The sequence below is a fragment of the Gopherus evgoodei genome, chromosome 8, assembly GCF_007399415.2.
Source record: "Gopherus evgoodei ecotype Sinaloan lineage chromosome 8, rGopEvg1_v1.p, whole genome shotgun sequence".
Classification (NCBI taxonomy): Eukaryota; Metazoa; Chordata; order Testudines; family Testudinidae; genus Gopherus; species Gopherus evgoodei.
Window position 1 is genome coordinate 93179731 of NC_044329.1, and position 137415 is coordinate 93317145.

Sequence of the window (137415 nt, forward strand, 5' to 3'; positions counted from 1 at the left end):
AAGATATTACCTCACCCACCTTATCTCTCAAATATTAATTTGAAAGACTGATAGAAGTCTTACCTTACTGAGGACACATAGAGTTTTGGAAGGGGCAAAACGGAGTGTGATGCTTTGATAAAGCTCACATGAAAAAATCAGCTAGAAGACACTGGAGGCAAGTTTTCTAAGGGCTTCTTACCAGACACCCAAGCTTATACTTGTGCACCTGCAAAATTGTCCCTGCACGTATTCGTGCCCAAACCATGCAGGGATTTGTACCTCCAACATACTCTAAATAGTCTAGCAGCTGCACAATTGTGTTAGAATTTGCGCTTGCAGAATCCATTAGTGGCAGTAGATTGCATAGGTGCAACATTTTAAAACACAGAAGGGTTAGTTTATTGAAAGTGAGTGCACAGGTGTTGGCATCTGTGAAGTGCAGGTGCAAAGTCAGAGGCTGGCGATTCACATTTAGCAGCTAAGATGGTGAGAAAAGCTTTGTTGCCAGCCTCAAGTGTTCAAAAATCATGAGTGAAGGCTCCAAAAATCTTTGTTTTTTGTTTTGTTTTGTTTCATAAAAATCAAAAGGGTTTTTTTTTAAAAAAAAACCATGTTACAGATTGTTTATCTGCCTTCTGGCGTTTAAACCCATAGAGTTCACATTTTCTTGCTTCTTTTCACAATAACGAGGATTAGAAATGTACAGCTGAGAGTCTCACATAATCACTTAAATCCAGGAGCTGGGACTTGAAGACAAACACAAAATGTCACAAGACTAGTAATCAAATCCTAATAGCTGGCAACATTGAAAATGGCTTTACTGGTGCCTCCTTTGTAGTATGTATATGGTTCAGCTTTGCAATCCTACAACGCAATCTCAACAGTTCAAAAGATAGCGACATCCTATAATAGGCTGATGATATGCCAGGGCAGTATATAGATGTTTATTGTATAGCTTTTGTTAGAAGTAATGCTTGAAATTCTGTACTCTATGGCCTACTCAGTTGCCTTCATCTTCTTTCAAGTGGGAGCATTCTTTATTTAAAGCTTGTTTAATTGTCTCATGTTTAATATGCTGTTTTGGCCAGCAGGTGGCTGCTAGCATGTGTTGGTTTGTGTGTTTAGTTATTAACTGTTGCTGGAACATGCCACCTTGCGTTGTGATGCTGTCAGCTCCCACAGGCTAAATAGTAGGGCCGTCTCAGACCTTGCACACATCCTGCTCTTACATGGCCGTCAGTCCCTATCGCAGTATGATATTTTAAAAAAATATGAACTATGTAAACACATGGCACCAAATTCTGCCTCAATAACAATGGGGTTCCATGGATGTTTCTGAGATAATGTATGGCCCAGGAAGTGAAAACTGTTGTTTGTAACTTGAGAGATCTCCATGACTGGCCACAAATCCAGCAGCCTTTCCTTCCATTTAGTGGGGAGATCTAGGCAAAGGGGCCCTAACTGTTTGCTGACCCAAATCAGACTCATTTGTGGATGAATGAAAAGGTAGCTTGGGCTCAAACCTGATTCAGAATCTGGTTTTAGGATATGTCAATTCTGCAATGTTATCCTCGGGGTTGAACTCAGGGTCAACCGTAACCTCCCTTCTGTCTACACGCAAATCACACTAACCCATGGCTCAGACCCAGAGTCCCAGAACCCCATGAGGGTGAAGGGCCCTAACCGGTCAAGCTGAGACCCCAGGGTTCTAGCCCTGTTGCTTTGTAGTGTAGACAGAGGTCCACTGGCCTCATTGCGCTGCGAGTCTGCCAAAAGTATCCCATGGGCCAACTTTCTTTGTCCTCTGGACAGTTAAGTTTGTCAGATATTCAAGTTTTCCCACTTTCCACCATGAACAAAGGCCTAGAGTGGCCACTTTTAGGAGGACTCTAGGAAGTCTGGGATATAGGTGGCTGAGAAGTGGTGCTGATCACGTTATGCTTCCATCTCAGCCTCTGCTCACCAGCTGAGTGTGCTCTCCACTCTGCCTTTGCTGTGTTCTGAGGTTCCAGCACCTAACCCCACTCTTAGTGATTTCACTGGGTCATGGGGAACCTCACTACTGCTGCTGCTTCCTCTGCCTTGTCTTTCACCGCCACATATGTCCTCACACCAGGTCAAATGCTCAGCACCCTATACCAGCCTGTCAGTGATTTCAGCTATAGTGGTCGCAGAGAAGAAACAAAGACTCTCAGCTGAGTCTGATCAGTTCTGTCTTTAAACACTGGAGGGGAAGGATCAGGTGTCATCTAGGATCCTGGGTTAGAGTCTACACCACCAGCTGGGAACACCTGTCCCCATCGCTCTGCCTCCCCTCACCTCACCTCAGCACTATCTTTCAGCTGGTGTTGGCATACTACCCCGTGCTTGGTGACTGGGAGCACAGTTGGGGTGAACCCCTCATCAGGGCATGTTAAGCACAGTTCTGTCCCTTTAGTCGTACAATTAGGATAACAACATTTCATTACTTCTGCATCCAAGACTTAAGATAATTTTAAACCACAACAGCCAAAAGTGATCATGTTGGCAAAGCAGGTCTGTCTGCTGGTCATCTAGGTCAGGGGTCTGAAACTCCCGGCCCGCAGGGCTCCAGCAGTTTTGGGGCTGGGTCTCTCCCTTGGCTCCACCTGCCGCTCCCAGGTGCTCCTCCCCCCAGAAGCCCTGGCAGCACTTCTTCCTGCTTGCTCCAATGGCTGCTGGCCGCTCCTTGCGACCCAGGGGCGGGTCTGTGCCTCCGTGCACTGCCCCCGCCCCAAGCACCCCTGCAACCAATGGGATGCTGTGTGGACAGTGCCTGGGGGTAGCAGTGCATGGAGGCCTCTTGGCCCACCCCACCTTGGGGCCCCAGGTAAGTGCTGCAACCCCGATCCCCTCCCAGATCCTGCACCCCTCTCCCTTCCCACACACCCCAGCCCCCAAACTCCATCCCAGAGCCCAACCTCTCACCCCTTCTGCACCCAAACTCCCTTCCAGAGCCTGCACCCCAATCCCTTACCCCAGACCTCCTCCCCCACCCAAACGCCCTCCCAGAGCCTTAGGCAGGTGCGGGGGGAGTTTTGAGAGGCAGGTTCTGGGCAGCATGAGTGACGTTGGCCCACTGGGAGCATTTGAGGACTGTCACTGGCCCTAAGGTAAATTGAGTTTGAGACCCCTGGTCTAGGAGAAGTAGGTATGTCTATCCAAATACTGTCTGCTTCTTTTGAGGTCTTCTCCTACAGTTTATCAATAGATGGTAGGAGAGAGCTCATGCAGACCACTGGCTTTCATTTTTTAAACCATTCAGTGGAAATGTATAGCAGGGATATAATTTTCTATTAAGTTTTATAGAATAGTTAGAAAATAGAACATGTTATAGTGTTTTTTAAATTAAATTCTATATAAGACTTTTCTATGAGTATATTTTCTGACACAGATAGATAAAATAGCTAATAAACAATCAATTTGCAAACACTTAGAATATAGTAAGGTGATAAGTAAGAGCATGGTTTTGTCAAGAACAAATCATGTGAAACCAATCTAACGTTCTTTGACAGGATAACTGTCTCACATGATCTTCTCCTAAACAAACTAGAGAAATACAACCTATATGGAACTACTATAGGATAGGTGAATAACTGGTTGGAAAACCGTTCCCAGAGAGTAATCATAGTTGTTATCAGTGGTGCACAGTCAAGATGGAAGGGCATATTGAACGTGGTACCGCAGGGATCAGTTCTAGTTTTGATTCTAGTCAATATCTTCAGAAATGATTTTGATAACGGTAGAGAGTGCATTTATAAAGTTTGCGGACAATACCAAGCTGGGAGGGGTTGCACGTGATTTGAGGACTTCAATAACTCAGACATAGGTTAGGGGTTTGTTACAGGAGTAGTTGGGTGAGATTCTGTGGCCTGCGTTGTGCAAGTGGTCAGACTAGATTATCATAATGGTCCCTTCTGACCTTAAAGTCTATGAGTCTATGAGTAAGTGCTATGGAGGATAGGATTAAAATTCAAAATAATCTGGAGAAATGGTCTGAAGAAATAGGGTGAAAATCAATAAAGGCAAATGCAAAGTACTCCATTTAGGAAGGAACAATCAATTGCACACATACAAAATGGGAAATGACTGCCTAGAAGGAGTTGTGCAGAAAGGGATCTGGAGGTTATAGTGGATCACAAACTAAATATGAGTCTACAGTGTAACACTGTTGCAAAAAAATGCAAACATCATTCTGGGATGTAGGATGCAGGAGTATTGTAAGCAAGACACAAGAAGTAATTCTTCTACTCTACTCTGCTCTGATTAGGCCTCAGCTGGAGTATTGTGTCCTGTTCTGGGTGCCACACTTCAGGACAGGTGTGGACAAATTGGAGAAAGTCCAGAAAAGAGTAACAAAAATGATTAAAGGTCTAGAAAACATGACCTATGAGGAGAGATTGAAAAAAACTGGGTTTGTTTAGTCTGGAGAAAAGAAGACACAGGGGACATAACAGTTTTCAAGTACATAAGAGGATGTTAAAAGGAGGAGGGAGAAAAATTGTTCTCCTTGGCCTCTGAGAATAGGACAAGAAGCAATGGGCTTAAATTGCAGCAAGGGGTTGGACATCAGGAAAAACTTCCTAACTGTCAGGGTGGTGAAGCACTGGAATAAATTGCTCAGGGAGGTTGTGCCCGTTGGAGATTTTTTAAGAACAAGTCAGACAAACACCTGGTAGGGATGGTCTAGATAATACTTTGCCCTGCCATGAGTGCAGGGGACTGAAACAGATGACCTCTCAAGGTCCCTCCCAGTCCTATGATTCTATGAAAATATACCTGATCTAACAATATAGAAATATGCCTATCTTTCTACTGTAACCACGATCACATCCCTTTCAGACCAAACCTATTTTTCCCTCATTAAGAAAAATATAGTGTTTTTAAAAGTGAGAGACTAATGGAGTAGCAGGGGCACATGCTAGTTTTATTTTCACTTAAAATTAGAGTTGCCAACAATTTATAACAACTAATTAATTTGAAGTTCATGTCTTCTGTTCATGGGCTGTCTGCCAGCAGGTTGCAGTTTTGTCTTTTTTTATTTTAACTTACTTCTGTAATAATTATCAATATTACGAGAGTAAGTTCCAATTAATCAGAAAAAAACTATATAGTTTGTTTGTCAATAGCATGCAGAGTCTCCACCTGGACACATTGTGCTAGACATTCTACAAATATATAGTTTCAAGTCTCTGATTTTTGGTCTGTAACTTATTCATGAGCATTTAGTTGTGAGTGTTTGTCTGTCTGATATTCAAACTCTTTTGAATGGACACACAGGTCACAAGGAATGTTTCTCTTACCTGACTGGATGAACACAACTCTTACAATAAGGTTTCCAGATCAAATACTAGCATTTGCAAATTCAGCATTCTCTTCCTGCAAATATTCTCCAATATTAAAAAACTCGTGTTTTTCACAATCATTCTTGCCGCTAAACATGTTTGCTAGAATACTTGCCAAAAGCAAACTTAAAATGGGGCAAATACAGTTGCAGCATATGTTATTTAAAAACTTAAGCAAATATTCAAATAAAATGTTTTCATTATTGGCCCAGCTCATCTTATTACAGTAATTACACAGGTGTCTGCACACACATACACACACAAAATTGACAGAGGAAAGAAGGTAGAAGATTAGAAACTATGACCCCAATTCAGCACAAGACTCAAGCATATACTTAACTTTAAATAAATGTATAAGGGCTAACTGACTTCAATAGGACTAAGTATTTTGATGAATTAGGATCTACAGCAGAAATTATTGCCCTGAGGGTGAAAAAATAGCGGATAATGAGAACAACTGCTTGAAGCCATAGACTGAGGGCTTTATCGGCAGCCGCAGATTCCTTTCTAAACTCGAGAAATAAAAAGTTTGGGTGATAACCTAGAACAATTATTCTAATATCTTTTCCTACCACTGTGCAGTTAATATAGGCCAGATATATAAAGGTATTAGGCACCTATGTATCTACACCAAGACCCATCACCAGAGAATTCCCTCCAGTATTTTTTGCCTCCTTTATGTCAGCCCTTGTACAGAAAGGTCACTTCTCATCATTTAGTAGTATGATTTAAGGATAATAATATAACGGTATTATATAACAGAATTATACTTAGTTCCTTTCATCTGAGGAACTCAAAACATTTACAAGCAGTAATTAGTTCTTACAACACTTCTCTGATGAAGGCAAGTATAATTCTTCCTAATTTACAGATATGTAAACTCAGGCAGAGTGAAGTTGTGATTTGCCCAAGGCCACTCTGCAGGTTAGAAGCAGAACTAGGCATAAAACCCAGAAGTCTGAGCTCCTGTTGTGTTCTAAGCTGTGGATCACAGGTCTGACAAGGAGATGTATTAGCTAGTACCTCCCAACCCAAGTGGCAGCAGGAGGGTGTTTAGGGTTTTGAGAATTATTTTTAAATGAGATTTGTTGGATCTCTGCCTATTTCTCATATATTTCTGGTACTGTAATATGCACTGGAATCCTGGCTCAGATGAAGTCAGTGGCAAAGCTTCCATTGATTTAAATGAGGCCAGGATTTCACCCATTTTCTTTATGGAATTTCAACCAGAAAACCACGTCTAAGCCTAATTTTTCCCACAGTCCTCAGAAGTCTCTTGTTTAATGACTCCATGCACTAACGTGGTTAATTGGGACATGTCTTAGCTAGTTTGTTTAAAACTATATTACCCTATGTGAAGCAATGGACAGTCCCACTGTTACATTTGTCCCCTTATCAAAGCAAGCAGGTCTGGATGCCTTACGTTATTATTTGTTCTCATCAGAAATAAGACGCTTTAGGGATCTGCTGCACTAATATTTCTTGTATCATCTTATCTAAGCCAGCAGCCTCTGCAATTTTCCATTTATTTGTCTCTTTATCTAAACTAATGGCAACCATGACCTTAAAACACACACAAACTGCTGTGTTACAGTAATAGTAAGGTTATGATGGAAAATAAAATAAGAGAGTTGTTTGCAAAGCTACAAATTCATAGCTAAGTGCAAAATGTATTGGATATCTCCCTGGTATTTATGTACAGCAGGGCAGTGATGGGGAAATTAGGCCTAAATTCCCCAATTTAAGCTAAAACTTTCTGTATTCGTTTTATTTGGTCAACACTTTTTAAACCTAACTCAGGCCAGATTTGGGATAAACTTGCAAAGCAAATGGGGTGCCTATGCAGGTTGTAAAGAGGGCCAGATTGTCCTCCTTCCATGGTAAAACCTGCAGGAAAAGGTGAAAAACTCCTTGGTCTTGCTTTGGGGATAAGTCCATACACTTAGTAGTGTGGGGTTCTTCAGTCCCCCATGCTGTGGGAGACAGTTTGATCTTTTGGATAACTTCTCCCACTGAAAGGCCTCTCTCTGCCTCCAAAGTGAAGCAGACTAAGAGTCAGGTCCTCCGTAGACTGTCCATAACCAAATTATTTTTTTCTTCTTTTTCCCTCCTCCTCCCCGCCCCCCATGACCTGTTCCCTCAGTTCACCGTTCTTTCAGTTCGGAACTACTGACATTTTTAATAAGCTGGCCGTTTGTCTGGTTTTAAACAGGACAGTCCTCTTTTTTGGGTGGTTTGTCTCCCATCTGGTATGGGGGATGGTATTCTGAGAGCTCGCTGCTCCATCCCCACTGACATGACCTTGCAAACGCAGTGCGTTTGAAGTTATGCTGGCAGGGGTAGAGTCTGCAGAATGGCTGATCAGTGAAGCGTGACCTTGTATGCACCATCTATATGAGGTTATGCCGGTGATGGTGGGGTCATGCCAGTGGGGGAAGCCCACTCCATTCCTGGAAGTACTGGAATGTCCAGTATTCTGGGAATACATGAGGGTCCATCCTATTTGTTAAGGGCCATTTACATGTGCTCTGCTGAACTCTGGGCAATTGTAGGGACTTCACCAAGTTCTCTCTTCACATTAGTCACTGGTAATGGCTGAAAAAGCAAAAAAGGGGAAGGGCAAGGCCTGTACACTGGGCCAAGTGTCCTTTTGTTCCCCAACCTTGGTGCCACTGCGGTGAGAAAGCAGGCCCCTGACCCATCCCAATGGGGCAGAATGGTAATGGCTATGGAGAAACAAGGGTCCCAGAAAGACAAAGCTCTGAAAAAAGCACCCAGGATAGTGGGGCTCAGTTGGTGGTCACTGATACAAACCAGGACCCATCACCTAGTGTCCCACCCCAAGAAGTTGGACTATGGGGGCCCCAGGAGCTCCAGCCAACAGAATCGGTGCAGGGTAATTCCCTGGGGCTTCAATCACCTTCTCTACTCCTCTCCACCAGTCAAAGCACTGCAATAGGAGGCTGCACATGTTGCCAGGGACTGCCCTCCCCTTCCTGCCAGCAGATGTGCACCCCCTCTGCTCCTCAGAGGTCCTGAGAATCATTGAACCAGTGATTCTGCCATAGCACCGCCTCTACAGGTTCATTATGGCCCTTTTGGCTTTGGAGCTGCAGGTGGTGGCTACTTTAGAACAAGCTGCTGGCACAGTCTCCTTGGTAGCCATCTTCGAGTCCTCATCCCTTGGAAAAAATGGGGCATAGGAGGAGATGGACAGAGGCCTTTCCTCATCCTCTTCCACCTTCTCTCTGGAGCTCTTATGAAGGGGAAAAGAGACCTAAAAACAGAAACAAAGCAAATAAATCTTCTAAGTCTAGACACCCCTCCTCTCTTTGCATCCAGTTCCAATGCCAAGATGAAACTTCTGTGCCAGGAGGAGAGATTCTGGGGCCTGGGGAACTGACACCTTCTACCAAGTGTGGCCAAGGACTCTGCTATATGCATTCCCTCCTATTTTCTTGATAATGCTCATCATCCAACAGCTATTCAGACAACAAGTGACAGTTATACTGATTTCACTGTGCTGGCCCAGACATCCCTGGTGGCCCCTCCACCACCACTGTGATCCACACCAGATCTGCTATTCACTCTTAGCCCATCCAACAATTGACAATGATGGGGGGGGGAGGGATTTGCTACAAAAAAATCCCCTCTCAACTGAATTTATGGAACCGTCCCCAGTAATGAGAATAAGAATTTGTCTCACTAGGAAATTTTCATTCTGAGCAGGGGGTTGGGTCCATAAATCCATCCACCCTGTACACTTCATTGTCTTCTATCAGGAGGTAAACTTTCAACTGGTGCTGCCCTGTTTTTCTCGTTTTAGGGAGCGCTGGGGGAAAACATGGTTTTTACATTGAGTTGGGATTATCTCTGTCAGGTTGGAAGGTGCTGTTTATTGCTGGGCAGATTTATCTGCTATTGCGAATGTGTTTTGAAAGAGTGTTTTATTCAGATGCAACAGTTACCTGCTTTGGAAATGATGCTCTGGAGGGACTCTTCACAGGGAGAAGTCATCTGGAGAGTCAGTTCAGCCAATCAAAAAGTTCTGACTCTGCCTCCTATCGTACGGGGGACTGAAGAACCCACCATGACTGAATGAATGGGATACTCAACCTGAACCATCTTGTGCTTGATTTTTCATGGGTGCTCAGCACCAATGTGTTCCATTGACTTCCGGTGGAATTGTTGGTGCTCAGCATCTCTGAAAAGCAGGTTCTGAGTGGCTGAAGCTAGGAACCCAAAATCATTGTCTCCTTCGACAATGTTGGTCAATATTTTTACAAGCTGCTCGTTGACCAGAAAAATACTTAGAACAGTGGTCCCCAACCTTTTTTGTCCGGTGGGAGCCAGATGATGAGCCACAGAGGACCATGGGGGCGGACGAGTATCTGCCGAAATGCCGCTGACAAACGGCAACGTCAATAGGCGTTGCAGCTGAAATACCGCCGACAAGCAGCATCATCCAGAGGCGTCACTGCCGAAATGCCACTGAAAATCAGCAGCATTTCGGCTGCAATGCCTCTGGATGATGCAGCTTGTCGGCGGCATTTCAGCAGATGCTCATCTGCCAGCCAGTACGCGGGTGCACTTAGATGCCTCGGTGGGTGCCAGGGCGCCCGTAGGCACCACGTTGGGGACCCCAACTTAGAAAATCAGTAAGAAGTTGGCTTTGTTTAGTTTGTTTTGAGGGTATGGCACATTTATGGTAAATCAGTACATTGCTGATGACTGAAGTGCCATTCTTCTGTGCTGAACTAATACCCCATGATGGTGTTGTGGGCACTCTGCTATTAGAAGTGCCCCTTTTGAGATGAGACTTTAGAAGGTAAAATGTTGACCACCACAGGCATTAAAAATATCACCGTGCAGTATTCATAAGAGAGAAGTACTCCTGAAGTTCTGGCCAAACTTCCAGCTGGGTAATTTGTTTCTCCCTCTTTAAATTCCCTGCAGTTTCAACTGAAAATTGTATTCTACACTTCCTGTTCCAGACTGTGGTACAGTGTTGCTGTATATTGTTATTTGTCAACTGTGTTCCATCCAGGAAGTGGCTGCATTTCAGTGTGTGTGTGTGTGTGTGTGTGTGTGTGTGTGTGTGTGTGTGTGTGTGTGTGTGTGTGTGTGTGTGTGTGTGTGTGTGTGTGTGTGTGTGTGTGAAGGACTCCTATGTGTGTGTTTGTAAAGTGCTCTGGGATTTTTTGAGACAAAAGGTGCTTTATAATGCATGTTTTTTTAATATTATTATATTAGATACTGAAAGTTACTGTAGTAATTCTTGCATCCTGTGCCATTTTTATCCTAAATTTTATTCATCAATGTACTCCCTTAAATCTGATCCACATAACAGTGAATGAACAACCCACATAAAGCAAAATGTTTTGTATTCCAAATTCAGTCCCCTGTGTCATCCATTGCCCCACGTCGTCATATTTTGTTTGATAGCTGTGGACTTTAAAGAATCATTTAGGTTGAATGCATCAGGGAAGAATTAATTTAATTATCCTTACAGTAATAATCTTTGATGAATAATTGTATATGTCCAGCAGATGCAATTACAATCTCCCTTTGAGATGTTCAAATCTGTCTTGGTTTTCCAGTACTGTATTTCCTTACCCATGTTATGGCTAGAATGGCTAATATTTTGCATTTCAGACCTATCACGTACACCACAGAGATTTGTGGAATTTACATACCTATTAAGAGACCTCCTTTCAGCAAGCAGCTCCAAAATGTCAGAACTTTTTTGTGTGAGTCGTAAGAACGGCCATACTGGGTCAGACCAAATGTCCTTTTAGCCCAGTATCCTGTCTTCTGACAGTGACCAATGTCAGGTGCCCCAGAGGGAATGAACAGAACAGGTAATCATCAATTGATCCATCCCCTGTTGCCTATTCCCTGCTTCTGGCAAAGAGAGGCTAGGGACATTGTCCCTGCCCATCCTGGCTAATAGCCATTGATGGTCCTATCCTCCATGAACTTACCTAATTCCTTTTTGAACCTTGTTATAGTCTTGGTCCTCCTCATCTTCAGGGAATTAGGCACTAATCGATACCACTAATCGAGGCATGTATCCGCCTAATTGCCGTAGCAAGACATCTTGCTGAAGTAGGAGGTAATACATTCAAGGCACTTAATAATGCATTAGAATCATCTGCATCTTTCTGATACTTCTGTGCATCTTTCTCACAGATTATTTTGTATTGCACATTAGGAATGTCTTTCTCTACATCTTTCCCCTAAACTATACTGAATGCTTTGTAGATTTCTTCTTCTTTCTATTTCTTGGTGTCTCTTTTATCTGATCTGTTCAACATTACATTGCATTGATTTGCAAAATGAACACAAGTGCTTTGTAGCAAGTAGTCAATAATATTTAGAAGTCTGCCATATGTGTGACTCACGCTTGTTTTAATCCTTATACAGTGATATGCTTCAAACACCAGTACCCCAAGCCCTGCTCTGTGGAGCTGATATCCTTCAGAATAACATTAGGGCCTTCCATGAAATCTTTGCTTATGTTGGTGATTCCAGAGTATTCCCATCTCGCAAAAAGGAATCTCTGGCAAAAAACCTTTGGTGTTTTGCACCTTCTTCCCCAGGTATTTCTGCAGGAGGGAATGCTCTGGGCCCTATAACTTAGAGTGACTCCAGAAGAGTAATTAGTTGTTTTGGTTATAATATCAAAAGTTAGGATTTTCAGTTGCAAGACATTTTGATAATTCAGAATTGGAGTGGGGTGTGTGTGTGTGGATTTCTGGTTTGTGAGAAATTTTCAGGCTGATTTAGTCTTGATTTTGAGAGCCCCCACTAGAGCTAGGTTTGCCAGACTCTTGGCTCCTGGAAGTCCTGGCATGGTGGAGCTGCCCCATAGCCGTGGACCCTGGAACTCTGGGATCCCTAGAAGCCTGCCAGATGAGTTGGCAGGGAACCAGGCAGGTTTCTGATGGAAACCTACCTGGCAGGCGGGGTTCCTATCATTCAACAGAAGCGTGTCAAACTGGATTTGCTTTCATGAGACATTTGGGGTTCAACTAATCAGCATTCTCAGCAAAAACTTTGTTTCATCAGAAAATTTCCAAGCAGCTTTCCTCTTCCCCAGTAACTGGGCAAATAATTGGGTGAAGTTGAACGTCATTTGTTTGAACCCTGAAACGTATTTAATGTATGCGAGTCTGGTCCCCACAGACATAGCAAAGTCCCCCACTTACCCAAAAGCGACTCTAGTACTTGTCATGTAACTATTATATCAATGCAGTGACTGATGCAGAATATTAATGGTGCTGCTGACCTTACTAAGAGGGCCAGGAGAAAGGCAAGAGAGAAGAAAAACTCTGAGGCAGAAGGAAATCTGAGAAAAGAATCCTTGGTTTCAATATAATCCTCAACCAGAGAAAAAGCCATGTGAGCAGGGAATAGGACTTCAGTGGAACTCCTCACATGAACAATAACATGTAACAATAACAGCTTGTTTAATCCATCTCAAAAGCATTAATTTGGCTCTTGATTTTTGTTAAATAAATCATTCCAATTATCTTTTTATCACCATAATAACCGGATGGCATTTTGATATGGTTCAACCTACTTACACGCAAATCACAATACCTACAGATGTAATCGGACCTTTCTGGATTTCAAAAAGAGCTGGTTTGACGCAGCATTATTGTGCTATCTCTTTCCTCTTCGCGCTGGAGCAAATCCTGCTCCCTCTCTGGGGCTGCAGAAGGTCCTGAACTCACCAGGAGGCCGGATGCTGGGAGGCCATGTAGGGGGTCTGAACTGCTTCCCCTCGTGTGCTGTGGAGCTGTGCATCCTGCAGGGTGTTTTTATTGGTGGGATTCATGACCCACGTCCTGCAGGGTGAGGCTGGGGATGGGGACACACAGCTGAAGCTACTGCCCTGAGGAACAGCTGAGCAGCAGGAGGATGTGAGGAAGTCTGTCACCTCTGATCCCTGTGGACTTTCTCTGTACCCTTTGTTGACCCGGGCTGTGTGCTGACGAGAAGAGGCTGGACATTTGTGATTAGTGTACACTCAGGAAGAGTGCCACAAACTTAGAGCCATAGAGGATTTATGTGCATGGGCCTACAAGTAACACACTGGAAGCTGCTGCTCTTGAGACAAACAAGCAGATTTCATTTGGCTAACATAACCATTCCCTTCAAGTGGGTCTATTTATTTATTTATTTTTTGCCTATTAGCAACACACACAAGGTTTGTTCTAATCAAACATATCAAAGCAAACAAGAATCTCAGCTGACTGCAGTGCTCCAGGGAGACTGCAGTACATTTACCCTGTGTGTCATACACATCACGAGCCTTTCACAAACCCTACAGGGGAGTCTGCTCATCCCTCCTTGGGGTTCTCCCAATTGGCAGCAAGCCCTGAACTGAAAATAATCTGCAGGAAATGCTGCCTTTTATCCAGGCATTACTTGACCCCCTTAAAGCTACAGAGCTGTGAGATGTCTGCAGTTGTACTACAGAAAGCACTCTTATTCATCAGCTTGTCTGTGCAGTCATACTATGCAAAGAGGCCATTTTCACCTCAAACACCCAAGCCTGGTACAACTACTGATCCAAATAATTTTGTTTTTAAATTACCTCTTGGTAGAACTCCATCAAGGTCAAATGAAGAGATGGAGGTAAGGAGATTCAGAGGTTACTTGAGGCATCAGTGTTTAAACCACAAGGATTAAGGTAGCAAAGAATCCTGTGGCACCTTATAGACTAACAGACGTTTTGGAGCATGAGCTTTCGTGGGTGAATACCCACTTCCTCAGATGCATGCATGACATGGCATCAGTGTTTAAACCACAAGGATTAAGGTAGCAAAGAATCCTGTGGCACCTTATAGACTAACAGACGTTTTGGAGCATGAGCTTTCGTGGGTGAATACCCACTTCCTCAGATGCATGCAGAGACATGCATCTGAGGAAGTGGGTATTCACCCACGAAAGCTCATGCTCCAAAACGTCTGTTAGTCTATAAGGTGCCACAGGATTCTTTGCTGCTTTTACAGATCCAGACTAACACAGCTACCCTCTGATACTAAGGATTAAGGTAGCAGACTGATGACAGGAATAGCAAGAGCCATTGGGGCCAAATCAGCAGAGCTTGTTTTGTGACCAAAGCTGGAAGGAATCTTTCTTCACCCCATTTTAACTCAAGGCAGATGCCAGGAAAAGGAAAGGAATCATAGACTATCAGAGTTGGAAGGGATCTTAGGAGGTCATCTAGTCCAACTCTCTGCTTAAAGTAGGACCAATCCCCAGACAGATTTTTGCCACAGATCCCTAAGTGGCCCCCCTCAAGGACTGAGCTCATAATCCTGGGTTTAGCAGGCTAATACTCAAACCACTGAGCTATCCCTCTCTACGGAGTTGGTGCTGTTCAAAGGGAGAGATAACATGAGAGGGGAAAGCGAGAGGCGCTGGAAATGGCAGGAGAGGAGAAGCCCAGTATCACAGGTTCGGTCACAGAGACCCCCTTGAGACTGTCACCTGTCAGCTTGTTACTCCAGAACCTTGTCTTGTTGAGTCAGACATTCTGGCCTGCTGCAACACAGACCCAGGTCTGGTCCATGCCCCCAAAGCTGCAGATTTTAACCAAAAACTGCTCAGCAACTCACTTATCTCCAGCACACAGACGCCCAATTCCCAATGGGATCCAAACACCAAATAAATTCATTTTACTCCTGTATAAAGCTTATACAGGGAAAACTCATAAATTGTTCACCCTATATAACACTGATAGAGATGCACAACTGTTTGCTCCCCCAGGTATTAATCACTTACTCTGGGTTAATTAATAAACAAAAGTGATTTTATTAAGTATAAAAGGTTGGATTTAAGTGGTTTCAAGTAATAACAGACAGAACAAAGTACATTACCAAGCAAAATAAAACAAAACACACGTCTCAGCCTAATACATCAAGAAACTGATTATAGATAAAATCTCACCCTCAGAGATGTTCTAATAAGCTTCTTTCACAGACTAGACTCCTTCCTAGTCTGGGCCCAATCCTTTCCCTGGTACAATTCTTGTTAGTTCCAGTTTAGGTGGTAACTGGGGATTTTCTCATGACTGCAGTCCTTTTTGTTCTATTCCACCCCCTTTTATAGCTTTGGCACAAGGCAGGAATCTTTTGGCTCTCTGGGTCCCCACCCCTCCTTCTAAATGGAAAAGCACTAGGTTTAAGATGGATTCCAGTACCAGGTGACATGGTCACATGTCCTGTGAGACCTCAAGCCTCCATTCTTTCTGGCCTGACTTACAGGAATACAGGAAGGCTTACAAGTAAACACAGTCATTTACAACCAATTGTTCTAGTTAATGGGAGCTATCAAGATCCTAAGCCACCACTAATGGCCTGCACTTTGCATAATTAGAATAGGACCTCAGAGTAATACTTCATATTTCTAGTTTTAGATACAAGAGTGATACATTTATACAAATAGGATGAACACACCAGTAGATTATAAGCTTTGTAATGATACCTTACAAGAAACCTTTTGCATAAAGCATATTCCAGTTACATTATATTCACACTCATTAGCATATTTCCATAAAACATATGGAGTGCTGTATCACACCCCATATCCCCCCCCCCCTTCCCTTTGAGATAATTTGAGGTAAGGAGCGTGAGAGGAGGAGAAGTTGCTGTGAGAGTGGCTGCTGAGGTGGATCCAGGTTTCAGTGTGTGTTGGGAGATGAGGGAGTGAGAGATGACAGCAGGTGAACAGCTGGGATAATTTCTGAGACAGGTTGGGCATTCCCAGGGAGCTGCTGGAGGGAAGAGAAGAGGATGGGATGGGGGTGGGTGAGAAGGGGCAGGAGATAGGCCATGAAAGCTAGGCCAGATTTGGATTCAGTGGCATCATAGTGGGGTTGAGTGGGGAGAGGCAGGAAGATGAGTAGGTGTGATGTGGGTTTCTGGGCCAAGAAGAGGCAAGAGAGGACAAGGTTGAGCTGGTGGGACCAGTAGAGGGGGAGAGGTAAGAGGGAGGGGGAGATGGACTAGGTGGGAGAGTAGGGAAGGGGTGAAAAGGAGAAGTGTGATGAGATAGAAGGGGAGAAGTGGAAGGCCAAAATGTAAAAAACTGGTCAATGAATATTTGAGGAAGGAATCAGTGGGCTGTAAATCAGGCAGTCAGCCAGTAAGGAGCAGCTCAATTAGGCCAGATGATTAAATAATAAACAACTGCTAATCAATTGAGTAAGGAAACAGAACAATTAGGCAGGTGGAGAATTAATTAAGCTGTGAATAAATTGGTTGGGAAGGGTAAAAGCCAATTAGCAGTTAATAAATATGTTAGGCTCTGTCTCTGCTACCAGCAACACAGCTGTGGTGCTGCAGCCACACCGCTGTAGTGTAGACACTTGTTTTTCCATTGCTGTAAAGCCACCCACTCAAGATTTGGTAGCTAGGTTGACAGAAGAATTCTTCCGTTGACCTCGTGATATCTATAGCGAGACTTCTTAGGTTGGCTTAATTACTTCTCCAGTACGGGTGTGAATTTTTCATGCCCCCTGCGTGACATAGCTATGTCGACCTACGTTTTAGGTAGATGTACACCAGCCCAGGTAGTCAACTGGGGTTTGTCTTCACTAAAGATTTTTTTACCTCTGATCTCTATGATAAAGCACAAACACTTGTAGCCTGGAACAAATATTTGGGGAGTGGCCACAGTAGCCTTTGCCAATGAGCGCAAGACCATTCCATGTGTGGAGGGTCAAGTCGCATGAGTTCACCTGCAGAATTGCAAAAGTTCTGCTGGGTTTCTCTGGCCCCGGGATCGGCAACCTTTGGCATGCGACCTGTCAGGGAAAGCCGCTGGTGGGCTGGGAGATGGCTTGTTTACCTGCAGCGTCTGAAGGTTCGGCCAATTGCAGCTCCCATTGGCTGTGGTTTGCCATTCCCAGCCAATGGGGGGCTGCAGGAAGCGACGGCCAGAACATTCCTTGGCCCGCACCTCTTCCCACAGCCCCCAAACCATCCCGGCCTGCCAGTGGCTTTCCCTGACAGGCTGCATGCTAAAGGTTGCCGATCCCTGCTCTGGCCAATGATAGCAAGAAGAGATGACTCTTAAGAAAGGGTCTGTAACTGCCATACAGGACGTGTCCTGTCCTAGGGGCTGTCTTTGCTGGAATAATTTAAATTTAACATTTTCACTCCAGTTGTAACTTTTTGCAGTTCAGTATCCACCTTAGATATTGACCCATTGTCTGTCTTTCCCTTTTCTCCCATTTCACACTCTCTATCTGATCAAACTCCCCATTTTCTATCATTGATCGTTCCCTTCCAGTGAGATCACAGGAAAAGAGCACTCCATCCCACTACTCCATTCTTACACGCGTGTTTACAGCTTCCCTTCAAATTTCCATTAGCAATACTTGTCTCAGGCCATGTCTGCGCTACAAACTTTGGGCTACACAAGCTACATCAGAGTATAGTCGCTGGTTTATATATCGCTTGGTACACGCATACCTGGCTGCTTGTTTTATGCTATGTGGTATATTGCGGAGGGGAGGGGAGAGGGAGTAGTGACCATGGAATTCTCCAAGGAATGGAGTCCAGGATTTTTGAACCTATAGGTCAACCAGCGTCTGCAGCCTTTTGGTTTGCTGCCTGAGAAGACCCATTATGTTCTAGTGCATATCGCATTCCTTGTCCTGTGGGGATTCTTGGGCCTTTTTCCTGCCATCTCTGTCTTTCTCCATGCTGTTGGTCATACTGGCCCTCCAAGCCTTTTGTTCATGGTCTAATGCAGCACTGGCTTGCAGGATATTGCTGAACCCATCCTCCCTAGTCCTCTCAAAACCAATAGTAAAAGGTTCTACAGCCACATAAATAAGAAGAAAACAAAGAAAGAAGAAGTGGGGCCGCTATACACTGAGGATGGAATGGAGATCAAGGATAACCTAGGCATGGCCCAACATCTAAACAAGTACTTTGCTTCAGTTTTTAATAAGACTAGTGAACCTTGGGATGATGGACGGATGATAAACGGGAATGTGGATATGGAAGTGGATATTACCGCAACTGAGGTAGAGGCCGTACTTGAACAGCTCGATGGGACGAAGTCGGAGGGCCCGGACAATCTCCATCCGAGGATATTAAAGGAACTGGCGCGTGAAATTGCGAGCCCGTTAGCGAAAATTTTTAAGCAATTGGTAAACTCGGGGGTTGTGCCGTATGATTGGAGGATTGCTAATGTAGTTCCTATTTTTAAGAAAGGGAATAAAAGTGATCCGGGTAATTATAGGCCTGTTAGCTTGATGTCTGTAGTATGCAAGGTCTTGGAAAAAATTTTAAGGGAGAAAGTAGTCAAGGACATAGAGGTCAATGGTAATTGGGACAAATTGCAACACGGATTTAGTAAAGGTAGATCGTGCCAAACCAATCTGATCTCCTTCTTTGAGAAGGTGACGGATTACTTAGATAAAGGAAATGCGGTAGATATAATTTACCTAGATTTCAGTAAGGCGTTCGACACGGTTCCGCACGGGGAACTGTTAGTCAAATTGGAAAAGATGGGCATGAATATGAAAGTTGTAAGTTGGATAAGGAACTGGTTAAAGGGGAGACTCCAGAGGGTCGTATTGAAAGGTGAATTGTCAGGCTGGAAGGAGGTCACCTTGGAGTCCCTCAAGGATCGGTTTTGGGACCGATCTTATTTAACCTTTTTATTACTGACCTTGGCACAAAGAGCGGGAATGTGCTAATAAAGTTTGCGGATGACACGAAGCTGGGGGGTATTGCTAACACGGAGAAGGACAGGGATACTATTCAGGAAGATCTGAACCACCTTGTAAACTGGAGTAATAGAAATAGGATGAAATACAATAGTGAAAAGTGCAAGGTTATGCATTTAGGAACTAATAATAAGAATTTTGGATATACGTTGGGGGCGCATCAGTTTGAAGCGACGGAGGAGGAGAAGGACCTTGGGGTGCTGGTTGATAGCAGGATGACTATGAGTCGCCAATGTGATACGGCTGTTAAAAAAGCAAATGCGATTTTGGGATGCATCAGGCGGGGTATTTCCTGCAAGGATAAGGAGGTGTTAGTACCGTTATACAAGGCGTTGGTGAGACCCCATCTGGAATACTGTGTGCAGTTCTGGTGTCCCATGTTCAAGAAGGATGAATTCAAACTGGAACAGGTTCAGAGACGGGCTACAAGGATGATCCGAGGACTGGAAAAACTGACTTATGAAAGGAGACTCAAAGAGCTTGGCTTGTTTAGCCTGGCCAAAAGAAGGCTGCGGGGGGATATGCTTGCTCTATATAAATATATCAGGGGGGTTAACGTTAGGGAGGGAGAGGAATTATTTAAGTTTAGTACTAATGTAGGCACGAGGACGAATGGGTATAAACTGGATATTAGGAAGTTTAGACTTGAAATTAGACGAAGGTTTCTAACCATTAGGGGAGTGAAGTTCTGGAACAGCCTTCCGAGGGAAGTAGTGGGGGCAAAAGACTTTCCTGGCTTTAAGACAAAGCTTGATAAGTATATGGAGGGGATGTTATGATAGGATTGTTAATTTGGGCAATTGATCTTGGATTACCACCAGATAGGTCTGCTCAGTGATCTGCGGGGAGATGTTGGATGGCATGGGAACTGAGTTACTGCAGAGAATTCCTTCTTGGGTGCTGGCTGGTGACTCTTGCCCACATGCTCAGGGTTTAGCTGATCGCCATATTTGGGGTCGGGAAGGAATTTTCCTCCAGGGCGGATTGGCAGGGGCCCTGGAGGTTTTTCGCCTTCCCCTGCAGCGTGGGGCACGGGTCGCTTGCTGGTGGTTTCTCTGCAGCTTGAGGTCTTCAAACCAGTTTTGAAGATTTCAATAACTCGATCCTGGGATAGGGGTTGTTATAAAACTGGATGGGTGGGGTTCTGTGGCCTGCCTTGTGCAGGAGGTCAGACTAGATGATCAGATTGGTCCCTTCTGACCTATGAGTCTATGAGTCTTCCATCGCCTCCTCCCCAGGGTCAGAAGCTGCTGGTAAAAACAGACAGATGTATCATTGGATTTAGTCACCAGGGAAATGGAAATATGTTTCAAAACTCCCTTCCCTTATTCCCCCAAACACTTTTCATAAGAAATGCTGATTGACAACTCAGTTTTGGAGTGGCTTGGCACAGCATCACTCTCTGGTCCCAGCCATGGTGAGTATAGCCCACCAGCGACAAGGTGGGGTGGGGGGGAATTTTCTGTTGCGTGAATCTATACACTTTCGGTCCTTATTTCATGAATACAAAGAAAGTGCAATGGCACTGAATATTGGCACTATTTTCCACAGGTGGTAGTGATTTTAGCGTATCTCACTCCTGAGTGTCACAAAGGCACAGAGAACACAGCTGTTTCTGGCACCCCAAGGCCACCACCACTAGCCCATTTACTGCAGTGGTGCCAGCTGAACTCATCACAGAGTGGCACGGGAAAGTGTCGTACCCTAGAGGAAGAAACAAGGCAGCCAACCTTAGAAACCTTTGACAGAGGCTTGCAGAGGAAGAGCTCTCCAGAGAATAAAAGAGACACCCCTATTTACATAAAAAAGTGCTCTGCAGGGCCCCCCACCCACTTAATCCAACAGAAGAATGAAAAACAGGGGCCAAGTCTGCTGCTTGAATGAGGAAAACAATTAATTGTTAGCTTTGGGCAGGGCCAGGCACCAGTTAAATGTAAATATTGTAAGGAAAAATGTATACACACACTTCCCCTTCATCAGGCTCATCTGTGCTTGCCTAGTGGGCTTGGCTAGACTATGGTAAAATCTCAACCAGGTGGTTGCTTGCGCCATGGCTGGCATCCTCCACCAAGTCTCCCCACCTTCTCTTCCTCCTCACTGTTCATAGCAGGCATCTCTGTCTCAGGCTCCTCTGAGGTATCCACAGTGCTCTGTGGGTGCTGGCAGGGTCTCCACCAGGTATGGCATGTGGATCATTGTAAAAGCAGCAGGTTTGCAGCATAGTATCAGATCTATTGTTGCATTCCCTGGCCTTGTGGTATGCCTGCCACAGTTCTAGGGTTGCCAGCCCTCCCGGTTTTGCCAAGAGTCTCCCAGAATCGGGCTCTATCTCCCGGAGGCTACTGAAGCCAAACTGGGAGATTTTAGGCCACTAAAAGTCTAGCAGCGGAGCAGGGCTAAGGCAGTCTCCTGGTCTGCCCTGGTTCCATGCCACTGCCGGAAGCGGTCGGCACATCCCTGCAGCCCTTGAGGGTGGGGGAGCAAGGGGTTTCTGTCCACTGCCCCTTCCCTGAGCACCAACTCCGTAGCTCCTATTGCCCCTCCACATTGCTCCCCCCCCCCCAGGGAACATGCTGGCCACTTCCAGGAGTGGAGCAGGGCCAGGGCAGGTAGGGAGCCTGCCTTAGCCCTGCTGCGCCACCGACTGGGAGCCACCCGAGGTAAGTGCCGCCCAGCTGGAGCCTGCACCTCTCACCCCCTCATGCATCCTAACCCCAGCCCTGATCCTGCATCCCGCACCCAAACTCCCTCCCAGAGTCTGCACTCTGAACCCGCTCCTGCACTCCAACCTCCTGCCCCAGCCAGGAGTCCCCTCCTGCATCCAACCCCCCTCCCACACCCCAACCGCTTGCCCCAGCCCAAAACTCCCTCCAAGAGCTTGCACCCCGGACCCCTTCCTGCACCCCAAACCCCTGCCCCAGGCTTAGCCAAGAGCCCCCTTCCCCCCTCTGAACCCCTCAGGCCCAGCGCAGAGCCCACACCTCTTCCTACATCCCAACCCCTTGCCCCAGCCCTGAGCCTCCTCCAACAGCCAAACTCCCTCCAAGAACACGCACCCTGGACCCCTTCCTGCACCCCAAACCCCTGTCCATGCTTAGCCCAGAGCCCCCTCCCCCCTCTGAACCCCTCAGCCCCAGCCCAGAGCCTGCACCCCCTCCCACACTCCAAACCCCTGCCCCAGCCCAGTGAAAGTGAGTGAGGGTGAGGGAGACTGAGTGACGGAGGGAAGGGGGTGGAATGAGCAGGGCAGGGACTCAGAGAAGGGTGGGGTGGGACAGGGCCTCGGCGAGGGGTGGGGTGGGGGGTGGGGCAAGGGTGTTTGAATTTGTGTGATTAGGCAGTTGTCAGCGCTACGCAGTTCCTTTGCTTTCATGTGGCCCTGCTGCTGCTCTGTGTTGTGCCCCCATGCCTCCATCCCCTGGGTAGTCTGCTCGTAGATGTCGACATTTCTGTGGCTGGACTGTAGCTGTGCTTGCGCAGCCTCGTCTCTCCCCAGGCCCAGGAGCTCCAATACTTCCTGTCTACTCTAGGCAGGAATGTGTCCACTACTTGTCTCCATGCATGGAACCAGCACACATAACAAGGGTGAGCTCTGAGGTTTGCTCCCCAATGAGGACAATCAGGAAAAGGAATTTCAAAATCACATGGGAGATTTTAAAGGGAGTGGAGAGTGGCTTCCAGTCTCTGTGACACTTGGCTTATAATTGTGACCAGAGCAATCATTGTCAGAGGGAGTGAGGCATTGTGGGACAACTGCTGGATGACTGTCAACACAGGTCATGCAGCATCTACACATGTGCTGCACCAGCCTCAGTAGGACTCTGCCCCATTCAGGGAAGTGTTTTTTCCTGCATCATTGTAACGGAGCACTGACATTGGTCTGAGATAAATAATTTGAGAGCAGACACATGTATAAATAGGTCAATGCAAGGTAACTTACATCAATCTAATTTTGCAATATAGACCAGCCCTTAACTAATTTCTTCTCAGATCTCTGATTATTCTGACATTAGAGACCATGGGTTTTGAACCCAGGTCTACAGAGCGCGTCATCCCTAGCAGGCTCTAGCATGCTACCCAGTACCCTGTTAAGGGGTCGCAGAATAGAAGCTGAACTCTGACAGAGGACCCCATTCTGGAATCTGACAGGCAGAATGCTGGGTGCCTTATTGGTTCACAGCTTCTATATCAACCCAGCACAGGCCCAGGAAGTTGTCCATGTAAGTGGGTTCTGCCTTGGACTGCTTCTCTTGAGATACTTGCACCCACTGCTGGCTGGCTGTTAACCTGACCCTGCCTGCCTCCTGACCTCAGTTTGCCCTCTGGCCTGTCTCGGACTCTGACCTCCTGGTATAAGACCCAGTCTGATGCCTGCTCTGACCACTAGGTCAGACTGCCCATGTCCGAGCGGTGATGTCCTCAGAACACTTTCTGATCCCCACTTCTAATCCTGTCTTCAATCTGTTTTCCACTAAATCATCTAACCATCTATTTCTCAATAAGTTCTTTAGTAGCAACCAATAACTCCTTGGCAGAAAGACTGACATCCTGCTGTGAGAACTATGTGACTCAGCAGAGGTGTTACTGTAGGTATGTGTCAGAACATGTTCTACTTAGATATCTTCTCAGGAGAGAGTTCGGAAAAACAGAAAATTCTTCATCTGTCAGCTCCCTTGTGCACATAACAATAAGCTGTATGTAGCGATCGGTTTCAGTTGCAAAGTTCTTTGGCTTTTGGATTAGGACTATCTTTATTATAAACTACCGAGAGTGATACAAAGAGCTGCAGTAATGATGTCTACTAATTAACTGGCTTTAGGCCTGATCAGCACTTAAGTTTTGCTATCACACCTATTTTGGTTAGGGGTGTATTTGCTTTTATTTTTTGTCTTTGCTGCTGCCTGATTGTGTACTTCTAGTTCCAAATGAGGTGTGTGGTTGACCGGAAGAATAATGAAGAGTGGAGAGGCCTCTGCTAAAACCCTGCATCCAGACACACCTGAATTTTGGAAAAAGCCAAAGCTTGCTGGGCCCTCGCCTAATTATGACAGAGTGAAAGACGCAGGATGAAAATGAAAGTGGTTTAATGCACTAGGCGTGGCTGCTTCTTGGTTATGCTTCTCTCCCCTTACACCTTGTCTGGGTTTCCTCACCCTGGGTGTGGAACTCAACATTGATTAGGACCTTGTTGCCTGCAGCTCCCGCTTCTCTGATTTCCCCAGGTCACTCTGCTGTCTGGTGCTGGCCTCCTCCTGCATGTTGGCATTTAGTTTATTGGTTAGAAAAGCCTCTGGAAGCACTAGATAAAGTCCTGGAGTAGGCTTCAAGGAGCAGGGTGTGTCTGTGAGGAGTGACTGAGCAGTGCCACAGCCATTGGGAAGTGGGGGCTGAAAATTGAGAACGTGTGCTCTGGAACATTTTTTAATTACTTGTAGTTACCCCATGACACAAGCCCCCTCTCTCAGTGAAAAGCTGGCAACCTGACTGACGAGGGTGGTGAATTTTGGGACATAACCTTGCTCCTCACTGAGCAGCCTAGTGTGTATTTGAGCCTGCACTTTCACAGTATCCACGTTTTCAACCCCTCCCCCGCTTCTTAGGGCTTGGCCACACTTGTAGATGTAGAGCGCTATGAGTTAAACCAGCCGTCAGAGAGTGCACTAAGGAAAGCACTGCAGTCTGTCCACACTGACAGCTTCAAGCACACTGGCATGGCCTCAGTTGCAGCACTTGCAGCGGCACCGGGAGCGGTGCATTATGGGCAGCTATCCCAGCATGCAAGTGACTGCACTGTGCTTTTCAAATGGGAGGGGGTGTATGGTGTGTGGCAGGAAGTGTGTTGTGTGTATGTAGGGGGGAGAGAGAGTGGGTTTTGTGGGGACTGAGAGCATGTCAGCATGCTGTCTTGTAAGTTTAGACAGCAGCAGACCCCCTTTTCCCCTGCCTCTCTCTCTTTCACTCACAGCATTCCACACTAATGGTTGCTTTGTCTTGGGGCAGATAAGAAGCCAGCTGTCAGAAACGGAGCTTTCAAAGGGCATATCCGCATTCCTGCTGTGATTCAAAACAAAGGCAAGAGTGGCCACTTGATTTAAGGGGATTATGGGACGTTTCCGGAGGCTGATCAGAGCGCAGCAATGCAACAGCTCCTTAACACTGGTGCCAGGGTGCTCTAACAGGGTCACAGCAAACATTATTCCTCTTGCTGAGGTGAAGTACCAGCAGCGCTGTAGCCACAGAGTCAGGGCGCTCTATGGGCCTTGCCAGTGTAGATGGGTAGAGAGCTAGGGCGCCTAGTACTCTTTTACTGCGCTGTAACTTGCAAGTGTAGCCAAGCGCTCATGTGATGTAACCTCTTCTCTGTGAACACACCCTTCTCATTCTTCTGAGGCTACATGAACTCCATGGGAGCTCACTTAGTGCTGGCTACTGCTTCTAGGTCAGTAGATAGTCCTGTAGTGGGATTATCCCCCTAGGGCTTTCTGCTGGGTCTCTTGAATGTAATTTTGCACCATCAGACCCCAAAACTTTAAATCTAATAACCAAAGTCCCATATACAGCATCTGTTCTTGTTACATGGGAGATGGGGTAGGAATGAATTGGTTTATGAAAGGTGCTGGTTTGCCTGGAAAACGAGGTCTTTTATTTAGCTACGCAACAGATAGAGCCTGGTAAATGCAGCGCAAGCTTCTTCCATGCTACCTTACCTATGTGCCCCAAGCCCGATGTGGAGTGGGACCTCCTCTTTGTTTTCTCCATGAGAGGATGATTTATTGATCTAAGTGTTTTAATCTGAAATGAAAATACGCCACTGAAGAGGCATCTCAGCACTCAGCCACATGTAGAAGGAGCAAATCGCAAGATCAATCTGTGTTCAACTACAGATAAAACCATCCACATTTAGGATGTGGACTCATACCCTGTTTTATATGAAGCTGTGTTTCTGTAACCCATGCTTCGCAGGAGATCAGTGCATGCAGCCAAAAAGATTTTTTTTAATTATTATTATTACATTGGGCATCTGGTCTGAACGTGGTACAGTACCTGTGATAGGGGCAGAAGCAGCAGCTGCAGTGAAAGCTTCCCCATGCTTTCATGACAATGTGCTTTGACGCGGTTCTGGAGAGAACCACTCTGGGAGTGAGAGGGGAGTCTCTGGGCTTGCTCAGTTCTTGGCCCTTCTGCTGAGGCTGCCACCAAAGGTACAAACTGTGGTGGTGCTTTTGTTCCTGGAGGCATCTGTCCATTAGGAACTGGACTGAGATCGCGAACTCATTACTCCCACAACTCGCTAAGCAGCTGTCAGATGGTGGAAATTTGTGGTAGATTTGGGCTGCTGAATTGGAAAGGAAGAGCTGTGTATCCATTGCCATTCCCCTGAGCCATCCAGTCCCATCATATCCCAACCACTGCCTCCAATGAGAGCATTCTGCACTGTAGGCTTTCTGCCATCTCCGATAAATGCACAATACTTTCCTTAATAAGGAGCTACAGCAGATTAACTCAGTCTTAGTATGTGGGGGGCACTTAGAAAGTGGTGCCAAACAGGGCCGGCTCCAGGGGTTTTGCTGCCCCAGGCAGCCAAAAAAAGAAAAAAGCTGCGGTCGTGATCTGCGGCAATTCAGCGGGAGGTCCTTTGCTCTGAGCGGGAGTGAGGGACCTTCCACTGAATTGCTGCCAAATACCTGGATGTACCACCCCTCTCCGGAGTGGCTGCCCCAAGCACCTGCTTGCTAAGCTGGTGCCTGGAGCCAGCCCTGGTGCCAAAGCCACCATGAGTTTTACAGGTGCACACAAAGAATAAAGGAAACTTGGCTAACTATGCAGGGCTCTGGACCGAGAAAGTGCTTGCTCAGCACTCCTGCTATAGGGTGGAGAAACATGCTCAGCAAACTGAAAAAACCTCAACACCTGCACTGAACTGAGCATGGGTAGGTAGGGGAGCGAATGGGAGGAGCTAGAACAGGTGGAGCTGGCCAAAGCGTCTGACATGGGTGCCTATACACAATGCAAAGAATACAAATGATGTGAATCTCAGATATTTTAAGGATTTTCTGTTACTCCTACTGCCCAGAAGAAGCAGTGGCTACCTGAGTGTGTTTAAGAGCTGCACTTAGAAGAAACTGGGAACAAGGGAAGCAATGAAGGCCAGTGACTGACACAAATATGTCCAAGGGTTTTAATAAAACCATCGATTCCACAGCCAGTTTCTCAGCGTCTCATGACACATGCGAGCCAAAGCATTCTTGCCAACCCCTCAACCTGCACTGCCTGCTCTTTCCTTAGTTCGCCTTCTTGGAGCTTAACAAAGCAGCATGCTCAGCAGCCTTCCCTGATGTCTCACTCTGCCTCCTCTCAACCCTTTTCCACACCCTGCAACATCAAGCTCTCAAAGTTTGCTGTGTGTGTACAAACAGGAAGGGCTGGTTTTCACTGCAGCGATCGGCTTGGCATTGCTTCTGAGTACAGCAGAAGAAGGGAAAACAAATTTCTACATGTCTTTTAAGTGAATAAGAGAGTACAGTACTATGAAGCAACCTTCCCTTGTATGAACAATACTACAAACAATAGCTTTGAACTCTAGAAGTAGTAGCAGTGTAAGATCCAGTATTTTTAAGGGTTGTTTTCAAAGGTGCGTTTAAGCCACAAATTGATTTTGCACAGGAAGTTCCCATGTGTTTGACTGGGGGAGGGGTTGGACCAGCCCGTTGTAAAGATATAGGACACTTGCAAAATTTAGAGCTGGGCAATGATTTTTAATAAACCCAGTGCGCAGTGTGTTAGGAGAGAGAGGTTTTGATTTGGGCCCAGGCCTAGGTATTTTTACAAGGAAAGTAACAATTGAGGGATTTTTTTTATTCCTTATATTTGGAAGACTTCACCATGCTGAGAATCGTATTTGTATATTATTTAACACATCTGAACTTTTGGTACAAATTTGAAGGCTGAGCAGTTGCATGGATTGAGGTTGGGCCTAGTAGTGGCAGCTGCAGTTATGTTCACTGACACAGGAAGTGGCACCAGTGGCTTTTATCTAAAACAAAGTTAACTCTTTCACTGTTTTTTAAAAGAGGGAGGAATATAGGCAGGAAAAGCATAACACTAAGCTGTCTGCACCGAGCTACAGGGAATCACCATTTAAGGCATGGATGGGCAAATTTAAGATAGTAGTGGGCAACTTAAAACCCTTTGGCAGGCCAAGGGGTTTGACATAGGGAGTGGTGCATGTCAGGTCCTGACCTGGGGGCTGGGCTGGGCTCCACACTCTAGTCCTTTGGCTCTCACCACAGTGTCGTGTGACGGGTGCACTGTGTGCAGACAGCCCTCTCCCCTCCCATCCCCCTGCAATGCCCTGCCCTGCCCCCTTCCTAGTCCTGATGCCACCAGATCACCTGTCTCAAGCGGGGCTATGGCAGGCCAAATAAAATGATCTGGTGGGCTAGATGGAGCACTGTGTTGCCAGTTGCCCATCCCTGATGTAAGGTCTGTTCCTGCTCAGTTTGAGATGGTTGAGTAAGGCCAGGTGTACCCTACAGACCTATATCAGTATAACTACATTGCACCTGGGTGTGAAAAATCCACCCCCCTGAACAATGTAGTTATATCAGCCTTACCTCCCATGTAGACAGCGCTATGTCGGTGGGAAGGCTACCACCGCTTGGGGCGGTGGATTAACTATGCCAACAGGAGACACTGTCCCATCAGTGTAGGAGTGTCTTCACTTAAGTGCTATAGCGGCACCTCTGCATCAGTGCAGCTGCACCAATGCAGTGTTTTAAGTGTAGACCTGCCCTAACGCATGTATCTGCATTCTTTAGTCTGCTTTGTTTCTCAAGATACCTCAAATACATTAATGAATTTATCCCACTAACACCTTCATGGGATAGGCAATTATTATTCACATTCCACAGGAAATCTCGTAGAGCCAAAAACTGAATCTGGATCTTCTGAATCCCACACCAACGCCTTGACCACAAGGCTATTTGTTCTCGCTGGTCAGAGGCGTGGGAAGTAGGGGTGCAGAGGGTGCTGCAGCACTCCCAGAATTTATGCGGGGCTGCTGGCTCCACGTCTGGGGCTCCACTCCCCAGCTCCTGGGGACCAGCTCTGCGCCCAGCTCCCCCGCTGCTGGCTCCACACCGGGGCCCTGCTCCTGGCCTTCCATCTGGGACTCCGCTCCCTGGCCCTGTGCCCAGGACTTGGGTCCTACCTGCTGGCCCCACTCCCCGGCCACTGGCCCCACACCCCTCCTGCACCTGGGGCTCAGGTCCTGCAGCCAGTCCCACTCTGGAATTCACTCTCTCTTTAGGTCATCAGAGCCTAAATTTGTTGTTCTAGGGTAAGACTCTTCTGTTTACTCAGGCTTCTGCTTTTGTTTGTTTTTGGAGTGGAGGGAGGGGAGTAAAAGGTGCTTGTGGGGAAGACCAGACTTTGAGGTCTTCTGCTAACAGTTCATCTTGTTTTATTTTTCACTCTCCAGACACAGACAAACCCAGCTCCTGTTTAGGAATCTGGCTCATGTAGTCCCATAAATTCCTTCTAACACCAAGGGGTGTATAATTAGAACTACCACTACTGTTCATATATTACAGTATGAACTTCTTAGTTGAAAATTGTTAATATTGTACATTGTTAATCTTTGTAAGTACACCTAGAGTTTGGATGGGCCCATTTTATAAAGCAATCAATAAATGAATATAAAATCTGTTATTTTAGTATGACTAAATTTGTGCTTGGTGTGCTGCCATCCGTGGCTCTGATCCTGCATGTTGTTCCACACAGGCACCTGTTCAGAACCCCACTGAAATAACTTACTCACATAAAATTAAGCATATGTGTATTTGGTTGTAAAATCAGGGCCTTAATCTTTAATTAATTTATCTTCTTATGAACGAAGGATGATGGTATACTGGATTGAGTGATGTTACATAGGCTCCAAAATACATGATACACACCTCTCTGCCCAGACATGGACTTCAGTCTGGGCCCTAAAGTCCTTTCTTGGGAGGGAAAGAGAATCATAGATTATTAGGGTTGGAAGGGATCTCAAGAGATCATCTAGTCTAACCTCTTGCTCAAAGTGGGACCAATTCCCAAATCAGCCCCTCAAGGATTGAATTTATAACCCTGTGTTTAGCAGGCTAATGCTCAAACCACTGAGCTATCCCTCTCCCCTAAATAGTTTTCTTCACCTCTCCTATAGTCAGCTTCTGAACACAAGCAAACTGGAGTGCTAGTGACAGTAAATAAAAATTCATTTGGAATGATTTTCATTTGGATTCCTGCTTTGGGGATGCTGCATGTATAACTGAGCAGGCTATGAGCCCCTTTAAAAATCCTCAATGGGACGCTAGCCTGCCTTTAGGACGCTTGTACAGAGGGCCCCATGAAAGAGAGAGGTTTAGAGGGGTCAAACAAAAGTGATTATAAAAGGATTTTTATGTGTTTGCCTCAATATTTAAAATACAAGGTGTGCTGTATCTGTCACCTATGTCAATCATTTTGTTTTCCTCTCTATGAAGGGATTTGAAAGTTTGATTTGCAGATTACTGAGCATTCAAGAAAAAGAAAGTTTAGAAAGGAATAAATTATTCTTAATTTCCAATCAAATGTGTATTGCTGCTTTGTAATTAACTGTACAACAAAATTGAAATGTGTCATAATGTTGAAAGCCCTACCACTAAATCTGTCTTTGTTATGTTATAACGATGTGTATGCTTAACACAGATATATTGTAGTAATTCAAATATTTAACCCCTGCCATATGAAAATCACTATTTTCTCTGCTCAATGCTATATTGAAATGGGCAAGTTACTGCAGGATAGCTGTGATGGCAAAGCTGCATGGGGAAATTTGTGTGACTCCTGTCTGTGCTATGCCTGCCTCTATGGATTTCTTTGTTAGAATATGATGATAGGTGTAAGTGCTGTATAGTTCTAACCAGTGTTCACTCTCTTCCTGTCCTGTGTGCTACAAACTCAGCATTGAACACTGGAAAAAAGCAAGCAGACAAATCAACAGCAAGTTTCCTTAGTTTCTTAGAACCCATTTAATTCATCACCTGAGCAATATCTAATAGTCTAGAACAAAACAAACATTAAGCATCTTTTTGGCCCTTCTTATGCATGTGGTATTTATGTAAACTTTAACAGCCATAATTTTGAATTTAATGTCTGTTCTTCTTCTTGTAATAATTGTCTTATTTCACAATCGACCAGCACTGACAGCTAATCGGTGTTCTGTATTCAGAAAGAATAAAGTGCAAGGAACAGGTGATAGTATCACATTTTACTCTGTCACGATCTTCATTCAAGCTGTATAGAGGCTACAGTTGTAGAACAGCAATTTTTGAATGCTTGTTGTTTTCATAAAGCAAATTCCAAGTGCTCTGAAAATGCTCACCAGAACAACAAATTGAGCTAAATAAACAAAATCAATTGAGTCAATTAGTTAATTGTTTAATACCATAAAGTAATATATTGAATACTTATTGAGATTTGGTAAGTAGGATCAGGTTTCTCCTTTTCTATTCAAAACCTCGCAGTATTCCACAAAGAGTGGGAAAAGATCTGTCCCAAAAGAAAGCTCTTAAAATTGTCTTTATCTTCACAATGCTGTACACTTTGATAGTGAAATACTCTGTAAAACATACATCTGACAACTATCTGCAAGATTTCAAAACCTTCAGCTGAATGTGGAAACATCAGAAATACTGTTAATGGAGCCAGACTGCAGACAGGTGCCTTTTCTCCCCCTTAAACTTGTTGCATTTCTTATTACCCACTTAACAGTGCTTAATAAGCTGCCAGCCAACAGCTGTTAGCCAAGCTTGACAACAGTGTAGCGTGTCATAAAGCTCTCAACTCCTCATTTGGTAAGGAGTGCAGCAGTAGTTCCTTTGGGAGGTTATCTATAGGTCAGTTGCAGCCATGTAACATTGTTGCATGTTGCAGCTATAAATAGCACCAGTGATCTGTTTCTGTGGGTGGTGAAAGTGTTGGCTTTGATGCAATGAACCTGTCCTATACAAAGCCTAAAGCTGTATTAATCTATTCAGTATTTAAGAATTTTCAACTCAAATTATTTTTCATTTGTCTAGCAGTATATAAGGTTCCTATCAATGCACAATACTAATAAGGTGACTAGCCTGATGGCAATGTGGGGTAGTTCAGTGCTTTGCAAGTATTAATACAATACAGAGACTTGATTACAAGCAAAAGTTTAGGTTAAAAATTCTTGCCAAATGCTATCTAATGCTCAAGCAAAGATTAGTCACAGATCAGACTTTTAGGATTGCCTACAATTCTATATCATGGAATGTGCATGAAAACATGTTTCCAGTAGAAAATCAGTGTCATTTCCCTGACCTAGCTGCTTATTTTGCTATGTGTCTGGCAGTTAGAAAGTAAAGAAGCCTAAAACCCCATCACATGTGTGTCTCTTTTCTGGCTGTAGCGCAAATTCTGTCTTTACTTAGTAGCTGGGTTTGTTTCAATAGAGTTTAACTGAGGTTGGCTAACACAGGTGTACATGCTCATCTGGACACTCCACAAACTGTGCTTTCCAGGACACACAAGTCTGTAAAGTGCCTAGTGCAATGGGCCCCATACTCGTTTGACCCTTAGGCCCTACCAGAGTAAGCTTGGTTGAAAACAAAGCAGTCATGTACAAATGTTGGCTAATTCAGGTTAATTGGCAATCAGTGTTAGTTCAATTTAAAAAACCCTGCTGTGCACAAACCCTGAGATGAAAAGGCAGTGCAGTCTGGTAGACCAAGCACAAGGCTAGGAACCAGATGCAGTTGGCTGTAGGGGACCCTCCATTCAATCATTTACAATAACATTTTTTAGAAAAATCAACTTCTTTGGCTTACCTGACTGAAACCTGCTGTGCTATGTTTCAGTTCAAATCAAAGATATTAAAATATTGCCTTTCTTGAATAGTTTCCCCTTGGCCCATGTACAAGTGTATTCTGCTAGTTGACTTTTGGTTGAATATTCCCTCTCATTCCCATTAAGAGAGTGTCAACTTTTACGATGGCTCTTCCAATCATAATCTTGTCTTCTGCCTGTTTTTCCAATGGACTGTTTGCTTGGCAAACAGCCAAAGCTCTTTAACCGGTATGTATTCTGGCTCAGTGCAGAGAGCAGCAAGAAATGGATAGGGTCAAGATGAAGACTTTTGAGGACCTTCCAGCTGTACTTTGCTCCAGAGAGATGTTCTATAACAGTAAGTTACAATACTGAATTGGAAAGGGGGAAGGGATATTTTAGTCATGGTTTCTGCTACACTGTATTTGACATGGTCTGAAAGTAGGCAGAAGTTTATCAGGTTAAACATGTCACTTGGTGAGTTGAGTTTCAAGTTTAACTTAAAGCCAATTAACCCTTCCATTTTACCAAAGTTGTTCTGTTCTGTTGTTGAAAGGTAAGATGACTGTCCCTTCTATATAAGTCAAGGTTTCTTCCTATGCTTTCATAGCAGATATCAAAAATTAGATGTAGACTCTAAACACACTATTTCAGAATGGTTAGAAATGGATACTGTGTTTATGGCCAGCGCTAGTAGAAGATTGCAGATGCCTGAAAACTGAATTCTGCAATTTATGAATTAATGTTTTTGGTCTTCTGTAGAATTTGATTTAAATACTGGAGTTTGACTTAACGTGGCTGAATGGAATATATACTTAGTGTTTTAGACTTGTTGGTGTGCAACTAAAATAGTTATGTAGTCCAGGAAAAGTTAAAGAATGAATCATGTATTTCCATAATATTTTGTTGCTTTTATACAACGGAATAGCAATTTATTAATCAGTGATCACATAAAAATGGTCTCCTCTAGGTTACTTTTAAGCTGATATTCTAATATAACAAGTCTAGTCTAAGGCCTGTGCTACACACATCACATGGTTTAAAACCAAATGTGTGCCTTAAAACAGATTTAGGCCATATTTACACTAGGAAAAGGTGCGGTTTGAACATGTTGGTTAAAATGTGTTAATTTGCTTTGTTCATCCTAGGAGTTTATCCTTTTAACTTGTTCATTGACTGAAGGAAACCTTAGTGTGGAGCTCAAGCAAAATGAGGTTGAAAAGAATCAGAAAACTCTTGCAAACCAAAGCAACAGGATTTTATACCTAGGTGCTATGAATATTTTAACAAGGAGTGCCTACAAACTTCCCCTTAGCCTATAACAACCCCATGTACTATGGGTACTTGATTGTGGAATCTCTTTGTATAAACATATGCCTTATCATAACAAACTATCAATACCACTCAGCAAACAAGTACATTAAGTATCTCATGTGGGAAATGTTTATACTTTTGTTCCTGGAAAAATATGTTATTTATTGATATTTTAGCACAGTGTTCAACTTGTGTAATTTGAAGGGAAGGTGGGACAGGCTGAACACTTATCCAGGAATATTTTCCTTTAATTTTTTTATTTACCTGCTATTTGGTGAAATCTGATCCATTCCAATAGCAAAATACTTGCTCTAGCAAAATGTTTTGAGTACTAGGGATATCTTTGTGGTAACAATGAGTAAGCAGTATCCTGAGAATGGGGTGAGCTTCCTTACAAAGGACAATTATCCCAAACTTCCTTTCAGTTTGGTAGCAGCATTTTAATAAGGGACTCTTGAGAGCCCCCATTGTAGGAAAGATTGTTCAGCTAATACAGTGAAACTTGGGCTGCTATGATGAGCTGAAAATGCAATGATTTCAGCCTTGTCTTAATGCAAAAATTGACTAAAAAAAAACCTGATTACACATGGGGTTGCACCAATTTAATGTAGACACTCTTAAACTAATTTAATGAAATCAGTTTCTAAGGCAACTACATGAAATTGATGCAACTTTTGTGAGTAGACAAGAAAAAAGATGTTAATATGAAATTGTCACTTGATGGGTTTTAAAATCTATTGTAACAAAAGCATTGTAATTGATTTGAAAGGCATATGCATAGCCTAAGGTAATTATGGTTAGAAGGTATCTATTTAAGTGTGGGCCTATGAAATATATTCTGATCTTTAAATATGCTATAGCCTATACTTTCATTGAGTTGTTGCAAATATGTGCAACACTAATTGTTCTTGTTTCAGACTCTACACTTGATGCTGCTTCATTCTAATTGATTATTTCCTGATTAGATAAAACAGTAAATCTTAAAATTCATTTATTTACTAATATATCAAGAGCATTTGCATTGTGGCCATTACCCACTTGTAAGGTTTTCTCTCTCTGAAACAATCAACACGTTTTATTGATAACTGTAACAATGACTCTCTGATCTAGTTTCTTTGAGTAGGATACACTGAAGATGCCTTTAGTGGCAGAACACTTGAAAAAGCAACACTTAGGTCATAAAGATCAACTAGTATTTTCTTTTAAATGTGAATTTTAATGCTAATGAAAAATGCCACACTGATAGTGCTAGAGTGTAAGGTATTCTGCATATCTACAAAAAGTGCAACCTGGGCAGCAATAAAGCAAACTGTACCACCAACACGTGTCTCTTCTGACAGAGGTGTCGTTTATATAATTGAGTATATGTGGTGAAAAGGGGTCTGGACTATATTAGGAAATTAGGTTGGTATAATTACATTGCACAAGGGTGTGAAAAATCCTCTTGGCAGGGGTGGAGTACCTATGCTGACAGGAGAACCCATCCCATTTGTGTAGGTAGTGTCTTCACTGACCTACTGCAGTGGTGCACCTGTGCCATGATAGCAGTTTATGTGTAGACATACTCTGAGTTTAACCATGATTCTTAAAGCAAGTTCAGTCATATGACCATTATGGCTCACAAGCTGTGTTTGGAAACATGTACCTAGCTGGAAATGTTATAGTGACACATACAAAGCTGAAGTACCAGAATCACCCAATGAGAGATAGGTTATGTCTACACTACAGCTGATGTCGGCAGAATTTATGTCACTTGGGGTGTGAATAAAGCACCCTACCTCCTGAGTGACATAAGCTACCCGACTTAAGCGCTGGTGTGGACAGCGCAGATACACCTCTGCAAGTGGCAGAAGCTAGTTTTGTTATGCTGGCGGGAGAACTCTCTCCCGTTGGCCTAGAGCATCTTCACCAGATGTGCTGCATCAATGCACCGGCCTGCTGCAGTTCTGTATGTGTAGACGTGGCCATAGATAGAGCAGGCCAGAGCAGATAGGATAAGCTCTGATACAGTGGAGTCAGTAGTCAATTTAGAACTGTAAATGTTTAGAAAGCAGCTTGATTAAGCAAGATATTAAAATTAAAGTTAAACAGGTTGAGGGAGTGTTCGTAGAGAGCTGATAAGTATTGAAGAGAGATCCTGGTGTCTGAGTTAATTGGCGGAAGAAATTATTAAAGGTAATAAATACTATGCACTAGTGTTTAAACACTGCAATACTTTTCTGTATTTAAATGTTACAAAATACCTTGCTTCTGGTATTTAAAATAGACAAAGGTAAAATAGTTACTAGTTAAGTTACCTCATCAAGATTGGAAAGAGGCTAGTGTGGAATGTAAGGTATAAAATATATTCGATAACTTAGTAGTTAAAAACACACAACACAATTAAAGTTAGTGGGAAAATATTCTGAAGTTTATAACACCCAAATAAAGATGAAGTAATATTTTGAAGTAAGTGTCTCTCTCTCTCTCACGCCCACACACTGTACTATTATATGGGAGGGAGATCCAAAGATGCTTCTCTCATTGACAGGTAACACACATTATTGTAGCCATGTTGGTCTCAGGATTTTAGAAAGAGAGGAGGGTGAGGTAATATCTTTTACTGAGCCAACTTCTGTTGGTGAGAGAGAGAGAGAGACTGAGCTTATGCAGAGCTCTTCTTAGGTCTGGGGAAATATACTCAAGAGTGTCACAGCTAAATACATGGTGGAACAGACTGTTTAGCATAAGTAGTTAACAGTTATAGGGAAAAAATAGGGGGAAGACTATATAGGTTATAGATTGTTGTAATAAGCCATAAATTCAGTGTTTGTATTCAGTCCATAATTTTTAGTATCGTCTTTTAAAGGTGTTGTACAGGTTCCTTTGAGGATAAGGACTGATAGGTCAGATATAGAGTGATCACTGTGTGCAAAATATTCACTCTCAGATGATAGGGTGTTTTTGTCTTTTATCATATTACTGTGTGAGTTCATTTGAAAGCATAGTTATTGTCTGATTTCACCCACATAGTTGTTTTGGAGGCATTTAGTACCCTGGATGAGGTACCCTGTGGATGAGATGCATTGTGGGCAGTATTGATCATTGTAGCTGTGCAGATGTGTCTACAGGTTTTGCATCAGTTGTTGTGGCAGGGTCTGTTGCTGCTTTGTGTTAGTGTGTCCTGGTCTTTGGTGAGGTTGTTTGATGGCCAGAAGTTGGGGTTCAGAAAAGATTTCTTTCAGGATGTGGTCCCCATCGAGTATGGGCTGTAACTGTTTGTTTGATGATACTCAGTATGAGTTTCAGTGTGGGGAGGTACATGACAACTGGAAGTGTGTGATCAGAGGGGAGTTTATTTCTCTATTGTATCAGGTTTTCTAGGGGTATTTGGATGGCCCATTTCATGATACAATCTACTTATCTGGTGGGGTGCCCTTGTTTGGTGAAGGCAGTTTTAAGTGTGTTAAGGTGTATATCCTGGACTTTCTTGTCCGAGCATATTCTGTGATATGAGTACCTGGCTCTGGATAACCGACTTCTTGGTGTATTTGGTGTGGCTACTGGACCTGTGAAGGTAGGTGTGGCGATACATAGGTTTCTTGTATATTGTTGTCTGTAGGGTTCTATTGGTGTCCAGGAAGTTGATACTAGTGAGGGAGTGTTCTAAAGTGACTTTACTGGTGGTGGTTGAAGTTCTGGTGGAAATTTGAGGCAATTTAGGTCATCTATTCAGAGGATGAAAATCTCATTAATGTATCTCAGGTATATCATTGGTTTCATGGTGATTTGTCCCAAAATTCTTCTTTAAGTTTGCTTTGCTATATACTAAAAATTATGGACTGAATAGAGAGACTCGATTTACAGCTTATTGCAGCAATCTACAGCCCACTTAAACCTCCCCACTCCCAGATTTTCCCCCCCTTTTCCTCTCCCCTCCCCCTTCAATGGTCCCTTGTTGTAGTATGTTTAGCATTATGCTAACTACTTATGCTAAATGATATCTTACACCTTGTATTTAGTTGTGACACTAAACATTTCACAGACCTGAAGAAGAGCTCTTTGTAAGCTTTGGTCTCTCTCACCAACAGAAGTTGATCCAATAAAAGATAGTACCTCAGCTAACTTGTCTCTCAGGTAACTTTCATTCACACATGCAAGGCAGCAAAGCTTCAGGTGCTTGAGGGCAAAGCAGAACAGTGATTTCACAAAGATACTGCAGTATTTCTTAATAGCACTTAAAGTTAGGAATGAATTTTGAAGTGAGACGACAAAGCTAAATTAACCATTAAACAATGAATTTCTACAAAGATATAACTCTTAACTGTACATATGTTATGTACTTATCAAACCATAGGTTAGTTCTCTTAAGCAGTAAGCCAGATAATTTTGTAAGCCAACTGAAGTGTACTCAGCACTACACACCAGGTGTGAACAATAACTGGCAGTTACAGGTGAAAACATTGGCACCAAATCAGTTTTAAGTACAATGGTGTTTGAATTAAATCCTATAACTTAGTCCAGTTATGTTTGTAAGAGAATTTTCCCAATTTTAAGCGACTTTAAGGCTCTGTTTCATTTTCCTCTGTCTACTGTAATTCTATTCTTTGGCTTATTTGGAATTAGGTTATCTTATAGTATCTATGGAAACTGATATGCTTATGACTTTGGTATTTTCCAGTGAAGAGTTTCTACCAGCCCAAAAGTCTTGTTTTATGGAATAGGGCTAAAATCTAATAGGTTCAGTATTCTAGGAAAACAATAATTATGCTCTTCGAGGCCAAATTTTCATAGACTCATAGGTCAGAAGGGACCAATATGATCATCTAGTCTGACCTCCTGCACAAGGCAGGCCACAGAACCCTACCCATCCACTTTTATAACAACCCGTAACCCAGGACTGAGTTATTGAAATCCTCAAAATTGGTTTGAAGACCTCAAGCTGCAGAGAATCCACCAGCAAGCGACCCATGCCCCATGCTGCAGGGGAAGGTGAAAAACCTCCAGGGCCCCTGCCAATCCGCCCTGGAGGAAAATTCCTTCCCGACCCCAAATATGGTGATCAGCTAAACCCTGAGCATGTGGGCAAGACTCACCAGCCAGCACCCAAGAAGGAATTCTCTGCAGTAACTCAGTTCCCATCCCATCCAACATCTCCCCGCAGACCATTGAGCAGACTTATCTAATGATAATCCAAGATCAATTGCCCAAATTAAACTATCCTATCATAACATCCCCTCCATATACTTATCAAGCTTAGTCTTAAAGCCAGATAAGTCTTTTGCCCCCACTACTTCCCTCGGAAGGCTGTTCCAGAACTTCACTCCCCTAATGGTTAGAAACCTTCGTCTAATTTCAAGTCTAAACTTCCTAATATCCAGTTTGTACCCATTCGTCCTCATGCCTACATTAGTACTAAACTTAAATAATTCCTCTCCTTCCCTAACATTAACCCCCCTGATATATTTATATAGAGCAAGCATATCCCCCCGCAGCCTTCTTTTGGCCAGGCTAAACAAGCCAAGCTCTTGGAGTCTCCTTTCATAAGGCAGGTTTTCCATTCCTCGGATCATCCTAGTAGCCCGTCTCTGGACCTGTTCCAGTTTGAATTCATCCTTCTTGAACATGGGACACCAGAACTGCACACAATATTCCAGATGGGGTCTCACCAGCGCCTTATATAACGGTACTAACACCTCCTTATCCTTGCTGGAAATACCTCGCCTGATGCATCCTAAAATCGCATTTGCTTTTTTAACAGCCGTATCACATTGGCGGCTCATAGTCATCCTGCTATCAACCAATACCCCAAGGTCCTTCTCCTCCTCTGTCGCTTCCTACTGATGCGTCCCCAACGTATATCTAAAATTCTTATTATTAATCCCTAAGTGCATGACCTTGCACTTTTCACTATTGTATTTCATCCTATTACTATTACTCCAGTTTACAAGGTGGTCCAGATCTTCCTGAATAGTATCCCTGTCCTTCTCCGTGTTAGCAATACCCCCCAGCTTTGTGTCATCCGCAAACTTTATTAGCAATTCCCGCTCTTTGCGCCAAGGTCAGTAATAAAAAGGTTAAATAAGATCGGTCCCAAAACCGATCCTTGAGGGACTCCACTAGTAACCTCCTTCCAGCCTGACAGTTCACCCTTCAATACGACCCGCTGGAGTCTCCCCTTTAACCAGTTCCTTATCCACCTTACAACTTTCATATTCATCCCCATCTTTTCCAATTTAACTAACAGTTCCCCATGTGGAACCGTGTCAAACGCCTTACTGAAATCGAGGTAAATTAGATCTACCGCATTTCCTTTATCTAAGTAATCCGTCACCTTCTCAAAGAAGGAGATCAGATTGGTTTGGCACGATCTACCTTTAGTAAATCCATGTTGCAATTCGTCCCAATTACCATTGACCTCTATGTCCTTAACTACTTTCTCCCTTAAAATTTTTTCCAAGACCTTACATACTACAGACATCAAGCTAACAGGCCTATAATTACCCAGATCACTTTTATTCCCTTTCTTAAAAATAGGAACTACGTTAGCAATTCTCCAGTCATACGGCACAACCCCCGAGTTTATCGATTGCTTAAAAATTCTCGCTAACGGGCTCGCAATTTCATGCGCCAGTTCCTTTAATATCCGCGGATGGAGATTGTCCGGGCCCTCCGATTTTGTCCCATTAAGCTGTTCAAGTTTGGCCTCTACCTCAGTTGCGGTAATATCCACCTCCATATCCACATTCCCGTTTATCATCCCTCCATCATCGCTAAACTCCTCACTAGTCTTATTAAAAACTGAGGCAAAGTACTTGTTTAGATGTTGGGCCATGCCTAGGTTATCCTTAACCTCCATTCCATCCTCAGTGTATAGCGGCCCCACTTCTTCTTTCTTTGTTTTCTTCTTATTTATGTGGCTGTAGAACCTTTTACTATTGGTTTTGATTCCCTTTGCAAGGTCCAGTTCAATGCGGCTTTTAGCCTTCCTCACTTTATCCCTACATGTTCTGACCTCACCAAGGTAGCTTCCCTTGCTAATCCCGCCTTTCTTCCACTCGCTGTAAGCATTCTTCTTTTTCCTAATCCCCTCTCTGAGTTGCTTGCTCATCCAGCTTGGCCTACAACTCCTGCCCATGGTTTTTTTCCCCTTCCTTGGGATGCAGGCTTCCGACAATTTCCGCAGCTGCGACTTAAAGTAATTCCAGGCCTCCTCCGCATTTAAATCCACAAGTTCCTCCATCCAATCCACTTCCCTAACTAATTTCCTTAACTCTTTAAAGTTAGCCCTCGAGAAGTCGAAAACCCTAATCCCAGATCTACATTCGTTTATCCTTCCATCTAGTTTGAACTGAATCAGCTCATGATCACTCGAACCAAGGTTGTCCCCTACCACCATTTCTTCTACGAGGTCCTCACTGCTCACCAAAACCAAATCTAAAATGGCATCCCCTCTCGTAGGTACTTCAACTACTTGATGAAGAAATCCATCCGCTATCACATCCATTCACTTCCTTTGAAGCCCAGAAATGCCCCAAGGAATTTTAGCAATAAGCATTGACTTCCTAAATCTTTCTGCACATTTAAGACGGTGGAATTTCTCACTCTTCCTTCTGTTGTTCAGTGTGCAGTCTTTTTTCATGGTGGGATTTAGGATTCTGTCTTCAGGGAAATCTCTTTTCCCCAAGATGCTAATAATTGTGATTCTGGATGTTAGTGTCCCAGGATCTAAGATTGTTCTTACTGAAGGACTCTTAGTCAAAATAAAAAACATCTCTCTTAGAGTTAAACAAACACTTATTATGTGGACTGGACCAGTTCACTGATCTGTTGAAGGTAAGTTTTGCTGGACAAAGATTTTGAGCTTGACAATCCTTTCTATGTTATAATCTCCCCTTTGATTGCACTGGGAGACTTGGTCTACCCTCAAAGGCACGTATTTGGCAATTTACCATTGGCCTGTTTTTCTTTTGGGAAGGTGGTCATTGATTAACTGGACAGGTCAAAGTGTCACGGCAAGTTTCCTGCCCATCCAATAGATGGCATTCAAGCCTCACACAAAGTTCCTTTCCAAGGGTTTCCAGCCTTTCCTTGGAATCCTTAATGTCTTCTTTAGCATAGTTAATTAAAACATACACTAACAGAATTGTTCAAAGAGTCTTTTGGCTCACTTTCTGTTTCTAGTTCTCGAACCACTATTTAACAACAGAATAAAGCTTTCTCATATTGTAACTAGGTAATTATCTTCCGGAAGTTGTATTCTTCATACTCTATTCAAATTCAGGTTAAAAGTTTTGTTCCAGCCCACTTACAAATGCAGGAAGAAATTATCCCCCATTTGATTCTAATTTACAACAACTTCCAGGTTCATTATAAAATCAGTATCCTAATTCCAAATGGTTAGAATAGTTTATCTGGTTTTAAGCATTACACTTGATACTTCAAAACACTAGCAATAGAACAAGAGTGCTCCTTCTTACTAATAAAGGCTTCACAGTTACTCCACTTAATCTTTTTTATACCATGTTTCTGGATTTGTTAATATGTGAGCATACACTACAGTTCTATATACCAAAATCTTCTGTTTGTTAGTAAAAATATATTTTCATATATATGTTTGTGGTAGTGTTGTAGCTGTGTTGGTCCCAGGAAATTAGAGAGACAAGGTTGGTGAGATAATAGCTTTTATTGGACCAACTTCCACTGGTGAGAGAAAAGAGCTTTCAGGGGTGCTGGAACTAGAGCTGAGATGGGGGTGCACTCACAGCCCCTGGTTTGAAGTGGTTTCCGTCATGTATAGGTTTTACAGTTTTGTTCCGTGGCTTTCAGCACCCCCACTATAAAAATTATTCCAACACCACTGCGAGTTTTCACAGAGAAGCTCTTGCTAAGGAGAAATGAGCTTCTCTGTGAAAGCTCATCTCTCTCACCAACAGAAGTTGGTCCCCTAAAAGATATTTCCTCACCCACTTTTCCAGATATATGTGAACTTATTCAGTGACACAAAAACGTACTTTATTAGAAAAACCTTTTTTTGATTACTTTAAGCCAGGAGTCCGCAACCTTCGGCATGTGGCCCGTCAGGGTAATCTGCTGACGGGCTGCGAGACATTTTGTTTACATTGACTGTCCACAGGCATGATCCTCTGCAGTTCGCTGTTCCTGGCCAATGGGAGCTGTGGGAAGCGGTGGCCAGCACGTTTCTGTGGCCCGCAGCTCCCATTGGCTGGAACAGCAAACCACGGCCACTGGGAGCTGCGGGGGGCCGTGTCTGCGGACAGCCAAGATAAACAAAATGTCTCGCAGCCCACCAGCGGATTACCCTGATGGGCTGCATGCCTAAGGTTGCTGACCCCTGCTTTAAGCCTTAACCAAGAAGTCATAATGTGAGTTGGTCTTAGAGTTTTATGGCTCTCTAGATGGCTAAAACAGTTGTTTACTTTTGTTCACCTTATGAACTAGGGAAAGTTGTGAGATACTTATTAAGTTAATTTATTTGTTTGCATGTTGCTGAGAGGTGCATTAATGGTTGTGATGGAACTATTTAGTTTGCTCCAAGTGAAGAAATAAGCATTTCCAAAACAATTTCAGAGATGTTGATTTTAGAAACACTTAGGTTTATAGTCCCACTTTGCTGGGATCTTGACTCTTTAACAAGGAGAGATTGCCGGAATGGGAACAGAGAAAACAGACTGTAACATCCTTTGTGTGTAGGTTTGTGTGTCACTGTGACAGATCCAGGCCAGTGGGGTACAGGAGTCTGGTTGAGGGTAAATATACAGGTCACTGGATGAGTAGTTTTCTGTTCCCTCAGTGACCAGAGCAGGGGCTGCACTAGAGTAATCAGGAACCTGCTAGAACCAATTAAGGCAGACAGGCTGATTAGAACACCTGCAGCCAATCAAGGCAGGCTAATCAGAACACCTGGATTTAAAAAGGAACTAACTCCAATCAGGAAGGGGGGAGCCAGAGGAGAGGAAGTGCGTGTGAGGAGCTGGGAGCAAGAGGCGCAAGGAGCTGAGAGTGAGAGGGTGTGCTGCTGGAGGACTAAGGAGTACAAGTGTTATCAGACACCAGGAGGGAGGTCCTGTGGTGAGGATAAAGAAGGTGTTTGGAGGAGGTCATGGAGAAGTAGCCCAGGTAGATGTAGCTGTCATGCAGCTGTTACAGGAGGCACTATAGACAGCTGCAATCCACAGGGCCCTGGGCTGGAACCCAGAGTAGAAGGCGGGCCTGGGTTCCCCCCAAACCTCCCAACTCCTGATCAGACACAGGAGGAGTTGACCTAGACTGTGGGGAAGATCACTGAGGTGAGCAAATCTGCCAATAAGCGCAGGACCAACCAAGGTAGAGAGGAACTTTGTCACGGTCACTTATGAGGAGATGAATTGAAACATACTAAGTATATTTTGAGAACTCTTTGGCATGTTACCTTTTATTTCAGACTTTGTGATTTAGTTTAATACAGGCTTACTCAAGATGTTAATAGAAATCTAGATGACAGTGGGGAAGGACAGGTCACTCTTTAAGGATCTTGAATGTGTGGAGATATGAAGGCCTGGTCTCCACTACGAACTTAGGTCAATGTAAGGTGACTTGGTGGGGGTCTAGTTGTGCATGTGTCTAAGCTTACATTTGTGTCCTCCCATGGGCTGTGGGTGGAACCTCCCTTTGGGGAGGCTAGCCCTTGGCTCCACCCCTTCTGCCCACAGCCAGAGCCATGAAACCCCCTGTGCCACCTGCAGTCACAAGTCCCCTCCGCCCAGAACCCACTCCTGACTGCAGGTGCCATGGGCCAGCCGCAGACTGGAAATCCTCCCACCCCTTCAGCTGCAGGAGCCCCAGGCTGGCCAAAGCCGTGCTGCACCTCCCCTCCCCTGACCCAGCCTGCCCAGGGGAAAAGTGTCTGTTAGAAGATGCTTTTGATATGTCCCATGCAGATTCAGGGCAGCTGAGGAGGCATATGTGCCTCCTCAGCTACCCTGGAACCTACATGGGACATAATAAAACAAAAACTTTGCTGCCAAACCCTGCAACCGGGGGTCCGGCAGCTGCAGCAGGTCCAGTGGCCATGGCAGCGCTGGGGGAGGCAGAGCCTCCCTGGCAGGGGCGGCTCCTGGCACCAGTGCAGCAAGCACGTGCCTGGGGCAGCAAACTGCGGGGGGCTGCGTGCTGGTCGCAGTGAGGGCGGCAACGAGGCAGGCTTCGGCAGCATGCCTGTGGGAGGTCCGCTGTCCCGCAGCTTCAGCGGCAATTTGGCGGTGGCTACGGCGAAGGCACAGGACCAACAGATCACCCGCAGAAATGCTGCTGAATCCATGTGACCAGCGGACCACCCACAGGCATGCTGCCGAAGGCTGCCTGACTGCCATGCTTGGGACAGCAAAAAACATAGAGCCGCCCCTGCTCCCCGGCCTGTTATACCTGCCATTCATGTGTCCCACCATGTAAGTGCGCCATTACAGTGAGGCAATAAAACCACCTCCCTGAGCAGTGGTGAGCCATGGTCAATGTACTGAGGACAACACAGCATGAGTAGACTCTGCGGTACTTATGTCAATCCTAACAGTCCTCTAGCAGCTGTCCCAAAATGCCCAACACTCATCACTCTAGTCACAATTATGAACTGCACTGCTCAGGGCTCACAGACACTAGAAGGTCTCCCATCACTTTTAAAGCCCATTGAATTTTTGAAATGTCTTTTCCTGATTGTCCAGCTTGGTGAGCACACCTTTCAGCTCTCCGTTCTTGTGAGGATCTGACCCAGCCGGCGACACGCTCTGGCTTGGAGTAGATGAGAGATATTGGATCTCTACGGCCTGTGGGCAGAAGAGGCTGTGCAAGCACAGCTACAGACCAGCCATAGAAATGTGGACATCTACCCAGGGCTGCCCAGAGGATTCAGGAGGCCTGGGGACTTTGGCAGTGGGACTCCTTCCACTCCGGGTCTTTGGGGCACTTCGGCAGCGGGTCCTGGAGCGAGTGAAGGACTTGCTGCCGAAGACCCAGAGCGGAAGAAGCCCTCACCGCTGAATTGCTGCTGAAGACTCTCATGGGGGGCCCCTGAAAATTCTCGTGGGGGCCTCTTTGGGGCCCAGGGCCTGGGGCAAATTGCCCCACTTGCCCCCCCCCCGGGCGGCCCTGCATCTACCAGCAGATTGCGTGGGGGATGCAGAAGAGGTATGAAACGGACTAGCAGGAGTGACGCGTGAGTTGAAGGAACTGTGTCAGGCATATCAGAAGGCCAGGGAGGCCAACACTGCAGTGCCGAGCCACAGACTTGAAGCTTTTACAAAAGGCTGCATGCCATGTTTGGTGGAGACTCCACCCCCACCTTGCAGACCACAATGAATACCACAGCCCCCTTGCATGAACCATGAGGAGATGGAGGGAGGAGGAGGATGTGTGACATGCAGTCAAGGGGTCCAGCTGTGCCATTAGTCAGAACCTGTTTGAGACTTTACCACAGCCCGATCAATCCAAGAAGCAAAGCATGGTTAGCCCAAGGAAGCTCAGGTAAGTGTGTAATTGTATTTCCCATTGATGGTGCCCCCAACTTAACAGGATTCAGCTATTGACTTTTTTCATTAACTTACTCATACTGGGACAGGTAGCAGTACAACAAGAAGAGGAAGAGTTATCTCCTTTTCATTCCCCTGTAGAGTTGGGCAAGAGGGGTCATGCAGTTTGTTTATGTCACTGGGATGTCCGTTGAATCCTCCTGAGAGATCTCAATGAAATTTATGCGGAGGTACTCTGCAGTCCTCTCCCGACAGTTTCTAGGGATGGCAGCCTTATTTCTTCCTCTCTGGTAGGATGCTTCCCGACACCAGTCAGCAATCACTTCAGCAGGCACCATTGCAGCACACAGCAGGCTAGCAGAATACGGGCTCCAAGAAGCCCGCAGCAGCTGTGCTCTCTGTGTCTTAGTTACTCTCAACTAAAATCACCACTACCTATGGAAAATGGTGCCAGTATTCAGTGACATTGTCCTATACTCATAGTTTCATGTAACCAAGCAATTCCCTTCTCATTTCCATCACCCCTGGCGGGCCATACTCACCATGGCTGATACTGTGAGTAGTGCCATACACAAGCACTCTGATGCAGATGTGTCAATAAGCACGTCTTGGTTAAAACTGTAAAGGGAGCAAGGGAAGGGGGAGTTCAGAATCTCAAGTTTCACTTTCCATTGTGACTATACTGATGATAGTATATCTGTGTGTTTTTTTATCTGACGCTGCTACTGTTGCAGCCTTGCGGGGTTCCCCTCCATACATGAGTGCCAGAAGCTCCCTAGAAATGGCGGGGGCATCGGCACCAGAACCATGTCCCGCCGTCCATTCCTCTCTGTCCTCTTCCCCCCATTGCTTGCCCATAAGGCAGGAAAAAGATGCCCTCCCACTTCTATAAGTGATGGGGCCATGGCCCCCCTGTTCAGATGCCCCTTAGCTGAGTTACTCCAGCATCAGCACGTACAGCCTCTCACTGGCTGGCCCAGCTGTGGGACTCTTTCTGGTGTGTGTGCTGATCCCAGAACAACTCAGCTAAGCGGTGCCTGGGGGGAGGGGGTAATAGAAAAGTAGACCTTTCTGTGGCAAGGTACTCTGGTGCCAAAATAGGGATATTAAAATTGTATATACTGGGGCCAAAATCAGACCCTTTAGGGACTCCAAGTAATTCAGCCTCTATGTCTATTAATCCTAGGAACTTCTGTCAAATTTGTAAATCAGGGTACCAGTTGTAATGGGTGCTTTTTTCTGATGATGTGAATATTCATCCACCAGGACCTAGAATGAGATCACCCAAACACTTTATAGAGGACCCACGCAGGTGAAAACTAATGTTGATCATTAAATCAAAGCTGGATTTGACTTGGTGACCTAGAGGTGAGTAACAGCTGTGAAATATGATGGACTAGGTAGTAGCACTGTTTTCATCTCAAATTTCTGATTCTCTGAAGGAGTAGGACTACACATCTCAAGTACTAATATATTCTCCCTGGCTCATAATACAAGAGTAGAAGGACATTTAATTATATGAAAAGGTGGTACATTCAAAACTAATAAAGGGACTTTTTTTTTCACTGCTGTGGTTTGTGTGAAACTTTTTGCTTTAGGAAGTCACTGAGACCACAAATTGTAACCAGATTCAAAAAGGGATTGTACATTATTTATAGTAACTCTGGGTATTTTTAATAGCCGTATAAATCACTATGAAAAAACTGGAATGGATATTAAACCTCATGCTTCAAGGTTTAAACCAGTCTCTATTGGAGACCCAAATGAGACCTGTTAGGGGAAGATTATCCCACATCTTCCTACTATAAGGTTCTTACACTTTCCTCGAAAGCATCTGGTATTGGCTGCTGTCAGACAGGATAGTGGACTAGGTGGACTTCGGATCTGATCCGATCCAGTCTGGCAATTCAAATGTTAATGCATCTTGCACATCCTGGGTACACATTTCTTTAGTGCCTTTGCTGGAACACGTTTACCCTTTAATTATGCAGGGGATGATGAGGGTGGGGTTTCAAATGTTCACCTAGTATTTAACATGTAGGTGATCTTCATGTCTTATCTGCATTACTCTTAAGGCTGTGATTTAACAGTATTCATCATCAGCATGTAAGAATCCTCTTAATCTCCAAATCAAATAGTAGATAACAGTAATTGACATCTTTCTGCTGTTCAGTGCATAGCATACTAACATTGTTTCCTCCTCCTTAATATCTGAAAGTCCTGAAAGTGGCTATTGGATGCATCTGAACTCAGAAATAATACAACAGTAGAGGCTATGGGAGCAACAATGACATTTTGTCACATAGTATGCAGCCAGAAGGCATCCTGTGTTTCAGAGGGTTTGTGCTAGGAACGTTAATTGCAACAAAACACCAATTACTGAATATAGTAATTTCAATATTAAAATGGGAAGTAGGGGGAATCTAAACAATGTTTCCTGCTGGTTAATAGAGCAATAAAAATAAAAGTAAATGAAGTGATCTCCGATTTCATGGATGGATTGATACCTCTATTTTAGATTTTAAAATACCATGTAAAATGATCTGAACATATAAAAAATATAGTCAGTCACAGTTCTGTGATTCTTGCCTTCACTCTGGGTTATGAACATACTCTTAAAATGTTTTTGTACACTGATAATTATATAAAAGTACCTGAAAATTGTAAATATACAGTGGCCAAATTGAGTAATCCCTTAAACTATCCCTATAAATGGCTTCTGTCTCATTTTAAAAGTAGCATTAAATGTCCTTGGAAGGATAGCTGAAGAATATTTTATAAATGGTTCCACACCCACAGTGGAATCCTGAAATGCAATGTTTCTCTACTGACTCCTTATCTTTGGGTACGAACTGGGCCTGTAATGAGGTGTTTTGAGTAGGTAGCTGACATGGATATATTTTTTTAAATATCACATTTAGATATGAATTGAGAGTGCATCAACTACTTGGATTTTGCTTATTGCTTGATATTTATATTACTGTAGCCCCTGTGATTATTGAGCCATGTTAATACTAAGTCATTTTTTCTTTTGGTTTAAAGTACTTAAGATGCTGAATAACTTTCAGGCATGTGCTTTTTATTCATTAAAATGTGGTGTAACTTGCAAAAATGTTTTAAAAAATAGGTTTAATTGTAGATTTACCAACCTTGGCAACATCTATTTAAGGCAGTTCCTGTATTCATGAAGTTTTTCCATTTCAACAATTAAATTTTGATACATTTCTGATTATTGCTAGTGTAACCCACTGATCAGTAAAATGAATGAGGAGTATTTGTGGCACCTTAGAGACTAACAAATTTATTTGGGCATAAGCTTTTGTGGGCTAAATCTCACTTCATCAGATGCATGAAGTGGAAAATACAGCGCGCGCGCGCACACACACACACACACACACACACACACTGGAAAAAATTGGTGTTGCCATGCCAACTCTAACAAGACTAATAAATTAAGGTGGACTATTATCAGCAGGAGAAAAAAACTTTTTTGTAGTGATAACTAGGATGGCCAAAACAGTTGACAAGAAGGTGTGAGTAACAGTAGGGGAAAATTAGCATGGGGAAATAGTTTTTACTTTGTGTAATAACCCATCCACTCCCAGTCTTTATTCAAGCCTAATTTAATGGTGTCCAGTTTGCAAATTAATTCCAGTTCTGCAGTTTCTCATTGGAGTCTGTTTTTGAAGTTTTTTTTTGCTGAAGAATTGTGACTTTTAGGTCTGTAATTGAGTGACCGGCGTGGCTGAAGTGTTCTCCGACTGGTTTTTGAATGTTATAATTCTTGACGTCTGATTTGTCCATTTATTCTTTTGCATAGACTGTCCAGTTTGGCCAATGTACATGGCAGAGGGGCATTGCTGGCACTAGTCAGTGTGTGTTATGAGCACAGATGGCATCTCATGTGTAACAGAAGATGTTAACATGTTACAGCACTTATCTACAGCACATAGCTCAAGTTGCCAAGACTCCTGCTTTCAGCTCTGGAGATCCCTGGACCAATCTCTAGGTTGGTGAAGATGGCAGCCATCACACCAGCAGTATGGTAGGTAGAGTTAATGACATAGCTCAGATCATATTGTTAATGGATGTGTTACATATATGTCAGCTGTGGAGCCCATTTCAGGTTTAGAGAGAGCCATATGAGCAAACCTCTGTTTGCACAGAGTTTCAAGAGGGGACAGTATGGTGCAGAGTTCATTGTTTAAGCGGAGCCTTAGTTATTAACACCTAAAAAATAGACTTTCATTGTCCATGCTGAGAAGGCTGACAAGTTTATGCTTTTAAAAAAAAGGTACAAAGTAAAATGGAGACTTAAAAATTGTCAATTTAAAAAACAATTAAATCTTGTCAGGCTTGAAAGTAGAAAAATCTGAACAGCATAGTTTCACTTAGGTTCAAAGCCAATTTATTTCTCCTATTGTAAACCATTAAATGTCTGGGTTACAAACAGACAAGATGAGTGAGGTAATACTGCAGCCAAAGTTTTGTTTTAAAGTAACTTTATACTGGCATTAAAACAAACCTATAAAACACTTCTACCTTTTCTAAAAGCATGATTTTACCAAGGCCAAATTTGAGTTGCCCCATAACTTGGAAGGGTTTACAGTCAGATTAAAAGTGTCTCTCTTTCACAACAGGTGAGGGAGAAACAAGTGCACAGTGAAACTGGCCCCAAGGTGCCCTCAGGTGCACATTGTTAATCACAGTATATTTCCCCCTTTCACTCACTCATAGTAACCTTGTAACAATCGAAACCAAACATCACTTTTGCCTTTTTTTTTTTTTTTTTTTTTAAAAGCTGTAGGTGTCCCTGTAGCAGGACCCATCTGTGTTCAAACACAACAGGGGCTAGGACAGTTTCAGCTCCAGTGTGGACTCCTGTTGGTTGTAACCAAGATCAGAGTGATGAAACCTATCAGTGTTCAATCCTGTTTATGGTAATACACTGGGAAGGGGGGCAGGGGAGGGCGGCTGATCCGTGGCTCTTTCCTGCACAGGCGGTGAACACCCTTTAAAGTGAGGGGGAGCCAAGTATGAATAACGGTCCTGGCTGCAGCAGCAGGGAGGCTGGGCTGTGCGGGGCCTTGTTTCCCTCACAACAGCAACTAGCTGCCCCGCCACCATGAGCACAGCGCTAGGCGCTGGGGGCAGGGGAGGCCTGGCCCACGTGGGCGGCCCTGTTGGGGAGCCGTTGCAGCGGGGGCGGGGGGAGGCTGGGCCTGGGCGACACAGGTGTCCGGCCGGGCCCCCGCTCCAGCTCTGCGTTGGCCTCCTTTCGCCACACACCAGCGCGTGTGCGCCACCCCTCACAACACACGTACTTAGCCCCCAACGTACGCGGGGCCTGCGCTGCATACTGGGAATTGTAGTCCCGCCCCTCCACGTGCGCGGGCTCCTGTCGCGGTCGGCCGCCTCCAGCTCCCGCCATGCTTTGCGCACGGCAAACCCCGGCTGTTCCTGGCGCCGGAAGAGAAGCGGGTCTCTTTGGGGCCGGCCATCTTGTGTGGTATCGCGAGCAGGGGGCTGGGGCCTGGGCAGCATCGGAGGAGGATCCCGCCGAGAGGGGCCCATCATGCCCGGACACCTGCAAGAAGGGTTCGGCTGCGTCGTCACCAACCGCTTTGACCAGCTCTTTGACGACGAGTCGGACCCCTTCGAGGTGCTGCGGGCGGCCGAGAGCCGGAGGAAGGAGAGCGGCGGTGGCGGGAGCCAAGGGGGCGGCGGCGGCGGGGCCCGCAGCGGGCAGGCAGCCCAGGCCAACTCCTCTGGCGGGGTCGGCGGCGGGGGCTCGGGCCAGGCTGGGGGAGGCAGCGGCGGCGGCAGCAGCAGCGCGGCCAAGCAGCTGCGCAGGGAGTCCCAGAAAGAGCGCAAGAACCCGCTGCCCCCCTTCGCTGCCTCGCCCGGGGGCGCCGGCGACCGCAGGGAGGAGGGCAGCGGACAGCCCGCCGCGCCGCTGAGGAAGGAAGGTGAGCGGGGAGGCGGCCCATGCGGCCCGCGCCCAAATACGCCAGGGTGGCGGGACCGCCGCGGGGGGAGTTTCAGGCGCGAGACCTGCGGTAGCGCTCCCTGCGCTGGAGTGGGGAGGGAGGCTGTACCCCCTGATGCGGGGTTCGGAGTCTCTAACCCCCCTTGGGCCTGCAGATGTGTCGCGACAAGCGGTGTCCACCCCCCCGCAGTGGGGAGAGCTGCCGCCGCTGGGTGACAGCCCGTCACCCCCACTCGCGGCCTGGCTGCTCAGGCTGAACTTTGGAGTCACTAAAGCCCCAGGTGGGCCAGCCCCTGCTAGGTCCCCACCGAGACACCACCTGCTCCTTGGGGTGGCGGGGTGGGGTAGTTGCAGGTCGTGGCCGCTGCTTCTCTACCCACGTGGGGGGAAGTGAGGCCTGTCGCACATGTTTGTTGGGAAGGAGGGTGCTGCATCCAAGTGGGGGTGAGGGGGTGGGCTGAAGGCGTTTTAACAATGTTAATTGCTGGGGATGGGTGGAGGAGGCCTGGGGTGACCCACCTATGCAGGGCTAGGAAAGAGAATTGAGTAAGACCGGCTGGTGCTTGTATGTTACCCAGTACTTGTGGCCCCGGAGCGTTGCACCGACAGACGTTTGAAGGCTGGATGTCCCTGTTAACGATAAGGGTCTGGGTGGGATGGCAGCCGCGTGTCGGGGAGGCTTGGCACGCTTCAAGTGTTGGGACGGAACATCAGCCGAGTCTGTTTTTCCAAAGGGAGTTGCATCACTTATCAAAGCATCGTAGCCGCGCGCTAGTGTTAGTGAAGCTGAGCTAATTATTATACCTGAGCCACGTGCGTTTTCAGGATGTTGTCGATCCCCTTCCCTTAACGCAGTAGCCGAAGCTATCTGCCGCCGCCTTCCGCTGGCTGGGAAGCTCAAAATGGAGCCGTTTAATTTGTGGTGCATCTGTCGTCTTTATTTTTGTATGTTTGGACCCAGTTGTGGTAAAATTTTCATTGTTGAAGTGGAGTACTCACCGAACTGGTAAGAGAGGTGTGAGTAAGGAATCATTTGGGAATACGAATTAGAGACTTAATAATAATCGTCTATTAAGCCTAAATTGCATCTCTAAAGACATGTCCCATTTAATAGTAAATTTAACACTCTTCTGGGTTCTTTTCAGTATTAGTTTATAGCCTTTCAGATTCATTCTGAAATACTGTTTTGGTTTTTTAAAGAATCATTTGAATTTGGCTTGAGATTAGTAATAAAAGTACATTGTCTTTCAGATGCGTTACTGCTGAAGTTAAATTTATTTGAGTGTATGGTAAAAATTTCTGTGGACTATAATAAAGTTTAATTTTTCTTATGAACAAGTGAAGGAATACAAAAATATAGTGACATTAAAATTAATATCTTTGATTTATTTTTTTATGGGTTGATCCTGCAAAAAAACAACAACAACTTAATTTTGTGTGAATAGTTTATTGGCATGTAAATCATTTTCCCCTGTTTTACAGATGTCAAAACTGAGGCATAGGGAGGGAAGATATTTGCCAAAGGTACCCTAGCAGGACAGTGATAGAGGGCTATTTATGTGCATAAACTTCAGCACATGCATGATTGATAGATTGTGGCCTAAATATGTAATGCTCATATAATTTTTGAGTGTATTGAAAGTGCTTGGTAATACTTGGATAAAGAGCTGTTTGGCAAACTTGTAGGATAATTACGACTTAACCAAAACTAAAGGAGCTCTTAAAAATCTTACTCCCCAGAAGATGAGAAATAATTACAGTGCTAAAGATTAACACATTGCATTTCTTTTTAAGAAAAAGTATATTGCAATATTGTCTCTGGGTGCTTTTTTTAACTTTTGGTAAGAGCAAGAATAGCTTTAACAAAATGTCACTTTAACCAAGGAAATACTAAGTAAAGCATCTTTTGTGAAGGAAAAATAGGAAATAAAAATAAAAAATGTGTTTTCTGGGCCTATGGACATCTTGCACATCAAAGTCTGGTAGCTGGATTTTTTTCTGAGCCGTGGAATAACAGGTTCAGAAAATACCAACTGACAGTTACTAATCCGGTAGCTTTTTTGAAAGACCAGCTATCATAAATTTGCTCTGTCTTCTCTCATGAAATAGATTTTTAAATGTGGGTAATACATTAAAGCTGCAGAACAGTAAGATTTTGACCCTTAAGACAACTGTCATATTATAAGGGCCTGACTTTTTTGTTTCTTCCTGATCAACAGGGGCAAGTCCATTCTGTGAAATAATAAAGGTAGAGGGAGTTAAAAATGTGGCATATTGTATTAAGGAAAAATTCACTCATAAGTTTGTAAGCATTACTGATTTTCTTTAGAATACAAATGTTTTATTTCACTTTTAATAGCATTCTTAATTTTATATGCTAGGATAAATTTGTATATTAGTACATGTGTAAATACAAACGTGAGTCATAAATAGTCAACATTGTCTAAACTGCCTCCCCAATATATTAGTCTCAAATTGTAAGTGCTGATGAACTGCACCTTCAGAAACTCATAAAAAAGGCTGCTAGAAATTAGGATTTTGGAGCTGAAAGCACTTAATTTGGACTTTTGAGATCTAAGTTCAGTTCCAGGTTCTGCAACATATGTCCTTTGTGGCCTGAGACCAGTCACTTAATTTCTCTTTGCCTCACCTGTGCATCTGTAAAATTGGGATAATACTTCCTTTCCTCCGAAGAGTTTTATTAAAGTAAGTATCAGTGAGTTTAACTTCCATCTTTTCATATGGAAAAGGATTATTTAGCAAGAGTTTAGGGACTTGAAAATATGTTTGTAGGGTAGGAAAGTCATTTGTGTGTGTTTGTTTGGCTTGGATATCATTACAAATGTGGTAGTTTTTATCACTCCACCCAAATATAGCATTGCTTTTTCTGCAGGTGGTTGTTCAGTTGGCTTATAATAGAATGTGAAATTTGGCAGTTTTAAATTTGGGATCAAAGACAACATGGTTTGACTCTTATGAATAAGAGCCTACAAAACAGTAGGTTCATAGGGAATATGGCTATTGTGTTCAAAGCTGAATCATAATTTTTAATCATATGTATATATATATTTTTTTACTGGTTTCAGTAATTGTGTTGCTTTTTTCTAGTGTTGATATACATTATTTTCCTGCTTGTTTTGATTTTATGTTAAAGCAGCTGATGTTTCATGGAAATGTTTTATTTTAAACCAGCCTCTGTATATTCTTAGCATTCTGAACTTTGCAATACAAAAGAGATTTGCTTAAAAGCAGAGTTTCCTTTTCCTTGCGTTGTTGCCCCTTCTGATCATAACTTATGAAGTCATAATGATCTTTATGACATAATATAGTTTTAAAGATATCAATTAACTTAGTTCCACATAAGGAGCGAAAAGCAAGAGGATATTAATATCAATAAACAAAGGTTCTTTTTTCATGAAAATAACCTTAGTAGCGTAAAATGGGGAAATGAAATATCTAAAATTCTCTAACTAGAATGTGTTTGGAGAGAAACATAGAAATCAAGCTGTTTCTGTTGCTTTGAAATGATTTGGCTTGTTATGGAAGATAATGACAGAGTGGGAAACAAGCTAATAACAAATTTGTTATGGTGAACTGACTTGTTTTCATTCTAAAGAGCAGTAAGCGAACTTTTTCTGGAAGACCAGTACCATACAATTGTCCATTTAGAGTCCTCCAGACATCCCACAGTGAAAAACTGGTAATAGCCCTTTAAAATTGACCTGCAAATGGGAGTGGGAAAAGTGAACTCCTGCAGGGAGAAAATAACTTATGCTGGTGGCACAAAGTGTTCCTAAAGCTTGTAATGGTTTGGGTGAATCCTTCGCTGTCACAGAGCCAGAATAGCTGGTTCTACACCATTTGGTAGGCAGAGGGAAAAGTGTGTCCATTGTATATCATTGTGGGGTCTCTGTCTGTGAGTAGGATGTCTACACAGCACAGTAATACAAATAGCAAACAATAATATCTGGGGTAGGAGGATGCTTGGTTAGAGCACATGGGACCTTGGCAATCCCCAGCCACTTAACCAGTCCTAGGATGAGTAAGGATGGAGCAGAAAGATGATGTAAAGGCACTTTCATCCATCCACACCTCAGAGCAGAGCTCTAGTGCATCTGATGCAGATGCTAACTTACTTTCTCTAATGTGCTCCAAAGCAGTGACACATCTAAAGCACAGTTGCCAACTTTCACGTGGTAAATAAGCACCCTGACCTCACAGTAAGGGAAAAATCAAGCTAATCTCATTTGAAAACAAGGCCAAAATGAACCAATCCCTAAGAACCCCAATTTCTATGTGACTAGATCTCCTCGGCGTGCAGTCTGGGACTGGTGGCCCTGCTGTGCACCCCTGACTCTCTTGACCCCTCCCCCTGCTTTCCAGGAGCCAATTAAAAAAAGCCACAAGCTGATACATTGTGGTAGTAAAAGGACGAAACATTACTTATAAAAGGAAATCCTCCCAAACCCCTGGCCATCAGGAGATTGAAAGTAAAACCTGAATGTCAATTCTGTATTGTGTTTTTGCCTTTGTGCTGGTGGAGTCATGATTTCTTGGTTGCTCAATAATTTGCTGATGCAGGTTGTCTGCTATTTTAGGTATAAGACGAATCGGCAGACGGCCTGATCAACAGCAGCCTCAGGGTGAAGGCAAGCCTATTGAGAGGAGACAGGAGAGACGACCGCCTCGTGAACGCCGATTCGATAAACCTACTGAAGAGAAGGGTGAAGGAGGGGAATTTTCTGTGGATAAGTAAGACTTTTTCATCTTGCAAACAATCTTTGTGATGATTTGGGTCAGTACTCTTATTTCCCTCTACTGGTGTACAAAATTAATAAAATCTTTGAGCTGGTTGGGTCAGAATATTGGTATCTTAATTTTGTTAACTTCATCAGAAAAGATTGTAATCATGCAAAGTAGAATAACGATCTTTATCGTTATTGCATGACTTTCTTTATATACTTGATCCAGATTACTGTGGACCCAAGGTCTAGTCTAAAGACACAGTTGAACTGATTTTAACCAAAGGTGTTGTTTTTTTGAACTTGTGCAGAACTCTGTCAGGACACTATTATAGGTCTAAATCAGTTTAGCTTATGTCAATTTACAGTCAAAAGCTAAACCTGTAGATCAAGTTTTAAGCCAGTATAAGTATGTCCATACAGGGAATTCTGTCAGTTTATTTAGAGGTTTTCAAACTGATTTTAGTTAGACCAGTGCAGCTTGTGTGTAGACAAGGCCCAAGTTATATGAATTCCAGAATTGTGTGTTTTAAATATAGTGCCACCAGGTATTATAATTTTTAAGCAATTGTACTCTAATGAAAATATCATTACTTTTTAAAGAAATAAGCTGGGGGAGAACGACCATTATTAAAGAGAATATGTGGTTCTTGTGATATTTATTGTATTGCTTACAAAAATATGGTTGATTATGAGATGTGATAAGGTATGCAGTTGACTTTTTAAAGCATTATTTCAAGATTCTAGAACTTGGGCTGCATTTAAAGTGCTATTTTTTCATATTGTAATTAGATGGTAGTATTCGTAAATGGATGTTTATATTCGACTAATGGTAAACAGCATAGAGTTTAAAAACAAATATATTGAAAGGCTCTGTGAGCTGTACTTTACATTTTGGAAATGTATATTTAATGGCCTCTGTTCTATAATAGACCCATTATTGACCGACTTGTGCGTGGTCGTGGTGGTCCAGGCGGAAGAGGTGGACGTGGTGGTCGTGGACGTGGAATGGGCAGAGGAGATGGCTTTGACTCCCGTGGCAAGCGTGAATTTGACAGGCATAGTGGAAGTGATAGATCGTAAGTCTTAAATGTAAACTCTTCTTATTGTGTTTTTCACTAGCCTTTAATAGAATACAATTCTTAATTTGCCTTTGAATTTCTGTATGAAGACACTATTATGTTAACTCAGTTTTGTTAGTTCTCTCTCACATTCCCATTTCAGTGGCCTAAAGCATGAGGATAAACGTGGTGGCAGCGGATCACACAACTGGGGAACCGTCAAAGATGAGCTAACGTTAGTAATCCGTAACTATTTGAAACTTTTAAAATGTTAAATTAGAAAAATGTAAACAGGTCCCCTTGTTTCCACTGTTTATAAAATATAAAAAAAAAAAGTAGTTTCCTCTCTGGAATTTGTATTTTTTTTGGTGGGAGTTTTTAAGTCTCCGGTGTTAGTGGAAACAGCATTAGTTTATTTTCTTAAAATGGGTTTTGAAACCTTATTAATACGTGACAAGCAAAAAGTTACCTAATAACTTGCTAGTAATATTTGGGGTTACTTGGACTTTGGACTCTAAGTTTAAACTGATGTTTTTCTTTTCCACTCTTTGAAAAGCAGTGATTGTCACTTTGCATCATTTTACATCTACACTTTTTCAAGGGCTTCATTGTCTTTCTAGTCCTCAGTTTTCTGCCTGGGTCAGTTTTACATCTGAGGAAGGGGCAGGATACTTGAAGTAAAGGGGATTGATACTAAGAGCAATAAAAGACTTGGGAAAACTGCCCAGAAAATTGCAGCAATTGGCCTTCTTAAATCTATAAAGAGACTCACGTTTTTCATGAAATAGTGAGAAAAACTTAACTTCATGACTAAGGCTCTGTGTTTGACATGGATTCCATGATCTCCGTGACTTCTTGGGCAGCCTCTGGGCCAGGTGTGCCAGCTGCTGCTAGGGCAGTCTTGGGGGGCCCCCACCCTTCCCGAGCAGCAGGAGTTTGGTTGTGTGGGGGTTTCAGGGCTGGGGATAGGGGTTGGGGGTTGCTTACCTGTTGGGGGTTGAGGAAGCACTCCCTGGAAGGGCAACAGCAACTCCTTTCCCTCAGCTCCTGCAGGCATTGCCCCCGCAGCTTCCATTGACCACAGTTCCCAGCCAGTGGGAGCTGTAGAATCAGGGCTTGAGGCAGAGTGGAGGCAGCAGGTGGCGCTAAAAGCTAGGGTCCCTGCTTTCCAGAAGCAAGGTAGGGAACCAGCCCCCCAAGGCCACCCTCCCGAGTTGCACCTCTCCAACTCTCCCCAAGTTTTAGTCAGGGGTATATAGTAAAAGTCATGGACAGGTCACAGGCCTTGAATTTTTGTTTACTGTGCGTGACCTCTCCATGGCTTACTAAAAATACCCGTGACTAAAATGTAGCTGTACTCATGACTGTTAAGTGAGTCTGAGTTAGAGATTCGGTAACATCTTAATAGTTTTAAACAGTTAAGTGCTGGTTTGAAGAAAAATCTCTTAATTGCAGTGATTTGGATCAGTCAAACGTGACCGAGGAAACACCAGAAGGAGAGGAACACCCACCTGCTGATTCTGAGAATAAGTGAGTACTATTCTTTTTACAACTTTCTTCAATTCAATTCTTCATGTACCATTTTTTAGCTATTTTACTTTTTAGTTTCTTGGGTTCTTTGGCCATGGTGCCATTGGCATTTCTTCCACAGATATGTAAATGGTCACAGTACTGTTTAAAGACTGGGGAGAAGAGGGGCATGTTCTAAACTACCTTTATTTCTAGATGTTTACATGTTAATGGTTCATCAACTACTAAGCTGCCTTCAGATTTATTTTGCTAGTAATCTGTTAAATTATAGTTTTAATATGCTTCCAAAATAAGATCTTCAAATCAAAACAAACAAACTTGAAAGCTACCCAGCCACATCTGAGCAGAGTAACTACGCAGGAGGAGGTAGTTGGTAGACAGCAATTCTTTTTACTTTTGGGTTTCCAAAATAGTTGTATTGATGATGGCCAGACTTCTGAAAATACTGCATGTCTCCCCAGTTCTGTTGCTGTGTGTATGTGTGACTACTTTTTAATTTAATTTAACTTGACCCTCAAAGAAAGAGGGACCCAGAGAATTGGAAATCAGTGATTTTTAACACCTGTTGGATTGGTTGAATAAAAGCAAGTGGCTATAGGAAACAAGATAATCAGTAGTGGGACATGGGGTTCATGAAAACGTAATGTTAAACTCTGATAAGGTAATGAGATGTAGTTTGTCAATTTTTTAGTATGGCACGTGATACGGTTCCATGTGACAATATCATAAGAAATGACAACTGGATTAGAAGGTAACTTGAAGTATACATTTGTCTAAGAAAATTCTAAGAAGGGATGTAGTACCAGTCAGTTTTCTCATTAATGACTTTGTGAATAATCATAAAGAGGAGGACAAAGTTTTATTATTCAGTGAGGAAATTTAGATAAGAACAGTCAGACCAAAGGTCCATCTAGCCCAGTATCCTGTCTTCCAATAGTGGTCAATGCCAGATGCCCCAGAGGAAATGAACAGAACAAGTAATCATCAAGTGCTCCATTCCTTGTCCTCGTCCTCGTCCGTTCCTAGATTGAATATTAAAGGCCAGATTTTGCCCCGTAAGGCTGTGGAAGACTCTGGTACAGCAGAAGTGTGGTTTGTCTCATGTCCCATGCATCTTTGTTTTGGTGAAGATCCTCACCTTCTAGTATGTAGGTGAGCAGAAGTGGGGTCAGTGGATCCACCAGCAGATTTCCCGTGCACTAGGGATGGCGGGGAAGTGCTCAGGATGCGGAACATCTTGACTTGTCGTCCAGAGCCTGAGACGAGTGTATGTGATGCATTTCCAAGGATTTCTGGCTCAGTCTAACCACTTACTGCATGTTGGTGTTTTGAGATTTGCCCCCTAAAACAACACAACAGTAACACACAAATCTGCTGTGGAAGGGAGACTTACTCAGGGTTAGAAGTAGGGATCCACCCAACAGGGAGGGTTTACAGATAACTACATTTTCTGCAGAACTGTGTGTATGATGCACTAGATTCCCACTACCCAAAATGATAAATCAGTTGTTAATATAGAAAAGTTCTTTAAAACAGATTGTCTGGAACACTTGATGTGAAGTTGAGTGGATGAATGAAACTGCATGCTTCTGTTTGTGGCTTTAATAATACCTTTTAAATGTTAACATTTTGTTCTTTACCCAAATGTAGCTCTTGACATCATCCAAAATGCCCAACTAGTAAGTCAGAACAGAGTTTTTGAAAAATCAGTGTTGAGAGCAATAGTATGATAAACATTACTGATAAATTATTTATTTAAAATAATTACATTGATGTAATTGGAGTTTTGGTACTGAGTCCATTACTACTTGTTAAAGCTATTTAAACAGTTTGTCTGGTTCATGTTGAAAATCATTTTTACAGTGTGAGTCACATGGAAGTCTTGCATTTGCCTCCCAGAATCGCATTCAATATATACTTTATAGGAAAACAATTATGTTAAACTAAAACCACTAATTTCAATAGCTGTAATGTTAAGCATATTTTACTGGACATGTTAGAAGCTTAGTTTGTCATCATTAAACCTTGTGTTTAAAAATAAGTGTTTCAAACCAAAACGGACTAATTACTAATATTAAATATGTTTAAGAGTTGATCAAACAATTTTTTGCTTCTCCTGGAAGTTATTGGAGTAATATCCTATTCCAGCATGCTGAGTAGCAAACTAGTGTGAATCTCAGGTGAGCTGCATTTAATGAAAACCAGGTTTCCCCTGCAACATCGAGTAGCTTAGGTACCTTTGAAGCAGATCTGGAGTATAGAATGCTAAAGTAGGAGAAAGAAGTCTAGTAATTTTAATATGTTCAAGTTTAGGTAAAAGATGGGTGGGATAGAAAATAAGAAAGTAAGTTTGCAAGCTCACGCACTGCTATACATCTTCAGAGAGCAGTAAATACGTTTATTAGTGTTCTTGTTGAATTAGGATGTGTTTCTATTGGGGTGGTTTACGTAGAATTTCACCCTGAATTGGAATAGCAATTTGTAATCTGTTTAAATAGCATGTAGTAGTAGTAGTGTAGTAGTAGTAGTAGTGTAGTAGCACTTTCCATTAGTAAAATATGCAGGATACCAACAGAAGAGACACCTTCTACCTATTTGTCCCAGGATAACTCAGGCACTGATCAGTAAAGTTAACTGTGGATGTTAGTTTACATAAGCTTCATGGAACAGATTGGAAGGGAAATTTTCCATTGGGAGGCTGCCCCCACCATCTGAGACAGCATGGAAACTGGGAATAATGCAAAGAAGATAAGAGATGGTTGGTTAAACAGGCTTGAGTGGGAGCATAAGAACTGTCTGGATGAGAATGGAGATGATGTGGGTAAGTGGGGACTGATGTTGTGATCTCACATAAATAGGGCTTCTGTTTGTACAGAGCTATATATATCTTGGAGTTTACGCTGAACTCATTTATTTACGTTAGGTTTATTTTAAATGTTTGTTCAGCACTCTGGAAGCATGATCATACACTTCAACATTATTTTACTTTACTTATTTTACTTAAAAATGTTCTTTAAACTACCAAATTAAAGTTATTTACCTCTTGTTAATGAGAGAGGTTTTATAGAAAGCTCTCTGAGGTTTTTAAAAGTTTAGAATGAGGTATTTGGTAAACTTCTTGTTGGAAATGGAGACGAGGGAGGCAAAACTAAACAAATCCAAACTACTTTGGCACAAATTTATTATTTTCTTTTATTCCTTTGGTTGTAAGTAAAGACCTTTTGAATTAAATTTTCTCCTTCTGATTGATCTCATATTGAAACCACTATGGCCGTATGATATTAAGGAATTGATTGCCACAACTGATGACTTCAGCGTAGCATGAACAAACAGGGGAGAAATATACTTGAATTGAGAAAATCCTGGCTTGAGTGCTAATAACTTCTAAAAGTCCCTCTTTACGCACATCATGACCTACTGGTATTTGTTAGAAAAGGCCAGTGCAGTGACTTACTGTAGCTTTTTGTATTTCTAGAGAATTTTCCAGTGCTGGAGGAAGAGACTAGTCGCTTGTGTATTTGATTTATGAGGTGCAAAGCTGTCTGATTCAATGGCAGTATGTATTGCAGCCAAAAAACCTACACTAAAAGAACATTAAGGTTGCAAAATCAAGCCCTCAAAATTAGAAAACGCCAGAATTAAGGCTGCCTGTGAAACCTTAATTTGGCGCTCTTGTGAAATGACAAGAACACACGACCCTTGCTTCATGCACAGGCTGTGCTCTGGGGGATGAATCAGGGTTTTGTAGTTGTCTGTAAGGACCCCTACCTTGTTTGTAGTGGAAGTTGGAAGATGTGCAGTGAATGAGGCACGGAACTGCAAGTAGAGAAAGGATGTGATTAATACTGTTGAAAGCCGCCCTGAAAAGATGGGTTCTATCCCTGGCTCTGCAAGTCATGAAAACAAAAATTTTCATAGGCAGTCCTAGGTTTCTCATTTTCTGGTTACCCCATGAGACAACCAGGGTACATCTACACTACCCGCTGGATCGGCGGGTAGCGATCGATCTATTGGGGATTTGATTTATCACACATAGTTTAGACGCGATAATTAGATTTTCCTGATCACTCTCCCGTTGACTGCTGAACTCCAGCAGTGCGGGAACCAGAAGCAAAGTCGATGGGGGAGCCGCGTCCGTAGATCCTGTGCCGCGAGGTCTCGAAGTAAATAATTTTAATTCGATCTAAGATGCGTTGACTTCAACTATGCTATTCTCGTAGCTGAAGTTGCGTATCTTAGATCGATATCCATTCCCTCCCGACCATGTAGACCAGGCCCCAGGGTCTGAGTTGCAGCAGTTGTGAGCACGACTGTTGTAAATGAGTGCTCTCTTTTGAATGTATAAAGTGCTATAAAAAACAAAGTAATATGAAAAAACAGGCCCTAAATGTAAATGAGGTAATACATTAAAATAAAAAAATTTGATGCCCCAAATTAGTTTACATTTCTGACAGTTTTGGCTTTAATATCTGTCTCGATGGATATAATGCTACCTCACTTCACAGGAGTGTTGTGAAGATAAAATTTTTCATGTTTTGTAAAGCAATATATTATCATAAACACTATAGAAAGGGCCCAGAAGAAATTAATGATACTGTTTTCAGCACAGAATTTGATTTAAAAATAAAGAATAAAGATATATTGAATATCTTCCTTATCAGTGAGTGCTGTCCATCTTGTGTTAAATGAGGCTGGGTCAGAAGGGGGAAAATATGTGATCATGTAATTAAATACATTATCATAATGCATATGCACAAGAGGGGCTAGTGCTGTACAAGCAAACTTAATTTTGGAATTTCCTAACTTCTGAGTGCTTGACTTTGTCACGTTAATGTTCTTTTAACATGATTTCTGGATGCAGTTTCCTAAGCGGATTTTTTTTAAGCTTAAAACTTGACAGAAAAAAATAATATGGAACTATATTGACAACCCTACCCATGTGTCATCAGCAGGTTGGGATCTTTAAATTCACAGTAGTCCTCTCCTGCTTGAGCTAATAAAGTAACTGATAATGGAAGACGGTTGTGTACCTGCCATTAGAAGGAGATGGGGAGACACTTTGCTAGTGGGTTTCACAGCTGTTTGCTAGAGAGTAACAGAAAGTTCACTCAGGAATAATTAAATCAATTCTAGGTTTTCTAAAGGCACGTCTACACTACAAAGTTAAGTCAGCCCTGCTTTAGGTCAACTTACAACACTGCAGTAATTGCTTCAGTTTTTCATGTCCACGCTGATGTCCTTCTGTGTGTAGTGCGTGTCCTCATTAGGAGTGCTTGCACTGACTGAAGAGGGGCAGTGTGGGGGACCGAGAGCCTGAACTCTCGGCTTGGTGCCAAGCTCCAAGCCGGAAGCTTGGCTGCTACCCAGGTTCTCAACTCCCCATGGAGCTCCCAGTTGGAGGCCAGCTACTGCCAGGGCTCTCAGCTCCCCACTCCCTGCGGCAGACAGTGTACAGATACTGCATCACCCAAACTACATCAGCCTAAGCTGTACTCCTCTTGTCGAGGTGGCTTTACTAGGTTGGTGTAGCAGGCAAGTTACGATGGCAGGAGGAACATTGTCATGTGTACACTTACATAGTTAAGTTGATGTAAGCATGCCCTAAGAGAGTGTGCGTTAGTGGTTACAGACCCTTTTGCCCTTGATTTCCCCCCACCTCCCCCATGTCTACCTGCCACTTCTGCTCCTGTCCCCTTCCCCGCTGCTCCTTGTTGCCTCTAGTCATCTTCCCCGTGCTTTTTTCTTATCTGCCCAGCATCACTTCCCTTCTCCTCCTCCTGCATTTGAACTTCTTCCTTTTCCATCCATGCTGCGTGGGCACCAAGTGGTATTGAGGGTGCAAGGCAGACATTCCTGTTTTTTAGTTCCAGTGCCCCTAGAGGCAGCATGCTTAGTTACTCTTTGGGGATGGCACATGCAGTCTGATCTCAGGAGCTGTGCTGAGGAAATGGAGCATGCTGAGTGCATACCGAATGTTTGGAGAATGTAGCTGCCAAACTGTAAAGAAGTCTTTGCTGAACATGTGCAAAAATGGAGATTTTTTTGGAGGCTCATATCTTTCCACATTGGGCTAATTTTCACAGAGATGGCAAAAGGCACATTCCTGAAACCTGGGTGATCCTCTTTGCCAAATTTCAGATCCTTCCTCCAAAGCATGGAATAGTAGGGCTTCTCAGCAGAGTAGCTGAAAACAGTTTTTTAACATGGCCAAACTTCTTTTTCCATAACCTTGTTCTCTGAAACAGCTGAACCGCTTCAGCTGAGTGCTTAAGTCTGAGTCTTTGTTTAACAGAAAAAAACCCCTTTCCGTTATCACACCAAAAATTAAGGTTGCTAAATAACAAGAAACTTTCTCATTTACTTGATGCTTTTATAGTATCTTACATATGCCTATGTACACCATTCTCCCAAGAAGTCCAATGAAATGTAAATACTGAATGTTAGTGGTATCATTTGACCCATATAAACATAATAGGTGAAATAGGTACAGCATTTGTGTTCTCAGTATGGGTGATTAGCACAATCAGTGACTCAACACAGTGACCGAGTATTTATTTAAGTTACAAAATAGGGGTGGTGGGGTTTTTTTGTTTGTTTTTTGGAAGAGATCAGAGACACTTAGTGAGTGAAACTGCAAAACTTAAGAATCAGGTCATAAATTGTTTACAGTTATTGTTTCAAGGCAGGTGAGACTATAACTGTGATCTGGTGGAAGTGTAAACCATTGTGCATTTTAAGATTAGAAATTGAATGAAGAAACAAAATTATTAAAATACGTATTTGAAAAATTGCTAAGACTAAGAACAGCATATGATGGTGCCCCTCACTTAATTTGCTTGCCATCCCAGTCTTATTTTCATCATCTGCTAGGGGACATCTGAAAAACCGATTCCATGTCAAAAGGTAAAAATCTCATTTGCTGTGAAAAATAGAATTAATGGGTATAGGAATACGTTGGGCCTTACAACTTGAAACTGTTTACTGTGCTGTATTCCCATTTTGTTGTTCAGAGGCACTTTGTTCTGCTGTTGCTGAGTTTTTATTGTTACTTTTGAAAAGCAACATACCCTTTCTGTAAGGCAGAGAGTTCTGAAGGTTTTCTACTGTATCCTAATAACTACTACGAAATCTTTGACATAATGAATTCCCCTGTATTCTGATACTGATGCACTGTTTTTGGATTTGCTATGCATAGTTATTTAAAATATTTAATGAATAGAAATTAAGTGATCATAATAAAAATGAATTTCATTCAGAGAGAATGAGGTGGAAGAGGTTAAGGAAGAAGGCCCAAAAGAAATGACCCTGGATGAATGGAAAGCTATTCAGAATAAGGATCGTGCAAAAGTTGAATTCAACATCCGTAAACCAAATGAGGGTGCTGATGGGCAATGGAAAAAAGGATTTGTTCTCCATAAGTCAAAGAGTGAGGAGGTAAAGTAAAACTTAATGGTATTCCAAAGTGCCTAGGTCTCATGCTGTTAAAATATATTTACTGTTTGACTTGCAGATTTTACTTCTTGACACAGATTATGGCAATAAAATTGCTATTTAAAAGCAGCTACTAACATTTTTAAGCAGCATAAGTAAAAGAATGTTTAGTGCAGTCAGTTTCAGCTACTGGGCTGTCTCTTTTTTAGCTACAAAAGTAAGGTGTTAAAATTCTGGAGAGGTACTGCAGTTTTGATAGGTTCATGAGGAAGGTCTTTTTGAGCATTTAAAATAAAACCTGACCGTATCAACATGTAAGTCCATTTCAACAAATTATAGATTAAACTTTGAAAGGAATTTGATCAAGTATCAAATAATACGTTCAGTGATTTTTTTATTCTTACTGTCATTCCCAAAGGTCTCAGTCAGGATTCGAGCTCATTGTAGTAGGCCCTGTACAAATGTGTCTGAACATATAGACCCTGTCTGAAACATCTTAAAATCTAATGTAACATCTAATTTTATAACGTCGATGTTTTGCAGTGCTACCTAGAGTGCCTGTAAAGAATATTAAATTAAAGAAACCACGGAGTACTTGCTATTTTTCTGTAATGTTCATTCTAGTAACTATTTTATGAATCAGAAGCAGGACAATCCTGTGTTGTGACAAATCACAGTATCCAATCCTCACAATATCTAGCAGATTATCAGATCTCGCACACTGGTGTTAGAAGCTTCACAGATGCAAATTCCTTTGAATTTGCTTCCTCTCCTGAAGCTTTAAACTGCGTCATTTTCTAGACAATGGTTTAAAACAGCTTTGCAAACAGTCATTCAGGGGCTTTTTAGCTGGTCTTTGTTTTAATTATTAGCTTCAAAAAAGGATGAGTGACGTGGTCTGTGACAAGCCAAGTTTGCACCGACTCCCACTAAACCAGTAAATTGTAATTATTCTCCTTAGTTTTTCTAATTGGATAAATTGATGCCCTCCAACTTTTTACATCTGTCACTCTTAAGAACACAAACCGAGTTTATTTTTCATAGAATTTAAACTGCATATATGAATAGATGAGCACTGTAGGCCCAGTTCGTCACCTTTAAAATGAGGGTACTAATACTAGCCTCTTGTCTCAGAATACATTCTGAGACTAGGCAGTACTTGGATAATACTGTGATTGTGGCTAGATAAGTGCTTAGATCTATGTGCTATTATGGACTCAGTACTTGCCATTTTACTTAAACTAAAAAATATTTAAAATTTGTCAATAAAAACTCTTGGATGCGTATGGCAGCAGTAGAAAATACAGGTTTTTGCTTTTTAGTTTTAATTTTGCCTCGCAGTATAGAAATAAACAAATTCACTCTTCTGAAAAGCCTTTTGGAATGCCAGCATTGGGAGTCCGTATTTTATGGGGCAGTGACTGTCTTTTTGTTCTATGTTTATATACTGTCCAGCACATTGAGAGTCTGATCCATCACTGGGACTCCTAAATGCTACAGTAACAGAAATAAAAAATAATTTCATGGGTTAATTTGTTTCTGTAAGGCCCAGCTCTTGCTAGAAAGGCTAAGTGGAGAATGATGAGATGATACTAGGAAAAACTGACTTCCAGGGCATATAGACTATATAATTCCTTCAGAGCTAGTGGCAGAGAGAGAGAGAATTTTCTAATTGCCGTTAGATGATTGATTTTTATTTGCCTTAACACACAAACATATAGGTAATCTAATATGGTTTTGGAAGTTTAGCAGCTCTTGAATTTGTGCAGACAATCTGGAACCTTTTTCTCTAAACCAGATCAGTGTGGTATCTGGCCAGGGAGACTTGAATGTTGTTGTCTCCTCTAAGAATAAAATAAGGATAAAATACTGCATCAGTACTGTTGAACGCATGCAAAGGTACATACATACCATATCTTTTATCTTCATTAGTTGCTGTCTTGTTTTCTGGAGTTGCAATTTTTAATTTTTAAAAATTTACATAAAGACTCAGTATTTCAGCTCAACAGATCTCTCCCCATCCGTATTGATTTGTCATTGATTCAAAGAAGGGAGATAGATTTTTGTTAGCTAAATATGGAAGGGGAGCTTTTCATAACATAGAAGTCCAGAATAGCAGTTGCATGAGCTCTTTACCAACAGATTAAGGAGTGCAATAATCCAAAAGTGGTCAAACAGAATCCAGAAATCGATATTTCGTGCTATTTCTGTTCCTCCTTCGTTCATACCACCTGATCAACCATGGAATCTGATGAAGTGATATGGAATAATTCATGTTTAGGTCACTGGTGCAAACCTTGCTCTGGTCAATAGCAATCAAAAGTTGCCATCCAATAGTGGTTTGGCTTGTATACAAATTTGAGGTTTCAGTCCAGGTCCTTCTGGACTGTTATGGACAATACAGATCTGGACTGTTATGGACAATACAGATTGCAATGTGCCTCAATTGATAGTCTCAGTAGAGTAATCAGGGATTGAATGGGCTTGATGATGGAACAGTTTTCAACTCTTCAAATATGTTTTGAGATAACTGGTCGGAAAGTGCCACCCTGAGTCTCTAAGGATAGAGGACTCAAGTGTCCAGTGCTCGCCATCTGCCTTAAAGTTGTTTAAGAATTGCCCCCCATACCAACCTCTATTTCCTTTTTTGCTTTTTCAAGGAGTTACAGCCAAGCATTTATTTAGCTGTTCTATCCTTTTCAGATTTTCCATGAAACAGTAAAAAAACCGGTTGTTGTCTAGTAAAATTCACTCAAAAGTGGCTCTCATTGTTAGATTTAAGATGAGATCTGTTAAATTTTGGGAATCTTGATCCAAATCCAATACTCATGAAATTGGATTATGTGACATAAAATAAATCTCAAATGTTTCTCTTCAGATTTGTTTTACTTTGTCAAATATGCAAATTCTATTGACGTAGCTGAAAAATCAAAATGTAAATTGCATTGTAAAAAGGATTTAAAGTTTCAGGTTTAAATAGTTTTACTGGTGAAAGACTTGCTTGCTGGCAAATCAGTCCATATCGTACATGTTTGCTATACAGATTGTTTGTTTGTTTGCTATGCTTCCAAGCTTTCTTGCCTGTCCTGATTTTCATAGTGAGAGAGATGGTGTGATGGGAGGTACCTGAAAAAGCTTTAAATTGTTTGTTGGAAAAAATCTGATACCGTTGAAAATTCAGAAAACTATAAGTCCTCTTTGTAAACTTTTTCTGGGTTTTTTTGTATGACCCTTTGTGAAAAACACAAGATTTCTTATATCAGCCTTACAGTTGGAACAGTGACACACGAATCCAAACAGTGTAGATTTTTTTTTATCGAATGAGCAATATTTTAATACAGCATCTTAGGTTCTTGTACTGTACCATTCACTGTGGCGGCTGAGATGTGAATTTGCATCTTTGTTTCCTCGCTGGGTTTGCAGTTGTGGTATTTTAAATTTGACCACTGTTGAGTCAAGATACATCACTCCATAAATCTGCAATTGTACGCAGCCTTTCTCTCTTTGTGGGTACTTGTGTAGCCTTTTGTTGTCTCATGTACTCAGTGGCATATGTATTCAGTGGGTTCACTTAACCTTAGTGCCTGGTATTTCTGTATGTAATGGAGTCTCATTTCTTCTTTTTGTTTTTATACCTTTGGTGTGGACACACAACTTGCATCAGACAAAGGGGATGACAGAAATGCCGGGAAGTCCGCTGGAGTCAAATGAGGTACTTGATCCTGTATAGCTGTAATTAGTGATATTTACTGTATATACTTGTTCATTATCCCATTCGTTTATAAGCCAACCCCCCCCCCCCCCCAAAAAAAAAGATGGTTACGTAAAAATAGCAATAACTGTCTGACTCTTTTATAAGGTGACACTATATTTCAGGGGTTGGCAAACTTTGGCTCGTGACCCTTTCGCCTAAGCTACTAGCGGGCCTGGACGTTTTGTTTACCTTGAGCGTTCACAGGCATGGAGCCCCTCAGCTCCCTGTGTCCGCAGTTTGCTGTTCCCAGCCAATGAGAGCTGAGGGGCTGCATGCCTGCAGATGCTCCAGGTTTTTTAAAAAAAAAAAAAGTATTGGAATCATTGAATTGAACATTTATAGAGTTTAAAATCATCAAATTTTGGTGTCGACCCATTTATAAGCCGATCCCCGCTCTTTGATGCATCACTTTCTACCAAAAATATTCAGCTTGTGAACAAGTATGTTTTGATGTGACCTCCTTAATCAGCTAATCAATAGATGAAAACATTTATATGCAAGAAATTTAATAACAATAGAGCATATAAATATATGATGTATAATTCTTCTCTCCGTGCCTGGTGCCTTGCTGTGTATCATGTATGACGGTTTCATAACTAGAATGTTTACTCCCCACAGAATTGCAACCCTTTGCTTCCTACGGCCTGGTCTACACTACGCATTTAAACCGATTTTAGCAGCGTTAAACCGATTTAACGCTGTACCCGTCCACACTACGAGGCCCTTTATATCGATATAAAGGGCTCTTTATATCGGTTTCTGTACTCCTCCCCAACGAGAGGAGTAGTGCTAAAATCAGTATTACCATATCGGATTAGGGTTAGTGTGGCCGCAAATCGACGGTATTGGGCTCCGGGCGGTATCCCACAGTGCACCACTGTGACCGCGCTGGACAGCAATCTCAGCTCAGATGCAGTGGCCAGGTAAACAGGAAAAGCCCCGCAAAATTTTGATTTTCATTTCCTGTTTGCCCAGCGTGGAGTTCTGATCAGCACGAGTGGCAATGCAGTCTCAAATCCAAAAAGAGCTCCAGCATGGACCGTACGGGAGATACTGAATCTGATCGCTGTATGGGGAAACAAATCTGTTCTATCAGAGCTCCATTACAGAAGACGAAATGCCAAAGCGTTTGAAAAAAAAATCTACAGGCTACACAGTGCTGCGTGACAGGTGTAATGGGAAGCCAGAGACTCAAACAGAGGCTCATGGAGGGAGGGAGGGAGGGGGTACTGAGGACTCCAGCTATCCCACAGTTCACAGCAGTCTCTGAAAAGTATTTGCATTCTTGGCTGAGCTCCCAATGCCTGTAGGGTCAAACACATTGTCCAGCTTGGTTCAGGGAATAGCTCGTCAATTTACTCTCTCCCCCCTCCTCCCACATGAAAGAAAAGGGAAATAAATCGTTTCTTGACTTTTTTCAATGTCACCCTATGTCTACTGAATGCTGCTGGCAGACGCGATGCTGCAGCAGTGAAGAGCAGTATCCGCTCCTCTCCTATCCCTGGTGGCAGACATGCAGTAGGACTGGTAACCGTCCTTTTTATCAACCCGTGAGTGCTCCTGGCTGGCTTCAGGTGAGGCTCGCCGGGGGCGCCTGGGTGAAAATAGGAATGACTCTCGATCATTCCCAGTAGATGGTGCAGAACGGCCGGTAACCGTCTTCATCATAGCAACTGGGGGCTGAGCTTCAATCAGCCCCCTCCCCTTTCACGTGAAAAGAAAAGATTCTGTACTGCCTGGACTATCATAGCAGTGGGATGCTGGGCTTCTCTCCCCCACACTGCTTAATGTCCTGCCTGGGCTATCATAGCAGTGGGATGCTGGGCTCCTCTCCCCCACACTGCTTAATGTCCTGCCTGGACTATCATAGCACCGGGAGGCTGCCTCCCCCTCATTTTATGTCACTAAATACTCAGTGTTTCTTATTCCTGCATTCTTTATTACTTCATGACACAAATGGGGGGGACACTGCCACAGTACCCCAGGAAGGTTGGGGGAGGAGGGAACCAACAGGTGGGGTTGTTGCAGGGGCATCCCCCGTGAATGGCATGTAGCTCATCATTTCTGCGGGATCTGACATAGAGCAGCTGTACTCTCTGATACACTGCTTCTCTAGTACATTTGCCCCATATTCTAGGCAGGACTGACTATATTTCTAGAAACCATAAAGGAGGGATTGACTCGGGGAGTCATTCCCAGTTTTGCTTTTGCTCCCCCGGCCGATCTCAGCCAGGGGCACCCATGATAGCAGCAGACAGCACAGGACAGATAACCGTTATCTCATTGCCAAATTACACTGGCAGCAAACGGTACAGAACGACTGGTAACCATCTCTGCTATCATGCAAAAGCAAATGAATGCTGCTGTGTAGCGCTGGAGTATCGCCTCTGTCTGCGGCATCCAGTACACATACGGTGACTGTGTGTAAAAAAAAAAAAAAAAAAAAAAAAAAAAAAGCTGAACGGGCTCCATGGTTGCCGTGCTATGGTGTCTGCCAGGGCAATCCAGGGAAAAAGGGCACAAAATGATTGTCTGCCGTTGCTTTCCCGGAGGAAGGAATGACTGACGACATTTACCCAGAACCACCCGCAACAATAATTTTTGCCCCATCAGCCACTGGGCTCTCAACCCAAAATTCTAAGGGGTGAGGGAGACTGCGGGAACTATGGGATAGCTACGGAATAGCTACCTACAGTGCAACGCTCCAGAAATCGACGCTAGCCTCGGACCATGGATGCACACCACCGAATTAATGTGCTTAGTGTGGCCGCGTGCGCTTGACTTTATACAATCTGATTTATGTAAAATTGGAATAATCCCGTAGTTTAGACGTGTCCTAAGTGTCTCCTTGTCTGCATCTTTCATAAGTCCCTCTTACTTTTTCATACTATGGCTTATACACAGAAGCCACCTCCCTGAGATAGTCCATAAAGTTATTTTTCACAACCCACCTCAAGACCCACTTCTGCTGTGATGCCTACAGGAAATCATCAGCTGATAATGGTGAGATAGTGCCAGAGAGAATTGCTGATGTTTGTTCATACTTAGAACAGCTTTCAAAATGAGGTGGAAACATTCAGGCTTGGTCTACACTGAGGGTGGGGGGATCGATCTAAGATATGCAACTTCAGCGATGAGAATAGTGTAGCTAAAGTCGGCGTAACTTAGATGGACTTACTTCGCATCCTCATCGCACAGGATCGATGGCAGCCTCTTGCCCTGGTGGAGTTCCAGAATCGACGGGAAGGGTTTGGGGACGCGATAGATCGATCATTACCCGTAGACGTATCCCAAGCCATGCATAAAGTGTGCCAGTGTAGTCATATGTTCTTATTACTATTGCCCTCATTTCCCTCCTGTTTTTTTTCTCTTTTCTTAGTGTGTCTTAAATTAGATTGTAAGTTCTTTTGAGCAGGGACAGTATCTTCATATATGTTTGTATAGAGCCTAGCACAATGAGGCCTTCCTTGATCCTCATGGTGGGGCTTTTATGTGCTACCGCAGTTATCTAAAAATAGATTCACTTTCTAATGTGCTATGCAGCCTCTGGTTGTTCAAGCCATAATGTGTATTTATTGCAATAATTGAATCATCTCCCCCACCCCACCCCCCAAAAAAAAACATAGTAGGAAATGATTGATCTGAAGTCGACAAACATTTATTTTAACTTCAGCCAAAAAAGGGGGATTATGTTTTCTTTGAAATTAAATTATTTAATGTTAAGTGATGCTAACTGACAATTGCTATTTATGGTTCTTTATTCTGATAAAATTTGTTTTTGAATAAGCTAACTTTTGATAAAACTCACTCTTCAGGTAGGTGGTTAAGTTTTCAGTTATAGTAAGCACATTTCAGGAAACCAGCTCAAAAAAGATGCACAGAAATGGCTTTGTAATGTTGATATAGTTTTCTAGACTTCCCACTGGCTTTTTGTTTTTTAATGGTTAACTGTATTGGGAGGGGGTGTTATTAACACCCCAAGCCTTACAGACTTGCCAATATACATTTTGGTGCTGGAAATTAGGATTCCTCAACACAATAAATGCTGAATACCTTGAGGGCCAACTAGCTCCAGAGATGACTTTTTTTTTTGTATGCACTAATATGACACAAGGTTAGGGCTCTTGTGTAATTTTCACTATAGCTTGTGATACCAATTTGTTCTTTCTTTAAGCATGGTATGTTAGCTGCCATTATGGTTGCAGTATATCGTGTAATCTAATCCATTGGCCATTTGGGACAACGGTATGGTGGGTGAAGCTATAAAAAAAAATTTTTTTTCTTGGCTTTAGTACAGAGGGATATGCAAATAGAGAAAGTTAAAAAGGAGTCATGTTAAATATGCAAAAGTTATTGACACTGAATGAATAACTATTGAAATATAGAACTAGTAGGAGTCCTGGAAGAGGAAGGAGAGAACAATAGAAAATGAGATTCAGTGTTGCCTTTTTATTGTTTTTAGTGAGAAAGATATGGATGTTAAGTAAAATCTTTCACTTCTGTTTTCAGAAAAGCTAAATCAGCTCTTGTTCCTTTAATGGAATACAAGAAAGATCTAGGAATAGCCCAGTGTGTTCCGTTTAAAGTTCTTTTGGTAAATGTTTCCTTTGCTGTATGCTAGCTTGTATGTTAGTGGAATGTCTGTATTATTCAGACAAAGTTGATCTATTTCTCACAAGGAGAAGAACCTGCCGTTTTTTTTTATCTTAGACTGTGAACCTAGCATATGTGTGTACTTGCTTAAAGCTAAGCTCATAGATAACAGATTGTAGGAGCAGGGCCTTAAATCAGAATATATTTTAAGTGGTGGTGGATGCTTTCATTTTAATTTTAGGCTCATGCTGACGACTCTGTAATGGATCATCACTTCCGTAAACCAGCAAATGATATTACGTCCCAGCTGGAGATCAATTTTGGAGACCTTGGTCGCCCCGGACGTGGTGGCAGAGGTGGTAGAGGTGGCCGGGGGCGTGGTGGAAGGCCTGGGCGTGGCAGAACTGACAAGGTAAGTAATCTGTTTAGATCCACAAATTATTTTTCTTTTTAACAGTCTCTTTCCCAGCAAATTGGGTTAGTAAACCATAAAGTTTCAGAAATCTCAGCCATTTTTAGAGATGCCATTATTTTTAACATGAGTAGTTAACCACTGCAACAGTTTACCAAGGGTTGTGGTGAATTTTCCATCACTGACAATTTTTAAATCAAGATTGGGTGTTTTTCTAAAAGATACTTTCTAGGAATTATTTTTAGGAAGTTCTATGGCCTATGTTGTATGGGAGGCCAGACTATATGATCAGTGGTCCATTCTGGCCTTGGAATCTGATATACATGTATTCTTTTTATAGAGATCATTGTTTTAGTAGTCCATCCGTTTTTCTCCTGTTGGAGTGTAGAAAGAGCCTGTCACAGCTAGGAAACACATAATCAGCACTTTTTAGGTACTTAGATGCTAATTGTGCAGTTTATCCCTGTAAGTTTCAGGGAACCTAGTTTTCTTCTAGAACTTAAGGATGCAACTTGGCAGTGTTTTCATTATTGGCAAAATTGACTCTAAAATGTTAGTGTATCTCTACAGGGATTCTTTCAGGTTTCATTACAGGTTACACGGTGTCTCAGAATGCTTTGTCATCTCTAATTGTCTATATTATCCCTGGCACAAAACTCAGTTTATGGTTGCATTTTTTCCATTGACTCAGAAATATTCCAGAAGATGTAAATATTCCTCTAGAAAAGTATGCAAAGTTAGCAGACTGTAGAAACCAGGTCTTCATGTTTTCACCTAAAATATGAATTATTCCCTCTACCTTTTCTTGTCCTTGGCTGATTTCTGTCATTACTGCTTTAGTAGTTTCTATTTTCCTGGTTTCTGCAACAATTCTCTCACTAGAAGAACTGTACCAGTGTAACCCTAAAGGAGATCACCCCTACTATAGATACAGTATGAGCAAGTAAAGCTGATCATTTAACCAATTTAAGTGCATCTGTGCTAGAGGTTTGCACCTTTAAATTTATTTAGTTGCAGCACTGGTATGATTTTTCAAATGTAGGCCAGCTTGTAGTCGCTCCGTATTCAAAATACCTTGCTCACTTGCACCACTCACAGAAATTTGGTTTTCTTTTCTCTTCTGCATTAGCTCATCTTGGATATTTAGATGTAGTAGTTGGGAAATGAGTCTATAAATGCAATTGAATTGGATTTTCTTTCCTTAAAGCATTCCCAAAATCCAGATATTTTATGTTCTAACTTGGTACTCCAGCATAACATCTAATTTCTTTGACTGTTTTTTGTGATGACATTCTTGAAGACTTTCATATCTTGCAGCTATTTTGTGTTGACTTTGTGCATTTCCTTCCAGTTGGTGAAAGAGTTTGACGTGATCCACACACCCAATCAGGTTGGTGATTTACAATGATAGTGTTTTTGTTTGTTTTACCTTTGAATTAGGCTAGTTTATTGTGGAGACCATTCGTTTCTTCATGGATTGACTTTTATGAGTTACCTTTTAGTTTTGATGGAATGGAAAAACAGGAGGGCTAGAGACTGGTATAGCAGATCCTTGCCCCACTGATGATCATACTCCCAGCAAATGAGGTTGGGTAGGTGGGTAAAATAGAGGACTGCTTTCTTGCCTCTGTCTTATATTTGGCATTTCTGCCCTTTCTGTTTGTTCTAAAATTCCTTCTTGCTTGCAATTGCAGTTTTGATTTTTGGAACATTGAGTTGAGATTGAAGCCTCTTCATTCCTAATTGAGTCATTACATCCTTATTCAGATGTAGCGTAGCAACCTTCATAAAAGATGGTTGAAGATGTGCTTAAGGGAGTCTTTTTGCTTGGTGTATTTCAACTCTAGTATGTGTTAGCACAGGTTTCCACTTGAACTCAGACTTGAGTTTAACAGAATTCTGTTCCTGAAAAACTAGTCTTTTTTAAATTCTGTGAATTCCCAAGAAACTTATTTTTTCCCAGTTCTATTGTATATCTCTGTGTTGGCATAAATAGTTACAGATTTTAAAGTGACAAAATATTTACATTTTCATCTATGAATAAAAACTATACAGTCACCAACATTGTTGTGACCCATCCTTTCATGCCATGACAAGCCTTAGAATTTGTGTCAATATATGGCCACATCACAGGTTGTCACTTTGTTCATGTCTAAAGCTGTACTTCTAATAGAATAGGATCAACCATATATGTAAGGTACTTCACGCACAGAGTTGTTTTATACCTTTTGAAAAACACATGGCACTATGAGAGAGATGTACTATAGCTATAGTGAGGTGTGAACATGGTTAATAGATGTCCCAAATGGATAACTGAGTAGTGGAGTAGCAGTAGTAACATGTTAGCGTGAGAGATCTGACAGTACTTAGAATAATTCTCAGTGTGATTTACTGTGGAAAAAATCATAGGAAACTCCAGTAATTTTATTTTGAATATTTTATATACTATGAAAACCCATTGTTTGGCATTTTAGCCACTTTTCTTAACTTTAAGCTTCCAGCTTGCTAGACACAAGTGTATCATTATGCATAACATTAAAAAAGATGAAAAGTGTAAAGATTAAAAACTTTGTGGTTCTCTAGTTAATTTCTATAATATGTTTTTCTTTCAGTCAAGTGCTTCTGCTCCTGATGTAGATGACCCAGAGGCTTTCCCAGCTCTGTCCTAAACTGGATGTCATAAGCCAACTCTGCCCCCTCGCTGGGCCCTCCCCTACGAGGCTTGCATGCTTAAGGATCGTAAACAACTAAGAAACTTAAAAAATGACTGTCATTCATGCCATTCACACCTAAAGACTGAATTTTATCTGTTTTGAAAATGAACTTCTCTCGCTACACAGAAGCAACAATATGGTAGTCAGTTTTGTATTTAGAAATGTAATGGTAGCAGGGATGTTTTCATAATTTTTTCAGAGATTATGCATTCTTCATGGATACTTTTTTGTATTGCTGCTTGAAAATATGCATTTCCAAACTTGAAATATAGGTGTGAACAGTGTGTACCAGTTAAAGCTTTCACTTCATTTGTGTTTTTTAATTCGGGATTTTAGACGTTTTCTCCAAACTACAAACTGGTTTTTAAATATTGCACACTATTTGTTTCCTTTAATACCTACTTACCTACTTTTATCAACCCATGGTCAGTTGGGATACGTAGAATTTAATTTGGCAAATTGTTAGTACCATGTGGAATACTGTTCTGGAATACTTTTTAATTTAGTTTTTAATACTTAATTTCAGACTGGTAAAAACAGTCATTTTTCATCTATCTTTGGCAGTTTGTTGTGTATGCAGAATCTTTATACAAAGTTGATATCAAATACTTGAAAAATAGTCAAAGCACATTGGTTTATAGTCAAATACCTGCATATTGATCCAGCAGTGGTGTGCAGATGATTGGTCTAAAAAGTTTTTTAAAACTATATTACACCTTTCACTCACCCTTTTTACCTTTTATTCCTTTCTCCTTTCAACAAAACTAGATACTTTATTGGTAAAAGTTGTTTATCCTACTTAATATTATTCTTTGGGAAAGTATCCTCTAGACTGGGGTAGTTCTTTCCGTTCTCTACGGGCTGGGAGATGGGAAAGGGAGCATCATCTATTTCTAATGCAGTCTATCCAAATGTCATTTGGACTATGGAATTTTGGCAGTGCAATATGTTTATATAAATACATCACCATCTGATGTATTTACATACTGTTCCATTAGCTGCAATTCTTGTTCTGAAGAGGAAAACAAAGGACGCCATCTAGGTCTGGGAGGAGAATATTTGACTCTCAAGTCAGAGAACAAATCCCTTCAAAAGGAGACATCTGTGGTCTGCATGGGATACAAACCAAAAAACCTTTTGCTCTAAATTTTGTTCTGAATTTTTGCTCCATTTCTTCATCCTTTGGTCTCTGATTACTCGCTGACAAATGTTTTTCAGGGGGTGATTGTAAGAAGACCGCTACGGCCTGTAGAAATTCCTTCTAGGTTAATTTAATCCCTGTGAACAGGAACATTACCACTTTCCAAATATGAAAGGACTTGAGAGAATGACTAATAAAACAAAAGATTTCTTAGGTTTTTTTCTTTTGTCTGCAGCATTAGTTAGGAGACTAGAAACCGGTTGCTCATTTTATTTAATGTTTTATTCTTAGAGCAGCTTGTAAAATATTTGTAGTTTCTTAACCAGGTAGATAGAAAACAAATGGTAATGCCCTATTTTTTTAAAAGCTGTATAGGACAGGCCAAAAATATTGGAAACCTTTGGATATGAAACTTCTGCTATTTAGCTGGCCTGCTTTATCTAAACTATTTTCTATCAAAAAAACCCCAATACACACTTGTGCTGATTTAAACAAATGTTAATACCATTGGATTAGACTCTTGTAGTGCACTCACTTATCAGTTTAAAATAGTTGGCTCTGTGAAGGAGTAAATTTTTCCAAACAGCGGATAGTAACATTTTTTTTTGTTTCTGGATCAGACACTAAACATGTTTTACACAGGTGCTTAGCATTGGGGTATTCCAGTTCTTGGCACCAAGAGGTAAATCTTCATTAATTACTTTTGCTTTCTTCATGATTGCACATTCCACACCATGGAATGTGTTGAAGGTTATAATGGCATCTGTCAATTAGGAATACAACTGATAATACAACTGTGCAAATAGCTTGATTTCCAGAATCACCTTAATTGAAAAGCTTTTGCTGTAATAGAACCTCTTCCACCCAAACTATATATTTGTGCTCTCCACCATGAATCTTAACTCTTTATCCAGACTACTCCTGTGCCAGTTGAGCATTTTGAGCCTTGCTACCCTGACATTGTCACAGAAGTTGTCTGCCTCTTTGCATATCAGAGTATAGAGCAATACCTTGAATAACATGTCAGATAGAATACATCTTTTAAAGACAGCCTGTTCATAAAGTTGGTCCATCTGCTGTTCTGATAGATGTAAATTTGCCTCTTTTAGTCCATTTATGTCAAGAACTAAAACTGTGAAGTTATCTCTCTAATATTAGTGGGTGTTAGGTAAAGATTTGTTTTCATGCTCTTTTTAAAATGTCCTGAAAACAGACATAAGAATCCATTTAGGTTCAGGCGTCTCTTCTAGTTTCTGTCCCAAGTATTCTAAATCTTATGGTGGTAGTGCCCTGGCATATCCATTGCCAGCAATGGACCTTGCTTTGGGTAAATGTCTCCCTCCATTGAGTAGTTCCAATATTTGCTATTGATGAGCTTCTCTTCAGTAACTTGTCCTCTCCTCTTGCTTGCTCATCATGCTGCCATGCTATGACCAGAGCTTGTTCATATTTAAAAAATCTGGGTCAGAACAGAAAAGTTCACTCAACGTTTGTGGAGGGAAATGGACAGAATCACAATATAAATTGGCTTATGATTGTACTAATTCAAAGACTTGAGCATGAAAGTTCATCTTATAACCTGAATACCATTGATCCTGGTAGAAAATATTAAGATTGATAGATAAATACAAGTGTTGGCCTCATGGAAAAGGGCATAAACTATTTTAAGGAAAATTAAACAAGGATAAAAAGCCTTTTTTTTGTGGATATGGTGTCTGCACCTGTTACTTTCAAAGAGAAGAGATTTACTGTCATTTGACCCAATGCCTTTTGCCCAATGACATTGATTTGTATATCCACGTCCCTTAATAAATGCAGTACATATGCATAGGACTGACACTTCCAAGCATTTTCTGATTATAGGGATAATGTCAACCTCATTTAGCCTCATATCCCTCCCACATCTACATTTATTTACACTTGAAAACTTGCTAGTTGTAAAGTTAAAGGCTACCACTTTTGCGTGATGTGATAATACACAATGCAAGTCTGCATAATGCTCTACAAGAGCACTAATGGATGCACAGATTCCCGCTGATGTCTTATGATCCTGTTACACTGATCAGTACGCCAAGGTAGCTGTGTTGGCTTCTGCAATAAAAACAGCAAAGTAACAGTCTTGCTAGTGAAATAAAGAAAAGTTGGGGAAAGAAATGTTTTATTCTCTCAAGCATTTATACAGACTATCCAGTTTAAGTACCTTACCTCTGGGTCTGAATGTGGATTTTATGATTGATGCCAATCAATTTTTCAAGCTTGAAACCAGGCTTTTAAGCAAGTTTCACATTGAAACTGACTACTGGGTCAACAGACTTCATAGAGCTTAAATTCTGTAATAGCAAAGAATGTATTAACTGCTTAATTACAGTTATTGATGCTGGACTTCTAGAATCAGCTAGCTGTACATGAAGTGATGGCAGCATTATGTAAAGCTTATGTGGTTGAGTGCTGGGAGAATGTCAAATAAAATAGCTGTTTTTAGACTCCCATTCTCAAAATGATTTATAATACAGGCATCTAATCTGGTTGGGGGAAGATGCCATAAGGTATTTACCCTTAGGTACTATTTTTTCTTTGACATGCCTTACCAGAATCATCTCCCAAAGTTATTAACAGATGAAATATGCAGCTCTTGAAAAGGGAGAGATCTTGGATGTCATAGCTAAATACTTTGTTTTCCCTGACTGTTAAGTCTAATGATAAACTATTGGACCCACAGAACTGAAGACCTTTGCATGTACTCCAGGCTGTGTTTTGCTGATAGTAGTTGTCAAGCAATAAGCTTCTGGGACCTGAAAATGAAGCAGATAGGGTAAAAAGCTGGTAGTATTTCCTTAGGGAGAAAAAGTGGTGTTTCTGTTTTGCAGACCACTTTCATTAGAAAGGGGCACTGTGTAAAGTTAGGACAAAATTCAAGTGTCTGCAAGGCTGCCTGACGCCCATGTGGCATGATGCTTTAAATCATCTTTGTTCAGAGATGAACTTTCAGTTCCATTGTAAAGATTGCTGTTCCTTCAGACCAAATCTGTGTCATGGCTTAAAGCTATTTTCATTTTGCCTTCAGCAATCTATACATTTTGTGTAGAATACAAGAGCAGTGATTTCTGTTCCTGTCACTAGTGACGTAGTTGCAGTGCGCACTGCTCGTAACTGGCCATCTGCTCAGAGGCCTGGAACTATTAGAGCTTTTCCAGGGTGAGATGTATTGGCAGTCAGAAGAGGCTTGCAGAACACCACATGCCTGCACTACTCTGTTTAGCCTAAGGACAAAAAAGTAGCTGTCGCACTTTGACTTGCTGTAACCTCATAGGCCCCACTGACTCATGAGAAGTCAGTGCTCTCTATCAACATTCCCACTCACTGCTGGCTGGAAATTCAGTGGAAACTGCAGGTGTTCAGCATCTATGACATGCATTTTAGACACAAGAATGAGAATTCTGGCTTCAAATTTGAGGCTTTTAGTCTACCAGGGTTTCAGGCAGCCAGGTCATTGTATGACTACTTTGATCTTTGAATAGAAGCTTTGTTTGCTGGCCGCTGTGCTTTTGAGCTGAAAAACTATTGTGCTATGTGGCCTCATATATACTTGTCTTTTAATGTATTTAGCAGTGACTATAAGTTTTGTTTGTTTTTTTTTCTTTTTTTTTCAGTTCTGCTGCAAACAGTACTGGCCATATACCTGTTATGCATGTGCGAACAGATTAAAATGAAATAAGCCCATTCTTTATTGGATATAATGACATAAAACTACTGCTGTTTCTGAGAATTTGCACGAAATTGCATAAACATTTGAAATAAGTTTGGCCATTAGTCTTAGACAGGGCCACCCTGCTGCTTAATAGTGCCAAGTGTGGGTGGCCTTACTCGTGCCAATGTTAGCACTCTCACTTTCATAAACGCTGAATTTTCCCAGTGTTTAATGGTTGGGAGAGTATACAAGTGACATGGGATTGGTCATAGTCTGTTGCAGTTGAGTTAAATTAACATGTGATCAGTATATTAAGCAGCCTTTAAGATGCGCACTTCGGAGAGTTCACATTGCCTGTTGTAATTTGCTCTTTATACAGAACACTGAATAAAAATAAAGACCTGCCTGTTCTCTCTCTGATCACAAGGCAACAGTTGCCCAGTTTTTAAAGTCAAATTGATTAAATCGAAAATGAAATACTGGAATTACAAGATAAAATGGCAATAAGAAACTTGCATTGCTGCATAGAAGATTAAGAAAGTTAAGGAGAAAAGAGGCTGAATTGTCCATTGCTGGTGGTAGTACAAGATAAACATGCAGTTTCTGTCTCTGTCCCCTTCAAGGCCCTTCGTCCTAATATCACCACAAATCACCATCTTTTTGTTCTGTGTTTGTATATTAGAATGGGGTCCTGGTCCATGACCTGGTTTCCTAGGTGATAATACAAATCTGTTCCAGAGTTCAAATAGTTTTATGTTGTACTCAGAGAAAATATGCTTCATCAGTAGCAGCACGATGGTGATATTCTCCCTCATTGCAAATTTTTGTGAAACTTCACTGAGCCAGCAAGTTCTTTGGGAATGAAACAACCAATGTATTGCTGCCTTTGTTTTCAGATGCTCTGACTGTCTCCACCCTTCGCTATAGTTTGTCCATCCTAACTGCAAAAATAAAATGAATATTGAAAGTGATCCTAGTGATCTTAAAACACTTGCTTATCAAGACTCCCAGGATCAAATGGATTGGGGTCGGGGGAGGATCCAGGTTCCTCCCACTGATATCTGGGGATTAGAGGGAATATTCTGATCACTGCTCATGGATTTGAGGCATAAATACCTTGCATGTCTGTGGGAGTATACACCCCCAAACACAAGCGGTGGGCTATTAGTAATTGTGGCTACATATTGTCATAGGTGGGGAAGCTTGCTTTCTGCCTTTCTTTCGTCTCTATATTGTGAATAATTTCTACAACATGTTTTATGGCAATTAGAGTGAAGTGTTTTGACAATAAGGGTAAGTAGCATCTGCCATCAAGGGAGCACAATACACTTTACAGTATAATAAATAGCCATAGAGTAGAAATAACATTCCAATTGTACCATGCAGAAATGCTAAGGGGTTTGGTTAAGGTGACATAGTGAGTTGGGTATAGAACTTGTCTCCTAACTCCTGGTACTGGGCTTTATATTAAGTTAGAAACTTTGTGAAACCTTTGACACAGAATTCATGTCCAGTTGTGTAGGTCCTCTGCTAAGGCTTGTGATTGCCTGATCTTTTGTATTGGAGTGGTGGTGGAGCCATTGTGAAGATTTCCCCAGCAATAAAGCACATCACTTTAATTTCCAAATTAAAAAGCAGACTGGAAGAGTTGTTTAAAACTGCCCTGTCCCTATTTTTCATTGCAGAGCAGCCTAAAATATGCATAGGAAAGACTTCTAACCCTTGTATGATTTGAGTGGCTTTGAACTTTTTGCTGATGGCCATTATCTGTTAAGATATAAAATAAGGCTCTTTTTTTTTTTTTTTTGGGTGTGTATTCCACACTATTCCAATGTGCCTTTTTGTGGTAGTTATTTTGCTGAAAAGTTTCTGGAGCTTCTAATTGTGCGTAATCCATTTTCCTGTTTCCCAGATTTCCTTCCAGCTCTGAAAAATTGCCTCTCCAAATGACATAGAACCCTACCTCTTAAAGGCCAGCAGACTCTGGATCTCCTGAATGTTAGTTCAAGCCCGAATTAGGTGTAGAAAGGAGACAAGAGGACAAGGTTACTTATTTTTGCTTCAGTTGCAATTGGCAGATGTTCAAAAATAGACTTTAGAGCTGCTAGACAAGCTTTGTGGTATATTGGATTGAGTTGTCATTCATTGATCAGATATTAAAACCTTAGGTCAAATGTCTTTAAAAGTGATTTGTAATCTTCTATCTATAAAGGACCTTTCAACAGTGGGGGAAGAATAAATTACCAATTCTAATTTTGAAGTTCAGTGACATTGCAGAGTAGCAGAAATGTGTAGCACTGAAATAGTAATGTTTGAGAAGAGACTGGTTACTTGTGATCAGACTGTTGTACAATTTAGTGATGGAAAACATCAGCTGGAATTTTTCAGGCCACCCACTGCAAAAAATGGATACTATGCCTGATGTTAACCAAAAGGCCGAGGAGCAATTGTTGAGGTAGTCGGGTTGGTCACATTAAGTCTTGTCTACGCAAGAGAATTACTGATTTAATTACATTTAGGCAACTCCCTTGTGCAGACACTTCTACTTCAGTTAGAGTACAGACCTTAGGCCTAACACTGCAGCTTCTATTAGTATTATGCCATTCATCTGGAACAATATGTACTATAGCAGTTTGTATACATTTTTGTCAATTTTATTCCTCCCTCAAGCTTACTTGTTATAGACTTGTGGATTTATACCAAAGCACTTTTTTTTTAATATATCAGTTTTGCTACCCAAATTTAGAACTGTTCTAAAAAAAGACTAATAAATATGATAGAAATAGACTTTATTCAAGAATGTAGAGTTATATCTATGACAACTGGCTAGATTTACTTTATTTGTATGTAACCTATTTTCATGAGCCTAAGTGGTGGTGGTGGTCATTAAGATGCCATGATTGATTGTAACATATGCACATTTCTAATCATATGACAGAGACAGAATTTGATGTAAGACTCGGTTAAGAGTCTTATTTTCAGCCAGGGAATAAAGAGGAACAAGATGACAATTTTTCAGAGGGGATTGTAATTAAAAGTACAAAATTTATTTGAAACCCTGCGGAAACCATTTCAGAGGTGATCATAATTTGGCTATTTTAATTCAAAGACTAAAATTTGCTTTAAAATGTTTTAGAAAAAATATTTGTGCAAAACTTAGCTCAGCCTTTTTTATAATTTGGACATGGAAAACAAAATAGTGTCTTAAACTAGGCCCTATATATATTCATGAACGCATGCACACACCTCATGATGTAATAAGTATATGTGTATAGACAGACAATGTCCTGGTTGAGTACAATAAAGGACTTAAAAGAAATCTTGCAGGCATTGGAGCCTAATTCTACTGCTAATCTGTACAGCAACCGAAAGGGTGCTCCACCTAAGAGGCTGCAGGCTCAGTACCATAGTTTGAACTTCACTTCTCTCTTCCAATTTAAAAAAAAAAGCTAAATAACGTACCTATTAAAAATTAGCTATTTCACATGCACAGCCACTAATTTCATAAAATGAATTCCTATGTACAAGCAATATCAAAATATTAGACTGATATATAAGACCATAAGAGAGTATTTTGTTGTTTTGATGCTTGACTACAGACCAAGTGCAATGACTATAGGGAAATGTGTGTGATTGTGTTTCATGCAAAATCCACAGGAATGTCATGACAGATCTTTTGATGTTGAAAACAGATGTGATAGGGTCCATAATGTTAAGTTTCTATGTTGACAAAGAGGCAATAGTTGGAATAAAAAGTCTTTTGAAAATCTGCAGACAAATAAAGGGCTTCCTCCCTGACCTGCAAGAGTTACTTGAGTTTAGGTCCTTCACTTCTGAGTACAGAAGCTATGTTGGTCTCAGTGGAAAAAGCTATGGTCCAAATGCAACAGTCTTTTACAATAATGGTGCATTTCTTCTACATGGGGTGTGGGGGGTGGTGGAATTCTCCATTATCATTGCTTTGGGAGTATAGATCTCTTCAGATTCACTGAGGATTGTTTCATCAGGAAATGAGAAAATTGCATGTCAACAGAGACAGTTTGGGATAGTATTGAAATAGTTGCCATGCAACATGCTAAAATCTTAATCCATTTGTTGAAGTACTGGCTTTACCTGCTTTGAAAGGGCGACTGCTGTTATGGTGAGTAAAGAAGGTCAAAGGAATGCTTTAAAGGTAAGTCAAAAATCTGAACTACTTCAGATCTGCTTGAAATGTCTACATTTTAAAAAACAAATTCCTCATATTAAAAACTCAATCTGTGGATGTATCCCAGAATGTGTGATCAGTCATGGTAGCTAACAAGTCAGTATGAAATGGAAAAGATTATGTGAACAAAGCAACTTAGTTTTCAAATTTCCAAGATTTTAAGTGAATAAAATCATAGAATGTATAGAAAATATTTTAAAATCTGTATCTAGACTATTTTAATAAACAGTCAAAGATTTTGCTATTGGCAGATTCTTGTTGCCTGTTTCTTCGTTCCTGGAAACTATTCCTACTACCCTGCCATTGGTTCACTCAAAAAGGCAATCTGACTTTTGCTTAGTGATTCATAACCTGCTGCAAAAATATAGTAGGAAGCCCTTTCTCCAGTTACTCATGTCCACATCTGTAACACAGTAGACAATAGTACCACTATAATTAAAAGTTGACTAGCGTACAGCTTAACTGGGGCAAAAGAAAAAATCAGCAAAGGGTTCTAAAATTGTGCCTAATTTGATTGCCTTGTAGTGAACTGTGCTTCAGCAAGTCTCAGGGTGTGGTCTAAAGCTGGAGGTTGAGCGTGGCGTTTTTAGTGTTCCTTAAAAATAAAAGACGTGACCTTAATTTTACATTGTTTTTTTGCTCATACTTGGGACGCAAAATGGTGATTCTGATTCACCCGTGGCCCTGAGGGTGTCACATAGGCCGCAGCTGTGTGCTGATTGGGCTTTAGGTGAGAGACAGGGCAGTTGAGAAATGGATTTGTTTGTATCTCTGTCCATGTACAGGTGCAAGTAGACAAGTGCTGAGAGCCATTTAGAAGCCAGGGCTGGTAGTTTCTGAGCAGATCAGTGTTTTCCCATGGGCTGCAGGGTAAGTTTCCATGGTAGATGGAGTCATAATTGGAGAACTGAGCCAATCAGCACTCAGGGAGAGAAGCTATAAAATAGGAGTTTGAGACCACCCGGTGGGCTCACTGTATGATCCTGATGATACATAATGGTGTCTCCTGGAGTCAGAGGCCAGGTCCCAACGTCTGTGGTGACTTTTCCAGGGTCTTACACCCAGTAGCACAGCACCTGGGGCCCTCCATAGGATCAAACCCTTAATACTGTACATGACCTATTTGTGCCATATTTATGAAGCTTGATCTCAAAAGTTAGAATCGGGGGGAAATATCCTTCATATAGCAAAACAGCCTTTAACTCAAAGTTTTAGGTAGAGGGTCCACCATGGATTCAGCATATTTATTTAAAATGTTTTAACATAATTAGTATTCAATTCAGATTTCATTTTAAATAGGTTTTTAATCTAAAATGTAAATAAAAATCCAATTGAAATTTAAAAATTTTTTTCAAAAGAAATAGTTTTGTTTTTGTTTTGTTTTTAACATCACCCTGGTCAAGGTGGTTCCTCCTCTCCTTATGGTTCTGCTCCATCAGAGAAGCAGCCCCTGTGGTGGTGATGCCTTATGCACATAACGGACAGTCCTCAAAATGGAGAAGAGGAGTGCTGAGGGGCAGGGAGGGAGCTGTCCCACCAGGGAGACTTCTGGGGCTGTAGGAGCAAGGATGAGTCAGAACCTAGAGCCCTTTCCCCGACACTCCCTCTGTCACATTCTGGGGTGCAGTCCAGGCCAGTGAGGGGTTGTCACCACCTATCTTGTAGGCCTGGCTGCCTCACAATGTCTTGCTGCTGCCACTCCCAGCCTGGGCCACTACCAGCATATAGGTCACACCTTGAGTATCTGGGCATGGCTGTAGCTGGTCCAACAGCTCTGACCCCAGCAACCTGTCAGCAACACTCTAGTCACACTCTGGCTTCCAGCAGACTTAGTTACAACCTGCAGGTGACCCCAATGCACTCCTAGTCCTGGATTTTGTGTTCTGTAACATCCAGCCCTCTCTTGGGCAGTTCAGTATCAGAGGGGTAGCCGTGTTAGTCTGGATCTGTAAAAGCAGCAGAGAGTCCTGTGGCACCTTATAGACTAACAGACGTTTTGGAGCATGAGCTTTCGTGGGTATTCATGCTCCAAAACGTCTTTTAGTCTATAAGGTGCCACAGGACTCTTTGCTGCTTGGACAGTTCAGACATTATGGTTTATTGCTCCTGTAAGGAGTCAATATTCAACAATTTGTTAATTTAACTGAAGTTACCAAACAGCACTGGATTGGTTTAGATTAAAAATAAAACAATTTTACTAGCAAAAGATAAGATTGTAAGTGAATTCAAGTATGAAATAAAATGAGAAATTGTTACAAGCAAATAAAAATGAAACCACATGTCCAGGACCGGCGCTAGGGTTTTAGCGCCCTAGGTGCATGGCAATTTCGCCGCCACGCGCACTGGTCCCGTGGCTCCAGTGGAGCTGCTGCAGTTGTGGCTGCTGACGGTCGGCTGCTCCTGTAGCTCTGGTGGAGCTGCCGCAGTTGTGCCTGTGGGAGGTCCACTGGAGCCGCGCAAGCAGCCAGCCGCCCACCCACCCACCCGCAGGCATGCCTGCGGCAGCTCCACCAGAGCCACCTGCCGCCCCTCCAGCAAAACGCCGCTCACCAATAATTCTGTCACCCTAGGTGATTGCCTAGGCCGCCTAAATGGAAGCGCCGGCCCTGCACATGTCTAAAACTTAAGCTAGCAAATTTTGGTAGAAGGCTTTGTTTTAAGGTGGCCTTTCTCACCCTTAGTCTTCCAGCAATAGGGGACTGACTCTTTTCTTGGTTAGGATCTCCCAAAGGTGCTTGTGCTTTTGTCTTAGCTGAAAGATATAGCTTGGGTGTGTCTACCCCATTCTTTTACCTTTGAAGTGGATTCTTCTGAGGTCACTCTTCAAAGTAAAGGTCATTCCATCAGTAAAGAAGGAGACATCTAGTCTGGTGGTGAAAGAGGCTCCATGCTTTCTTCCCCTACTTGTGTTTGCTGAAATCCAAATCGTTCTGTTTCCTGCCATCTTCTCCCCATACGGTCTTGAAGACTGTGTTTACATCTTATATATAAACTGAGGTAAACTCACGCTTCTTTACTTAGGACAGGCTTGTTTAACAACTTTTGCCTAGGCAGAGCTGGTTAGTTTTGGAACATGTGCTAATATCAGATGAGGAATTCACAACTTTACATATTATGTTGCTACATACATTTGACCATAAATTGACCAGTGAGTTACTAATTTTCAAATGATACCTTACAAGGCATAGTTTGTACAAAGATTATTACAGTGATGTGTAGGGTGTGAATGCAGGGATGCTTTTGATCAGTCTCCCCTAAAATAATCTGAGCCCTCCAAGATGGAGGGGCACCATTTAAAGTTGATGAGAGGGAGTTGTGTGGATCTGCCCTCTATTTCTTCGTTTTCAAAGGTTTCCGTTTAGCCACGTTCTGCACAGGTATGAGGCAGGCATGGGCAGCCCTTACTCCCACATCAGTGGTGATCGCACCCCTCCTCCCCGACCCTGCTTTGTGTCTGTAGTAATCCCCCACCCAAGTACATATACCAATTTAAAAAAAAACCATGCAACTCCCACTAAATATTAAACAGTAAAGCACTGATTCAAACAGAACCATTCAAGGATAAGGGACTTCCACCTTACTTCAGCTCTGAAGGCAGTGTCGCCACCAGCAGCAGTGCAAAAGAATGGCGAATCGAACAGCTGCCAAGGTGTAAGATGGATGCCCTGTCTCCCTCAACCCTCAAGAGTTATTCATAGCTGTGGGCACAATGTGCGCGGTAAGGGTGTCCCCCGTTCTCCCCCCCAAAACAAACAAAACTTCTCATACACACTCAGAATACATTCAGTGCCATTTCCTCCCTCACCCAGTTAGAGAACCTCTGCTCTACCTTAAAACAGAACTTTTGGCAGTTAACATATAAGTATGCTCTGCTGTAAGAACACATCACCTACCTCAAGAGCAGGTTCTCATAAGATCCACACAAGAAAGAGGTGCAAAACGTGTACTATCTCACAAAGTAAGACACAAAACACAACTCTAACGATGTGTATGTTTAGATTTTATACCTTTCCTTTAAATTACATGAAGTGGGTGAGTTGGTACTACCAAACTAAAAACAATGATTTTGTGATTTGTGTATTTGACTAAAGTGCACAGAACCTGGCCAGAATACCAAAAAAAAAACAAAAAACCATGGACATATAAACTGGCCTGCTTAGTCTGTGAAAGAATTGCAGTCAATTTTTACTGCATCCAAAGTAAGTTTCCCTCCACAAGAAAACATTGGCATCAGAAGAGAAGTTGTTGGGAAAATGGAGAAGGATTTGCATTCAAATTCATTGCTTTCTTCATTCGTGTCCGTAATGGGAGACAATATGTTTGAAGGCAAATAGTTCACAGTCATGTCTGTAAGAGGATTGGTAAGGTACTTGGAAACCGTTTGGATTTGCTCTGTTTCCTCCAGTACTACTTTTTTGTACAAGTAAGGCAGGTGACACTTGTAATTGTCTCCATCATCTGGTGTGCTGGGGGCCAAAAGTTTGTACTCAGAGTTCTTTTCAGTGGATTCCTGTTTCTCAAAGCTGTTTTCTATTGTTTGCCAACCGTGACCTTCACTGTTTTTAATGTTGTTGAAGATGGGTATGTCCTTGAAAGCCACTGGTTCCCTTTTTATGAAGACTTCCTCTACTTCTATAGTTTCAGGCTCTTCAAAACTGCTGAAGTAGCTTAGAAACTGATTGGAATCCAAGTTCAGCTCATTCTGATGGGTGAGGAAAAATATTCATTATTCAGACAGTATCTTCTACCCTGTCAAAATGCAAATAGCTTCTACACAACATCCTTTCTAATACTGCTAATCCTAAAAGTAAGTTTCTGCATTGTCCTTGTATCAGGCTATGTGATAATCTTAACAGACCATAAGATTCACAAAGTAGTTTCCTGCAATCATTCCACTGACCATAAATTCACACTTTTTTTGTACCAAGAGATTATGGACATGTATGGCCAAAATCATTTTTAAAGTGAGCATGACAAGCTTAGTATAAAAATAATTTTGAAAGGTGACTTACCTCTACGGAGGAGTACTTTTTAGCCCATGTCGAGTTAGCTGGGTCTGGAATGGCTTTTCTGTACCACTGAGGTACAAGGACAGAAAGGAGTGAACATAATCTACAAACAAATGGAACATGTTGGCATTTAAAATCATGATTGCTAATTCCTGCAAATGTAATGGCTTCAAACTATATTGTAAACATCCTCACGTTTAAATCTGACACATTCAACTGGGACACCACACAGTGCCAAGATACCAAATAATCAGTGGTTTTCTCAGTGTAGACTGCTTTAGGCTGGACTAGTAGAAATTCCAGCCTGCCAGTATTTCGTAATTTGCAATTTACCATGTTGGAACTTGTATTAAAGCAATTTAGTTTAAGCTCAATCTGGATAAAACTGTTCTGATGTTGACTGCTAGGTTCTCAAACTCTTCATTTTGTTAATATCTATGGCTGCTCTCTCAGCTGAGGGCACCTGCCAACCTACACTCAGATGGTTTGCAGACTCAGGGTCTTGCTATACTTATTGCTGCTCCTGGATTCCCCAGATGGCAACAGTGATAAGAAATCTCTTATTCAGTTTGCAACTGGCTGAGACCTGCACTTTTTCCTCTCTGAAGTGGACTGCACATCTGTTTGCCTCAACACTTGAGTTTTGCAGAAACCTCTGCCTTGAGTTAACCTTGAAGAAGCTAGTCTGGAATGCAGCTGCTTGACTTGTCTGGAGAGAAGATAAACAGGAGCACTCTTACACCTGTACTCTGCCCCAACTGCCAGTGACTTTCTAAACCCATGTATGACCACATTGAACACTGATGGAAGATGCATCTAGGCTTTCCATTAGATGGACTTCCAATCTAAACCATGTAAAGTGTATACCAGAGGTAGACAACCTATGGCACGCATGCCGAAGGCAGCACGTGAGCTAATTTTCAGTGGCACTCACGCTGCCCGGGTCCTGGCCATCAGTCTGGGGGCTCTGCAATTTAATTTAATTTTAAATGAAGCATCTTAAACATTTTAAAAAACTTATTTACTTTACATACAATAATAGTTCCGTTATATATTACAGACTTATAGAAAGAGACCTTCTAAAAATGTTAAAATGTATTACTGGCACGCAAAACCTTAAATTAGAGTGAACAAATGAAGACTCGGCACATCACCTCCTGAAAGGTTGCCGAACCCTGGTGTATACTAACATTGCAGGATGTACACCTTTAAAAGCCAATAAACTCTCTTTCCATCCCTGCTTCTAGTGCTGGGATGTAAAAAAAGGGTCCTCAAGCATGTTTTTCTTAGCCCCAGTGACTGCAGAATACCTGACAAGCCAAACTTTTACCTTCTACTGTACCAATAGCTTCTAGAGGCCCCAGTGAAAGAGGGAGGGAGGGAGGGTGTGTGTGTGTGTCTGTCTGTGTCTCTCTCTCTCTCCACCCAAAAAAAGTCAATTTCTGCCCCCCAAAAGCTTAGAATCTAAATTTCTGGCAAGTTCTAGTAGGGATTGTAGTTCAACTCTACATTCTGAGCTGCTGTTTTTATATCCTATCCTAATTCTTCACAGCTGCAAACACTACTCTCGCTCTTGTGGCCAAGAGGGCAACGGACTGTTTCTGAGATACTGATTCTGCATCATAATTTACCACTAAGTGGACAAAACACTGCAAGTAGCTCGCACCTATAATGTATCACCGCTGTGATGCTGCTCTCTTAGAAGTATAGGAATTGCCATACTACATCAGACCAGTGGTCTGTCTAGTCTAGTATCCTGTCTCTGGCAGTGGCCCGCAACAGATGCTTCAACAGTAACTCCTGCAGTAAGCAGTAATGGAATGGTCTGTCTTCAGGAAGTTTCATCCTGACTGATAGTTACAGGTTTGCTTATGCTCAGAAGCATGAGGGTTACACCCCTTCCATAGCTCTTGTTTTCTTAAGAAATCCTTACTAACGTAACACTGGATATTTCTGTTAATCATATAAACTGAACTTTGCTAACCTGGAGGCCCAGATAGTGACACTTCTGATATAGCTCCCAAACTTTCTTGTCTCTGCTGTCAGCATTTTGTGGTGGTCACTGAGTCAACAAGCTCGTAGATAATCTACTTTGCCTTTTACCTTTAAGTATATCTTTTAAAAAAAAATGGCCCCTTCCAAGTTTTTAAACGAATTAAATTTGGAAGGTAGCTGGGATAGGAAAATCCTTGTGGCATCAAAACTGTTCTGTAGCAGCAGATAATTAGAGAGCTCTTCTGTTCTATGAACCATATTTTGTTCTGGTCTCTAGACGTCTATTACTTCCTTGGTGTGTGTTGCTTTATGAAGACAAATCCCTGCTCTTAAAAGTTTTCAGTCTAAGGGCTGGATTCTGTTCTCAGTGAAGTTAACAGGTGTCTTGCCATTCATTTCAATGGGAGGAGGATTAGGTCCTAAGAGTTCAACTTGAAGGAAAAAAAAAAGTACAGTCAAACGCCGCCATAACGCGAAATTGCATATAACGCGATCACAAGTTGGTTCCCCTTTAAGATACAGTATAATACAGTATGATACTGTACCAAAGGTCCCCAACGCCATGGCAGGGGAGAGAAGCTGCAGCCCCGCACCTGCTGGGGACAGAGAATTCCGAGGCTGCTGGTGCCGATGCTCTCTGTCCCCGGCAGGTGGGAGCCATGGCTTCTCTTGAAGCTGAAGGGAGGCCACGGCCCTGCACCTGCCAGGGACAGAGAGCACCGGCGCTCACAGCCAGAGTTCTCTGTTCCCGGCAGGCGGGGAACCGCAGCTCCTCTTGAAGCCAGAGGGAAGCCGCAGCCCCGCACCTGCCAGGGACAGAGAGCACCAGCACCCGCAGCCCCCGAGTTCTCCATCCCTGGCAGGCGGGGGGGGGGGGGTGATGCAGCTCCTCTCCCCTGCTGGGCACTAGGCACCGGGGCACTAGGTGCACCTCAATGCACCGCTTTGGGGACCACCAGACTGATTTGAAACCCCACTATACCGTGACCCCGCATTTAGCGTGATGGGATTTTTTGGACCCCAAAAGTTGTGTTATAGCAGAGTTTCACTGTATATAGTGTGTGTGTTTGGTGTGCGCACACATTCTCGATTGGTGCATTTCTGAACCTGCATCTATTTACATGTACAAATACCTAACTTTGTGCTGTGTTTTTTTTATTTAATATCATTTATGCAATTTTTTTTGACATCTTGTAAATTACAGGTAAAATTTCAAAGATGTTTAGAACAAGTTGTAAAAAGACATTATCATACATTTTAAAGAGAAAACTACTTTATTTCTGGAGTTATGATAAAAATAATTCACTTACGCTTTTTGAACAGATTGCACAAAGCAAATGCAGGCTGAAATACCAAAGAAGATGCAAGCAGCCGAAACAACAATCCATTCAGAGGAACCTGTAAATCCAGCAAACCCATGTTGATAAACAGCAAAAGTCAGGTTTTAAATATGCTAACTCAACTGTGTGGATGGTTGAACTATGATAGTCCTGGGATATGCTCTCTTGCTCATAAACAAAAAAGAACTGAGTACATTTAAGAACTGGAATTTGGCACTGCTGAAATGCTAAAAAAAAAAAAAAAAAAGTACTTTGTAACATGGGGCTCTTCATTTGGCAATTTTACCCAAGACTGATTGTCTAATATATGCAGCCCTTTAACCTTTGTCTTGGGCCACTGCACTTAACATCCACATATGCAGCAAATAAACAGAGTCAGTAAGACAGACTATGCTAGTGAACACTAAGCTAGGCAGAAAAGCTTTAAACAGTAAATACACTATGTTGTATCTGTGAAACACTCAATTAGGGCTGGTCAGGAATTTTTTTGACAGAAAATTCAATTTCTGCAAAATCAAAATTCATTAGGGGAACGTTGATTTTGCTGAAGTTTTTAAATTTTTTGTTAGGGAAACTAAATCGAACTATTTTGGTTTAGATTAACCCAAATTTGAATACTTCAGTTTTGTCAAACTGAATCATAATATTTCATTTGGAGTCAGTTCAACATGAATCTGTGGCTGCTGCAGCTGCCACAGTGCCTCATGGGAACTGTACTTGGGATGCCTCAAGCCCTCATTCTCTACAGGCCAGGCTCCCTACCTGGACATCTCCAATGATGCACCATGGTCTCTTCTCTGAACTGCTGTGGTGCATGATGGGAATCACATAACCACTGTACATTTCAGAAGAGCTGATAAACCAAAATGAAATTTTTGGTATTTACTCATCAAAATTTTTCTGAACTTTCTAGTATATGTGTACAATTTTGTTGTTTAACTTTCTGTCCCAATTTGGGATGAAAATAAATGTCAAACTCTGGGAATTTCCCATGTGTTTGAAAGTCTGATTCTACCAGCTCTAGTCAAAATGTAGAAAGGGGTCTGACTTTGTAACTGGTATTACAGGCATAATTGTGTGGAATACACACACAAAGGGGGAAACTTCTGAATACAGGAAACCTCTGAAATAGCTGAGAATTACAGGAATTCAGAAATAATACTATTTTATTTATTTCCTTGAGAATTTTGCCATTCACTTCAATGTGAGCATAATCAGGCCCTACTTTAACCCTAGCTTAAATATGTAAGTAATAATTTGAGGCCAATGGGACTGTTCACATTGAAGCCTGTGCCAAAACTCTTATAACCTTCAGTGAGGTGTAACACTGCTTGCCTTACTTAGGTGAACAGTCCCACTGGATTCAAACTACTACTTGCATATCCTATTTGTCTCTGCAGGTCTTTTGGGGGAAGGTGGGCAATTGGAAGAGAAAAAAAAACATGCACAATTTTATAATCAGCTGAAAATATCCAATTATTTCCTCTGTAAGGATTAACAGGAGTAGGTACAATCCAAATCTGTGTGAAAGGGCTGGGGCAAGGGATAGGCTTAGGTGTCTTTCTGCTGGCTCCTCACACAAAGGTCTTAAGATGAAGCTATTTATTACTTTCTAGGTAAACCAGTTCTTCGTTCCCCATAGGGCTTTCTCCAGCCATGGTTGAAGCTGTCATCCACAAAACGTAGTTCACACCATGCTGCAGGTTTTTGATTAAAAATGAATTTCTGGAAGTCTCTTTATGGATGACTGAAAAGAGGAAAAACAGAGAAATCAACAAAGAATCTGGTGTTTTTATTTCTTGTTTAATTCTAAAGAACTGAACTCTCAGTTCTCCATCTCACTTCTTTCTCCCTCCCTTTCCTTGTTCTCTGAGTCTTGTCTTCACTGCTTTCGCCTACTCTTGGCTACCCATCTTTGTTTTTCTTCATAACCTATGCTCTGAACAGGCTTCTCCTTCACCAAGTGTCCTGCTTTCTCCTCTAAAGCTCTATGCAGCTTCTTTCATGAAGCTTTTCCAACCCAGACTTCTGTCCCCTTTGCCCTTTTGAATCTGAGCCATTGTCTGAATTAGATCATCTGCTGCTCAGGATAGGGACTACGATTGCCATGTTTGCTAAGCACTATGTCTGCTTAAAGGACTTTGTAAATAACCATGTCCTGTACATAAAGAATTTAACAGTACCATTTTCTGCCCTATTCTAACTGGTGTGATTGCTAACTTGTAAAGGAGCACTAAGCACAGATTAGTAGTGTTCACAGTTGAGCAGCTACTTTTACTTTCTATGGGCTGCTCCTGCAATGAGCTGCAAGAAGGATGGACTCAAATAGCAGCAGGGCTAAAGCAGCTTCAAGTCCTGGCAGCACTCAGTTTGTCCCCCCAGTGTATTTTTAGTAAAAGTCAAGGACAGGTTGCGGGCTTCCATGAATTTTTGTTTATTGCCTGTGACCTGTCTGTGACTTTTACTAAAAATCACCTTGATCGATCAGTCCTTCAGCCCTTGTATAGATTGCGCTGATCACAACACATCTTCCATTCTTCTCATATCCTGGCTTCCCTTCTCCATGTACGGCAGTATCTTTTCACAATAAAATTTTCCCATCTCTTTGGAGGTCGGCCGAGTGGTTGTTTCAGTTCCCATGGGTACCACTTGGCGACAGCTGCAGTCCATTGATTGTCAGTGAGCCTCGCTATATGCCAGGCCCTTCGCATTTTACTATGCTTGTTCTCAATGACATCTTGCACTCCACTCTGTTGTCTGATCACTTCTTTGGGGACTTGGTCGCAGATTGAAATTCCCAGAATTCTTCTTTCCATCGCCCTCTCCATGACAGACAGTTGCTGCTCCTCTGACTTCATCAGTGCCCATGTTTTGCTGCCGTACAATATTGCTGGCAGTACTGTTGAGTTGAAGAGGCTGGCATGTATTCCCTTGTTGATCTTTCCTTGGAGGACATCCTTGATAGAGCTGAATGTGCACCAACCTGCTTTCTTTCTTCGCAAGAGTTCACCTTCCTGATGGTGGCACATGTTAATTTCTTGGCCCAAATAGACATATTGCTCAGCTTCTATTTGTTCTCCCTTGATTTTGTTATATGGCCTTTTGGCATGGTATCAGACCACATAAATTTCGTTTTGGAGCAGTTAATTTTCAGTCCAACTTGGCTGCTTTTTGTGTTGAGTTCTCACAGCATTTTCTGTAGTTTGATAGTATTTTCGGCCATCAACACTTACTAAAAAATACTGAGACAAAATCTTAAGCCTTACCAATGATTCATTACAGGTTTTTCTGAATGTAAAAAATCCCTGTCAGTAGCTCCAAATGGATCAGAAGCCTCCAGATCACAAGCTGGTCTGTTCATAGGATTAGGAGCTAGTTAATAGTTGCTCACTGAACAGATCCCTAATGAGTGTCATTTTTAAGCTTTATTTTATTAAACGTGATTAAAATCCCTTATGGTAGCAAAACTATTCCTCAAATTGTGAACTTGGATGTAAATCAGTGCAGATGTTGGCATGCTTTCTTCTAGGCAATAGCTATCTCGTACTGGGCCGTTACAGTAGTACATGAACACCTCACACTCTTGTAATGTATTTATTCTTACAACATCTGGTGAGGAGGGGAGTACTACTGGCTTTTTTTTTTTTTTAACAGGGTGTTGAGGCACAGAGAGGCTAAATGACTTGCTCAAGGTCATACAGGAATTCTGTCAGAGCTGGCAACTGAACCTACGTGTCTCCAGTCCTAAGCTAGTGCCCCAACCACTGTCCTCCCTCTCTCTGATAGCTATTTGTGTAGAAATAAACTGCATTTACATAAGGATGAAAAAACTTGATAAAGCACAGAGGACAAAATTAAAAACTAAACTTGCTCCTATAAAATTACTTTAAAGGTGAATATGAGTGTGCTTTTTCTGTTGTTGCTTCTTTCCAATATTTTTTTTAAAAAGGCCTGAATACATTTTCTCAGGAGGCTGTTGGGAGTGAGGGGAGGGGGGTTGGCCTTTGTTTTTTAAGTGTGGAAGTGGTTTTTACTTTTTTTCCCCCTCTTTTTTAGAAACAATAACTCTTCCCTCTGGCTGCTGGCAGAATTCTTGGATGCCTCAGAAATGTGAACTGGGAGGGTTTTCATTCCATAATGGAGGAGCCAGCAGGCCAAATCCTTATCCAAGAAGTTTTCTCCAATTCTTTAGTTAAAAGAGGTGTTGTTAAAAAAGAAAAAAAAACATAGTTTTAAGCAGTGACTATAAACTGTTTCCTCTCTCAGGCTCCAATTCTGCAAACATATTCTTAATTTTACTGCTATGTGCTGTCCTATTTATTACTGTGAGTAGTTCCACTGAAATAAAGTTAAACACATGCATAAGCAACATCAAGGTCTCAATTAGGTTTCACTTCTGTGGTATGTCTGATGCCATAAACTTACTACTTCTCTGGTCACACAAAATACCTGGGTAGATAAGACCTGAATTTCAGTTAAAGGAAGTCAAAAGAAACATGCCTTGTAGGCCATCTTCATACATACTTAATGAGCAGAACACCCACCCCAGCATCATGGAGAAACTACAGTCTGAGATTTGTGGCCTTCCCACAGTGATTAATTGACCTAAACTTACGCACAGGTGCTGTCAATAAGGAACTTGAGAGCAGAGAAAAAAGTGAAATTTAGGGTTTGTTTGGTTACAGTGTAGAAGGTGAGTCTATATATGAGCTGTGGAAGAAAATAGAATCCATAATAAAAAGCATCTATGTAAAGACAAAGATGTTTAATTGGGCAGGAGACGAGAGAGAGATATTGTTATAAAACAGTAAAGGACCTTTCAGTTCAAGTGATGCAAGGAGGAGTAAGGAGAACAGAGCATGTGTGGTTGCAACAGAGGTAAGTTTTTTTTTTTTTATTAGTCTTGAGAACCTAAAAAGTATACAGAAGAATTAACACTATTGTTGGTGTAGTAAGACTTATATTATCCTGCAGTACAATGATAACTAGATACTGCCTGAAGATTGGATTTTTTTTATTCTCGGGTATTACTGGTTAGTGATGAAAGATCACCCTTGCCTCAAAACATGTTTGTGAAGTGATGTTTTGAAAGGCATGTTTGTGTTTTAAGAACTCTGTTGTTGCAGTGCCTGGATGCAATTGAGAAAGGAATGTATATGGGTTTGTTTGTTCTGGGAGGGGGTGGTGGATATAGGAATTACAGTGTTCATGGGATAATAGATGACTTGCACAATAAGAAAGTGGTGTGTGTGTATATGTATGTACTGATTAAAAACTTCATTGGTATGTGTATATCCTGAATGACTTCTGAGTAAATCTGTTCCCTTATCCAATCTATAACTAAAAGGGACTACATAAATGACTGTTAAGTAGATAATTCAAGGGTAGCAGTGTGCACAGATATCAAATTGCATTAGTTTATTCTATTTTTGTCTTGCTAATACAAGTGACATACTTTTAAAAACTGACTCTCCAGTCCCTTCTGCAGATACTTTTAGTAGAGAGAAGCCCAAACCAAAACCTGGAATTGGTTGGCTCCAAACTCTGGGGAAGTTCAGCTCTGCAGCCAAGTCTTGTGGCTTTTGGGCTCATGTGTATCTTTCTAAATGCATTTTTTCCTCTTACCTAGAACAGTGGGGTTCATATTTTCAACGTCCTGTACAAGAATAGGGTTTATGTTCTGCTTATTTTTTGCCAGATACCTACCATAAACTTTAGGGCCTTCCTCTGAGTTTTTCTTCTGCAAGTATATATTGTAGCTAATGATACAGCCCATTTGCTGGTGGCCTGGGATTTCTTCCCATGAAACCCAAACACCATCTCCTTTTACTGCTGTATAAACCTGGGGGCCAGCTGATGGTGCTGCAAAATACAAGATTTTCTTTTTAAGGACAAATGTTCAGGCTAGTTTAAACAAAATGTCTCAAACTGAATAGCCAGAGCTTGCCTTCCTGTTTCAAGTATCCTCTAGCTGAAGCCACTCGTCCAGCTCTGTTCCTATAAAGTGCAAATACGTTGATGTCGTAGCACTCATTATGCTTTATGCTCTCTGAAACAAGAGAGATCAGACATGTGGTCAATTGAAATATTATTAACCCAATTACCTAACCATTTAAAGTGGAGACTAGGCTTCAATTTTATTGCATATATTCTTCAAATTGAGCAAGAGGCTCTTCATGTTCTCCTCTCTGGCAGCTGTGCATCATCTCTCTGTTTGTGTAAATAGCTTTAATGTTTGTGAAAAATGTCAAGCTAAGAGTCCTGAAGACTGAAGTCTTTTATACAGCCATCGAGTGGGTATAGCACGGGCCACCACAGTGGAAGAAAAGTCAAAAGCCTGAGGAAAATCTCTTCAGCCATTTTTGAGTAATGGGAAGGCAGAGGAGGAAACAAGCTGTTACACAGTTCACAGTTTTAATATATATGATTGGTGGCTGCTATAGCAAAGCCAGACTGGAAGCAGTGCTAGTGATGGCCTTCTATCCCACATTCATAACCATGGAATATGAGCACCTCCCCACTAGAAGGGTCTCTGGGGGTTGTGAGATGCTGCTAGTAACTCACTCTCCTGGAGAGTACAAGATAGTAGCATGAGCTTACTGGTTGTTTTCTGGTCTACTCCAGAGACAGCAGGGTCCTTACTTCTGAAAAGCCTAATAAACCAACAAGGTACAGTGCCAGTACAGTATATTGGAAAGACTATTTATAGCAGTAATGAGCAAAGTACTACTGCCTAGATAGTCCTTCAGCATACTTTGAACTGATTCTAAGTTCCCCTGTTAATCTGTTTCAGTGTTCAGACTTTGTGTAGCACTGTTCTTAAATCATCTGGAAGGGACTACTACTTATGGAATGTGAGAGAACTGGTACAGAACAGCCCATTTACCAGTTACAAACATACAAGGAGTCACTGACAGGCTAACCTAGCGCAACTAAGATTATTACATAGCAGCCACTAACTATTTTTAAATGCTTTAAATACTGTAACTGTTTAGCTGGTCTAGTAGAAATTAACAGTGAATCAGATAGTTCCTAACACAAAACTTTCTAATTGGAAGGAGAATCCACTTCTTAACTGTACAATTACCTGATATTATTGTGGACAAATTGGATGCTGGAAATTTTATCCAGTTCAGATGGGGTTCAGGGCTACATGTCTTTGCCCATTCCATTATATATCCATTGAACGCTGCGGATTCACTGGGAGGCGCCCAAATGACAAAGATGCTGTTATTCCCCATTGGTGTAACAGAGATGCTCTGCGGAGGAGGTAAATCTTAAAAACGAGAAAAAAAACACACAAAAGTTGCCTGTAACACTCCCTTAAACAATATCACTTATTTGAATCTGTTACTCATGGTTTGTTGTATTTCGACTTGGTAGATTGGATATGTGCATTGCTGCCTTTCTTCTTCTTAGTGGTGAACAGTATACAGAATCCTTCATCAGAGGGAAAAGCTCTTTGTGCTAGTCTGATTACAACTAAGCTGCTAAAACTGTGGGGTTTGTTTGTTGTTGGGCTGGTTGTTTTTTTTTTTTTAATTGCCATCTTGCATCATGGTACAGCAACAGGAGCATTGCTAGCTTTACACCTTAATATCCATCGTCTTCACATGGTTTCTACCTACCAACCATTCTAATAACACTCATGCTTCCACCCAGAGTCTGGAACATGTGTGATCCACATAAGTGTAAAATTTTGCTTTCAAACACAGGGCCACGTTACTCTCTCCTGTAGGAGAAAGCTGTGGGAGGGGAGTTAGTGACAAAGGTGGGTTAGTAAGTTGCTGCCTACCACTGAAGTATGACCATGCCACAGATCTGACAGTGGTATAACAAACATGGTTGAGCTGTGTCCACTCAGCAGCTTTTTTCACAATACAGCCATGTATCAACTGTCTCTCGCCCTCTCAGCAGCTGCTATGCCATACTGTCTCAGCTGGGGGGAAGAGTGTCTAGAAATAGTAATGCAGAGCAGAATAAGCAACACGTGGAGCAATGAACCCTGTGACTATCCTACTGCAAAGTTAGGACAGGGCCCAGTAAGGGATCCTATCAATAGTTTAAAAATAAGCATTACTCCTGGGCTACAAGAAGGAGCCTAGGCTGCAGAGAAGGATGAAACATGGCTAGCTGAGTCAAGCTGCTGAATATTAACCATGATATGTGGACACAATGTGCTTAGAGACAATGATATTGCTCATTAATTACAAACTCTGATAAATTATTAGCCTAGACAGCAAGCCTCATAAGCACTAATCTTAACTGTATAAAGAGGTAACAGGGCGTTAAATGACCTAGCTTAAGCTGCTGTAGCACAAAAGCTGAATACTTCAGAACACAGAGTTCTGCTCTGTTCAAAAGCAAGAGCCGATATTTCTTGTAACTCAAGCAGTAAAGGTGTTTACCTAAAATACTCAGATCAGTAATGATGGATGTTGGAGATGAGTTTCCTTTTGAATTATGAGCATAGACCATTATGTTATAATCCACCTTGGGGAGGATTCTAGTGAAGTGGGTTTGTGTGGTAATGTTCACATCTGTCGTTCTAGGACTCTTCTGGTTTAGTGCTTGAAAGGTCAGTGTGTAATGCAGGATCTTTCCTCTTGCTTCTGACTTGCTCATAACCTACAAAGAAATATACTTTATTACTTTTTCCGCATTATATTCCTGGCAAGATTACAAATATTCAAAAACAGGAATTTGCCAAAACTGTTAAGAGCACCTTGCTCTAGCACTGTTCAATTGAAATTAATTAACTGAAGTGCTTCAAGAGACTTTGGAAAGTTTTCACATCTGCTCTTAGATAAAGATGTTGTTAGCTGCTGAAAACCAAACATCTTACCAAAAGCTATGGCTAGTCGCTCACAGGAGCGTCTGGTGCCTTTACAACAGCCTGTGCATAATGCACATACAGTATAAAGGTTCAATATAGTAATAATTAAACTCAACGGTAAAAGGTACGATACCTAAAAAAGATTAGCATAAAAGTACATGCCAGTAGAAGGGGCTGTAATAACTGATGAGAAATCCTGTCTAGAATAAGACATGAATTCAGATAAAATATTTAGAATATAATTGGAGAGTTTTTTGTTTTTATATACATAAAGGCTTTTCATATTCAAGATGTACTAAAGTCTTCTACACAGTAACATTCTGTTTCTGATGATTCTGTAATTATGAAACAAATGCAGCAGCTATTAAAGAATCAGCATTGGATGTTAGAAAAGATATTATGAAGACTGGAGAAACTTTGAGGATCCTGCCATTTCCACTCAGTATCAAAAACAGCAATGAACTCGTCCAGCAGAGACAAACAGAATGAGATGCAACAACCCTACTGTTGAAGGGAAGTGTGATGGTGGGAGCCCCATCTGCTGATGGAGAGTGCTGCAGCTACACTGACATAGAATCCTCCCAAAGGAGCATCAGGCTTGCAAAGGCAAAAAATAACTATCAAAAACTGAGACTTCAATGGTACTTTTGTAATGAACCTGCTATCTTCCATTTTTTTTAAAGAATCTATTTAGATGGGATAGGCCATCTTGTGTTGTTTTTTTTTTAAATTCATATGCAAACATTATAGCAAAGGGACACTAGTCTGTAGCTTAGATACCAAAAATGACCTACCTTAAATTTACAGTCTGACAACATTCTCTAGTTCACTCATTTTTATTACTGTTCATAAGCCCATTGGAATTTATACAACAAAATATATAGCAAAGAGATGTTGGCTGAAGTTCTGTGCCTTGTGTTCTACAGGAGGTCAGGCTAAATGATCATCTAATGGTTCCTTCTGGCCTTAAAATCTATGCCAAGATACATACTAATTCTATGGCAGAGAACCTTAATTATATAGTAATTGCAGAGCAGTCTCTCTACTTGTCTATGATTTCTTTGCAAAACTTTTAGCTCATAAATGAACTATGTGAGGTGCAATTATACCTTTAAAGCAAAGTCCTGGGGAACTCAATAAGACTGTACAGACCGCTATAGGTCTTGTATCCCTGCTCCAGGATTTTATAGCTTGGTTTCAAATGATACAGAAAGGTTATCGTTCTGTTAAATAACTTTTTTCCTTAAGGGAAATACATTTATAAAATTTTAATCCAGCTTTCCCTGTCTGCAGAGGAGAGGGATGGAAAGCTGGTTATTTGTGGGACCTCTGGTAAGACAATGGCTTATGTCCTGTGTGGTGGTTCCGTGGAGGCTAACACACTTTGTTTCCCAGAGCTGTCTCCGTAAGCTAACAAACCTGAGATCAGCAATGCTGGTTGACTCCATTAAAAAACCACAAAAAAATGCAATCATTTGCTAGATAGTGCATCTAAAAAAACCCACTGTTTTTGCTTCTGCTCAAATGCATCTTCTACCAGGTAGCTACACGTAATTAAAGTAATACTTATAGCTAGGGTTTTCAAAGGAGTTTAAGGTAGCTAGGCACCTAAATCCCATTCAATCAAATCAGTTCACTGGGAATTGGTCACCTAACTCCTCCTCCTTTGAGAATCCCCATTGCAAAGTTGTGCCATTAGCTGCTACCTTAGCTATATTTCAGTGCTGAAAGGATATTTTTTTGTGAGAAATGATTCATTAGATGCTGCTATCCAGGGACAAGGAGAGAAGGAGGTGGAAATCTTGTCACTGAGAAATATAAAGAAGAAAAATCATTGCTCATGTAAGACCTGTAAAAAAATACTCTACCTGTGCTCCCTCTGTTGTGGAAAATTACTAATGAACACCATCTGTGATGGTTCTGGAAGCACTGATTAGAACAATAAAGTAGTAATTCCTAGTTCTGTCTGTCTGCCTAATATAATGAAAGAAAATAGATTCTTGTGTCATCTCGTATACAATCTCCCTGTCGTTAAGTTTTTATACTATGAACACACTACATATGGGCTATAGCTTGTCCGTTAAAGGCTCGATTTCAAGCCCACTGTCCTCCATGGAGTCTTACCATACAAGCCAATGAGCTTTGAATCAGGGCCTAATTCAGAATCTCCTCTGATGGCAGCTAGGAGAGCTGTCATTTCCTGGAAAAAATATACCAGCACATCTTTCTTCCTTTCCAGGAAGGAGTATAGTCTGATCTAGCACTTCTCATGTGCGTATATTCCTTATGAGAATAAAGAATTGGAAAACAAACTCAGGAAATCGGAACGACTTCAAGAACAGCTGCTGTGGCTACCAATCGTCGCTACTGTGGTCTGTCACTAATCTGAATGACAAAAAACTATCTGCTTGTTCAGTGCTTTTCACATCTTCCACATCTGGCTTCAGACCCTCAAGCTACTTATATTAAGTAACTCAGCCACTGTTCCTTCCAATACCCATTTCAAGGTGAGGTAACATTTTTCTGAACCAGATAGCTATTTATAGTAATAGTCCTCTTCGCTAGAAAATGATACTCATATCAACACCTGTCCTTTAATAACACATTTTCACTTCCTTCCTACCTCTATTCTAGAGCCTGGAGGAAGTACAGTAACACCTTAGGCCTTATTTGAAAGCTTATTGAGACTGGTCAGCTGTAACTCCTTATCAGAAATTAGCTAGTCAGCAGTGGCACTTCATGTTGGAGAAGATCTGAATATATTGCTTTTAATTAGCAGAAGCATATTTGTTCTGACTAAAAGTAGCAGCTGCCGTGTCAATAATTTACCAGATACAAAGGAAGTGTTACTTCGTCATATAACACAAGAACCTGGGAGTCACCCAATGAAATTAATAGGCAGCAGGTTTAAAACAAACAGAAGGAAGTATGTCTTCACAAAACCCAAAGTCAACCTGTGGAACTTGTTGCTAGGGTAAGCTGTGAAGGCCAAAACTATAATGGGATTAAAAAAAGAACTAGATAAACTCATGGAGGACAGGTCCAACAATAGCTATAAGCCAAGATGATCAGGGCTGCAACCTCACACTCTGAGTGTCCCTAGCCTCTGATGCCAGAAACTGGGAGTGGATGACAGAATGGATTGTTTGATGATTGCCTGTTCTATTCATTCCCTCTGAAGCACATGGCATTGGCCACTGTCAGAAGACAGCATACTGGGCTAGACTGGACCATTGGTCTGACCCAGTGTGGCCATTCTGATCTTAAATTTTTGAAATGCTCCATGAAACTTCCCGCATTTTAGAAGATCCTCAGACTAAGATATTATAAATAACACCACAAAAGGTATTTCAAAATATGTCTTCCCTGCAGCAGGGATGAGAATTGAAATGTTGGGAAGGGGGATGAGAACATGGATATTGTCTCTCCTAAGCCATGGCTGAGATGATTTAGTTGGAATTGGTCCTGCTTTGAGCAGGGGGTTGGACTAGATGACCTCCTGAGGTCCCTTCCAACCCTGGTATTCTATGATTCCCTGGAAGGAAGGGGAAAGTGGTGATGGAGAGCATCCTTTTTTTAAAGGAAAGGGGTGGGAAACCATAGCTGGAATCCTTTCACTCCCCAGATCAGGTATTGCTACTCCTACTCTAGCCACTGGCAGGAAATGTTGGGACTCCAAAAACTCTTCAGCCAGGAACTGGCTCCCTCTTCACATTCCCCTACCTGGTGAGTCTTTGCTGCACCGATCAAAGAGGAGAAGAAAACTCACAAGTGACTGAATTTCCTCTCCTCCTTGGTCTGTTCCCTAAGAAAGAGAGGCAAGGAGGTTGCTGTCTTTCTGCTGTTGGCAGGAGAAGGGGAGCTGTGTTTTTCTTTGCTCTAAGCCCTTTCTCTTCAAACACAGTAAAACACAGTCTCTGCTTCAAACTTGACTATATACTTTTAAATTCACTTAGATTAGTAAAATCTTACCTTCCAAAAAAGAGTGATATTCTGTGTTTGGGAGTCCATATCCTGCATTATGTACCAGACATCTAACAACCCACTTGGCACTGGTTGAGGGAGAAAAATGTGTCGAGTTTATGACTGCACTTTGATACAAATCTGCAAAATGTTGAAGGGTATGAGGGAAAACAGAACTAAACTGAAATAGAAATGTCTTAAAACCAAACCATGCAGCCTAGAATCCTTGAAGGGACCCTTCTGAATTTTTCATTCATGTATAGTACTTAGAGGCTACAGTGAGAGGCACTTCAGAAATGTTTATAGATGAACGACAATATAAGTACCAAGACAGGTAGGTTATGTTAGTGGTGTGATTAAGTACAAAGAAAACAAGATTCTAGGGCATCCATCCAAACCATAAAACTCGGATACATTCTCAAGGCTACATCCTGCCATCATTCAAGGTATAATAGCATGCTAACAAGATCAGCTGCTAATAGTTGCATAAAACTTGGAGAGAGTTAAACCATTTCAGCACTAAAACAATTAACCTCGTGGTTATGCCACAGCACTCAAGCACTGGACAGGTTTTTTTTGTTTGTCTGTTTGCAGATGTTGAGCCAGTCAGAATAAAACAAACTTTTCTGTGGCTACTCAAGGCAGATTAACAGCTCCATAGATAACATTCTGGTAGATATCAGAGGGGTAGCCGTGTTAGTCTGGATCTGTAAAAGCAGCAAAGAATCCTGTGGCACCTTATAGACTAAGAGATATTTTGGAGCATGAGCTTTCGTGGGTGAATACCCACTTCATTGGATGCATGTAGTGGAAATTTCCAGGGGCAGGTATATATATGCAAGCAAGCTAGAGATAATGAGGTTAGTTCAATCAGGGAGGATGAGGCCCTGTTCTAGCAGTTGAGGTATGAAAACCAAGGGAGGAGAAACTGGTTTTGTAGTTGGCAAGCCATTCACAGTCTTTGTTTAATCCTGAGCTGATGGTGTCAAATTTGCAGATGAACTGAAGCTCAGCAGTTTCTCTTTGAAGTCTGGTCCTGAAGTTTTTTTGCTGCAGGATGGCCATTTTAAGATCTGTGGCCACGGAGGTTGAAGTTTTCTCCTACAGGTTTTTGTATATTGCCATTCCTAATATCTGATTTGTGTCCATTTATCCTTTTCCGTAGAGACTGTCCAGTTTGGCTGATGTACATAGCAGAGGGGCATTGCTGGCATATGATGGCGTATATTACATTGGTGGACGTGCGGGTGAATGAACCGGTGATCATATGGCTGATCTGGTTAGGGATTCTGGTAGGGTTTTTCATGTACAATTTATATCTATTTGTGACTTACTTTCTTGGTAGAAAGAGCACTAGATCTAAGCTCAATGGGAATATACCGTTTCTTATTATGTTACTGAAAATAATACTTGTTCATAATGAATAAGTAGGTATAGGATAGAGGGACCTAGACAAATTAGAGGATTGGGCCAAAAGAAATCTAATGAGGTTCAACAAGGACTACTGCAGAGTCCTGCACTTAGGATCCCATGCACTGCTACAGACTAGTGACCGAATGGCTAGGTAGCAGTTCTGCAGAAAAGGACCTAGGGTTCAAGTGAATGAGAAGCTGAATATGAATTAACAGCGTGCAGAGGGATGGGATCGTTCGCCTCTATTTGACATTGGTGAGGTCTTATCTGGAGTACTGTGTCCAGTTTTGGGCCACACACACTACAAGAAGGATGTGGAAAAATTGGAAAGAGTCCAGCGGAGGGCAACAAAAATGATTAGGGGGCTGGAGCACATGACTTATGAGGAGAGGCTGAGGGAACTTGGATTGTTTTGTCTGTAGAAAAGAAGAATGAGGGGGGATTTGATAGCTGCTTTCAACTACCTGAAAGGTGGTTCCAAAGAGGATGGATCTAGACTGTTCTCAGTGGTAGCAGATGACAGAACAAGGAGTAATGGTCTTAAGTTGCAGTGGGGGGAGGTTTAGGTTGGATATTAGGAAAAACTTTTTCACTAGGAGGGTGGTGAAGCACTGAATGGGTTACCTAGGGAGGTGGTGGAATCTCCTTCCTTAGAGGTTTTTAAGGTCAGGCTTGACAAAGCCCTGGCTGGGATGATTTAATTGGGGATTGGTTCTGCTTTGAGCAGGGGGTTGGACTAGATGATCTCCTGAGGTCCCTTCCAACCCTGATATTCTATGATTCTATCATTAGTGGTGTAAAAAGTTGCAGCTGGCCCAAAGAAGAAAAATGTTCATGAAAGACCTTTTAAGATTTAGCAGAAATAAGATATCTGATTAGCTTTGGCTAAAGTTTTTAATAAACCCACAGTAGAAAAAAATCGAGCAAATTGAGTGTGGAGAATGCCCACCAACTTCTGGCCTATGTGCTCAAGTAGTTCAAAATCAGAAAGATGTAGCAAGACAAGAAGAAAACTGTTAAAACAAAAGATACTATAGATTGGTTCAGCATACACTAGTGAAATCAGTTTTGAAGAAAGAAAAACACCACAACTCAAATAAGAACAAATAGTTACTAATAACCCTAAAACAAAAGCAAGGAGCTCGTGGACAAATCTGACTGAAATGTGATTGGAACTGCATGCAAGGAGTAGATAAATCCTTAATATAAGCAATGCTAATAACTCTTGCCCCATATCACCTGTAAATCTCCCACAATCTTATTAATCTTAGCTAAAGGAGGGGGAAAAAAGTAGGATTTAGTTCTCCCAATACTAAGCACTATTAGATGGTGAGATAGAGGTGTTTTTTTTTTCCAAAGAATCAAAAATGAATTTATCAAACTCAAATATTCCTCCTTCAAGGCTATTTGCACATATATCCTATACAAGGTTCTTGAATGAACAGAAATTCCAGAATGGTGCTTAAATGTAACATGTCCCAATGCAGAACCAGACCTTATAGAGACTTATTTTCAAGTAGTTTTTTAAAAAAATCATTCTTATATTAAAAGCAGAGCTTTGAATTCTGCACATTAGTTATTTTAGGTAGCAATGTAGCCATTTTGTCTCTATGACTTCTCACTAATGACTCCTATTGAGATCAGTTGGAGTGAGGCTAGAGAATACTTGTTGATTAGTTTGAGATTCTTATTTCACGTTTAGCTGGGAAAAAGATTAAATGCTCCTCCCCGCCCTAACTGAAATCCTAACATTTAACTGAAATACTATAGCAACCCAATGTGCGTACAAAGGGTTACAAGAAGGAAATTGTTAGGGGAGAGAAAAAGTTCACACCTCTCTTGCATCAGTCAATGCTTCATACAGAAACTGATGCTGTCAATGGTGGTAAATTGCATGAGTCATAGTAAGATCCTGTAGGTTTTATAATAACTTAAAAATATATCAAAGGTATGTGTAAGATCAAAGGAGCTGGTGCCAAACTAACACAACTTCAACAGACAAACTTCTGAGAAGTTTTCTTCTTTAAGAAGAACTGAAAAGTCTGTACTATGTGATTTCGTAGGGTGTAGTTTTGAAGTCAAGCTAGCAAACACATGACCCAGTAGTGAGCATCACACATCTTATATTAGAGCTGGCACAAATTGATTAATACTAATTCTCTTTATGGTCTTACTATGTGTTCCTGGAAACTGTCACCTATCCCTACAATATGGAATAGTGACAACATCTACTGTTCACCTCATACTTTGTGTGTTTGGCTGTCAGAACACATGGCCAGATTCTGTTCTGTTACAACAGTGTAAGTCAGAAATGATTCCACTGACATCTGGATACAGCTGTTGAGAAATTTTCCAACAGAACGTTTTTCCATCAGAAAATGCCAATTTGTTTCAATCAAAATGTTCCAAAGAAATATGTCAAGTTAGTTGAAACTGACAACAGAAACCAGGCAGGTTTCTAAAGGAAGCCTGCCTGGATTTCCTGCCACCATGCTTGGCCTCTCAGCAGCCCACCAATTAGGCTGATAGGTAGTGGAGAGCCTGAAAGTCCCGGCATTCAGGGGTGCAGCTCCTTGGCAACCTCTGCTCCCAGGCCTGTGGCTCTTTGGCAGTCTGGGCTCCCAGGGTCCCCAGCTCCAGGGCAGTATGTCAGGCAGATGGCCCCAGAATCAGGGCTTCCAGGTTCCCAGCTCAGCATTCTTAGGAGCCCCGGCTCCTGGGCTCCCTGCCTGTGGGCTCCAAGAGCCTTGGAAACATTTCAAAAAGATCAAAATGAAATAATATTTCAGCTTTTAATAAACAACATTTTTGGAATTCCTGTTTTGCAGGAAACTTCAGAAATTAAATTTTTGTTCCATTTCCAAATGAATTATTTTTTCTGACATTTTGGAATTTCCCAATGAACAGGAATTCCAATTTCTGACTATCTCTACTTCTGGATTTACACAGCTGTAACTGATGGTAGAATCTGCCCCACATTTTGCATTTATTAATATTAAACTCTTCTCAAACAATTTCTAAATACATGTTAGACAACAGATTAACGTGGCAAACTGCATATTTTATTACCTGCTTCTGGAGTCTGTATTCGAAATGTGCTCCAGTCACTCCACATTCCTCTGTTGGGGTGAAATTTGCAGCAAACCTGAAATTCATACTCTGTATGTGGCTTCAGATCATGTAGATTATATCTTGTAGAATTTAAAGTTTCAACCTTTAATGGCATTAAATGTAAAGCATATGTAATGTTAAACTTAAGAGGAAATAAAGATTGAATGAAGTAATGCTCTGAATTATGGACAATTTATATTCTGCCTGAAGCCTGTACTGCTACCCAGGGTTTTCAGAACCCAAAGCAGTGGTAACTTAATGGTCTTTTTTATGTGGTGTCAGGAATAAATCAATGAGGACAGCTCCTCTGTTTGATAAATAATTGATAAAAACAAGAGTGCTTTTACCTAAAATTACCTTTTTTATTAGGTTTTATGTGCACACACCCCTATCTGCTGTCGCAATAAGTTCAGAGCACCCAGTTACCCAAAATCTGAGATTGATTTTGAGTGATCACCAGCCAGGCTTCCGGGAGTCCTTCTTCTGTCTGATTGGGAGTTCAGGTGTCAGCTCATTGCCTGAAGAAAAGTTTCCTCAAACTGCTGCAAGGCATATTCTTAACTCCTGTTGGGTCACTAATTGTCTAGTTTTAGCAAACTGCTCGTTTCTGCAGTACTGTCAAGTTCTGGGGTTACTCACAGAAATATCAATTTGGGAATTACAGTATCCGCTATCCTCATGTAGCAAAAAATAATAATACAATGCTTAAAACCAATGGCAAATGAATTCAGTGCAACCCTAAATAACTTTTTAAAAAAGAAAAGGGTAATGAATATTTTGGTTTGCAGTTGTCCAACAGAATTCTATAGTTAATAATCTGAAGATAACAAACTCTTCCACTGTTCACAAATTCTGTTCTCAATACTTTATATGATTTCTACATTTTAAAAAACCCTAATATGTTTATTTGAGGTCCGACTTGGATCCTGTTAAAGTAAAAGGGAAAAACTCCTATTGACTTCAAAAGGAGTTGGATGAGGCCCTTCTTCAACTTAACAAGTGTGGTAGTTATATGTTTATATCTTATAACTCTGAAAGTGTAATAAAAAATTTCTGGCTTTTGCTGAGATGCAGCAAGTTACTTAATATATGTCTGAACACAGGGTTATGTCAGACATGAGGGCCGTGATCCTGAAAACTCAAATGAATATTTGATTTCGCTGAGGCTATTCATAAGCATAATATTAAGTACATGAATACGCTCTCGCAGGATTAGGGCCTCACATGCAGAAAACTTCAGTAGGGCCACCCAGAGGGGGGGGCAAGAGGGGCAATTTGCCCCAAGCCCCGGGCTCCGCAGGGGCCCCCACGAGAGTTTTTCGGGGCCCCTGGAGCGGGGTCCTTCACTCGCTCGGGGGCCCCAGAAAACTCTTGCAGGGCCGGGCCCTGGAGCTTCTTCCGCTCCCGGTCTTCGCTGGCGGGGGAGTCCTTCCACTCCGGGGGGAAGGACCCCCCGCCATCACATTACCGCCGAAGCGTGACCTGCCGCCGAAGTGCAACCCGGTCTTCGGCAGTAATTCGGCGGCGGGGGGCCTTTCCGTTCAGGGACCCGCCACCGAAGTGCCCCGAAGACCCGCGGCAGGGACCCTCGCCACTGAATTACCGCCGAAGAGCGGGCTGCACTTCGGCGGCGGGTCCCGCTTTGGCGGTAATTCGCCGGCGGGGGGCCCCCGCCGTGGGTCTTCGGGGCACTTCAGCGGCGGGTCCCAGAACGGAAGGGCCCCCCGCCGCCGAACAGGGCTGGCTCTAGACATTTCGCCGTGTGGGGGGCCCCCTACCGCTTACCGGTCCCATGGCTCCGGTGGACCTCCCGCAGGCGTGCCTGCGGATGCTCCACCGGAGCCGCAGACCAGCGGACCCTCCACAGGCACGCCTGCGGGAGGTCCACCCGAGCCGCCTGCTGCCGATGGCCCCAGGCCCCCCGGAATCCTCTGGGCAGCCCTGAACTTCAGACCAAAGATGGTGTTTATGATGGATGTTTAAAGTTAATTTCCTATATGAATTATTGCATTATCCTAAATTTGGTGCCAACAAGAAGAGATGCAGATTTGAAGGAAAAAAACTTGGTAAAAATAATTAAACAAAACCAAACATCAGTGACCAGCAACTTCCTTTTTTTTTTTCTTGAAAGAATTATTACCATATTCCAGGAATGACTGTTAACGGGTCGGTATCTTAGTCTAAAGCTTTCTGTCTGTTGTTGATCCTGCCACAAGACAGTGCAATTTGTTGCAGAAACGTTGTCAAATTTCACTAAAATATCTGTTGGAGAATGAGGTTTCACTAATAGCAAAGACCAAAAAAAAAAAAAAAAACCAGTTAGGTATGCAATGTGATTAGAAATCATTATGTAAGATATGATGGAATATAAATTTCAGGTAAATTTACACTGGGTCACTTCCTAATTAATTTATATTAATGTTACTTTACAATAAGAACCCCCATCCAAAGCTCTGGGTGTCTTTGAAACTTGAAATTTGAAATTTATTCACTAAGGCATATATTGGTATATTCAATCTCTTCTAACCAGCTCCCTAGATCTGCTCATTTCAGAGACAAGTAACACTTACCTATGTCTATCAACATGAATGTAAAGGGTAGGGAAGAAGCATTTCCTAGTCTATTCGAGGCAGCAACTACAGCTGTATAATTGGATTCAAAATTCAGCTTGGTCAGATTCAGTGACCCATATTTAGGATTCATACTTTCTTCTGCAAAATGTAAGCATTCTGTCTCATTTGTTAGCCTAGAACAAAAGAGAAACCCGTGATTAAAATCTTCAACACACACTCTGTGGGCCAAATCCTCAGATGGTGTAACTGAGCAGAGAAAAACCTGCCCTGGATGTATATTAGGATGCTGGACAGTTTGAGAATGTTCCCTAGGAAGGGGCAAGCTTAAGCAGCTGTTTAATACCAATTCCAGTATTAACCATCCAGATTCAAGGGGGAAGCACGTCTAGAAATGGGGTGTAGTCCTTGCAGCCTGCCTAGCCCAGAAGGTGCTGAGGAAATGTGGTGCAGCATCTGTGGGGGAAAATGTGAGCTGAATAGTATTCTTATGCAACTATGACTCAGGTTCATGAAAGTGAGTCTATACTGTCTCCATTGTGCTTTTCCCCAAATAGTTTAACCGTAAGCAACTGACTTTTTTGGGGCCTTAATAAAAAGAAATAGGCCTGCCAGAAATAGTACGTTTTCAAGCTATTATTCAACTGTAGGCCAAAAAGAACCTTGTCCATCAGTTACTTACTGTATCACATAGGTAGTGTCTATGTGAGTGAGTCTTCCTTTATCCCAAGTGCAAGTAAGGTTCCCATCTCTTCCATACTGAATGCAGGATACATTTCCTGGCTGGTCTGGAGGATCTGAACAGACACTCTTATCAATATTTGAGGTAAACACTGGTAACAGAGGTATTAAGAAACCCTCTTCTACACAGTCTTGAGTTTTGTTTTGTTGCCTTTGTTTTTAAAAACAAAGAGTTCAGGGTTCAGGCTGTCTTTTAACCTAGCTCTTTTATGGAAGACTGGCTTTTTACTTACTTAGAAGAACAAATTAAAGTTCCACTTTTGGCAAGCTGTTTTCATGGGCTGACCACTGTGTGAAGCCCCAGTGAAGACAATCGGATTCTACATAGATACAGGAGCCTCAACGTGCACAGCCTGGATAGGATTGGGGCCCAAAAGCCTGCCTACAGCAACTGATGACTGTTCTTAAAAAGCTTTCTTTCCCCATGAGACACAAGAGAGTTTTAGCTTCCATAGGCTACTGGAAACTCTGTGGGATTCCACTGCACAGTTTCTTATTCACACTAGGATTCATAGGGGAACTACTGGGAGTTTGTGCCTGAATCACAAATCTTGGGGATCCACTGGAGGCTAGATCCATCTATGCCAAGACCCTATGTCTGCATTTTGGGGAACCCTGCACCCTCCGATGGAGCAATCTGTTGGGGATTTTTCCATCTACCACTGCCTTGGAATCTTCTGTCCCCTTCACACTAAAAGGGGCATTCCATTGAGGAGGGTGGGAGAGACACAAACGTTAATAAAGCCTCATGTAGTATTTTACAAAGGGGAAAGGGCCAATGTGTTTACAGTGGGCTGGTGATGCATGTGTCCAACCCCTTCCCAAAGTAAAGCATATGATACTACAGTGGTGAATGCCCCCACATGCATTGGGGGAGATCAGTGTATGGAGGACCCCTGAGGCACAATCTGGCCCAGAGCAAATAAATAACCTATCTATCACCCAATGGACTCACTAAAGTAGCTATTCCACTACCACTTTGTGATGTGCTTCTCAGAGGTACATCATATCTGATACCCTAGGAAGAAAGTGTTAGAATAAGAAATAGGAAATGGCTTCTCCTTACTTCCAACATAGATGTCAATTCCACAGATGATTTTTCCATTTGATTTACATTTGCAACTAAATGTGTGTCTTCCATATGCAAGGACCATTTCAGAATTATTGAAAATTAGCTCCTTGCATTGTTCACCTTGTTTCAGCCGGCACGAGAGGGTAATGTTTGATCCAGGAAGGACTATCGAATCTGTGTTAGCAATCATATCTCCTCTTCTGCAATTTTCTACAATACAATGGGAAAAACAAACGGGGTATATATAGCAACAAAGAGTCCTGTGGCACCTTATAGACTAACAAATGTATTGGAGCATAAGCTTTCGTGAGTGAATACCCACTTCGTCAGATGCATGGGTATTTATACTCACATGATCTCTTTTTAGAATGTGCAAAGCCTTTTGTTTGAAATTTCCTAGAAATGTATCAGTATTTATTGCAAAAATTTATAAAAGGGGTGAAAATCGGTGCAAAAAATTAACTTCAGTTTTTTTGGGTAAATATCAGGGTTAATATTGGGGGACAGGAGGACGGAAAAAAAAAACAGATTACTGAGCTGCCATCTCTTTCCACAGTGGGGAGCTGGGAATTCTGGGTCCAGGGAATTCTGTCACTTTTCTTTTTGAGGACTTGGCATTGAGGCGCATTTGTATGCGTGCACATCCTTCACTACATTGCCTTACTTTAACAGACAGCATCACATTTATACTTAGATTAATTTATTAACACAAACACATCTACCTAATGTAATGGATTGGATTTTCTTAACATAATCAGTATTTTCACATTGAGCGGTCTAAAATTTGTGTAAATGTTTGGGGTTTTTTGTTTTTGTTTGTTTTAAAAAAACAAACAAACCCAAGTAATAGCTTTCCTAAAACTTGGGAATTTGCGGAAAAAAAATCAGTTATAAACGGAAAATGAAGGGCCTTAAGTATAGAGTATTTTACAAAGCAAAGGAGAATCCTCCAGCAGTATAATCCTCTATCATATTCCAGTTAGAACTCTGGATTATGATTTGTACTTGGCACTAAATTTTCATTGATTTAAGGGACATCATGAATGAAAGCCAACCTACTTTCTTACTGAAAAAAGTACAATCCAAGGATCCACCTGAAAGCAGAACTTTATCTTCAAACAAAAAACACTATGCATATTGGTGAAATAGCAGCAATCACGTGCCTATTGAGATGAATGGTAAAACTTCCTATGAATTCCATAGGAGATAGTTCCTGTGTAGATGCAAGGATAGGCAGGTGTAAACCCAATTCAAACAGAGATGTGCATACACGTTTGATGTTGCTCAGTGGACCTGGAAAATGATGGAGCAGCATTTCTTTTTATTTGTTAAGCTAGTCAACTCCGTCTATTTAGAAATGGATTGTATGCAAGATGTGCCTCCCAGGTAATCAACAGCAAACCTCTAACTTTAAATAAATTACTAGCAGTTATTTCCTGTAGTAGCCTTGAATTCACACATCATACAGAAGTGAAACTTTAGTTATATGCAGTATAAACAAATGAAAGTGAGTTGCCAATGGCTGCATATATTGGCTCTTCTCTTGTGCACCATTTGGTTCTGAAAGTTGTATTCAATGAAGACCAGCCTGATCCTCCAATGCCTTGCACTTTGTAGAGTTCTTTACAGTTGTGCACCATGGGTGTAAAATGCTGCCAGATCAGAATAGTTAGTGTCATACATCCTCTGTGACAAGGCGCAAGGCAGCAGAGAATCACATCCACTATTCTTAACAGCGTTATCCAATTAACTGAAAATGAATTTTTTAATAAGAAAATAATCCAGGCAGGCATCGAAGTTACAGTTGCGTGACCCTCTGGAACTTAAATATAAGGAAGGCATTTTCCAGCAAAGCACTCAAAGATGGAAGAAGAAACAAATTAAACTGTTCAAGATTTTTCTAAGCAAAGTTTCTGTTAAGAAATCAAACACTTACCTGTTACTGCTTGTACCAAACACCAAATTGCCACGTGCACAAGCCATGTGGAAAACATTTTGTTCTCTAAAGTGAAATGAATGCCTTTTCCCTGTTTTTAAAAATAAAAAACAATATATTAAAATACTCCTTATGTTACAACATCTGCAACTTAGGACATCAAAGATGCTTGTTGCAATATTTAATAAAAAAAAAATCCTTTCACACACATGGATAAATTGTGGCTTACTGGAGGCATTGGCTAGAGAGTTTATTGACTGTTTCTGGCAGGCACTGTATCCATGGGAACATATGGACTAAGTGTGTCTCCTTCCATGCACTTTAAAAGGATATAGCATTGCTTCCCTCTCCCCCCCAGCCAATAGTCCCTCTTTACCAGCCCAACAGTCTAAAAAGGCTATGAGGAGGTTAGCACCACTAGCAAGTGCTAGCCATTGTAGTGTTTATGGTTAGGAACCACAAGGACAGACTGTGACTAGCCCCTGTGCAAAGCAGGCATAAGGATCTCTGTTCACATCTTACTTGCTTCCCCTTTCTTTCACTACTTTGTATATCTAAGCAGGATTAGTCATCCAGTACTTAAGGGTGACATTCCCCAGCTCCCTGGAATTCTGCCATATTTTAGTTTTTGCACAGGTACAAGGAAGACAGCCTGCCAGGTAGTGGCACTCTGCAACCCTTGTGTGCTACAGAATTTAACTCTGCAATTTTGCTCTGTAGGAGCCCAAGGGAGAAGGAATTAGCAGACAGGACAGATGAATGGTGAGAAGAGAACAGTAAGTGGCCTTGTGAACTGGATGATCCACTATCTAGAAAGCCAGTGGGGGGAGAGAGACTGGGAGGGGCACATTGCCTGCTGCCACTCTTCAAAGTCTGTGTTCTGACTTTTCTTGGGTGACCCAAGACACTGCCCTAAAGTGAGTGATGCTGTGTCTTCTATACACAGAACAGGTAGCAGAGGCAGTGAAAGCTTCCCTGTTAAATAACTCCAAACCCCTCTAGGGTTTAGGGCATAGTCCAGCCTCGCTACTGAGAAGGCCACTATGGGAAGTGTTATTCCAGCATGAGGAAATTAGTTCAACCATGCAAAATTCTAAAGAGAGGTTATAAGTCAAACGCTCTATATTCTCCTAGGAATCAGTCTTGTTGACTCCAAGAAAATCATGGATCAGGTCCTACACAATCATGATTTTTTTTTAAAACATAGAAGTGGAGTGGTTCTTATTTGCCTTCTGGCTTTTGAGCCTTTAGGGTTGCCAATATTGGTTGGATGTATTCCTGGAGATTTCATCACATGACATAATCTTTAATTAAAGATTAATCTTGAATTCCTGGAGACAACAAGCCAATCCTGAAGGGTTGGCAACCCTACATGAAGGCCATAAACAATTTTTTTTTAAATGAAACCTGAGACTTTCACAAAATCCGGAGATTCAAGAATCTAGAACTTTACAAAAAACACCAAATAATGCAAGACTCATAATAAAATTATGGAAGTTGGCAATACCACAATTCTTTGATCCATTCACTTCCACAAAATGAAAGGCAGCACAAATGATAAAAACACTGCTGACTTTCAAACTGTTAGTTAAAGTCTACCCTACAATAAACAAATGGCAGGCAGATGTAATGGAGGCAAACACTTTTTTTTTTAACTAAAAGAGATTTAAGTTTCAAGCTTCCAAAGAATTGATACATTTTTAAAAATTATAAATAATATATTTGTTCAACTGCAAACCTATACTAGTTCTGGTCATAAACAACTTTAAAACATAGATGATATGGAAGTGTTTGACCTTTGGCCAGAAAATTCCCAGAAGAGGCCATGAAATATTTCAAGTTCAGGTGGGACTATTTTCCACCGTATTTTAACATCTAAAAGTGGCATTAGTAATTGTTCTGTATCCTATAATGCTGCACATATATATTGGAGGAGTGAAGGCATATCAGGCATGTTACAGCAGAGTGAATCTATTCTGACTCTTATCATTTGACCTTTTGTAATGAAAATACTTCTATTGCAATGTTTTCATGATTTAATTCTTTATTTCCAACAAAGTATTTGTGTTGTTGGAAGCTTTGTAAATCCTGACCCCTTTGCATGACATTTTGGGGGACAAGTCTGAGACATTGTTCTGGAAAATCCAGTCTTTGCTACTTTTTACATTAACATGAAGTTTACTTTCCAGGCCTTTGGAGGGGGAGGCAAGGAAATGTGAACTCTTCCTTTTCTGAGAGGTATCTGAGGATGAAAGACAGAGGGGAGTTGATATGTGGTGGTTTGTAATGTTTGAAAATCTTATCTATTTCATAAAGACTAAGTTTTTACACCTGTAATTATAAGTCCTTCAAACTGAAATCTTAAGTCTCACTGTACAATTCCTCAGCCTCTGCATAAACTTTACTTACAGCAGTCACTGAAATCATCGGCTACCATACTGATGAGCAATCACAGCACTAATGTGATTCAAGTAAATGGCTTGTTTTCCAATAAACTGAAATTGCCCAGTAACTGTAAACATCCTTCAGACAGCTTGCTTTATGACAGCAAAACCATAGCCATAGTACTGCCTGAGTCAATGTGCCAAGAACCCATCTATTCATATCCTCCTTTAGCTAGTTGCTTATTGCTTAATTCTAGCCAATGAAAGCACTATAAAATGAACTGACCAAGTTACATAGGCAAAATTCATACAGCATAAAATGTAAGAGCAAATATCAAAGGAGATCAGAGATAAACTTAAAACTTTCTTTAAAAAAAACAACAACAACCTTTAAGATTCTATATCAGGAAGGGGAAATTTTGCTACCTGTACACAGACTGAATAAAAGATAACTGAGGTTCTCTTTAAGTTTGTGAGGTAGCAGATCTATAAGAAAAAGTAAAAGGTCCCCCATACTTACGCATGCTTACAACCTGGAAGTCTACATGATATGCAGAAGTGCTGATGAGTGAATTCTGTGTGTCCATGAAAGTATTACAGTTGACTTTAAGTAACTGATGTGATCAACTAATTTTTAAATCTTAAATAGTTTGTGACATTTATCCTTCACAAAGGCTTTGCAGATCACCTTTAAGTCTGATGTTCTCATTCCAAGAGCAAAGAAATTCAAAGTTCCTGCTTAGAATGAAGTTTCTGCCTGATATACTGCCATTGATAGGAACACTGAGATGTCTTTCTAATGACAGCATGATTTCTAACAGTGCATTACATTACAGCATATGCAGTATGACAGATCACATACTATTTAGGGATCATGAATAACACACTAATAAATCTAATATCTGTTTTTTCAGTACCATTACAGCACCAACAGTGGTACTGACAGTATAAAATCTAGTAGACACCAAGAATAGGAGTGTTTACAATTGTATCATCTAACCTCACAGGTAGTCTGAAAAAATTGCCTGCTCCTTGTCTATGGTCATGCTTACGCTGCTGGTAGCACCACTGTAGCTGCACTTTTGCTGAGGATATTTTCTAGACAAGATCAGGAGGAGTTATGGATAGAGTTGCAGCACTTATGGAATGTCCTTGCTTTTGTGGGTTGACAGACCTTGATGTTGAACAAAGAAAGGGGTGAATACAGATGTATGCAGATGTCAGAAAGATTAGAAATATATAGCGTTTATATCGCAGCCTAACCATTCTGCTGTTGGGTAAACATATCTTAAATAGTTTTTTTAAAAAATACCTGTAACTTACCTAATAAAATCATTGTCTTGAAAAAAACCAACCTCTTTTTTTTTTTGAAGGTGGTGCTTTCATTCAAAATATTACATTTTTATAGTTTTCATTTGGATTATTGACAACAGAACTCATTACAGGCTATAGTGTGAATCCAAAAATAACAAACGATTCCATGGTAATATGGATTTTTATATGTAGCAATAGTTATGCAAAAGCTCTTTGGGGCAGGGATGGTCTCTTTGTTCTCTGTTTGTACAGTACCGAGCACCTTGGGGTCTTGGTCTATGCCTACAGTTCCGAGGTGTAAATAAAATGTTTAATACATAAAAAATGTGGGATGGTCTCTTTGTTCTCTGTTTGTACAGGACCGAGCACCTTGGGGTCTTGGTACTTGCCTATGGTTCCGAGGTGCAAATAAAATTTTTAATACAAATATAAAATGTGTAAAATATTTTTAACCATTAATATGGTTACTTTGGGCTTGATCATCCTATTGAAGTCAACAGCACAGCTGCTATGGGCTTCAATGGGAGCTGGACTGGATCCATTAGATAATAGAAATATCTTAATTTCTTATGCATAAATGGCTTGCAAAAATGTATTTTAAAAATGCATATTTGAATTGCGGAAGCATTCAGTATGCATTGCTATAACAATAAACACAACTGTAACATAAAAAGGTAGGATGTCCTGCCTTAGTAACAGAAATAAGTATTGGATCGCTAATAATAGCATTTAGCAATGGTGTAGTGTCGGTCTTGCAAAAGACGTAATGAGATCAGACATTCTCAGCCTGGATTATAGTGTCTCAAAAAGGTTTGTGAGCACTTTCTAAGGGATAAATATATTTGAACCCATGGTCTGCAGTATATCATTAAGGATAATCTTTCCTCCCTCCCAGAACCTTGTCTCAGCTAAATAGAAAACAAGGTGCTGATCGAGTAGGGCCTTTTCCATTTCTAACATCTGTGGGCAAGATACTCCTCTCTCTGTCCTCTTATTGTGATCACAGAATAGACTTGCCTGGTTTCACTGCTGTGGCTCCAGTCACCAGGGGAGAGCTCCTGAGGTACCAGGAAAGGCCAGTTCCATCTCCACCATTGACCCAACATGACACGTCCCTTCCAGGGTGCCTCTTCACCGCGCAGCCTTCCTGTTCAGAGGGAATTTGGAAAGGAGAGAGGGGGCAAAGTCTGACCCTGCATGAGAATCCCTCAAAGCTCAGCCTCTGGGACCTGAGGCTGAGCTGATCCCCTTCCCCCCTCCTCCGCCCCCCAGCCCCACTAGGCGCCCCGAACCAGGATCCTCCTGTGCCCTGGTTGCAAGGAGCTGAGTTCAGGTGAGGGGGACAGGAGGGGACCCTTGCCCAGGGAAGAGGTTGGAAATTCTCCCCACCCCCCATTGTTCGCAGACCGCACTGACCCCCTCCCCCCACAGCCCGGGGGCCACTCACCCCGCAGCATCGCCAGCCGGGCTCCTCGCCTGCGCCGTCCTGCTGGGCCCCTCCAGCGCTGCGCGCAGGGAGCCGCGCACACGCCTGCGCCGCGCAGCACCAGCCGAGCTAGGACAGCGCCGCTTGCCCGCCCCGCCTCGCCCCGCCGGCCTTTCCGAGGGGCCGAGCTACGCTGCTGGCGGCGGCTCCGCTGGCGCGCAGCCCTGGAGCGCTGCGGGAAGTGCCGGGCTCAGCCCTCCGCGTGAGCTGGGCTGCTCCGCCGCCTGCCCGCGTCCTGGGGCAGCTCGGTGCGGCGGAAACCCTCACCGGGCGCCTCTCTGCCCCGGTAGGCACCGGCTGGCCGCAGGGCTGGGGAGGGGACAGCTACTCGGAAAACTACTCGGAGCGCCTGAAGCTGGTGGTAAGAGGCGTTGGGTACCCTGAGCCCCCTGATAACTAAAGGAGCCGAGCTCGAGGGGGGGGGGGCAGGAATTAGGGGTGCGGCTGCACCCCCAGGTTTGAAGCGATTTGCCTCATATTCATGGTTTAGGGTTTGGTTCAGTGGCTCTCACACACACCCCCCCCATACAAATTGTTCCAGCACCCTTGGGTGCTTGTATTTATTAATGCAATCTTTAACCACTCTTACCCACAATCTGCCCATGCAGGGCCAGCTATATGGCTCGGGGGTGTCCTGCCAGCCCTCCGCCTCTCCCCCCGTGGTTGGGGTCGGGGGTTATTTAAAATCTCTGCAGTAGCTTCATTGAATCTACAGGTTCTGTCCAATGAGAGACTTTCCCTTGACTTCAGTGGGTGTTGGATCATGCCCCTTGTAATGATTATACGATTTGTAGTGTGGTAGTGCCTGGGAGCCTCAGCCACAGACAAGGACCCTATTGTGGTAGGTGCAAGAAATAACAATTAGATTACAACCTTTTCTGCTTCTTAACCAACTTTTGAAAACTGTGTATTCCCCAACTTTGGGCTGACCCTGACATGCATTACAGCTGTTTAAGTGGGCAACTTCTAAACCCAAAACAAAATGTGTTGTGTGGGGCCACTCTTCAAATATTAATTGCTTTTAAAATTCTGTTTAAAAAACACAAAGAGCTCTCAAGGAGATGGTGGGCTGAGGGAGGCAGTCCTTTGCCCTTTTTTATATATATATATTTATGGGCTAGGTGACCAGGGCATAGGATGGGTGCCCATTGTAACAGTGTAGAAATTTGGAGAGAGAGAAAAAGAATTGCTGAAAGGATTTTGCTCAAACATTCACTCCCACCTAATTTTTTCCTTTCTCTATCATCATTATATTTTCCTATAACAGGAAAACTTGAAGAGTAGTTTTTGTTCTGTACTTAATCCCATATGACTTTTTCTTTCCATGTGCTGGAAACCCTTTGCCTTATAGTTTCTCCTCTCTCAAACTCTGTGTTCCAAAGGGCTTTTTAAGAGTTCATTTTCTGTAATCACTTGCTCAGTAATATCTGATAGGACAGACTACAGAACATTGAGGAAAATATAGTCAATTTCTACCTAAAGTTAGCTTTTAAAAAAATTTGCTTGTATATTTCTCCTTGCCGCTTCTCTTTTCAGGATCTGACAACAAGAGGGCACTGTTGATAATGACTTCCCCTTGACTAGCTTGAATTTCATAACACAGGTATTCTCAGGACAGCCATTCAAATGAATGCCCAGAGAAAGATGTGTATAAAGTTTGCAGACTCCAAAAGATTAATCTGTGAACATCAGCTTCCTCAGCACCTCCCTTTACCAAACCCCAAAGTAGGGTTAGTTTAAAAAAAAACAACTGCTGACAATTCACAGCACTGGCTTCTGCGAACGGTGCAGTTTTGGACCACATACATTATGAAAACACAAATTTCCCCAGTTTCATTTTAGGTGTGAATTTTCCCCCCCCACTTCTACATGTTCTTACACTGAATACTTAATTTTTCTCTCTTATTTGCAGAGTTCTTTACATTATAGTTGGTTCCAGCATAGTCTTTCTACCATTTGTAAAACAAAGATTCCTATTATTCCTAAAGGACCAGATTCTGACTCCCTTGTTCATGTTGGGGTTCAGTTCATCAACGGGGTACTGTGTGTAGTCCTTTCTATCAGTGGAAAGTGGGTGCAAAATGCTTCCAAATCAGAATAGCGCTCACTTCTCAGAACAATCATTTAGGCGAATGCTTACCACGTTACTATACAAGTGGTGCCACTGAAGTAAGGCGCACCTCACTGTGAGCAAGGGTATCGGAATCCAGCTTAGTGTTATGGAGTCTGACAAAAAGTCAAACTAGAAATTAAGATGCAATCTTTTTAGTCTTTTAAAAAAAATAACACTTGCTCAAGTGATTGGATCTTTTATTTTTATTTGTGTATTGTAGTAGTGCTGTGGACCAGTTCCCCATTGTGCTGGTCACTGTACAAATCCCACTGCCCTTTTCAAGGTTTTGTTATATTTGAAATTATTTTTATTATATCCTATATGCAAATATATTGACAATATACTGAGCTTGTCAAAAAGTGGAGGCACTAGGCAGTCATGAAAGATTAAAGCAAAACTCTTCACAGTGTATTAAATCAGTAACTAGTTGTTTATGAATGTGTCTGCTGTGTTCATCACCTTAGTCTCTGAGCATCATTTTGTTTCTTTACAAAGGATTATGCAGTCCAGTTTTACAAAGATCAGTACATCATTTAGCAATTTAAAACAGTCTGGTGCAGAACTGAGAGATACTATTCACAGGGCAGTTCAAAGCTGGAGATCAACTTGAGTAGCCACTCCTTCCAATGGGGTTAAGGACTCAATCCTGCAATATGATGAGTATTCTGAAATCCAGCTAATATGATTTCAATCCAGCTAATCATTTAAGCATCTGGGATTACTTGTGTTCAAAATCAAGCACATTCTTAAACTCTTTTCTAGACGGAAGCCAGAGGGTTCTGCACCTTGTGGAACTGAACCCTGAAAGAAAGAACATTTCTTGCTATGTCTCCCACAAATCTGAGAAAAGACACAATACATCAACTCTATTCCACTGCCGTGCAAACCATTGTTCTTTGTATTACCACATTGTCCAATCCAATTTAGAAAAGTCCCAAGTCACCATGCTTTCATCTCCACTCCTTGTAAACTGTCCCACACTCTGCTTGCAAGTTTGACCTCAGTCAACCTACATTTTCTTTTAATTTTGTATAATATTGTCACACTGTCCTTTGCTATATTTTCTCATCTTACCATAAATAATTCCTCTCCCTCCATGAAACATTCAAATATTTTTAGACTGTTACCATATTGTCATCACTTACCTAAACTATTAATACTTCTCTTTGAAGTCACTCCTTCTAGTCATTTTTCTTCTCTGAATATCCCCCTATTAGTCAATATTGTTCTGGTACCTCGTTGCCAGAACTGAATGTTCTATTCTAAGAGTGATCACACGCTGGACCATATAGAGAGAGACTCCTGAGGATGGGTGGCCTTGTTATTGGCCCTGGGGGTGCCCCCCCTTCCTCTAAACTAAACAGACAATCTGTTATGTAGCTTCCTCTGTAGAGAGGAGAGCAGCCATCCACCCCAGAGCACCCTTTCTTCCTGCAACCACTAGCCCTGGCTGCAGCAGCTTGTCTCTCCTCCCCTCTCTCACCAGAGGAGGAGTTTTTAAAGGTCTCAGGCAGCCTTTAAATGGATGTAAGGGATCCCTAATTGACCTGAGCTAATCCCTTCACAATTTATAGGGAAAAGAGTCTTTATCATTCTAGGGCTAATATACCTGCCTTCCAATGCCAAACAGAGAACAGAAGTATCCTGTTATCTAATGAGAAGTGGAACTTAAAGAAATAAAGAAGTGAAGGATCAAGGCTCCTGTAGAATTATAGATTTGGGCTGACAACGAAGTAGAGTGTCTGACTGATCTTCCCATGGATTATTTGAACCCGAAGTTCATTTTATGAAATGTATAACTGGACTGACTGTGTTTCATTGTGGAACATGAAACCTTCACAAAAACATACAAGCAATTCTGTGTATTGAGAAGACCACCCTCTTGCAGCTCTCCAGCCTGACATTGTCACAATTACATAGTGTCTCCACTCAAGCAGCACAAAAATGCATTGGCCATATTACCAAGTGCCATCATGTTGCATTACAAATTCAAGTTTAATTTCACATTCACTATTATGCCAAGGATACTCTTGTCATCAGTACTTTCCAGTATTCTCCCTCCCATTGGATATGTAGTTCAAATTATTTTTCCTCCAGATAACTTGCAGAGATTCAGTCTAACATATTAGCATACCTTTTTCCCCCAAGCTTTCATTTTGCTATCTTTGTCCATACCTTTAACTTCTTGCCCCTTTTGTGTTATTTTTCTGTTCTGTCTGATGTTTGCAACCCCTTACAATTTAGAAGCTATGCAAATTTAACTATCATGCTGCTATCTTCCTCTTTCAGATAGCTCCTGCCATATTTAACATCCTCATGAACTAATATTGATTCCTGTGCTACCCCCATAGACACCCATTCCCCAGTTCAATGCATTCCCATTTACCGTTACCCTTTGCCTTCAGTAATTAAGTCAGTTTTTCTCCATGTGTCGTCATTCTTCTTGTCCCTCCAAATTCTGCTCCTGTTCTTACTCTATAGGCCTTTCCCATGCTTTGGTTTGATGGCAGCCAGAATACCAATAACTCTTTAAGGCCAAGACCATTGGTTGATGTCTTTTGATCAAGAACACAAGTTGAGCGAAGGTCATTAAAACACCTTGCAGCAGTAACACTGAGTAGCTTACAAAATACGAAGTTTATTTAATGTTGAAAATATAGAATAAAGGCAAATAAATTGCTCCCCTCCATATTGCTGTTGAGAGTTATCACAGGCCTCATGGAGTAGCTGGAAAGGCTCTTTATGTTACAGCTTAAATGAAGTGGAAATCAAAGAATCTTGAATTCTCAGGCCATCCATGTCCCCATTTGACCATATAGGCTAGTATCACTCAGCTGCCAGCCCTCATGCTTCTACTTTCACTCCCTCTTTTTTTTTCCTAGCAACCTGACTGCCCATCGTTAGACAGGCCTCCAGAGCCCCATGCTAGTGATTCAGATGTCCAGGACCTTTGTAGGCCAGTTTTGTGGTGGTTAAACTTTCTTCCTACTGCTTCCCGCAAACACAATCAGCTTCCAAGACTCAAGCTACATCTCCTCACTTCATCTCCCTTCTTTGCAACCATTCTGTTTAACTCTGAGTTGAATGATTTGGGGCTACTATATTGCTGACTTGGTTTGCTTCACAATGACATACAAGTGAACTCTACTCTGGCTATTAGCTCTTTGCTGGTGTGTCTATTGTTTATCTCAACAATTTTGTTCAGTGCAAGTTAGTTATCCAGCAGGATAAAAAAAATTATTTATCTGTATCAAATATAGTTTCTTCTCAACTGCTCTCCCATCCACCTCAGTACTGAAGCCCAGTTGAATTAACTTTGAGAGTATGATTTTGAGAGACATTGTAACAATAATCTACTAAAATCAAAATAGCGAACAGCTGTCAAATCTGCCACTCCCCCCCCCTTGTGGTAAGATTGATTCTTTATTACTTCTTAGGTATGTAGATTATGTTGGGGAGGGAGCAGTCCAGAAAACCCCAAAGATAGATGATGCTAATTGTTCATGGTTCTTACGATTCTCTTAATCCCTTATGTTTAGTGTTTGCTTGGTTATTTTCTCCTAATATTTGTTCTATTATTTTACTAGACATTACAAGTGATGTTTTCATAGCTTTACAAATGTATTCTTAACATTCAATGAAGCAGGTAAATGTATAAAACCACAGCCATGAGTTCTCACATCCTCTTCTAGAAACTACATATTTAGTTTCATTCTCTGTTATTGCATTCAGTCCTCCTAGCTCTGCAAGTACTTAATCCTCAGTAGTGCTAACAAAAAAAATACTAGAGACTATACTGAATCATATCATTCTAATAAACATTCATGCTCTTCTTGTATTTTCCATTGCTTTGTTGTTAGGGTAATTTTGATGTACCAACTGCAGTTTATTTACTGTTTTGCTGTTATATATCAGCCTGAACTTTAACCTTTTATCCTTGCACTCTGAAAGCCAAAAATGCTGTGGGTTAGTGCCTCAGCCTCGCTACTTAACATTGTAAAACTTTAGTTTAGTCTTTTAATCCAATTTTTAGTCTCACTTCAACATACTTACCTGCTGAAAGCTTTATTCTCTGTGACCGGTGAGTTACAGAATAATATTTTGACACCTTTTTATGGTGATATATTTCAAAAATACATGCATAGTAAAACTAAGCAATGCCAGATTATTAGAAGAATTATTCTATTCTGTTTAGTGTTTTATAACACTGCTACTTGGTTCCTACATAGCACTTGTCATCTATAGGGCCTAAAGTGTTTTATAAAGGAAAGTAATTATCATTCTCCTAATTTTATAGATGTGAAACTGAGGCACAATGATTGGCTGAAGGCCGCACAGCAGGTTAGTTGCAGATCTGGGAACAGAACCTAAATCTCCTGACATTGGTCTCGTACCCTATACACTGGTTCACGCTTGCACCTCCTCCTCTGCATAGCATCCACACTGTATCTATGTTAGACATTCAGAAGTGTAAACAATTCTGCAATAAATGATGCATGTTTAATTTAATGGAATAATATTTAATTTTAAAATGCACCTTAAAATAAGAGACCAACACAACAACTGAAGCAAAATAACAGACTCCATAACCATTACTGTTCTATCGATAACTCATCCCTCTGAGCCTAAAGTTTGTATTTGTCTCAGGAGAATTTCTGATACGCCATATAAAAATCTTCCAGGGCTGAGTTAAGGATGATATCAAAGCCTTGAGCTTGAATGTTTTTGTTCTTGTGGGTAAAATCCAAAATCCAGGCTCTTACTGGATTACTGTACAGTTTCTTGTTTTGTTTGTTTGTTTGTTTAAATTTTCCTCTCTCTATCCACTGATAGATCCCCCTCATTGAGATTGCATCAGAGCTGTGAGAAACAATAACAACAGGACTGGCTTAGTTCTTCATTGTGTAGAATATGATGCTACGTTAAGCCAATATTTAGACTGAGGGTCATAATAATGTCATGTACTGGCATGATATATTCATGCACCAGTAGGTCTATTATTCAGGAGTTCCTCCACAGCGTGATAAGTATGAATTTTGAGTGGGCCTGTTACCTAGCTTGCGTCTGCACTGACACCAACAGCAGAGGATGTAAGGCCACAGCTTTTGTGCATCATAAAAGGCAACATCAGCGTGAGAAGCTCTCCCACACCATATTCTGACACCAGCCGTTCCTCTGCACTATGCACAGAAAGAGGATGCCTGGCTGTCATGAAATGGCAGGTAAAGATTTTGCTCAGTGGTAAGATGCATGCAGCAGCAGCACAGACATTTCTACTAGGGCTGTTGATTAATCGCGGTTAACTCACGCCATTAACTCAAAAAAATTAACTGCGATTAAAAAAAATTAACTGCGATTAATTGCACTGTTAAGCAATAGAATACCAACTGAAATTTATTAAGTATTTTTGAATGTTTTTCTACATTTTCAAATATATTGATTTCCATTACAACACAGAATACAAAGTGTACAGTGCTCACTTCATATTATTTTTTATTACAAATATTTGCACTGTAAAAATGCTAAAAGAAATAGCATATTTCAGTTCACCTCATACAAGTACTATAGTGCAATCTCTTTATCATGAGTGTAACTTACATATGTAGAAATATGTAAAAAAAATAACTGCATTCAAAAATAAAACAATGTGAAACTTTAGAGCCTACCAGTCCACGGAATCCTACTTCAGCCAATCGCTCAGACAAACAAGTTTGGTTACAATTTGCAGGAGATAATGCTGCCTGCTTCTTGTTCACAGTGTCACCTGAAAGTGAGAACAGGCATTTGCATGGCACTATTGTAGCTGGTGTTGCAAGGTATTTAGTGCCAGATATACTAAACATTCGTACACCCCCCTCATGCTTCAGCTACCATTACAGAGGACATGCTTCCATGCTGACGATGCACGTTAATTAAATTTGTGACTGAACTCCTTGGAGAACTATATGTCTCCTGTTCTGTTTTACCTACATGCTGTCATATAGTTCATGTTATAGCAATCTCAGATGATGACCCAGCACATCTTCATTTTAAGAACACTTTCACAGCAGATTTGACAAAATGCAAAGAAGGTACCAATCTGAGATTTCTAAAAATAGCTACAGCACTTGACCCAAGGTTTAAGAATCCGAAGTGCCATCCAAAATCTGAGAGGGACGAGGTGTGGAACATGCTTTTAGAAGTCTTAAAAGAGCAACACTCAGATGCAGAAACTACAAAACCCAAACCACCAAAAAAGACAATGAACCTTCTGCTGGTGACATCTGACTCAACGATGAACATGTGTTGGTCCTCATTGTTTTGGGTTGTTATCGAGCAGAACTAGTCATCAGCATGGATTCATGTCCTCTGGAATGGTGGTATTCTATTATTGTTTATCAGTGCGATTAATTTTTTTAAATCGCTTGACAACCCTACTTTCTACACCTATGTTTGAACTCTGCTCTGTCATGTGAGGTCAGCTAAATCCTACTGATGTGCCAGAGCTCAGTCATGCATTCTAGAGCAGCCAGTACATATCTTCCACTGTTCCTGGAGTGGCGGGAGGGAAGGTGTTGAAAGACCTCAAGTTTGTAAACTTATCCAGGAAGTACTAGTAGCAAACCAAAAACAGATTCTATGGAGCAAGTAGTGGCATATAGCTTGTTAACACTTGGTGTATTAAGTCGTCATTTTTTCCTGATGCACTACATGGCTCTATAGCTATAGAAGTATTTCTGAAGAGCAATGACTATTGCAGAGTTTAGGTGAAGGAACTGTTCCTCATAAAGTCACAGGTTGAATTCTAACCTATGTTGGTTATAGATTGTAATGACTTTCAACTAACAGCAATGTGGTGTCGTGCATGAAGATACCAAATGTTCTTCATCCAATAACAAATGTTCATACGTTAAAATCACCCTCACAATGGGCAATGATCAGAAGACTTAGTGAGCGTCTCAGCAGGGAAGTCCAGGACTGGAGGAGTATGGACACTGAACTATCCTCTTGCCCCTACAGGTCACTTCATGTCAGAGCTGACATTTATTGCTGGGGAATTAAGACCGTAACAATGGCCACGTTTTACCTGTTTTTTGACTAAATCTAGAACTTCAGTCCCCTGGGTTGTTGGTCTGGGATCTCTCATGAGTAATATATTAACGTCAAGATTTAAACAATGTTTTTAATGATCAGACTATCTACAGGATCACTAACTTCTGCGCTTTTGGGTTTGTTGTAGTTTCTGTTAGGGAAGTCAGTATCTGTACTATTTAGTAGGGAATCAGGTTTGGCAGGACACTTCAATTGTAACTACATGCGTTATCAGTTCAATCAAAGTGTGCACAAGTTGATGGAAATAGCTCTGTCATATTGGGAACGCTCAGAGACTTAACACACACAGTGGCATATTTGGTCTCCTTCTAACAATACACCTGTGTATATATAGTTGCTGTCATTCTAACACAATATCTAGCCCTGCAACATCCTATGAATGCATGGAAGGGATCGAAAGCAATTAATTTTGCCCTGTACTATGATACAAAAATGAGTAGAGGACACTGTGAAACTGAAAGGCAGTGTGTTTAGAAAAAATAAAATAAAATTCTCCAACATCCAAGTTATAAGTAACCCATGGAACAGGCTGCTGCAAGATAAATTTGAGACAAATGGCTTATATATAATTTGAGGATTAGATATTTCTCTGAATCAGAATACAAGCTGGTTTTCAGGGTTCTCTAAAACCTAAAATATAATGCACATTTGAAATGTAAGTCTGGTCATTCCATCACAAAAAGATCCAGCAGAATTTGAAAGGACTGAGACAGGATGAAAAGAAGAGGCATGGAAAGACTTCTACATGAGGAAAGACTGAAAAGATTAAGCTGGTTTAATTTAGAGAGAAGATTAGTGAAAGGGGACATGACAGAGGAATGTAAAATAACGAATGATATACAGAAGATGAATCAAGCCTTCCTATTTATCCTTTCTCCCAATAAGAAGAATAAGGAAACACTCAATGAAATTGAAAAGCATCCAGTTTAAAACTGTTAAATGGAAATAGTTTTAGACCATTCATAATAATCTGTAGAGCTCATTGCCACACTCATAAGTAAAATGTGGAATCCATTACCACAAGATATCAGAGCATAGCAGAATTCCAAAAGGATTAGACAGATAGATGGGAAATGAGAACATCCGTTATCACACTAGATAGCATAAAATATTTTTAGAAGGGATATAAACTCTCATCCTTTAGGGCATGAGCCATCCATTAACTGGTGTGGGGGTTAAAAAGAAACTTCATCATAAACTTGTTATTCCACATTGTATCAGGCTTCTCACTTATTCCATTATTGTCTGAATTAGTGATGTGGAAGTGGATAAGCTAACCTAACCAAAACTCCATATTTCCCAAATGAGAAGTGTGTAAACTCAGTTTAACCTAGACCACACTACTGCCCTGACACATCTGGTATGGTTACTATCAGTCCGCATACTGGATTAGATAGCTAAGTACTCTGCATAATTGAAAGAAGGCACAATCCCTGGGCCGAAGAGCTCAGAATGGGCAAAACAGAGAGATATATACAGAATATATTTCCCAGATCTGAAGAAGAACTCTGTGTAAGATGGAAAGTTTGTCTCTTGATCCAATAAAGATATTACCCCATCCTTCTTGTCTTTCTACATACAACAAAATTGAATGGAGTTGTGCTTAAGATATCCTGTTGCTGGTGATTTTGCACTGTGAATGAATGGGGTTTGTGACATGTTGTATTTGAAATATTTGTTTCCTTCATATACCTGTCAAAACACAGACCATCCATTCCAGCCCTGGAGATGGAGCAATTTCTTAGAGTCAAACACAGGACAAAACTGTGCCCGGTGCCTGTTTGTAACCAACACCATATTTGAGTTGCACCCATTCAACTACGAGGAAAAGAAGATCTGGGTTCAAGTGTAGGGGCCCTGTTCTGCATGACTGGGAGTGAAATCCTGAACCCTTTGAAGTCACTGGGAGTTTTGTCATTGACTTCAGTGGGGCCAGGATTTCATCCCAGGTATTTGGAGTACAAAAGGAATGCAGGATCAGACACTTCTGGTTTGTCAAAGACCACAATGAAACATTTCCACGTTGTGCAGGTTCCTGTGCATTTCTTGCTCATGTAGTGTCTTGAACTGAAATGTCAGGATGTGGACAAGAAAAGGGTTTATTAACTTCCACATCTCACATTTTGGGTGGTGTGGCTGCTCTCTTACAATTTCCTTCCTGCACAAGTAACGATCACTACTTTTAGACTAATGTGCATGCTAGAAAAACACTTACGCTTAGAGACAATTTGCAGCTTCTGAAATACTACCACAACCTCCGGGTTAAAAAAACTTACCTGGTAGTAGAGTACTCTGTAAATTAAGTAGAATGGTGACAGATTTCATGGATCTAACTAGCACACCGCACATTACTAGGAAGCAGCCACAAATAGTCCACAACTATCTCAGCTCAAAAGCCAAGGACAAGCAATCAGAAAGATCAGTCATCAGTTATTTGAGAAGAGCTTACAGAGCCTCACACCATTTGAAAAAAGCCTGTAGAGTACTAGCACAATTGGGTTCGCAGTCCATGACTGGGGCTCTTAGGTGCCACCACAATGAAAAATAAATAGTAGTAATAATTAATATTTAAATGCCGTGTTTCTAGATAGCTTGGTATGGATATTATAATTTATCTAAGCCTTAAGATTATTAATACACTCATACAAAACCAGTATTTGTTTCCTTTTAATATTTCACATTTTAGCTTGGTTGTAGGCATTCAGAGGTAACACTTCCTTTTAATATTATTATCTTCATCATTACACAGGGAGAGAGGGATAGGCCCTACAGTTTGTGTATCCAGTTAAGCCATTTATATACAGTATCCTCTATGATTCCAAGTACATCAGAGACACCTGTATAAGCTGCTTTGTCACATAGTAAAAAGAATGTGCCCAAGGTTACTATTTAAGTAGAACTAGCCTAACAGGCTTGTACTTCCTATGAATAAAATAAGCGTGCCCAAAATACAACCAAAAGGAACAAATGCATCTTATGTTGACCCCC

The 137415-nt window shown here is 41.7% G+C and overlaps 2 protein-coding genes across 3 annotated transcripts; one reads left to right on the plus strand and one right to left on the minus strand.

Moving 5' to 3' along the window:
• Positions 1–52251: 52251 nt before the first annotated feature.
• SERBP1 (SERPINE1 mRNA binding protein 1) lies at positions 52252–86604 on the plus strand. Of its 2 annotated transcripts, none has more exons than XM_030572012.1 (10): positions 52252–52759; positions 57378–57531; positions 58454–58600; positions 58722–58817; positions 60038–60112; positions 67369–67546; positions 71208–71255; positions 76132–76302; positions 77654–77692; positions 78915–86604. In XM_030572012.1, exons 1-10 carry the CDS (start codon positions 52366–52368, stop codon positions 78969–78971), a joined length of 1359 nt encoding a protein of 452 aa, XP_030427872.1. In that variant the 5' UTR covers positions 52252–52365; the 3' UTR covers positions 78972–86604. The 2 variants fall into 2 exon arrangements, with proteins under 2 accessions (XP_030427872.1, XP_030427873.1); XM_030572013.1 differs by having other exon boundaries at positions 52253–52759; positions 58746–58817.
• A 5461-nt stretch (positions 86605–92065) lies between these two features.
• IL12RB2 (interleukin 12 receptor subunit beta 2) lies at positions 92066–120114 on the minus strand. The gene is made up of 15 exons (XM_030572011.1): positions 120039–120114; positions 118097–118312; positions 116972–117086; positions 116290–116465; positions 115860–116002; positions 113678–113822; positions 109205–109284; positions 104805–105024; positions 103484–103672; positions 102344–102445; positions 102103–102258; positions 98006–98143; positions 96367–96454; positions 93065–93164; positions 92066–92754 (listed from the first exon to the last, which is right to left on the minus strand). Exons 1-15 carry the CDS (start codon positions 120094–120096, stop codon positions 92209–92211), a joined length of 2472 nt encoding a protein of 823 aa, XP_030427871.1. The 5' UTR covers positions 120097–120114; the 3' UTR covers positions 92066–92208.
• Positions 120115–137415: the final 17301 nt, after the last annotated feature.

Excerpts from the sequence above, each read along its gene's own strand:
- SERBP1 (XM_030572012.1), top strand. The coding sequence starts at position 52,366 with ATGCCCGGACACCTGCAAGAAGGGTTCGGCTGCGTCGTCACCAACCGC. Across the intron at positions 58,601-58,721 it reads CATAGTGGAAGTGATAGATC|TTCTCTCTCACATTCCCATT; the intron begins GTAAGTCTTAAA and ends CAGTTTTGTTAG. Across the intron at positions 71,256-76,131 it reads GTCCGCTGGAGTCAAATGAG|GCTCATGCTGACGACTCTGT; the intron begins GTACTTGATCCT and ends TTTTAATTTTAG.
- IL12RB2 (XM_030572011.1), bottom strand. The coding sequence starts at position 120,096 with ATGTTTTCCACATGGCTTGTGCACGTGGCAATTTGGTGTTTGGTACAA. Across the intron at positions 116,003-116,289 it reads ATTCATGTTGATAGACATAG|TGAAACCTCATTCTCCAACA; the intron begins GTAAGTGTTACT and ends CTTTGCTATTAG. Across the intron at positions 109,285-113,677 it reads AATACAGACTCCAGAAGCAG|TGCCAAGTGGGTTGTTAGAT; the intron begins GTAATAAAATAT and ends TCCCTCAACCAG.